The 111119-nt window shown below is 38.6% G+C and overlaps 7 protein-coding genes across 8 annotated transcripts; 3 read left to right on the top strand and 4 right to left on the bottom strand.

Annotated features, from left to right (window-relative positions):
• Window positions 1-22651: 22651 nt before the first annotated feature.
• On the bottom strand, window positions 22652-28495 carry wdr83os (WD repeat domain 83 opposite strand). The gene is made up of 4 exons (XM_047366079.1): window positions 28335-28495; window positions 27646-27751; window positions 26234-26331; window positions 22652-22956 (listed from the first exon to the last, which is right to left on the bottom strand). The coding sequence occupies exons 1-4, from the start codon at window positions 28382-28384 to the stop codon at window positions 22890-22892; spliced, it is 321 nt and encodes a 106-aa protein (XP_047222035.1). The 5' UTR covers window positions 28385-28495; the 3' UTR covers window positions 22652-22889.
• Window positions 28496-28717: 222 nt separating this feature from the next.
• wdr83 (WD repeat domain containing 83) lies at window positions 28718-35583 on the top strand. Its single transcript, XM_047366068.1, has 10 exons — window positions 28718-28905; window positions 29236-29350; window positions 29923-30043; window positions 30302-30407; window positions 30883-30931; window positions 31229-31355; window positions 31485-31552; window positions 31725-31833; window positions 34807-34921; window positions 35135-35583. The coding sequence occupies exons 2-10, from the start codon at window positions 29248-29250 to the stop codon at window positions 35294-35296; spliced, it is 960 nt and encodes a 319-aa protein (XP_047222024.1). The 5' UTR covers window positions 28718-28905; window positions 29236-29247; the 3' UTR covers window positions 35297-35583.
• Window positions 35584-35755: 172 nt separating this feature from the next.
• LOC124868622 (persephin) lies at window positions 35756-36830 on the bottom strand. The gene is made up of 2 exons (XM_047366069.1): window positions 36690-36830; window positions 35756-36600 (listed from the first exon to the last, which is right to left on the bottom strand). Exons 1-2 carry the CDS (start codon window positions 36766-36768, stop codon window positions 36143-36145), a joined length of 537 nt encoding a protein of 178 aa, XP_047222025.1. The 5' UTR covers window positions 36769-36830; the 3' UTR covers window positions 35756-36142.
• Window positions 36831-50845: 14015 nt separating this feature from the next.
• On the bottom strand, window positions 50846-52422 carry LOC124868320 (transcription factor IIIA-like). The gene has a single exon (XM_047365466.1). The coding sequence runs from the start codon at window positions 52420-52422 to the stop codon at window positions 51319-51321; it is 1104 nt and encodes a 367-aa protein (XP_047221422.1). The 3' UTR covers window positions 50846-51318.
• Window positions 52423-52425: 3 nt separating this feature from the next.
• On the top strand, window positions 52426-57495 carry yju2b (YJU2 splicing factor homolog B). Its single transcript, XM_047365465.1, has 10 exons — window positions 52426-52559; window positions 53934-53965; window positions 54302-54355; window positions 54444-54526; window positions 54695-54750; window positions 54838-54898; window positions 54978-55120; window positions 55205-55377; window positions 56251-56389; window positions 56700-57495. Exons 2-10 carry the CDS (start codon window positions 53963-53965, stop codon window positions 57185-57187), a joined length of 1200 nt encoding a protein of 399 aa, XP_047221421.1. The 5' UTR covers window positions 52426-52559; window positions 53934-53962; the 3' UTR covers window positions 57188-57495.
• Window positions 57496-57633: 138 nt separating this feature from the next.
• LOC124868322 (complement C3-like) lies at window positions 57634-92244 on the top strand. Its single transcript, XM_047365467.1, has 44 exons — window positions 57634-58499; window positions 58581-58595; window positions 58674-58709; window positions 59055-59093; window positions 62100-62289; window positions 62481-62646; window positions 62785-62855; window positions 63103-63194; window positions 64355-64437; window positions 65069-65156; window positions 65236-65338; window positions 65933-66047; window positions 68408-68523; window positions 68624-68767; window positions 69145-69360; window positions 69487-69687; window positions 70179-70331; window positions 70492-70621; window positions 71103-71171; window positions 72670-72963; window positions 73306-73558; window positions 74419-74504; window positions 74767-74906; window positions 74986-75195; window positions 75371-75431; window positions 76464-76547; window positions 76647-76850; window positions 77485-77560; window positions 77930-78092; window positions 78980-79087; window positions 80011-80161; window positions 80527-80690; window positions 81504-81659; window positions 81779-81838; window positions 82512-82602; window positions 82783-82834; window positions 83559-83646; window positions 83813-83902; window positions 84186-84291; window positions 86464-86553; window positions 86644-86727; window positions 86874-86954; window positions 88572-88719; window positions 91630-92244. Exons 1-44 carry the CDS (start codon window positions 58408-58410, stop codon window positions 91772-91774), a joined length of 5304 nt encoding a protein of 1767 aa, XP_047221423.1. The 5' UTR covers window positions 57634-58407; the 3' UTR covers window positions 91775-92244.
• Window positions 92245-94805: 2561 nt separating this feature from the next.
• On the bottom strand, window positions 94806-102433 carry LOC124869021 (B-cell receptor CD22-like). 2 transcript variants are annotated; one of them, XM_047366727.1, is made up of 11 exons: window positions 102354-102433; window positions 99440-99796; window positions 99082-99312; window positions 97853-98119; window positions 97325-97585; window positions 96973-97233; window positions 96405-96665; window positions 96248-96260; window positions 96080-96161; window positions 95919-95979; window positions 95222-95351 (listed from the first exon to the last, which is right to left on the bottom strand). In XM_047366727.1, exons 1-10 carry the CDS (start codon window positions 102415-102417, stop codon window positions 95950-95952), a joined length of 1827 nt encoding a protein of 608 aa, XP_047222683.1. In that variant the 5' UTR covers window positions 102418-102433; the 3' UTR covers window positions 95222-95351; window positions 95919-95949. The 2 variants fall into 2 exon arrangements, with proteins under 2 accessions (XP_047222682.1, XP_047222683.1); XM_047366726.1 differs by lacking the exon at window positions 96248-96260 and having other exon boundaries at window positions 94806-95351.
• Window positions 102434-111119: the final 8686 nt, after the last annotated feature.

Here is a 111119-nt window from a genome sequence, read left to right as displayed (position 1 = left end):
ACATGCCATTTGACAAACTGACTGCCACGTGATGATTAAAGGAAAGGCTTCCAGTACATGGTTCTTAGGGCCAATAAATAAGATATTCTGCAGAAAAAGAGAGACTAATGCCGAACAATGAGACATTTTCAAGGGTTTCCAGTCCTTGTATTACCAAAACAAGAGATGTTGCTGCATTTGCAGCACATAGTCAAGGTTTCTCTAGAGTAGGTTGCAGGTTGCGTAGGTTGTACTCTGCCAGGGGTTATTGTTATCGATCTAGTTTTTTAGAGATTTGGTAGCGGCAACTCCCAAATTATGGAACGTTTTGTTGTTACATATTAGACGTGCCCCTTTATTGTCTACTTTTAAAACTCATCTTAGGACTCACTTTTATTCTTTGGCATTTAACACATGTTGAGACTTTTGCATATACTTCTGCTGTGGTGTTTTACTGTTTTTGTTGTCTTTTTCATATTTTGCATGTTTATTTTGATTTTCGTCTGTATAGCACTTTGTCGCAGCTACTGTTGTTTTAAAGTGCTTTATAAATAAAGAAGTACTAGTGGTAGTAGTAGTTTGTGGTGTGTGGGGATGGGATCTCAAGGTAAAGACATGGAAAGGAGGGTGTCTGATTTGAGAACCACAAGGTCTCAATTGCTTTCATTGACATGGTTCTGTTGGTGTCTTCAGGCAATAACCATAACACAATCTTAATGCATTCAACAAGACAGTTCACAGCTCAGTATGAATCAACCAGAATCAACTCCTTTTAGTCTGAGACCATAGTTCAAAACTGGAAAAAGGTTAAGTGTCCAATCTGGATTGAAGGTAAGTCTTTGGAAGCAGAATTAGGTTGTATCTTGGGGGCCTTCTTCACCAAACTGGTTCAAGTGCCAAAAGAGGAAAGAACTTCTTCATCAGGAGTTAGGGGTGGGATCAGCAGCCAATCGGAATACTATGAGAGCTTTGTTTAATGCTCTGGGGCCTCATGTACGAAGCGTACTAATGCACAAAAACCTTGCGGCGCAATGCGGCACAACTCAGCATGTACTAAAATGAATGTTGTGTACGAATGTGCGGAAATTCATGCAAATGTTCCATTCGGACTTTATTGATCTCACAAAGGAAAAATTGTCCTCTGCATTTAAACCATTCCTTAGGGAGCAGTGGGCTGCCATTGTGTGGCACCTGGGAAGCATTCAGGGGCTAAGGGTCTTGCACAGGCATCCAGAGCAGCAGGCTGTGGGATTTCAACCAGGTTGATGAGGGTCGTCCTCATTTGTATGTTGCTCAGAAATATAAAGTTCCCCTAAACTGTGGCTCTCATTTGCAGCGAGGAGCAGATTTCTAAATGTAATCTTAGCTATGGACTACGCTGATGATGCTATAAGGGAAATATGCTTTTATGAATATAAATTTCATTCAATATATGTGCAACCTATTTGTGCTGTGCAAATGTGTCTCACAAATACAATGTTGCGTTGGCCTCCCCAACTCATGATTCCTTTATACTATGATAATAATAATAATTATTCTAATTATAATAGCTGTGTTGGGAACAAACCTCAAGCAGGCCCCATGAGCAATGGCAGGCTTCTAGGTATTTTTCCTTTTTTTTTTATGTGACGTCCTGAGTGGTTGTAAAGATTTAAAGTACTTCACAAAGTGTGTGTGGTGACAGTCTTCCTAATAGAAATATCGGAGGCATAGTCATGTCATTATAATGATTAGCACTGAGCTATAATTGAGCTCAGTGCAGCAGTTAGACAGTGTCATGTGGATTTGATGCAGACATTGAAGAGCTTAATGGGTTCGAGCCAACAGACTTATATTTTTAGTCAGGTTTGAGTCGCTAAAGTCATTCAAGAAGTTTTCCTGAAATTCACTACAAACATCCCCAATGGTGTGCAGACAGTCTCTCTTAGCGTTTTTCCACCGAAAAGAACCGATTTTGTTGTTTGACTCTCACAACACTGTTGCCATGGTTATTTGGACACATGGTGGGTGCCTTCCAGCTATTTATACTACTTTGCATATGTTTTTATGGGTGGGGACCAGGCGGTGCAAGTACCACGTACAGCTGTGCAGAATTCACCACAAATTGGGATGTATGAAGGCTACGTGTGCGGTCATATGTCTATACACGGTTTCGTACATCTGAATTTGTTGGTGCGCCGCAAGTTAAAGAATTTCTCCCTACAGCACACTTTTAGTATGAAAGCTGTGCACTCTTTTTTACATGAGGCCCCTGGAGTCTAGTTTTTTCTTGGGATTTGTCAAATATAAGGCAGTCGATAAAAAAATAAAAAAAAGAGTAAAAAGACTGGGTTTCAATAATAGATTTGTCAATTAGCATCTGAACAACACAAGCTGTTTCTTATCCTCCCACAGCTTATTTTGAAATCACCATGTGGGGATCATGGAGTTGAAGTAAGTCAATGTGCCACATAGAGCAACACTCAGCTGATTATTTTACATTGAATCAATAAACTCCCATTTTCCAATGTTGTTTGTACAAATGAGAGAACAACTGATCAGGATTGTGAAGCATTCACAAGCATCCATCCATCTAGACTTGCGACCCGGATAGGTCACCAGTCTGTCGCAGAGCAACACAGAGACACACAGGACAAACAACCATGCAAACACCCATTCACACCTAAGGGCAATTTAGAGAGATCAGTTAACCTAACAGTAATGTTTTTGGCCTGTGGGAGGAACAAGGAGTACCCGGAACGAACCCATGCATGCACGGGGAGAACATTAAAACTTCATGCAGAAAGACCCCGGCCAGGAGTCGACCCAGGACCTTTTTGCTGCAAGGCAACAGTGCCACCAACTGAGGCAACTGTGCAGCCCGCATGCAGAAGCACTACTTTTAAACAATATTAATAAATTAAGGTGGTGATGTTGGGGTATCTGTTTGCAGGGATACTGGGATAAATAGATTTGTGTAGTTAAACAATCTCCATGTACTCCAATCCTGAGAAAAGCAAAACCAACTCTTTTACAGAACCACGTATGAGCTGGCTCTAGCAGTATGATGCTAGAGCAAGTTCTGGAACTACTTTGGTTGAAAAGGGCTACTGTTGTGTGGTGTGTTTTCTGAAGGATGGAGTTGCAAATAGATAGATGGAATGAGACCTTGTCCATCAGCAGGTGCTGCTCCCGTCTGTTATGGTGAATAAAGGACTCAGCCAAAAAGCAAGCTCTCAATTTACAAGTCTGTTTACATTCTCACTATCACCTATGGTAACAAGATACGGATCATGACCAAAGGGAGGTCCAGGATACAAGTGGCTAAAATTAGCTCTCTCTACACGGTTACTTAGGCTTAGAGATAAGGTGTATAATGGCTCCCCCTTCTCACTCTTAAGGTTAGAGAACTATAGCAAATAGTGCAATTTAGAAGTCACCAAAGACCCATAGGAATTATTCATTTTGAAGATTTTTGTTCAGGTCTTTATTATTAAATATGCAATTTAATGGGGAGGGCACAATCTGGACAATGTCAGGGTTGTGAAAACTGTTTAAGTGTTAAATTAGAAATACTGCTTTGTCACAGCCACGTGAATCTCTAATAGCAAAACCAGAAATACAAAGTTTTACATTTTTAGGAAGACATAAGCCAGATTTGGTCTCATTAGCCACACAAATAAGCTACTAAATATTAACTTAAACATTTGAGTTCATGTAACCGGGGTAAGAATAATGGAATTCATAGCAAGGAGATAGCTTTTACAGACACCATAATAAGTGAGCCAGTTTAACAGATAAATCATAAAGGTTGGTTTCATTGAGGGATTTAAAGGACACTCTAAATTCCATCATGTCCTCAAACACATCAAATATTCTAAACATGAGGGTACTTAATATGTTTTTTTTTTTTTTTTTTCACAAGAGCTTCTTAATGTTACTCAACGCTGAGTTTGGTGATTGATTCTGTTATTTTCCAGACATACATCCGAATGGCAGCCCATTATATCCCAACACCACTTCAGCTTCTCATTTTCCCATGCTGATGAAGTCAGTAATAGCTGGACTTCTACAGCTATTAAAGGCTTTATATTCAATCAATGCTATATTAAGTGGATTTTTCAGCTGCTGTCCTTGATTAAACCAGTCTGACCTTAATGAAAAAGAAACAAAAAGATGAAGAAGTTGAGTCAACATAGTGGAAAGGGTCCATTAATAAAGCAAATGTTTAATGAAAATGCAAACAACAAACAACAAAGAGAGATACAAAAAGAAACAGAGGAGGTAACAGCAGTGGATGGGAACATAAAGGAAAACACTCTTGAGAATAATTTGACTTTTTTTATTTTTACAAAGTAATTACAAAATAATAATAAAACGTGCAGTTCCTTTATGTCTGTAGATGTGTGTTTGTGGGTGAATGTAACAGAAACAGCACTTTTACTCACCGGTTATCTGCTGAGTGTGCATAGCACATTATTTCACCCTGACATAGTGTAAAGAGAAAACAAATTCACAACGACAGCCACACACACGGACACACATAAACACACACACAGATTTACTTTCACACATTGCTGGTACAATGATGAGACACAGTGCTATGGTAAGGACTTTCTAAGGTGATTGAAGGTGGAGGTGCATGTGTATGTGTGTGAGTATGCCGCAGGCCTTGAGTAGCACGGGTCTAGTTGCTTAAATGGTGGCATCAGAGAGCACAAAAACTCTGGACAATACACTAAACACCAGGCAAGGGCAAACTGCAGAACCAACAAGGGCACAGAGGATTCATGTAGAGGGTGCATAAATAGCAGACAAAAGGGGTGGGTTAGTGGGTGGGCAGATGAAAAATATGAGAAAAAAAGCAAGAAAAGAAGAAATAAACAAGTAAAAGGGGTAATGGAAGTGGAGAAAACATTTAAATGCATTTAGCCCAGAGTTACAGTGGAGGTGAGAGCACATGAATAAAAACTTACAGAGGCAGCGAGATGAGAGACACGCTGGGAGAGATTAGCAGACGTGACAGATGAGTTGAAGAATGACTAATTGCTGAAAGCAAAAGATGCAAGATGAAGCAAAATCCTTTCTCACTTTCACTCACTGCCACTCTTTTCCCTACAGGGTTGGACAACAGAGGAGATTAGAAGGCTTTAGCATTTCTGGTGTTGCAGGGAGCTGCCATCATTCTGATTCTTAAAAAAAGAAGTGGAAAAAGTCTTAAAATAAATAAATTTTGTATTCAGTAGGATATTCTCACACCAACCATTTGCAAAAATGGTTTAACTTGGAAATATTCATTCAAAGATAAATTAATTCCGCAATGAAAAATAACTGTTTTTAAACAGAATTACTGGCACACATATAGATACCCTTAAAAACCTTTAACAATGTAATTAAAGCATTTTATTGTAATTTAAGCTTTACTTTTTTAAGTTGAAACTCCATATTATTACTACTGATTTTCTATTTCCTTGCGTTATATATACAATATATTGCCATGTATTGGGTCACACCACCAAATCAATGAATTTTGGTGTTACAATCACATCCATGGCTGCAGGTGTATAACGTCTGGTGTAGAGAAACTTGACTGGCCTGCACAGAGTCCTGACCTCAACCTTCTTGAACACCTTTGAGAAGAATTAGAATGGAGGTTGAAATTCTGGTTTTCTCATCTAAGTATGAACACACTCCTAAACCTTGTGGAAGTTGATATTGCTGGCAATGGTGGTTTCATCAACAAATTGGACCTTATAGATTAAGGATGTCATCAAAGTTCAATAACATGTAAAAGCAGACAGATAAAACTTTTGGCAATATAGTGTATTTGGTACCACAAAGGGCATCTCTCTCAGACACTGGCCGCTAGGCTGGATGAGGGCCCATATTTACCTTGCCACCACAGAGAGGAGGAAGGTTAAAAAATCCATAAATCTTATAAATCTGCAGCAAAGACTAGCATATTAGGGTCACCAAGTCTCCATAAAAACCATTAGATCCAATCTACATGTAAACAACTGTTAAGGAAAGGTGCCAGAGAAAAGCTTTTTTTGTTCTAGAATAAAACATATTATGTGAAGTGTGCTAAATTATTCAGGGGTGCTCACTGTATCCATGTGCTTCAGTCACAAGGGACTAATATTCAGTTTGATGTGAAACCAAGGATGAAATGTAAAAAAAGAATCTCATACCCACTGTGGAGTACGGCGGAGGATTCTTGATCCCTTGAGTTTGTTTCACGCCCAAAGGCCATGGGAACCTTGACGGAGTGCATAGCATCATGGAACCTCAAATAGCAGGAGATTGTTGATAGAAATCTTATGGACTCTATTAGTAAATTGAAAATGGATATTATTGTGATTTCTCACAGGATAATAAACCAAGACATATGGCCAATTCAAAATGAAAATGGTTCACCAGATACAAAGTCAGCCTTCTTCTTTAATGGCTAACTCAGCCCCTAGTTATACATCCAATTGAAAAACTGTTGGGTGAGCTGAAGAGGGTGAACGAGGACACAGGACAATTAAGAAAGATTGTGTAAAGATAATAATCATTGATCTCTCTCTTTATTATCTAACCTTGTGCAATTGTATAGTATAAAATAAGCTCTTTCATATTTGCCACAATTAGTTTTACAAAGTATTTACAAATTGAGTGCCAAAAATTGAACCACCAGAGTGATTTCGTGAAAACCTATTTTAATCCGATTTAAAGCAAGTTAGGGTTTCAGCGCTTTTGAAAATAACAATGAATCTTAACTTAGATTGGCTGGGGACCACATACTTCCTAAGATGAATTTCCACCTTCAGAGGGCGATCCATTTTAATATTTAAGACAGATATTCAAAATTCCAAGTACGAATTGAAACTACCATAAATAATGTATGAATGTTTCCTCATTAGTCTCTTATATTACCATCTAAAGATTGTTTTTGAATATCTATACACTTTTTTGTGGCACTAGTGGCCTTTGTTTCACAGTTTATAGACAGGAACTAGGCAGAGAAAGAAAGAACAGGGAAGACACGCAGCAAAGATCCCAGGGTTGGGAATCAAAACCCAGATAGCTGCACCAAGGACTCAAAGCCTCTGCACATGGTGTACATGTTATTATATCACCACCCAAACTTTTAAAAAAATCTTATTCAGTATCACAATTAACTGCATGTGTGAATCATTCAGATGAATGACTAAATGACCAGTCAGTCAGTCATTCAGAATAGATGAAGAGGATCCCGCTCTCTGTTTAGGAGCCAAAAACAGCTTCTGGTCTCTCAGTGTTTGGACTCTCTGAGTGCCGATGACCTGTTTCTGCCCGTCAGCTCCCCCCAAAAAATACCCTGACCTCCCAGGTCTCAGTTCTATGACTGCTGCACCAGTCGACCAGCAGGTGAATGCTAACAAGCTTCATTGTTTTTCCTGTCACATAAGCTCTGAGGCTACTTGGAAATCACACCACTGAGTGTACTTGTATTTGTTTCTGCACAGCTTATGCATTTAAAACATTTATTTCTCTAGTGTGCAGAGCCAGTATTTGAATTTTAATACAGGTTTCCCGAATGTCATTAAAACTTGTTGACCAAAAAGGCTAACCAAGCCTTGAAGGTTTTTGCTAAATCTTGAAGGACGATAAGGACCTATTTTTATGTAGTGTGTATTTCTGGACTAAACAGGGACAATGACTGGCCAATCTGAAAAAGGCACAAAAAAGGTGTCCATGGGCATTCAGTGTCTGAGGGGAAAGGTTTAGCTGAAAGGAGTAACAAACCTATGTCTTTCTCAAAGCTTTTATAAGAGGGTTGCTAGCTTTAATACTTTGGTTGATATTTTCCAAATAAACTGAAGCTCAGTAAGTAATTTTCTTGGTGATGTATATAAAAGCTTAAGCAAAGGCAAAGGTCAACTTCAAGGGGGGGTCCAAAATAGAAAATTAAAGTGTAAATATAATTGCCAAGCTACATAAGGTTTCTCTTAGTCTATAAAGGAATCATTATTATGTGTTCATGTGTATGATTACCTGCACAGACAAATTGGGGATGATTAAAGAGTTTCAGAACCCTAACCCTAACCCTATTAGGACAGCCCCTAGGCTGAGCAAAAACCTAGACCAGACAAGAATAAGAAAAGACCAAGACCTTGAGGGAGGCGAGATCAAGTCTAAGACCAAGATCAAACCAATAATAGAATATTTTCAAAAGCATTGCTGTAGTTATACTAATGTAACTACAGTAAAAAAGAAAAAGAAAAAAGCATTTGCTTCGGTCCTGGCTGGTCAAATCCAAAGTCCACCATGTCTAAGATGGAGACAAGGCCAGGACATGAGACCAAGACCAATACCAGTTGGAAGTGCCATAAGACAATTGACCACCATAAAAACTACACTCTCAATTGAAAACTCTCAACTACAAAATAAATTGCCACCAATAAAATAAAATGTGTTGCAGAGCTTTGCAAAAGTATTCTTAACCCTTAAACGTTTCACATTTTGTAATGTTACTACAAATTACAATGTATTTTATTGTTACTGATTGAAAACGTAATACATGGTTAGCATGGTTTTACGAATAAATCTGTTTTGACTCCCCCGCACCCCCCGCACCCCCCTTTTCTTTCAATTCACAGCTACTTTGTCTTCGTCTAGCAGATAAAATTCCAATAAAATACATTGAGGGACATGAAAATCTATGATGAAATTGGTTTGTAGAGGGAATGAAACATATGTCTTTGTAAAAAAGACAAAGCAAGAAAAACAGCATGTAGCAAAGAAGCATGGATGACAAGCAGAGAGAGAAGCTGCACTCAATAACCCCTAATTTAACGCTTTGTTTCACTCAATCACAGATCAGCTCTTCGTGCAACCAGCTTTCTTTTCTGAAGCAGAACAAAGTTAAAATATCTATTCAGGCTGACTCGAAGCGGCAGCAACATATTGATATGCTTTCACAAAGATTTTTCTAAACATAAAAGCAGAGTGGCTGCCAACACTCAGCAATGCTAGGACCCTAAATCCAAATTAGCTCAAATGTTGCTATTGCTGCCATGTGGAAAATGTGCCTATATCTAGAGGTTGATCATGGTTTACTACATTTTTGAAGTTGTAATTATTTGGATAAATAGTTTTTCTGTATTTAAGTATCACATAGGCCATAATACACTTTAACTTTTACTAAAAAGGATTGCAGAGTGTTCTGCCTTCTTCAGGGTAAATGTACTGCACTTATTTATTGCCTATGAATATTCCATCAAAAACACACACACCCGTTTGCTGATTTGCATATCTGTAGACAACTTGGGGTTAAGTCTCTTGCCCAAGGGCACATCGACATGTGGCATGGAAAGAAGCATTAAAGTTTTTGCCCAACATTAATTATAGCCCTGGCAGATTTCAGTCCGACTTGGACTTAACGTGCAAATTGCAATTAATTAATTAAAGAAAACGTAACAGAAAAAAATTAGCAAATTTAATTGCACCATGTAATGTAAGCACATAGGCCGTCTTAACAAGTGTTTGGATAAGTAAATAACAGATGTGTGAGTGAATGCAGCACAGACTAATCTGCGGCTTACATAGTGCTCCCTCTCCTGCTTGTGTTTGGCTGGAGTTGACGAGAGCCTCAACTCCTAGGGTATTTCATTAAAACTCCTTTAATATGATTAAACAGCGCTGGATAACAGGAGTGTAAGTAAAGTTGAACACTGCTTTTGACACTAAACTTCACAGATGAACATTGGTAAAGAGCTCCAACATTTTAAATATAAAGCTATTAAATATCCTGATGAGCCGAGACTAAGAAACAAGATGTGTCTCTTTGGCTATACCACCGGGCTTTTAATCCAGAAAGTTTCTGGTTTTTTTATTTTTTTTATTTTACTTCCCTTTGGTTCATTATGCAACATTCAAACTGCGGGGTGAGACTTTAAGAAAAATACATTTCATGCAGACGATGTAAAAATCACACTTATACTAAAATGCAGGCTATGTAAAGAGTGACAAAGAGATGGGCTAAACACTATTCTGAATATAAAACTAAATAGCCGAAGTGCCGTCTTGTGAATTATAAAAGTATTAAACAATTTCTCCAACAAAGTCGCATAAATTAGAAGTTTTGATGTGTAACACTGCAAGTTTAATAGCACCAAAATGTAGATAAACCACACATAAAAGCCACATACCAGTTTTTTTAAATCAGGGTAGACATTTCTGTATATCATTATAATACAAACTACATCTGTTTTATTGGAATTGAAAAACCTTGCTTACTGTGTTAAATATTAATACCGTATTTTCCGCTCTATTTAGCGCACTTAAAAAACCTTTAATTTTTTCAAAAAATGACAGTGCGCCTTGTAATCCGGAGCGCTTTATATATGGATCAATTGGTTAATTGGTTGATCCATACTGGTTGTACACGGCGCTCTGTCAAAATGTTTCAGTACGACTGGTAAACTACAAAGCCGCACCGCTTGCAGCATTACGGCTACCGTAGTCAGGGGCGTCGCCGAAGTAATAGCGGTAAACACCTGTACTGTGCTTACTCCTAGTCCAACACCACTTGTGTGTGTATAACGTTTGAATGTACTGTTGCAGGAATTGCCTGAACTATATGTGATTAGAAGCTCAGTGTGTGGGTGTATGTTTCGTGTGTGTGTATGGAAGATGTTGACATTACTCCTCCGGACAGAGGTAGCGCTGTGTGCTGCCGTAGCTGAGAATCAAGAGTGAAGGAGTGACGTCGGTATTATTGTGTGTGTGGGGTGGGTAGAGACGGCGACCGGAGCAGCGGTGTATGAGTCTGTAAGCCCTGTGTTTTTACGTGCTGCAAAGTCATTAAAAAGAACCCCGAATCTCGTCAACAACTCAGTGTTTTGATGCTGTTTCTTCATGCTCAACTCAGCAATGTATGAGTGAGGGAGTTAACCCCGAAGAAACTAGTAACTTCGGCCCTGGAGAAAGCGTCTCCCCTGTGTCATCAGACTACGGTCAGGGGACAGAAACAGGAAAGGTTAACAGTACTAACGTTTGATTTAGTGCATCAAACTGTTTCTTTTACGTGTTTACTGAATCAGGGAAAAGTTACCTTTCATGTTTTAACTAACGTTTGATTTCAACTTCAACTTCATAGACTCCAATGCATTCCTAACGTGCGGTTGGCTCTATTCAATAGAATTCTATGTAGAGGAGACCTTACCATGAGAGTGAATGGAGTTATCAGAACGCTGGTTTGTAGTGTATTAATAAAGTTTGACTGACTTATCTGACTGTTTTGTTGACATTCTCTTTAGCACAGCTCCATCTAGTGGATGCATAACGCAACCCCAGTCAAACGTTTGACTGCAGTAGCTTCTATTCTATGCGCCTTATAATCCGGTGCGCCCTATATATGAAAAAAGTTCTAAAATAGGCCATTCATTGAAGGTGTGCCTTATAATCCGGTGCGCCTTATAGTGCGGAAAATACGGTACTTGAAAAATCGCAAATAATTAATTACAAAACCTCAACTCAATTACATCAATTTTTATTGCCCCACCAACATGCCCCACCCCCAATAGTTCAATGTGATCTTTTAATTAAATTCAATCCAGTTTATTTATATGGCACCAATTTACAATTTACAATTTACACCAATTTACAAAGTCAATTCAATCGAATAATACAGATTTCAAGTCAGGTATATTTACCATCATGATTACCAACTAATTTCTAAAATAAAACCCACCAATGTCAGTACATTTAAATTGAACAGCTGACAGTTTTCAATATTACTGCACATTTTACAGTATTTACCTGCAAGTTAATAAATTCAGTCTCATTTAACTTAATTTTCTTCACAGACTGTTCAATTTACACGTTTTTGCCAGTTGTTGGATATTGACTTCTTTCTTCTTTTTGTGTCTTGTTGTTAATAGAAAAAAGATCTCCCACAGTAATATTACGCTGCCAAATGAAGAGATAAGAGATAAACTGATTGATGAAAAGCGACGGGGGAGATGGACGCTATGTGAAAACGAGAGGGTGATGTGGGAGGTGATCCAGAAGTAAAAGGCGAGAAAGCAGGTGTTGCATCTGATAAACAAGAATACAAACTCACACCTCAATCGGAATGAATTATGCTTTCTAACACTAGGAGAAAAAACCCCTCCAGAACCAGGAGAATCTGTAGGAAGGTTCCGTCTGAAGCACATTCACACATAATGGCCATGATTGTCATATTAATTTGGTACTGTTAATTATGCATTACAAACACTTTTATTCCATAGCAGAACAACATATACGTCCAATTGTTTTTAAAGACAGGAACTGGGTTCACAAGTTTAAAATTATTGTGGATTTTATCTAATCCACACAGGGTCAAAACTATACATACAGACTTAAAAGTATTCTAATATTTGGTTAAATGTCCCTTATAAATTTGAACTTCAATGATGTGGTTTTTGTAGCCTTCAACAAGCATCTGTCATAATTTTGGCTGGATTTGACCATCTCTCTTGTCAGGATTTGGTAGAGTTCAGATGAATCGATTTCTCTCCATGAAACTAGTCCACAAATTTTCAATATGCTTGACGTTGGGCCTTCAGGAACGCGATTCAGGGAGGTTAATGTAAGCCTTCCAAAACCACTTTGTGTGATGTTTGTTTGGAATCATTTTGTGATCATTGCCATGTTAGAACACCTATTTCTTTCCAAGTGTCCACAATTTGACTGAAAGTGCCCACCTCAGATGAAAGAAAATTGGTTGTGATGTTCAGTAACAATCCAGGAACCACCAAGACTCAATCTAATCATTAGATGCTGGAACAAGTTTTATCACTGTTCACTGTGAAGCAAGTTTAATATCAACACTAACTGACTAAATAGATCAAGAAAGAAGTACTAGCTCCACAATCAACACCTTCAAGCTTGACTGAAATTTGCAACTCCCCACATGGACAAATCAAAAGCCTTCTGGAGAAATTATTTTCTGGCCAGATGAGAGAAAAGTTAACTTATTTGGCCACAATGACAAGAATTATGTCTGGACCTGTCAAAATAAGGCTTTCAAAACTAAAAAAGCTGATCCGATGGTCAAAAGCATGGTGATGGTAGCATCACGCTGAGGGCCTGCGTAGCTTCTTTTTAGGGCTGCAACTAATGATTTTTCCTTGCTAATTGATTAATCTGTTGACAATTTTTTCGATTAATCAAGTAATAATCGGATAGCAAAAGGTGCTTAAAAGGAGATTTTGTACAGAATTTGAACCAGGTGAAGCTAAAGCTATGCCACTTGAGGGGTTCGGGATATAGCATATTTACAGACAAAGAAGGGTTTTCATCTTAAATGCAAAAGGTATATATTTTTGGTACAGTTTTGGCTTAATTACTGCTCTGAGTGGGTTGTTCTTTCTGCAAATGGTATGTATAGTCTGTACATCCAGTCTGTATACTCCAGTTAATGATTATTCGATTACTAAATTAGTTAACTATTATTTCAATAATATATTAATCACAATTAATCCGATTAATCGATTTAGCCCTACATCTTTTGGTACTGTGCATTGCACAAAAGTTGCACATGCAGCGATTGGAATAACAAGGAAGTAGAACTAATTCCAAATTCTGCAATTTCAAATGAACAGCTAACTGATTGAAGCCAACAAGACAATGATCCCAAACGTCAAAACATTGAAACAGACAAGCAAGTTTAGGGCTCTTGAAAACCTATAATTTAACTAAATATTATTGAGGTGAATCTCTCTCTCTCTATATATATATATATATATATACACTGCTCAAAAAAATAAAAAGGGAACACTCAAATAACTCATCCTAGATCTGAATGAATTAAATATTCTCACTGAATACTTTGTTCTGTACAAAGTTGAAAATGCTGACAACCAAATCACACAAAAATCATCAATGAAAATCATATGTATTAACCAATGGAGGCCTGGATTTGGAGTCACACACAAAATTAAAGTGGAAAAACACACTACAGGCTGATCCAACTTAGATGTAATGTCCTTAAAACAAGTCAAAATGAGGCTCAGTATTGTGTGTGGCCTCCACGTGCCTGTATGACCTCCCTACAACGCCTGGGCATGCTCCTGATGAGATGGAGGATGGTCTCCTGAGGGATCTCCTCCCAGACCTGGACTAAAGCATCCGCCAACTCCTGGACAGTCTGTGGTGCAACGTGACATTGGTGGATGGAGCGAGACATGATGTCCCAGATGTGCTCAATCGGATTCAGGTCTGGGGAACGGGCGAGCCGGTCCATAGCTTCAATGTCTTCATCTTGCAGGAACTGCTGACACACTCCAGCCACATGAGGTCTAGCATTGTCCTGCATTAAGAGGAACCCAGGGCCAATAGCACCAGCATATGATCTCACAAGGGGTCTGAGGATCTCATCTCGGTACCTAATGGCAGTCAGGCTACCTCTGGCGAGCAGATGGAGGGCTGTGTGGCCCTCCAGAGAAATGCCACCCCACACCATTACTGACCCACTGCCTAAACGGTCATGCTGAAGGATGTTGCAGGCAGCAGATCGCTCTCCACGGTGTCTCCAGACCCTCCAGAGCTACACTACCTGAGCCACTTGTGTGGGTTGTAGAGTCCGTCTCATGCTACCACAAGTGTGAAAGCATCACCATCATTCAAAAGTGACCAAAACATCAGCCAGAAAGCATAGGTACTGAGAAGTGGTCTGTGGTCCCCACCTGCAGAACCACTCCTTTATTGAGTGTCTTGCTAATCGCCAAAGATTTCCCCCTGTTGTCTCTTCCATTTGCACAACAGCATGTGAAATTGATTGTCAATCAGTGTTGCTTCCTAAATGGATTTCACAGAAGTTTGATTTACTTGGAGTTATATTGGGTTAAGTGTTCCCTTTATTTTTTTGAGCAGTGTATATACATGCTGTATATGGAAGCAAATCGTTACCATATTTCAAATGAAAAAGCATTTTCAGAAATGCTTTTTCATTTTAAGAATGTGGCTGGATTGTTTGACTCATAAATGAAATTAGTAATCAATCATCCTATTTGCATTTTCTTCTTCAAGACTGCTCATTCCTTCACTAAATTAAAATGAAAAAGAAAAAGACATTTGAGATTTATTTTTTAAAATGTACCCCAGCAAATAGATACCAAAATTCAATTTGAAATGTAAAATTTGAAATGAAAAAGCATTTCCAGAAATGCTTTTTCATTTTAAGAATGTGGCTGCATTGTTTGACCCATAAATAAAATTAGTAATCAATCATCCTATTTGCATTTGCATTTTCTTCTTCATGACTGCACATTTTATGCCATAATCAAAAAGAAAACAAAGCAGACATTGTTTTTTCGTTTTCGTGGTCTGCCCGCAAAGTACTGCCCAGAACTCGAAAACGAAAAAGCATTCCGAGCTGCGGGTGCAGAAGAGTGACGTCAGCAGCCGCTCTTCCTCAGCTCCCTGCTGACCGAGCTACCCATCTTGTTCGGTGGGAGGCGCTGTGCACGTCTGCAGTTCATTACATTGCAAACGTGCCGAGAAATTGATTGAATTGCAGCCGGGCCGAGCTCAATTTGTGGCAGTGGCAGGCAGAACTGGTAGTTTATTTTGAAAAATAAATCTCAAATGTCTTTTTCTTTTTCATTTTAATTTAGTGAAGGAATGAGCAGTCTTGAAGAAGAAAATGCAAATAGGATGATTGATTACTAATTTCATTTATGAGTCAAACAATGCAGCCACATTCTTAAAATGAAAAAGCATTTCTGAAAATGCTTTTTCATTTGAAATATGGTAACGATTTGCTTCCATAACTGTATGTGTAATTTTTCACCATGTGTGGAAGAAAATCAGCTTTATATTTGAAGACCCAATTCCTTTTTTTTTAAACTAATAGAAGTAATCATCAGCCCACCTTTAATAAGAATAAAGCTCAAGGTTAATCTGGCCTACTTGCTCATAACTTTTGAGCAGAACTGTAATAGTGATAAAAAAATGACACTGATTTTAGGTTTGGCCTAACACAGTAAAAGAAGATGGCACAGGGGGGACTATTTTTGGCTAAGAGGTACAGTAGTATTTTTGAGTGACTAAGGTTAGAGCTTTACATAACTAACTAATCCACCAGTGGATTTATCGCTCAGTGAGTGGGTTTTATAATAGCCTTTGTGTCAGTTATGATATGTACTCCTTTAAAAGAATACTGTCACGAATCTAAGATTTTTTGTCAGGATAATTGGTTAGTTCTCTGTAAAGATTCAAAAGGGATTTGTGGCTTTTAACTCAGTTAGTTACACTGCAGATTTAGGATTCTTTAAAAAAAATTATACAGTAAGAAATGTTGGTCATTCAATACCTTTATAAATAAATTCCATGTCAGTCAGATCTAATTCTTATATGTCAATAAGATTTAATATCATATGATGTGAAATATTTCAGATACTAACTGTACTGTTTGCTGAAGTTACAAATCATGGTAAGTTTGGGTTCTTTTAATAAAGACAAATATGAACAAATCTTTCAGAATCTGGGATATCAGAGTAATTTTAACCGCTTAAGAAGCTTGACAAATAAATGTACTTTTAAGATTCAGAATAGGAATCAGAATCAACTTTACTGGCCAAGTTTGTGTGGACAAACAATGAATTTGACTTTAGTTTCCATGGCTCACATCGTATATCAGCATCAATCCAAACTCTTTTGACAGTTTGTTATTGTCCATCAAAAAACTTCAATATATTTTATTAGGAAGTTCTGACAGACCAACATAAAGTTGCAAATAACTGTGAAGTTCCCATTATGCTTTGGAAAATAGCTAAAGCTCAGTCAGACTGGATGGAGAGTATGTGTAAACATCAATCTTGTCACGGATTCTAAATTGAATTTGCTTCTAGACTTTGACTGGGTCATTCTTACACATAAATATGATTTGATCTAAACTATTCCATTCATCTTCCCATTACCTTCGACCAGCTTCTATGTCTCAGCTGAAGTAAAGCATCTACACAGCATGATGATGTTGCCACCACAACGTGTCCCTTTGAGGAAGGTTTGTACTGGGTGATGTGCAGTAGTAGCTTATTTTCTTGCCATATTTTTAGAGTGTACAACTAATAGGTGACCTGACAGAGTCTATCACCTGATCATTTCTGCAGCTCATCCAGAATAACTACTAGCCTCTTGGCTGCTTAATGATCAATGGTAGTTTTGCAGATGAACTGAACAGTGTTCTGTGAGATGATCAAAGCTTGGGACAATAGTTAAACTTCTCCAACAACATTATCTTTGACCTGGCTGCTGGGTTCCTTGGTCTTTATGAAGACCTTTTTCAACTTATCTAACAAATAAACCTCTGAGGCCTTCACCGAACAGTTTAATCTCAATACAGAGATTAAATTACACACAGGTTGACTGTTAATTAGGAAATCACATTGCTTGCACTGGATTTTACGTACAGGTGTCTTACAGGAGTTTTTTTACTTTCGAATTTGATTTTTTTCCCCCACATTTTAAATGTTTTGTAGTAACTTGATACGTTGTGGAAATGTTTATAGGGGGTGTGGTAGGCGCTGTAACCTCGCAGTTATGGAGCAAGTTGGCCTCAATTATAGCCGTTCCTTTAAATTGAGTTAGACTTGATTGCAATTAAATAAATGGTCAAATACTACCATCAGAGCAAGTTGTTTTGGGCCATCAGATTTAGAAAAGTGCTGACTAGACATGTGGATGATTCTTATTTTGTGGATACTAACTAGGATAAGACATTGAGATGTTCCTCGCTGCCTAAATGTGTGATTACCACTTAAAATTAAGAAGATACTTTAAAAAAGAGCGTCTTTCCAGTAGATTTGACATTAAGAATATCTACGCGAATTAAATGCTAAAGGCCATTTGACAAAAATAAATCAAGACTAAGTTTATTTAAGGTCAAAAAGGACAATGAGTTCACAGATATTTTTTAGACCTTTATCAGAGATGGGCCCACAGTAGGAGTTTGTTCCTGCATGCATGTCCAGTAAAAACGCACTAAGAGAGTAGCTATACAAGCAGCCTCACCTGTCTGTCAGGTGCTCGGCTCTCGGTGCAGTCCCGCTGGCTCTGGGAGTCTGCAGCCGCCCACCGGATCTGCGGTGGTCCCGAAACACTGCTGGACTGTGGAGCGGAGGCGGCTGGGAGCCAGTCAGCGGTGATGGGAGAACTGTAGCGGTGGAGGAGCAGATGGGAGGTATCCACCAGCAGAGGACGGGGAAACTCCATGTTCACAGCGAGAACATCCCGTCGGAAGTGATGCCCAATGCCCAGCAGAATGGAAACGAGATCCGACAGGACGATGCGACGCGAAACCCTGAGTCTTCAGAGGAAGATCTCGCAATTTTGAAAGCAGGATTTCGTCGGGGTGGTTTAATGTTTTTAGCAGGACTGCTGTCAGAGTGTGGACTTTCTCTCCAGCACCACTCTAAACACCCCGTTTCCCCCTCTTAGCTGTTCTCTCTCTCTCTCTCTCTCTCTCTCTCTCTCTCTCTCTCTGCACCTGCAGTCACTTTCTCTTAGTACCTCCCTCTCCTCTTATTTCTAATATTCGAATAAACTCATGTCACTTGGATTGCACTAACACCTTGAATGCACCATAACTCAGTTTTTATGTGAAAAGATGCATTATTTGACGTTTTACTGTTATGATCAAGCTACGGAACATTGCTTGAGTGAATAATAGTTGTTCTCTTTCTCTAAATACAACCTAGACGTTTTTTATTCTTTCCCCTTTTTGCAGTTTAATAATTTGCAGTACCCATGTCTAAAATACACAAACCGATACAATCTGTAGCCTATTAAAAGCCTTAAAATGTACTAAAAAACGTTATTTTCAGCATATTTTATTTAGAAGGGAAACAAAATTTCTTTTTTACAAAATCAATGGTCGCACAATTGTTGGCATTAAGCATTTTTAAAATGTAAACTTGATTGCAGTTACAGTCAACTAATTTTTCTGCAAATGACTAAAATACATAGTCACACAGGAATGCTCTTCTATAAACTCTTGCATCTAAAAATAGATAGATTAAATATTTATCCTTGAATGGAAGTGGTTTATATTTATATTTTGCAATACACAGACACAGATTAAGTTGTCATTTCAAACAGCTTTATTATTTGGGCGACTATAGCTCAGAAGTCATCTTGTAATCAGGAAGTTGTAAAACGTGCCCCTGGGCAAGGCACTTCAGCCAAGGCAAAAAGTGAATAAAAGGAAAGATCCCTTTCTTACGTTATGCTCCAACTTTGGGGAAATATTATGGGGAAGACTACAAGTACTGTCCTATTGGGGACATGGGTAAAAATTATGTATTACAAGGCTACCAACAATTGTGCCTCCTGGTATTTTGCTAAAGGTTTTTTCTTACATGGGTTTCCCTCAGATACCAAGAATAAAGGTACTGAATTAAAGGCTGGAATTTTCTAACTTATTCAGGAGGAGATAACGCAATGCAACAAAGGATGGATTTATTTTAAAGCTTTTGGACATGTTGACGGTGAGGGACACTAATAGACTCAACAGCATCATGGGAAAGTTTAGCCACATTATTGGAGAGGAACTGGACTCTATGACAGTGGTGACGGAAAGGAGGAAGCCTTCCAAAATAAAAATGATCCTGGACTTTTTCTCGCATCCACTCCACAATGTGTTGGACAGTCTGAGGAGCTCGTTCAGCAACAAACTAAGACTGCCATGCTGCTCCACAGAGCGACACAGGAGATCATTCCTGCCTATGGATAGCATACTCCACAACTCTGTACTATAAATGACACCTGGACAGCTGGCGACAAACATAATCGTTGTGTAATGCTTTATGTTCATTTGTATGTATATATTTATTTATTTTATAATAGACTTGGATTTTTTATTTTTTTTAATTGGGGTCTTTACTATTTGTTACTGCTCTTGTGGGGGGTGCAAATTGTAACAAAATGAATTTCCTCTTGAGGATTAATGAAGTATTTCTGATACTGATTGCCAGGGATGCCAGCAGATTTGACTGCCTCCTTATCGGTCATTCATTTAAATCAAACAAATTCCATGTTTGCAGTTTTTATTTAATTTTTATAGATGGGTGTTTTCTTTTCACTCTTATTCTCTCTTCATTTGTGTTATTTAATCGTCAATAAACTCAGATACAAATGGCAACCCCACCTCCTTACACTATTAGAGCACTGCATGCATATCAACGTTTGAAAGTGCTCCTCATGTGGAGGCATTTCTTCACAGCTTTTCTGTCTGTGTTCAAGGTAAAAAAAAAAAGAGATGCAGAGTCTGTGTGATATGAACAGCCTGTCAAAGCAAGATGCTGAACTCAGCATCTTCTCTCTCTCGCAGAGCTGTTCCCATCCACCAATAACACCTTACTCCTGAAAATTGGAGCCTTAAGCCATATACATCGCAGTTTCTCTCATACACAAGGGATTGAAATCTTGCAGCAGTAGTTTAAGATAAAGACCTTTAAAGGATCAAAAACGGAGCCTGAGTACAGCTGTTAGAAAAGTATCCCTACCTGGAACATCTTACGGAGAAGAATTTCTCCAACAAAACTCAGTGTAATTCCTAATTCCTGCTGCTGAAACAAGCATAGACCATTGAATGGCCAGAGACTGGATGAACCTTTAGTCTGCACCCACAAATTAATTGTCATGTTTATAATAAATTAACAGTGCCCTGTGAAAGTATTCAACCCCCTTGAACTTTTTCACATTTTCTCAACCATCTGAAATGGAATGTGAATAATATAAGATTATTTGTATTTGTACAAATAAAAATGTGCTGTACATTCGCATTAGGTATTACATTACTTGTAAAACCATATTTTGGTAAAACTGCTGCTGCAATTATCCTGAGGGTAGGTGTCTACGAGCTTTGCATATCTAGAGACTTACATTTGTTTTGCCCGTTCTTTGCCAGATAGCTCAAGCTCTGTCAGGTTGGATGCAAAGCAGCTCTGAATTTCAATTTTAAAGTCTTGGCACAGACTCAATTGGATTTGGACTCCTGTAGACTCAGGCAGTGGACATGAAAAAGACCATTTATCCTGAATTCATTTGTCATATTAAATAGTTTTTATTCAAGTTAAGCTGATCAAAAATGTTAATTCCATTTAAATAAAAGCCAAGAAGTAACTATAAAAATAAAGAAACTGGATTTATTTAAGTAAAGAGGTGTTAAAAGAGCTAAAGTCCTCTATAGCCTGATTTCAGAACTGCATTCAGTCTTTAAGGTGTACAAAACAGTTGTCAAGTTGTTTCAGAATGATTTTACAATTATTTAATATTTTATATCTATATCTGTTCAGTCTTTATTCCAAAAGCTTTGCTGAAAGTTATGAGCTCTGGAGTACAAGAAAAGGAAGCGGAGGTGTCCATAACGGGATTAAATCTGTGATTAAAATATATGTACTTAATATCTCATTGATTTAAGATCAAACAGGAAACAAAAAGACTTATATAGTATGTTGATCATGAAGGCCATAAGAACTTTTTCTAACCTCATGGCTTTAGTTGGGTTTTATGAAAACACTGTGGTCAGAGTGTGGTCCCCCCCTACAAAAGTAGGTTTTGTCTTTGTGAACAGTATATTTATTTTTCTAGGATTCAATAATGGTTTTGGCACGTAAAATCCAAATGCATGGACTGGAAGGCTACAAATGAATTGCCCACTGGGACTAATGAAGTTGTTAGAATCTGAATTAAGGGCTAATTTATTTATGATACTATGATGACATCTAGAGGCCTGTTGTCCAGCAGCCTTCTCTCATTTTTCTTTCTCAATGGGCAGGATATGATTATCAGATTTAATCAGAATCCCTTCCAGTTCATCAAGCACAGAACTTAAGATCTGTATTCAGCATCCTATATCGGCTTTAAATATTAAATTACACAGCCCACCAATTAACGTCCGAGGTAACTCAGTGTAATAGATTCGATATCCTTTCCTCCGCGAGGCATCAATAACAAAGGTACTGCTGGCGTAAAGAATAAAGAAAAACCACCATAATGGTTAAAGGGTGTGAGGTTTGATGGCTTGAAAGACAAACGACTCAGTTAGCAGTTTGAGTCAGGAGAAAATATAGTGGAGCTTGCTGAAACGTGGCAGAAAGCCATGCAACTGTGGTGCCCACTCGGCAAGGCTGCATCAGTCAGCCCTGGAGGGACATGAGTTATATGGCATTAAATCAGCCTCGCAACCAGCTGACTTCCAGGTTCGTGTCTGTAATCAGCAGAGTTACTCACGCAGTTAATGCAGGCGATGACTTCAACAAATGAGAAGCTGGAGGACAGACAAAATGTTACTGAGTAGCAGGTAGAACATCCAAGGAAAATGTGAATGCATTTATTTACTGTGAGGGTGGTTTTATTCTGAGGGTTTCAAACATTTTAGAACATTATAACCTTACAACATGGTACCGCCAATAGAGTTTATGACTTATTTTTACCGTAACTAAAAGGAAATGAAGGTTTCAACTCATGAGATCAATTCTGGAAAAATTAACATGGAAAAAACAGTAACCTGCAGTTGCATCAGAGCATTAATAGACGTTTATTTCTGGTCTGCCTGGTCACACTTTTTAGTCGGATAAATAATAAGATTTGATGTTTAAGTTTATACAAGGATATTATCATAAAATAAAGTAAAAACTAAATGGGATTCTACCCAAAGACCCACAGAAGACAGCAGTTCTTTACATAATTGGATAGCTTTATTCAGAACAGTATGCAAAAATCTACACAATCATATTCTAAAGATTCCATTAGCAACCAAAAAAAATCTTACAAGATTAAAACAGTAAAAAACATAACATTATTAAATTATTTTCTTTACTGTTTCTGTGGTTGTTGCAAATAGGACTCATTTCTTAAGGGGAGATTGAGGCAATGGTGTCCAACTGCTGCTTCCTTCTGTGATTGGCCCTTGGTTACCATGGGGGAGACATTGGCTGTGGGTTCTGGAGGTACGACATCACCACTGCTGAAATAGACAGCCTAAAAAACACAAAACAATAGACTTTTAATGTGTAACTGTATTGTGAGGTTCGGCAGAACTCCCGAGCAATGATATTTAGTTAACCTACTTTAAAGACGTCTTTCAGATGTTGTTCATACACAGATAAGAAGTGACATTATGACCACCAGCTTAGTTTTTTGGTCCCTCTTTTGTTGCAAAAACACTCCTAACTAACACACTTCCCTGAAGGTGTGCAGTGGTATCTGGCATCATGAAGTTGGCACCAGATCCTTTAAGTCATGTAAATTGTAAAGTCGGCTTTCCATAGATATAACGTTTTAAACAGGACATTCCAAAAGTACTCAATTATATCAGGGTCTGGGGAATTTGGAGGCCAATTCAACATCTCAAAATTGTTGGTCTACTCCTCAAACCGTAGGAAGCAATATCCTCCTGGAAGAGTCCACTGCCATGAGGGAGAAGCGATTACAGGTCCTTCTCAAAATATTAGCATATTGTGATAAAGTTCATTATTTTCCATAATGTCATGATGAAAATTTAACATTCATATATTTTAGATTCATTGCACACTAACTGAAATATTTCAGGTCTTTTATTGTCTTAATACGGATGATTTTGGCATACAGCTCATGAAAACCCAAAATTCCTATCTCACAAAATTAGCATATTTCATCCGACCAATAAAATAAAAGCATTTTTAATACAAAAAACGTCAACCTTCAAATAATCATGTACAGTTATGCACTCAATACTTGGTCGGGAATCCTTTGGCAGAAATGACTGCTTCAATGCGGCGTGGCATGGAGGCAATCAGCCTGTGGCACTGCTGAGGTCTTATGGAGGCCCAGGATGCTTCGATAGCGGCCTTTAGCTCATCCAGAGTGTTGGGTCTTGAGTCTCTCAACGTTCTCTTCACAATATCCCACAGATTCTCTATGGGGTTCAGGTCAGGAGAGTTGGCAGGCCAATTGAGCACAGTGATACCATGGTCAGTAAACCATTTACCAGTGGTTTTGGCACTGTGAGCAGGTGCCAGGTCGTGCTAAAACATGAAATCTTCATCTCCATAAAGCTTTTCAGCAGATGGAAGCATGAAGTGCTGCAAAATCTCCTGATAGCTTATCTGCATTGACCCTGCCCTTGATAAAACACAGTGGACCAACACCAGCAGCTGACACGGCACCCCAGACCATCACTGACTGTGGGTACTTGACACTGGACTTCTGGCATTTTGGCATTTCCTTCTCCCCAGTCTTCCTCCAGACTCTGGCACCTTGATTTCCGAATGACATGCAGAATTTGCTTTCATCCGAAAAAAGTACTTTGGACCACTGAGCAACAGTCCAGTGCTGCTTCTCTGTAGCCCAGGTCAGGCGCTTCTGCCGCTGTTTCTGGTTCAAAAGTGGCTTGACCTGGGGAATGCGGCACCTGTAGCCCATTTCCTGCACACGCCTGTGCACGGTGGCTCTGGATGTTTCTACTCCAGACTCAGTCCACTGCTTCCGCAGGTCCCCCAAGGTCTGGAATCGGCCCTTCTCCACAATCTTCCTCAGGGTCCGGTCACCTCTTCTCGTTGTGCAGCGTTTTCTGACACACTTTTTCCTTCCCACAGACTTCCCACTGAGGTGCCTTGATACAGCACTCTGGGAACAGCCTATTTGTTCAGAAATTTCTTTCTGTGTCTTACCCTCTTGCTTGAGGGTGTCAATAGTGGCCTTCTGGACAGCAGTCAGGTCGGCAGTCTTACCCATGATTGGGGTTTTGAGTGATGAACCAGGCTGGGAGTTTTAAAGGCCTCAGGAATCTTTTGCAGGTGTTTAGAGTTAACTCGTTGATTCAGATGATTAGGTTCATAGCTCGTTTAGAGACCCTTTTAATGATATGTTAATTTTGTGAGAAAGGAATTTTGGGTTTTCATGAGCTGTATGCCAAAATCATCCGTATTAAGACAATAAAAGACCTGAAATATTTCAGTTAGTGTGCAATGAATCTAAAATATATGAATGTTAAATTTTCATTATGACATTATGGAAAATAATTAACTTTATCACAATATGCTAATTTTTTGAGAAGGACATGTATAAGTCCATTATTGTTCCTTACAAGTAGTGAACAGCCCCATAGGCCCTATGGTATCCTGATCACACGGGACAACCTTTGCTCCCCATATGCATCAATGGGTTTTAGATGAGTCCCAGTTGTCTACCAATTACAATAAGGCCCTTGTCAGACTTGCTGAAATCCTTGCCTATTTTTCTGCTTATAATACATCAACTCTTAGGACAAAATGCTCACTTGCAGCCTAATGTTTCCATCCACTTACAAGTACCATGATAAAAAGAAACCACTTAATTCACTTCATTTGATCATTTGACTCATCTGCATATAAATTCTGCTGTAAAACTACAATTTTGTATATAATTGATGAGCAGTTATTCTTCAACAGAAAATAAATTGCATTAAAGAATGCTTTCCTTGCATCCTTATATGGTTGTATATATATATACATATATGTCTTAATTTCCTTTCCGGCAAATGATCAATAAGTCATTTACAGACATTTTAGCATGAAGAACTGCAGTTGGATAGCTGAGCTTCTGTTTGATAAATTCATCTAAATGTGTAAAGGGAATTTCATCCTATTAACCTCAATGACAGCCACCCCCCACAGCATATATACCCCATTCAGTCTTTCACCTTTGTTTAATGACACCAGAGATGCTAGAATTACATCTTGGCTTCTGACTAATGCCCTAAAACTGGCTTTGAAGCAGCTTTTACTCACACACATGCAGCCAGTTTACTGAGATCATTGCTTGGCAGTTTTTCTGCTGAGCCAATCGTTTTGCATTACTAGGCTATGAGTGCATTTAGTTCATCTGTAATACATCCTCATCGGGGCAATGGCCAGGCATGTTTTTCCTCACTGTAAATCTGTTTAAAAAACAACTTTTCTTTTTAAAGTAAAGCGGTCCTCTAGAAAGGTCAAAGTGAAAAGCTTTTCGATGTCAAACCTTGACTGATGCCCCAACTGCGTGCTAAACTAAATATCCCATTTAACTGCTTGAGCTATATAATTGAAGAGATACATGTAAAGGCACCTGTCCAATACAAGAACATTTTCCACAAATCAATTACAAATAAAAACAAAAAGAATAAAACATGAAGAAGATGGGGTTTTACAACATGTTATGGCACAACAGAAAATTATTGGTTTAATTTCACAACCTGATCAGCACAAACTTAGTGTATATAATTATATAAAATATACATAAATGGGGTTGGAATACTCACATAAAGCTGCTCATCATTTGTTTGGTGTCTTCTGAACTTCTAGAGTTTGCAAAGCTGATGAAGGAACAGTAGACGGCAATCCAGGCGCACCACTTCAGCTGAAGCACAAAAACAAGATTTAGGTTTGTGGAAATCTTATAATCTTATCTGGGCTTCCTTAGACAATTGCGAAATATGTAATTGAGTTTGAATTACTGGACTAAAATGACTATATATTTCTGTATATAAATTGGATCAGTTTGCTTTGCAAAGTATCTTGGGTGACATTTGTTGAGAATCGATGCAACTGAAACTGAATTGAAAAAAAAATAAAAAATGAAATTGACTGACTGATTAAATAATTTATTAAAGATTAAAGATACATTAATCAAACTAAATTTGCATCACAGATCTGTGTGCCCAAGTTTACTACAGGGTGCTGGTTGTTAATGGTGCCTCGTGTCAGTAGTTGTCCTTCATCCCTTTGTTTAAAGATGAGTTTACCTTTAATCTTCTAAATGGAACAATTGGAATAGACCAAGGTCTACCCTTCAGGTCTACTACTGAAGGGTAGTATGCTTCAAGCAAACACAGATCAACATACACTGAGACAAAGGACAACAGGGACAAGAAATATAACGATCTACACGTGAATTAAGACAAACCGAGAAATCGACTAATGACCAGAATTAAGACCATTTTCAGATCGAATGGCCCTAACCGATGACCGGCAGGAGGGACGGAAGGAGGGCGTAGTACTCAGAGAAGACCCATGGATGCATGGGGGTGAACGCGCAAACTCCATGCAGAAAGATGGGATTCGAACCCAGGACCTTCCTGCTCAAAAGGCAAAAGTTCTAAACATGGAACAACCACGTACCCTTTTTTAATGTATGTTAAAATAGGCTGCAAATAGCACAAAAGTCGTGGGAAGATATTTTAAAAAACAGTATTTTCTAAAGAGGCTCATCGTCTCTTCATTCAGGCCTCTGCTTTTCAACAGGGAGTGAGACTTTACCAGAAAACAGAAAATTCTGATACATTATAGCAAGATTGCTCTGTTTTATCCTTCTGAGAGTTCAACCTCCGTCTCCCATGAATCATACTGGATTTAGAAATGTTGGCAGCCTTTTGGAAACCTCAGAGGTAAGGGTCTACAATCTTTAGAAAATCTACAAAAACACTGCTTATTGCTAATAGAGGACAGTAAAGACATCTTAAATGTCAGCTCTTAATTAGTTTGTATTTGCTGAAAAATAGGACCAAAATCCTTATTTACAGTGAGCGTTGTCTCACAAACATGGTGAAACCTGATCTATGGTCATATTAGAAACTGTCATGGCAAGACAGCTAGGAAAGAATATACTACATGCCATTTATTCTAGTTTTAAAGAGAAATCCAAATAGTTTAAAGAAATGTGTCGTTTTTTAACCTTAAGCATGAGACCACACATGCTGAAGATCATGCCGAGCAGATTCATGTAGTCAGGAGTGGGGTCCTCTAGTGTGGGGTTGGTTTCTGTGCTGGGGGGTTTGTACCTGCAACAACAATAGCTTATATTACCCAAAAGAAATAAAATTACATTGTAGAAGTATTCCATATTTGTAAATTTTATTGTTTCACCCTAACCCTTATGTCTGTAACATAAAATGAAATTTTACCTATGTTTGATAGTTCAAAGTCTTACTACAAAAAAATGTGGCTATCAACCTTTCCTTACATGCTGCTGTACTGCCCTCTTGTGGATAGGCTTCCAACCATGTGAAAAATGAAAATAAATGCTTAAACTGCTACATGAACTCCTTTAAAAAACAACATAAGGGCACTGGTACAGCTAAAGACAGTTTGAACCGGTGAAAAATAAATTGTGACACAGAAAAGGTTCACATTATCACGTTGAACAAGATCTGGTGTAAATGCCACCTGCTTTAAAACTCCGACAGTTAATCAGTGTATAGTTATATTACATGTCGGCTTTATAACTCCGTATCACCTAACTAATACTAAGCCTCCTGTAAAGTCATCGCGATGAATGACTGGATTAGCACAAGCTAGCTGTTGTTGGTCAGCTAGTCCAATAAACTTAGCTTGTTTTGTGAAAAACAAACAGACAAAACTCACCTTAAAATCTTATTTTGTCTCCTTGGATCTGCAAAACTGTTGGTAGACATGTTTTGCTAAAAATTTATCCTGTGAGGAGATAACGGGAAGAATATTTAAAACTCCGCTGACAGACCCACAGCTGATCGTCGTCTGTGTAAAGGGGAAGAGACCGGGGTCTTTTTCCGGTTACTTTAAAAATAAAAGCTTTATGCATTGCATGGATGAAGTCCAGCTTAATAAGTATGAGGAAGGGGTAACCCTTCATCTTCTTCTACCTGTTGCTTATTGGCAATTGGCAAACAACGTAATGGCGCATTACCGCCACCAACTGGTAAGAAGTGTAGACCGAATGTCTAAGTGGAAAGCCGTTTTTGATCTTTTATTTTGAAAGGAATGTTGAACTCCCGGTGTGCATTGCGTCCGCCTGCTAGCTTCCAGTGCTAGCAAACATAGCAAGTGAAATGTTGGACAAAATGTGCTGTTGACGATGTACAAAACTGCGGATAAATGTACTTTTTCTTTAAGTGGTTTAAACATATATGAACATGTCCTTCCCTGAAGTATTACTTGGTTAAAACTGTTCAAATAGGTAAGATGCAAAAGTTACATTTAACTTCAATGAAGTAAAACATTAAGGATCTAAATGGTTTTAAAAGTCCGTATATTTTTTGGCTTATCCATAAATTCATGTGGTAATATTTTAGGTCATATTTTTGTCAAAAAATTTGCCACAAATGAAATGTAACTTGTTCTCGTATTTTGTGCAGGATTTAAAGCTACATTAAATGTAGCATAAAGAAAGTAAAACTCATTCTGATGTAGCTTTATTTAATTGAGATGGAATCATAATGTTGAGCATGAAGTTGTTGTTTGAGGTACTTTGTATCTAAATGTTTCCCCGATATGCTTCACCTCACAGGTCCTTTAAACGATGGCGTTTCCTCAACCCAAACCTCAGCCTCCTCAGCTTCCTCAGCATCTTTTGAGGACCATTGACTGTCAGCAGGGAGCGGTCAGAGCCGTTCGCTTCAATGGTAGAGTATATAATCTTAGCTTAAAGACGTTTGACGATTGTTTTTTTGAGATCTGCTGCTTTTTCCACTCCTTGTATCTTACCATTTTCAGGTGCTGTGGATGGATTTTAATTCACAAAGCAGCAGAAATTACTATAAATCAGTTTTATGTCTGTGAAACAGTATCATTGCCAGTCTTACTACTCATAAACATAACAGATCATTTGAAATTAATAAAAGAGGATTACAGATAACACATTCAATTATTTGGTCATATACAATTGTAGATTGCATTATAAACAATATTGTAGATGTCTCAGAATTTATACAAACGCATAAAACAATACAGCAGGTTGTCGCAGTTGCATTCTTAAAATTTCTGGAATTTAAAATCCATGTAGGAAAGACATGTGATTGCAAATTATCAGCATGCACACGTTAAATAGTTTAATATTACTTGCACTTCAATTGATCAAAGCTAAGCAGGTTGCTGTGGTGTTATTTTGGAAAAACAAAAAAAGGTTTGAACTCTAGAACGCATTAAAGCCATACTCTCATGTCCCTCTGCCTCTTGTTCCCTTTACTTTGATCAGTTGATGGAAACTACCTGTTATCTTGTGGCAGTGACAAATCCCTGAAGTTATGGAGCGTTGGCCGAGGGACGTTACTAAAGACGTACAGTGGCCATGGATATGAGGTCCTGGATGCTGATGGGTGAGGAAGATTGTTTCAGTTTTCTCAAAGGGTTTTCAGAAACATTTGTACACATGGTGGAAACAGTATGGGTTCAGAGAATTTAAAGATATAAAAATGAATGAAAATGCAGCAAATGTCAAGACAAAGATACAATTGGCCGTATTCTCTTTATTCACGTGTTTTAGATGATGATTAGAAAACTAATTGTCCCACAAAAAACCAACACACTCACCACAAGAAAAAAATTGGTATTTTCCTTACTTCCTGTTTCCACAGCTCCTATGACAACAGTCAGCTTTGCTCCTGTAGTTCTGACAAAACAGTGATTCTGTGGGATGTCGCAATGGGTCAAGTCACACGCAAGCTCAGAGGACATGCTGGGGTGAGATTTGCTCTTTTTAACTAGGTGTTTAATTTTTCCTGTCCTGTAATAGATTTTAAAGGGCACATCAAATCTTCCATGTGACTCCATATTTTAGCAATTGAAATAGGGCTGCAAATCTGTTGACTATTTTTCCGATTAATCGATAGCAAAAGGTGCTTAATAAGAGATTTTGTTTTACTGAATTTGAACCAGGTGAAGCTAAAGCTATGCCGCTTGAGGAGTTCTGGATAGAGCATATTTACAGACAAAGAAGGTTTTCATATATCTTTGTACAATTTTAGCCTAATTTCTGATCTTTGGTTGATCTTTCAGCAAATGGCATGTTTTACAGTCTGTATACTCCAGTTAAGGAATATTTGATTACTAAATTAGTTGACGATTATTTCAATAATCAGTTATTCACGATGAATCCGACTAATTGTTTCAGCCCTAAACTGATCCATGTTTTATCTGTAAAATGTTCTCTATACAGAAAGTTAACTGTGTGCAGTTCAATGAGGAGGGATCGGTCATTTTATCTGGTGAGTCGTCATTGGTGGAAAATGTCCATTACATGTGTGTACTCTCAAATAATGCCATTTTAAAGTAGCTTTGGGTTACTGATAGAAGGTTGTACATGAATAGTGCTAATTGGCCATTTATGCGATTTCATTTTTTTGTATAATTTTCTGCATATGTGAGTTCCCATTGTTTAAACTTTTAACTTTAACTGTAAATTTTGAAGTGTTTCAATACCCTTCTCTTGTTGCTTTCATTACTGTTCTTTGTGTGGTTTTTTCACCTCAGCTGAAGCTCCTTTGTCTTCCCCCATGATCCAGGCTCCATAGATGGCACTGTGAGGTGCTGGGACACCAGATCCAGAAGAAATGAGCCCATCCAGGTTCTAGATGAGGCCCGCGACAGCATTAGTAGCCTCAAAGTTGCACAACATGAGCTGCTCACTGGGTCAGCAAATCATAAATAATTACATTTACTGCAAAAAACGCAATTTCTCTCTTAGAGTTATAGTGTGTTTTTGACTTTGAATCATAGACTTTGCAGTTGCTTTTTTTTTTTAAAAGATCTTGTGTTTAGGTCGGTGGATGGCAGAGTGAGGCGTTATGACCTGAGAATGGGACAGCTTCATGTTGACTTCATCAGCAGTTAGTAGCTTTGTTTCAATAAGATTTTTATGAAATTGTTTGGAGCAGAAACAATAAATACCAAACCTTTTATTGTTGGTTGGATAGGTAGATGGAGTTGTACTTGTAATTGTTGTGATAGCAGTTTTTCTCTTACAGAAGCCAGTAAGCTGTGTATGCCTGTGTGTTCCAGGTCCGATTACATGTGTGTGTTTCAGTCAGGATGGCCAGTGCACCTTGAGCTCCAGTTTGGATTCAACAGTACGACTTCTAGATAAGACCACCGGGGAAATGTTGGGAGAGTGAGTGCTGAACATTTAATATTTGTTTTCCTGTCATGCCCTTAATGTTTACTATTGAGACAAGCAAAAAGTCTTGTTTATCTAATAAAAACTTTAAAAAAATGTTCTAAAGATGCTTAACTGCTGAGTTAAAAGTAAGTTTACACAAGTAAGATTGTATGTGTTAGCAGGTTGGCCGATCAGACCTTAAAGAAAACCAAAAATGATGTATGTACTGCAAAATTAAATGTGTGTACACACGTGGACAAAATTGTTGGTACCCCTCGGTTAATGAAAGAAAAACCGACAATGGTCACAGAAATAACTTGAATCTGACAAAGGTAATAATTAATTAAAATTCAATGAAAATGAACAAATGAAAGTCAGACATTGCTTTTCAAATATGCTTCAACAGGATTATTTAAAAAAATAAACTCATGAAACAGGCCTGGACAAAAATGATGGTACCCTTAACTTAATATTTTGTTGTACAACCTCTTGAGGCAATCACTGCAATGAAACGATTCCTATATCTGTCAATGAGACGTCTGCACCTCTCAGCAGGTATTTTGGCCCACTCCTCATGAGCAAACTGCTCCAGTTGTCTCAGGTTTGAAGGATGCCTTTTCCAGACAGCATGTTTCAGCTCTTTCCAAAGATGCTCAATAGGATTCAGGGCTCATTGAAGGCCACCTCAGAATAGCCCAATGTTTTCCTCTTAGCCATTCTTGGGTGTTTTTAGCTGTATGTTTTGGGTCATTATCCTGTTGCAAGACCCATGACCTGCAACTGAGACCAAGCTTTCTGACACTGGGCAGCACATTTCTCTCTAGAATCCCTTGATAGTCTTGAGATTTCATTATACCTGCACAGATTCAAGACACCCTGTGCCAGATGCAGCAAAGCAGCCCCAGAACATAACAGAGCCTCCTCCATGTTTCAAAGTAGGGACAGGGTTCTTTTCTTCATATGCTTCATTTTTCCATCTGCAAACAGAGAGCTGATGTGCCTTGCCAAAAAGTTCCATTTTTGTCTCATCTGTCCATAGGACATTCTCCCAGAAGCTTTGTGGCTTGTCAACATATACAGTGAGGAAAATAAGTATTTGAACACCCTGCGACTTTGCAAGTTCTCCCACTTAGAAATTGTGGACGGGTCTGAAATTTTCATCTTAGGTGCATGTCCACTGTGAGAGACATAACGTAAAAAAAAAAAAAAAAAAATCCAGAAATCACAATGAATGATTTTTTTAATACAATTTATTTGTGTGTTACTGCTGCAAATAAGTATTTGAACACTTGTGAAAATCAATGTTAATATTTGGTACAGTAGCCTTTGTTTGCAATTACAGAGGTCAAACATAGTTTGTAGTTTTTCACCAGGTTTGCACAAACTGCAGCAGGGATTTTGGCTCATTCCTCCACACAGATCTTCTCCAGATCAGCCAGGTTTCTGGGCTGTCACTGAGAAACACAGAGTTTGAGCTCCCTCCAAAGATTTTCTATAGGGTTTAGGTCTGGAGACTGGCTAGGCCACTCCAGAACCTTGATATGCTTCTTGCGGAGCCACTCCTTGGATATCCTGGCAGTGTGTTTCGGGTCATTGTCACGTTGGAAGACCCAGCTACGACCCATCTTCAATGCTCTAACTGAGGGAAGGAGGTTGTTCCCCAAAATCTTGCAATACATGGACTCGGCCATCTTCTCCTTAATACAGTGCAGTCGTCCTGTCCCATGTGCAGAACAACACCCCCAAAGCATGATGCTTCCACCCCCATGCTTCACAGTAGGGATGGTGTTTTTGGGATGGTCCTCATCATTATTCGTCCTCCAAACACAGCGAGTGGAATTAAGACCAAAAAGTTCTATTTTGGTCTCATCTGACCACAGAACGTTCTCCCATGACTCCTCTGGATCATCCAAATGGTCATGGGCAAACTTAAGACGGGCCTGGACGTGTGCTGATTTAAACAGGGAAACCTTCCCTGCCATTCATGACTTTAAACTGACATCTTAGTGTATTACCCACAGTAACCTTGGAAACAATGGTGCCAGCTCTCTTCAGGTCATTGACCAGCTCCTCCCTGTAGTTCTGGGCTGATTGCTCACCTTTCTTATGATCATTGATACGCCAGGAGGTGAGATCTTGCATGGAGCCCCAGTCTGAGGGAGATTGACAGTCATGTTTAGCTTCTTCCATTTTCTAATAATTGCTCCAACTGTTTATCTTTTTTCACCAAGCTGCTTGACAATTGCTCCATAGCCCTTTCCAGCCTTGTGGCGGTCTATAATTTTGTCTCTGGTGTCTTTGGTCGTAGCCATGTTAGTAGTTAGTGTCTTACTGATTGTGTGGGGTGGACAGGTGGCTTTATGCAGATAACGACCTCAAACAGGTGCTTCTAATTTAGAATAATAAGTGGAGTAGAGGTGGACTTTTTAGAGGTGGATTAACAGGTCTTTGAGGGTCAGAATTGTTGCTGATTGGCAGGTGTTCAAATACTTATTTGCAGCAGTAACACACAAATAAATTATTTTAAAAAATCATACTTTGTGATTTCTGGATTTTTTTTTAAGATTATGTCTCTCACAGTGGACCTGCACCTAGGATGAAAATTTCAGACCCCTCCACGATTTCTAAGTGGGAGAACTTGCAAAGTCGGCAAATTCCAATCTTCCTTTTTTATTATTTGTTTTCAACAATGGTGTTCTCTTTGGTCGTCTCCCATTAAGTCCACTTTGCCTCAAACAACGTCGGATGGTGCAATCTGACACTGATGTTCCTTGAGCTTGAAGTTCAGAAAGCACAGAAAATGTATTAGAAGTGATTCAAAACATTTTAAAATAACTTGCATCAACAACAAACGTGTCATCATTTAAAAAAGAGAGTAGAATTTAGCTGTTGTGAATGTTTTTTTGGACTTTCCTCTGGTTTGTCCAGAAACTAAATCATTTGTTTTGATGCCATTATTTTGTTTGCTTATGTGGCTTTGTGTAGATACACTGGACACAAGATGAAGGGCTACAAGTTGGACTGCTGCCTGTCCAATAAAGACACCCACGTACTGAGCTGCTCAGAGGACGGACATGTTTATTGCTGGGACCTAGTGGAAGTACGTATATTTTTTATGTCGGTGACAAACCTATACAGGGCTAAACAGCTTCACTGTCATCCTGAATATTTACATTTAGGGATGTAATTGTATGTGAATTGTATTATTAGTTTTCAAACCCAGTTACATTTTAAAGCTGCATATGATCTCTAAGGCTCTATAAACCTCAAAGCCAAATCTGACCACCTAATTTTTGTCTGTCTGAACTTGCAGGGATCTTTGTCTTTAAAGCTTCCAGTTGGAAAAGCAGTCGTCCAGTCGTTGTCTTTCCACCCTACAGAGACCTGCCTCCTCACAGCCATGGAGGGCCAGGTTCAGGTGTGGGGGGCACAACCAGAGGAGGCAGAGGATAATACCCTGCCTAGTAACAAATAGTGAATGGACTTGAATGGAACCACTGTGTTTGTACAGGATATTCCCTTCTGTTAGAAATATGCCATCTTTTTGTTAGAGAAAGAAAAAAATTTAACACGAACTGATGAAGTTCAGCTTCACTTTGATCTGATTCTGATATTCAACCTCTGTACATGTGTGCACAGAGCATTTAGGGGTTTGCTTCCTGAATCTGCTCTAAATTAAATAATATGGAAGCTTTTCCAGTAGATCCTTAATCCCGCCAGACATGATGTATTTGATCATTTATTAAAAATCTTTTCTGAACATTTGCTTGAGTGGACCTCGCTGATATTCAATTGAAGACCCCAGGTTTAAAGTTTGATAGAAATCACAACACACTGTAAATGAAACCACATCATCTTTAATGCATTTTTACATGAATGCAAAAAAAAGTTCATTTTCATTATAGAATTTACATATTGATGACTACATCACAAAATAAATTAATCTGTAAAAAATCATTAAATAAATAAATATCTTGTTTTTACATAGACACTTTTAAGTAGCTGAACCATTTAAGACCTTAATTCAGCATTGTTTGTAAAACAGACATTTCTAAAGAGCTTTATATTTTTTTAATTACAGGTTTTTTAAACATTTTTAAATAAATACATATTAGCTTATTTACAAATGTCTTGTAATTCAACTTAAAGCATTTGTTCAGCTTTACCCTTAATGGTATTGAAACATGATTCAGAGTAACACGAGCTGTTATTCTGTTCTTTTTCATTTTGGAGTAAATAACTCTTCTCCAAATAAGTTTGTCTCAAAAAATATCTTCAGTTCTCTCTCACCTGCTCTCTTAATCCATCTTAATCCAACTGTTTAATCTACACAGCTGCATCCTGCAGCACACAACTTCTCCACTTTGTGCCAGCGGTGGGAATTATCGAGGAAGGCCATATCTTCATAATGGGTGGGCCTGCAGCATGGGGCATTATGCCACGGCTCTCCAGGAGTTGGGTGTGGGAGCAGTCCACTGAAGAGAAGGTTGCTGAGCGTGAGGTCATAGTTGGAGCGAGCGTGAGGACACGTCCCGCTGCAGTACTTAAATAAGACAGTTTCATCCGAGTCATAGCCCAACCCCAGGTCTCGAACCTGCAGCAAGATGGAGCGCAGGCCGCACTGGGAGTCGGGAGTCGAGCGTCGTATCCGGACTGGGATTGTGGCAATGGGGACGGGAGATGGCTCATCTCCAGAGGTTTCCGTCTGGATTTCTTCTACAGTTAAATACCTGCTTCTTCTGTTCTCATCTTGAGATGAAAGAGAATTCTGCTTCTGGCCTGGAAAAGACATTCATACATCTAATAAGCACATTTCTTAACATATTTGTATTATTCCAAAAGCAATAGGCCACAACATCTCTACTTACCAATCAGTGACCTCAGCCAGTGGCCTTCACCCTTGCTGATGCAGAACAGAATCACGAGGACCTTAAAAAAGGGTTTCATGGTTAGGGGTCTGGTCTTCGTCAGTTCAATCCCTCAAAATGAACCAGAGAACTCTGCGTATGTCCTAGAAGTGATGCCTTAGATGGAGACAAGTCACGACCTCCAATATATATCCCTCTGAGATAAAGGGGGGTGAAGGGATAAGACGAGGAGGTGTAGGGGGGAGAACAGACACTAACCCATTACTTGCCTGCTGACTTTCTCGCTCACCTGAGGCTGACGGGGAGCGTAGGAGGGCAGGCGGGCGCTTGACCCAGAATTTGTCCTGTTGGGATTATGCATTGGTGTAAATCACCAGTTTATTCTGTAGAGTTTCCCCACAGGTGTTTTTCCAGAGGAAGCTGGCCACTAACAGTATGGTTTCCCAAAGGTTCAGGGGTTTTAGAAGATATTTTGGACAGTAAAGTTACCATAAATATGAGCGATAAATAAATCAAAAGATAGACATGGTTAAAAGCCAGACAGATATGCTCATGAACTAAATAACTTAGAGACAAAAATGTAGAAATTCTGGATATAGGAAATGTGAAAATAAAAATAAGTTTGCTAAAAGCCCTGCTGAGTTATTGTGGAATTACATTGGCCCCTGTTAGAGTCTGCTGCTTTTAGCCTCTAATCTCAGTCTACATGTTAAATCCAGGGGTCAAAAAAAAGGACATCAAAAGGTTCAGCAACAACAGCAAAAAAAAAAAACAGAACCAGAGTTTTATAATTAGAACACGACCTGGTGCAGAAGAAATTCCTCCTGAGCTCCTCCATAAATTGAGGGATTTCATCGGCAATGTGTGGCTGACGTAGAATATGTAGAATATGCATTATGCAATGATTTCAGGCCCCAAACAGGCAGTGAGTGGAATTCAGATATTGAGAAAAAAATGGAAATTGGAGACCCATCTCTACCATGAAGGTGCAGGGCAAACACCTCAGTTCCTTATTTGGCCAATCGTGTTAATCAGGCAGAGAACAGGATTGATTTTGAAAAAATTGTCATTTGATGTACTGGTCTCTCAGAAAATATATTTTGATGATTACCTGCTCACTGTGACACAAAATTGGGACTGTGTTTAGAGGTAAACCTTGTACAGTACTTTGTTAAAGTATTCATACCTAATTTTTCCACACTCTTCACTTGATTTCATTGGATTTTTATGAGATAGACAAGTAGAAAGCAGCACATAATTGAGTAGGAGGAAGTGGGAGGAAAAGGATCTTTTTAACAAATATAAATATAAAATGTATCTAAATGCACATACAGTGGCTTGTAAAAGTATTCATACCCCTTGAACTTTTCCACATATTGTCACATTACAACCACAAACATAAATTTATTTTATTGGAATTTTATGTGAAAGACCAACACCAAGTGGTATACAATTGTGGCGTTATCAAAAATTATAAATGATTCCTTTTTTTTTTTTTTTACAAATAAAAAACTGAAAACGACATTGTGCAAAAGTATTCAACCGCCCTAAATCAATACTTTGTGGAACCACTTTTGCTGCAATTACAGCTGCAGGTCTTTTAGAGTATGTCTCTACCAGCTTTGCACATCTAGTGACTGACATTTTGTTGCCCATTTTTCTTTGCAGAACAGCTCAAGGTCAGTCAGATTAGATAAAGAGCGTTTGTGAACAGCAGTTTTCAGATCTTGCCACAAATTCTCGCTCAGGTTTAGGTCCGGACTTTGATTGGGCCATTCTAACACAATATGTTTTGTTTTAAACCATTCCATTGTAGCCCTGGCTTTATGCTTAGTGTTGTTGTCCTGCTGGAAGGTGAACCTCTGCCCCCCTTTCAAGTATTTTGCAGACTCCAAAAGGTTTTCATCCAAGATTGCCCTGTATTTGGCTCCATCCATCTTCCCATCAACTCTGACCACCTTCCCTGTTCCTGCTGAGGATAAGCACCCCCAGAGTATAATGCTGCCACCACCATATTTGACAGTGGGGATGGTGTGTTCAGAGTGATGTTGAAATTTGATCTTGTCTGAACAAAGCACCTTCTTCCACATGTTTGCTGTGTCCACACCATGGCTTCTGGCAAACTGTAAACTGGACCTTTTATAGTTTTCTTTTAACAATGGCTTTCTTCTTGCCACTCTTCCATAAAGACCACATTTGTGCCGTGCACGACTAATAGTTGTCCTGTGGACAGATTCCCCAACCTGAGCTGTGAATCTCTGCAGTTTGTCCAGAGTCACCATTGTCCTCTTGGCTGCATCTCTGATCAGTGCTCTCCTTGTTTGGCCTGTAAATTTTGGTGGACGGCCTTGTCTTGGTAGGTTTACAGTTGTGTCATTCTTTCCATTTCCAGATGATGGATTGAACAGTGCTCCGTGAGATGTTTAAAGCTTAGGAAATCTTTTTATAGCCTAAGTCTGCTCTAAACTACTCCATAACTTTATCCCTGACCTACCTGGTATGTTCCTTGGACTTCATGATGCTGTTTGCTTCCCAATATTCTCTTAACCAACCTCTGAAGCCGTCACAGAACAGCTGTATTTGTAAAGAGATTAGATTACATACGCGGGGACTCTCTTTAGTCATTAGCAATCATCAGGCAACTTCTGAAGGCAACTGGTTGCACAGAGTAAAGGATGCTGAATACCTTTGCACACCGCACTTTTCAGTTTTTTATTTGTAAAAAACAAAAGAAATCATGCACAATTTCCGTTCCACTTTACAATTGTATACCACTTTGTGTTGCTCTTTCACGTAAAATTCCAATCAAATATATTTATGTTTGTGGTTGTAACATGACAACATGTGGAAATGTTCAAGGGGTATGAATACTTTTACAAGCCGTGTATATACAGCAGTGGCGATTGCTCTAAGACTGCAAGGGAAGCTCAGTTTCCCCTAAAATGTCAAAAAATAAGTGATCAAATATATACTGTTGTGTGTACATGTCATTGACTAAATATGCGCTACAACACGCTCAACTTTTGTTCAGAATCAGCTTCTTATCACTGGTAACGACGCAGCTTTCCTCTCACTCATTCCCGCAGCTTCACAGTGCTTTAAACTGAGTTCAATAGCGAAGCAAACATGCTGGGCTTTGTCCCGTCCATCGGACGCTCAGCGTCTCTGGGGGTCTATGGGGCAGTGGGCCGGCCTCAGCTGGCCCGGACGCTCAGCTTCTGCATGATGATTGGATGATCTGTCTGAGGCTGAATCCCTTTTTGATTGACAGTGAAATGAGCGAATCAGCGATCTTGAACTTGAGCTTCCCCTCCTTGAAAGACCAGCATCTGCCACTGATATACAGCCCCCTTTTACTGTGATTCCATTAAATAAAATCCAGTGCAGGCAATTGCCCTTAGATGTCATATAATTAGTAAGTAAAGTTGGATGTCTGTTTCATTATCTGAATATGGGAAGAGTAAAACCTACAGAGAAGAATGGATGTTCAACTAAACTGAGACCGGGCATAGAAAGCAATAACCTTAAAAAAGCAACTTTTGCTGCCCATCAATCTGGGAAGAGATATAAGCCCAACAAGTCCATTATTATGGAGTGAAAAAAATATTATTCATGAGTCGAAATCATTTAAGAGAGCTGCCAAACTTTTCAGTGGACATGCCAGCAAATTCACCTCATGGTCTTACCAGGTTTAGAGAATCAGCAAAACACACAAAATTTTCATGTCAGACTTTACAGGCTTTACTTCCCTTGGTATTGTCACAGTTTTTGTTTATACTTTCAGAAGAAATACTGCACAGTTATGGCCTGTTTAGAAGGGACAAATGGAGACAGACACTTTTCTCTAGAACAAATACTGCAGCATGGCTTAGTAGCATCTGAATGAAGCTCAAGACGTTTTCTGTCCCTCAGACAAAGGAAAACTAAAATAATAATGTTTGGCATTGAGGCACAGCACCACATTTCTGCAAAAAACATATGCATATTGACTCAAGCCCTCATCATGAAGCATGGGTGTGAGGGGTGAGGATCTTCTTGTGTCTTTAACCAAGGACCATTTGTGGTTAATCTTAAATAAACAATATGAAAACCCAATGAGTTTTATCTGCTAATGTGTACAACTCTTGATTTGAAGTAGAGTGTACTTTGATCATTTGGATGGAAACTGGTTTACACAATATAGTATCAAAAGATGCCAAAGTGTGGGATAAAACCTAAAAGAAAATATAGTTGGCTAGTTTATTGAAAAGAAAGGGTAAATACTTTATAAAAATGTGAAACGTATCACAACAGGGATTCTATTCAATGAATTTTGTATTTTTATTCACATAATTCCTGGCTCCTAGGTTTTTTTTTTTTTTTTTTTAGACAAACAAGGCATGTCCAACGAGGCTTTCAGAATATTTATTACTTTTAAACAGGCTCATCATTTAAAATGCTGTAGATGTGATTTACTAAGAAACCATCCCTAAATCCTGAAATAACACAAGCTTACAAAATTTACTGCAAAGAATTTTAGTAGTTCTTTTCAGGATAATGTTTTTGAGCTTGCAAATGATAAATGATTTGATAAAAATGAAAGAGAAGTCCAACAAAAAATAGAAGATTACTCAATCTCTGCAATAAATGTCACTCTTCAGTTTCTTTTCACGTTATCCAAAATCACACTTTAGCTCAAGTAGACAATATTTCCAAAATTAGGAACTGGATCTTAGTGTGCAGGTGAACTCTAGATGTTCGGAACATTATGTAGCAAATGATCTATACAGAACCTGGAACACTAGATGGATGGCTAGATGAGAGATATTTTTATGTAACAATACTCACTGCTGGAACCTGGACTATAAATTTCCCCTCACATTTAAATTGGACAGTACAAAAAGGTGGTATTAAACAGTTCAATCCTATTAATTCTAGCCAGTAGGTAAGAATTAAGGGGCTAAGGACCCCATAGTGTGCCAAGCAAATTGCTCCCACACATTGCATCACCAGCAGCAGCCTGAACCACTGGGACAAGGCTGAACGGATCCATGAATGCTTTGATGTTTTATGTTTTTTGTCTCCACAACTATCATTCACCGAATTTGATCTTTTCCAAAAGTTGGTTGTGTGTAAAAATCCAAGTAAATCAGCAGTTTCTGAAATACTCAGACCAGCCGATATGGCACCCCAACCATGCATTGTCACATAAATTCCATGTCTTCCCCATTTTCATGCTTGGTTTGTTTTTCAGCACAACATTTACGCCATGTGAAAATGCCTCAATGCACTGATTTGCCATTTGTGTTAAACAATTGAACAGGTGCATCTAATAAAGAGGCCAGTGGGTGTAGATATGATTATTAAAGGTGAACTCTAAAAGAGACTATCTCCCAACAGCTTCATGTTTCTGTGTCTACAGTTGCCAAAGTGATTAAAAAATATCCAGTTCATGTAACTGTAGCCAACAGGACATGGATGCAATAGGAAATGCAAACCTCAATTGAGCCGATGAATACTGTGGATGTCGAAAAAAAGCCAAGGAAACAGTCTAAAATGTAGCTGAACTTTATGGTACGTTAATCCCTGATCACACCGTCCGTCGCATTTTTAGTCAAAATGGGTTCCATGCAAGCACTCCACGTCTGAGAGAAAAAGACAAAAAGCCAGAATGGAACTTAAACCCAATGCAACTGACAAATGTCAAAGTTTCTGGCAGAATACTCTTTGGAGTGATGAGGTCAAGCTGGAGTCTTTTGGATTGTCTGGATTCTAAACTGGTTCAGATCAGTTTTTTTAATGTCACTTGTGGCCTTCATTTGACCGACAGTTGACCGACAGGAAATGGGGTGGAGAGAGAGGGGAAGACATGCAGCAAAGGTCAACTGGCTGGGTCTCAAACCCTCGACCTCTGCAGAGGTACTCGAGGGTTCATGGCAGTTTGCCCAACCAGTCCACGTGTGTTTTGTGGACCTGGACAAGGAATTTGACTGTATCCTGTTGTGCCCTGTGGGTGGTGCTCCAGGGGTATAGAGTCGGGGGCCCTTTATTAGGGGGCATCCGGTCTGTGTACAAGCGGAGCAGGAGTTTGGTCCGCATTGCCGGCACTAAGTTGGACCTGTTCCCGGTGCATGTTGGACTCTGGCAGGGCTGCCCTTTGTTACCGGTCCTGTTCATAACTTTTATGGATAGGATTTCTAGGTGCAGCCAAGGGGCGGAGGGGGTCTGGTTTGTCGACCGGTGGATTTCGTCTCTTCTTTTTGCAGATGACGTGGTCCTGCTGCCCGCCTCTAGCGAAGACCTACAGCATGCGCTGGGGCGGTTCGCAGCCGAGTGTGAAGCGACTGGGATAAAGATCAGCTCCTCCAAATCTGAGGCCATGGTTCTCGAACGGAAAAGGGTGGCTTGTCCTCTTCAGATTGGAGGGCTATCTTGGGGTCTTGTTCACGAGTGAGGGAAGAATGGAGCGGGAGATCAACAGATGGATCGGTGCAGCTGTCGCTGTGCCGGTCCGTTGTGGTGAAGAGACAGCTAAGTCAAAAAGCGATGCTCTTTATTTACAGGTCGGTCTACATTCCTACCCTCACCTATGGCCATGAACTTTGGCTCATGACTGAAAGAACGAGATCCTGGATACAAGCGGCTGAAATGAGCTCCATCTGTAGGGTGGTCGGGCACTCCCTTAGAGATAGGATGAGGAGCTCAACCATCCGGTCCCGGATGAAGTGGAAGACGACGAGTACGAGTATGATGAGTAGTCATTTTTATGTTCACCTTGTAACTGTACAGGGCATAATGAGGTCTCAGGACTACCAAGGCATGTTGATGTGAAACACACAGAAGGCTCACCCTCAGTCATTTGTCCTGGCTCCTCCAACAGAACAATGATGAAGAACATACAGCTAAAAGCACTGTAGACTGGGCAACCTGAACATCTATGTAAAGGTGACCAGTCCATCATAGTGTTTTATCATTTTAAAAACATTTGGCTCAAACTTTCGCAAAACCGGATTGTTTATGGTTCTGAAATTGTATTTTATTTGGCACAAAAGAGACATCTTTAGAGTTTTACAGCTCACTTACTTAGTTATGCTTGCCTTGTTCAGAGTACATAACAAGGACTTCACATACATTAATCTGCAATCTGGAAACCTACACAGACATTCATGTAACTAATATAATGAGTGCCCTTGTCAACAACTGTTGCACTTTTTCTTTCATTAAGAGTGGAAAATAAGGACAGAAAGTGGCTAAGGACCAGACGTCTTCACATTCCCATGGATATAGAAGGCTTTAGGCAGAGTGACAGATAAGAAGACAAAGGGAAGCCAGAAGAGGTGGTGGGAGAAATACAGTGGAGATAAGGGAATCCTTCTGGATTATTGTCTGAAGAACTAGTCTGGTATTCAGTATAGTCAGAAAAGAGGAATGAGAAGAATTTAGCATCACTTTCCGGAACTGTCAGAAAGAGAGAAAAGACTAAAATAGTTGACAGCATTTCACACATTATCAATTATCCTGATATCTAATCATACTGCCTGGTGTTGTGTGTTTACAGTAATATTACAGCAAAAGTTATAGAAAACAAAAAAACAAAAATTCTAGACTTTTAATTAATCTCACTTCTATTTCATTATCTCTCTCGCTCCCTGAGAGAGTGCTTATTCTACTAAACAGATATATTCTTGAACTAATACGTTAAACCAACACAAATTTAAGGAATCTCAAATGGACATTTGAACTGCATTCTCTTTATACAGGGAGGATGACCAGTCCCTCTACTTCTCAAGAATGTGTCCAGAAATGATCCCAAACAGAACTACAATAAAGAACTCAAATAACTAAACTATTTGGTCTCTAACTCAATCATACATCACACAATATCAATAACATTTCAATGGGTAATGGAAGACCTGGTCTCCATTATATTGCAAGTGTCCCAAACATTTCTTTAACCCATTTTAGCACTGCCATAACACAGAGAAGATGCAGAGAAATATGGACGTATGCTGCTGATGTATCACTGAACTAACACAGTTTTAACAAACAGTCAGTTTTTTTCTACCGCTTAGTGGGTCATGGGGGAGCTGGTGCCTATCTCCAGCAGTCTATGGGCAAAAGGCAGGGTACACCCTGGACAGGTCACCAGTCCATTGCAGGGTAACACACATACAACCATGCACACACCTAAGGGCAATTTAGATTGACCAATTAACCTAACAGGCATGTCTTTGGACTGTGGGAGGAAGCCAGAGTCCCCAGAGAACCCACACATGCACAGGGAGAACATGCAAACTCCATGCAGAAAGACCCCTGGCCAGGAATTGAACCCAGGACCTTCTTGCTGCAAGGCAACAGTGCTACCAACTGCACCACCGTGCAGCCCATTGTAACAAACAGTCCATGCTAAACTGATCTGACAAATTCACATATAGACTTTAGAATGGTTGTATATTTTCTCATGTTTTTCCAACTGACAAACTACACTACCAGTCAAAGGTTTTAGATACACTTTCTCACTTAATGGGTCTCTTTATTTTCATGACTATTTACATTATAGATTCTCACCAAAGGCATTAATATGTGAATGAACACACATGGAATTATATAGTAAACAAAAAGCGTGAAATGACTCTCAGCATTTTTATATTTTAGATTCTTCAGAATAGCCACCCTTTGCTTTGATTACTGCTTTGCACCCTTAGCAAAATGAGCTTCATGAGGTGGTCAAAATACAAAACATATTTTACATATTTTTTTACAATTTTTTGTTTTCCTACATAATCTCATATGTGTTTGTTCACAGATTTGGTGCCTTCAGAGAGAATCTACGTACAATGTAAATAAACAATGTTGTTATAAACATAAATAAAACCATTAAATGAGAAAGGGGTTCTAAAACTTTGCTATGGCAAATGAACTGCTAGAAGGTGTGTTACAGTACAGGTCCTTCTCAAAATATTAACATATTGTGATAAAGTTAATTATTTTCCATAATGTAATGATGAAAATTTAACATTCATATATTTTAGATTCATTGCACACTAACTGAAATATTTCAGGTCTTTTATTGTCTTAATACGGATGATTTTGGCATACAGCTCATGAAAACCCAAAATTCCTATCTCACAAAATTAGCATATTTCATCCGACCAATAAAAGAAAAGTGTTTTTAATACAAAAAATGTCAACCTTCAAATAATCATGTACAGTTATGCACTCAATACTTGGTTGGGAATCCTTTTGCAGAAATGACTGCTTCAATGCGGCGTGGCATGGAGGCAATCAGCCTGTGGCACTGCTGAGGTCTTATGGAGGCCCAGGATGCTTCGATAGCGGCCTTTAGCTCATCCAGAGTGTTGGGTCTTGAGTCTCTCAACGTTCTCTTCTCAATATCCCACAGATTCTCTATGGGGTTCAGGTCAGGAGAGTTGGCAGGCCAATTGAGCACAGTGATACCATGGTCAGTAAACCATTTACCAGTGGTTTTGGCACTGTGAGCAGGTGCCAGGTTGTGCTGAAAAATGAAATCTTCATCTCCAAAAAGCTTTTCAGCAGATGGAAGCATGAAGTGCTCCAAAATCTCCTGATAGCTAGCTGCATTGACCCTGCCCTTGATAAAACACAGTGGACCAACACCAGCAGCTGACACGGCACCCCAGACCATCACTGACTGTGGGTACTTGACACTGGACTTCTGGCATTTTGGCATTTCCTTCTCCCCAGTCTTCCTCCAGATTCTGGCACCTTGATTTCCGAATGACATGCAGAATTTGCTTTCATCCGAAAAAAGTACTTTGGACCACTGAGCAACAGTCCAGTGCTGCTTCTCTGTAGCCCAGGTCAGGCGCTTCTGCCGCTGTTTCTGGTTCAAAAGTGGCTTGACCTGGGGAATGCGGCACCTGTAGCCCATTTCCTGCACACGCCTGTGCACGATGGCTCTGGATGTTTCTACTCCAGACTCAGTCCACTGCTTCCGCAGGTCCCCCAAGGTCTGGAATCGGCCCTTCTCCACAGTCTTCCTCAGGGTCCGGTCACCTCTTCTCGTTGTGCAGCGTTTTCTGCCACACTTTTTCCTTCCCACAGACTTCCCACTGAGGTGCCTTGATACAGCACTCTGTGTCTTACCCTCTTGCTTGAGGGTGTCAATAGTGGCCTTCTGGACAGCAGTCAGGTCGGCAGTCTTACCCATGATTGGGGTTTTGAGTGATGAACCAGGCTGGGAGTTTTAAAGGCCTCAGGAATCTTTTGCAGGTGTTTAGAGTTAACTCGTTGATTCAGATGATTAGGTTCATAGCTCGTTTAGAGACCCCTTTAATGATATGCTAATTTTGTGAGATAGGAATTTTGGGTTTTCATGAGCTGTATGCCAAAATCATCCGTATTAAGACAATAAAAGACCTGAAATATTTCAGTAAGTGTGCAATGAATCGAAAATATATGAATGTTAAATTTTCATCATTACATTATGGAAAATAATGAACTTTATCACAATATGCTAATATTTTGAGAAGGACCTGTATTAAAACAAGCATGAAAGACAGTTTACATACTACCACTGATTTAACATTGTTACTGTAAGCAGTCATTTTATGACCGGTGTTCTCAAAAAATATCTATATCTGATGCATTTATGTGTTATGTAGAAAGGTATGCCAGCATGTGGCATACATATGGCATGCAAGATGACACAAAGGCATTCCATGAATACTAATTAATAGAGGTGTGCTGTACATTCCTGAATTGAGCAGGTCAGACAGTCAGCCCATATAGGGACCGTCTGAGCTGAAAAAGGGGCAGGAATGTGGGGAGCAGACTTCCAGTAAGTGGAAATATTCATGGAGGATTTAGCCTTGGAATCTCAAACATGGAGCGACTCCTGTTTACTCTATAAATCAGCTGGTCAGGCCTGAGATGCTCAACCATTTGTCACGAAGGCACAGAAAAGGAATGTGCAGGTTTCTGCTCCAGCTTCTCTGTGGATTGGGTAATTGAACAGAAATAAAATTACACTCTGGTTGAAGAGAGCACCATCAGATGATGATCATAGAGTGGTGTCACACTGGCAGTCAATATCTTTTGGTGTAATTATCTCAGATATGCTAGGTGAGAGCTTTACTGCACTAAAGTGGGAGGAATTATATTTATCTTTGTTGCTCTCTGTTGTGGGTTTTAATCCCGAGAAATATCCATAAAATTTAGTAAGTATGGAAGTAAACTGCAACTACACACTTACTGACTGTCTTGCCTGCTGTCTGCGCACATTCAGTCATCCACTCTGGTCAGAGTACCAAATAAGCAGATTTTTAACAGTTAATTAATTTCAAATAGTCATAGGCTGATTTCCAGTGTCAACGTATACCAAGATTAAAAAGTGAGAATTTAAAACCGCTACAATTTCCCACTATGGGTCCTCTATTGATTAGTCCTTTTAATGAGATGTCATTAATTCGCCAGATTTTCCAGCACAGTGCTGCCCTTCCACTGCACGTTGCTACAGACTGTCAGTCAGCTGGCTCAAAGAAGTCTCCCACACTTTTCCCTTTTAGAAGAAAGACAAAGCTGCAAAAGACTATTTTGGTCACAAAAAACATGGACAATCTTGTGAAAACTGAATCAGCCCAGCCTATCACATTAAAGCAACACTGTTTTAAAATTACGCTCTCTGCTCCACCACCAGACTGCTCAGGGTTGTTCTGTGAAGAGCAAAAAGGTAAAAGCTATAATATGTTTCATAATAATCCACATTTACTTGAAAACCACAAACAAATTCAGCAGGTGTTTACTCTATATTGTTGCTTATATCAATGTATTGAACAAATAAAGCAGTTACAAATATTGTAGATAACATTAATAATAATTTTACATTAGTTAGGCAGCACTAGGAATAATAGCTGTTTTTTTTTCAGTTTTAGATAAATGCATTTAGATATGTTATACCTTTCTGAGTCTTTGCACAACTACATTGATATTTTAACTAAAAATTATCACAGAAAGAATCTCATATCAGCTCAGTGCCTAGTTGCAACAAAAAGTCTTCAGTTTAATAAAGTGATCCTCAGAAGCAGAACTAATTCAGTATAAAATTATCCAACATAAAGTGAAATACACACAATTTTTTTAACCCTTATTGCATTTTTACATTTGAGTCTATTGTCAGACATTCTGTATGAATCTCTAAACTGAAATCACGTTGAGGACTGTCTACTGCTGATTCTGCATATTAGGAGAACATGCTAGATGTCATAAGGTTGGTGAATGCTGCGGTGGCAATCTGGCAGTGTTAATGTCCTTCTGCTTTGGGTTCATTGCAAACATAGGCCACTGATAGTGAGTCATCTACACAATCATTTTCATGTCCATTAAGTGGTAACATTGAAAGCTGCGTCTAACTAAATCTGCTGTTCTAGCAAAGAAACAAATTAATTGTAGTTTCTTTATGACTTTTCCAGAAAACCATAATACCCACCTGGAACGTATTCTGCTGGACTGAACAAACATTTTCAAAAATAATACCAACATAAAGAGCCTGAATGGTACCTTTAAACAAAGCTGACATTTACTGCTGCCCTAGCTGTTCTTTGCAATGCTGATCTAGGATACAGTGATACTGCAACAATGATACATTTGTAATCTGTTGCACGTTCTAGGTTCTTCAAAGCAGCCACCTTTTGCTTTGATTACTGCTCCGCACACTCTTGGCATTCTGTTGATGAGCTTCAAGAGGTAGTCACCTGAAATGGTTTTCACTTCACAGGTGTGCCCTGTCAGGTTTAATAAGAGGGATTTCAAGCCTTATAAATGGGGTTGGGACCATCAGTTGTGTTGTGCAAGAGGTGGATATAGTACACAGCTGATAGTCATACTGAATAGACTGATAGAATTTGTATTATGGCAAGAAAAAAGCAGCTAAGTAAAGAAAAACAAGTGGCCATCATTACTTTAAGAAATGAAGGTCAGTCAGTCCGTACAATTGGGAAAACTTTGAAAGTGTCCCCAAGTGCAGTCGCAAAAACCATCAAGTGCTACAAAGAAACTGGCTCACATGAGGACCGCCCCAGGAAAAGAAGACCAAGAGTCACCTCTGCTGCGGACGTTAAGTTCATCCGAGTCACCAGCCTCAGAAATCGCAGGTTAACAGCAGCTCAGATTAGAGAACAGATCAATGCCACACAGAGTTCTAGCAGCAGACACATCTCTAGAACAACTGTTAAGAGGAGACTGTGTGAATCAGGTCTTCATGGTAAAATAGCTGCTAGGAAACCACTGCTGAGGACAGGCAACAAGCAGAAGAGACTTGTTATGGCTAAAGAACACAAGAAATGGACATTAGACCAGTGGAAATCTGTGCTTTGTTCTGATGAGTCCAAGTTTGAGATCTTTGGTTCCAACCACCGTGTCTTTGTGCGGCGCAGAAGAGGTGAACGGATGGACTCTACATGCCTGGTTCCCACCGTGAAGCATGGAGGAGGGGGTGTGATGGGGTGGGGTTGCTTTGCTGGTGATACTGTTGGGAATTTATTCAAAATTGAAGGCATACCACAGCATCTTGCAGCGGCATGCTATTCCATCCGATTTTCGTTTAGTTGGACCATCATTTATTTTTCAACAGGACAATGACCCCAAACACACCTCCAGGCTGTGTAAGGGCTATTTCACCAAGAAGGAAAATGATGGGGTGCTGCGCCAGATGACCTGGCCTCCACAGTCACCGGACCTGAACCCAATCGAGATGGTTTGGGGTGAGCTGGACCGCAGAGTGAAGGCAAAATGGCCAACAAGCATCTCTGGGAACTCCTTCAAGACTGTTGGAAAACCATTTGAGGTGACTGCCTCTTGAAGCTCATCAACAGAATGCCAAGAGTGTGCAAAGCAGTAATCAAAGCAAAAGGTGGCTACTTTGAAGAAACTAGAATATAAGACATATTTTCAGTTGTTTCACACTTTTTGGTTCAGTATATAATTCTACATGTGTTAATTCATAGTTTTGATGCCTTCAGTGTGAAGCTACAATATTCATAGTCATGTAAATAAAGAAAACTCTTTGATTGAGGTGTGTCCAAACTTTTGGTCTGTACTGTGTGTGTATATATATATATATATATGTATGTATATATATATACACACACACACACACATTTATAAATCTCTTAACTCATCTGACAAAGTGAAAAAACTAGTTTTCAAGTTTAAATTTATTTTTTTCTGTACAAGTTAAATTATCGGGACATTTTACAGTTTTTGCAAAAAATAAAATAAAATTGTGTCCACTACCAAAGGGCAACATTACATAAGGAACCTGAAGAAAGAAACATACAAAACAGAATTTAATCAACTGCTTTCAATTGTGACATTGAAATCTCTCTGTTGAATAGACAAGGACATTTGCTTTGCCCACAGTGGCAGATGGGATAAGGTCCAGCCTCATTTTTCTCTGAACATGAAGTAGGTACAGAGAACAAATAACTCATGGAAATATTAAATGGCTCCAAAAAATGTCAAACTCCCAAGATACATGCATATTTTTTTCACATTACACATGTGTGTGTACATATAAATACATTTCCTTCCATTCTCTCAGTGACCATAGATAAAAATACATTGTAAACTCTTTTATAAAGTGTCTTCATTCCTTTTCTTCTATAGAAATCTACACTGATAAAGGATTAGCCATGACATTTGTGAGTCCATGTGTCTCTACAGCAGGGCCACACATTAAAGACGTGTCCTGCATGAGGGGCACCAACACAACAGGACTAGGTTGCTCTGTTTTCTCTTTAGAAGTCTCACGCTTTAGCTCAGGTTCTCTGTGCTTTTTGTATACCACTCTCTTTGTTTCACTGTAGCCACTCAATCTAGAAGCGATAGATCTTTTTGGTCTGCTCTTCTTCAGCTTCCTTCCCTCCGGATCATGGACCACGCTGTGTCGCTGGAGGCTGCGTTTCATGGCAAAAGCCCTACCACAGCCGTCATAAGTGCAGACAAAGGATTGCAGGTTTTCGTGGAAAGAGCTGATGTGGCTCTGCAGGTTGAAGATGGTGGTGTAGGACCTGCCACAGCCTTCCCTGGGGCACTTGTAGACGATCCTGGTGTCAGAGTGAACGCGCTGGTGCTGGTGGAGGAACCAGGAGTCCTTGAATTCCTTGCTGCAGTGCTCACACCTCAGAACCGCCCTGTGCTGCTCCTTCCTGTGCTTCAGTAAATCCGTCCAGGTCTTCCCTGTGAAGGGGCAGTCCTCCTCCACGCAGGGGTAACCTCTGTGTACCTTCTCGTGTCGCTTCAATTTACTGGGGACGGAAAATCGCATCTGGCAACCCTCATGGGTGCACTGGTAAGGGGGCAGCTGCCTATGCTGCTCACACATATGGGCCCTCAGCTGCTTGTTTTTCTTGAACTCCAGCCCGCAGCCATGGAACTTGCAGGCGTATTTCTTCTGCTCTCGGCCGTGGATGCGGCTGACGTGCCTTCTTAGGTTCGTGCTGGTGGTGAAAGCCTCCGCGCAGCCCTCCACGGAGCAGCGGAAGGGCTTCACGCCGCTGTGGCTGAGCTCATGGCGGGCCAGGTGGTAAGGCGTGCAGAAGGACTTACCGCAGCCCTCGTGGTGACACGCGTGGGGCCAAACCCCCGTGTGTTTACATAAATGGGCGTCCAGTTTCCACTGCCTGTTATAAACAGCCGAGCAGTCGGGAAAAGAGCAGAAGAAGCGTTTGTACGGCTCCGTTTTGGTTGCCATTTTCAAATAAACAGATTCCATAAACTCTTTCCTGACGAACGCCGGTACTTCCTGTAAGGCTTCTTAATGTGACGCAACATCCAATAGGACCCGGAAGTTACGTTGGCCTCTGACGTTTGTTGTTTTTTTTTGTTAGCAGTGCTGCTAAAACACAACTTGTAAGTATGCTTTATTATCTCAGCTGCAGAATTATGTTTGGTATTTGTTCATTTAACAATCAAACCCCACTTCGTGATCTGTTTCAGTTATTTAACTATCTGCCTATTACTTTTTGCTCGGAAATGATACACATGGTACAAATATAGCTAACCGCTGCTAACGTTAGCTTACTCTTCTCCCCGTTTCTTTGAAAATTTAGATATAATCAGTTTACTGCTCCTATCGACTCTAAAGAGATTAAACTGAAAGCTTTAATAGTCTGCTTTTAGAGAGTGTGTATTAACTTGTATGTTAGGTCTGTTTAAGTGTTAATCTAACGAAGGCCTTTGGTGAGGGTGTTATACAATATTAACAAAAATCTAAATAGTTAGGAGTCAAAGCAATTGATTTCATGTAAAGAACATAAACAAATCTGTAAAATAATACCGATAACATGTCGCTATGCTAACGATTAAGAAAGTTACTGTATTTTAAAAGCCTCGGCACATAATATGGTTTGCACATATAATTATTATATCCCTGGCAGATTTTGATTTAAAAGCAACATTTACATTTTATTTATTCATTATTTTTAATCTATTGGAGTGACCCAGCTAGAGTCCCGATTTGAATCTAGCAGATAAACTAAACATTGGGCTAATAGCAAGGAGGCCTTGCAACCTTAGAGAGTTCTTCACCATACATAAAAAACTATATATAGATATATAGCTATATATATAAATATATATATATATATATATAGGGCTGCACAGTGGCAGTGGGTAGAACTGTTGCCTTGCAGAAGGTCCCGGGTTCAACTCCTGGCCGGGGGTCTTTCTGCATGGAGTTTGCGTGTTCTCCTTGTGCATGCGTGGGTTCTTACCGGGTACTCCAGCTTCCACAGTCCAAAAACCTGGAGTGTTAGGTTAATTGGTCTCTCTAATCTGCCCTTAGGTGTGAATGAGTGAGTGCATGGCTGCTTGTCCTGTATGTCTCTCTGTTGCCCTGCGATGAATTGGCGACCTGTCCAGGGTGCACCCTGCCTCTCGCCCGTAGAGTGCTGGAGATAGGCACCAGCTGTGACCCACTATGGAATAAGCAGTATAGAATGAATAAATAAAATAAAAAATAAATATATATATACTATAGTTAAACCCTTTTGATCTTCAGGCATAGATTATAAATAATAATTATCTTGTATTCTCACCAGTCCGTTGGTTGTTAGTCCCCACCTAAAGGTTTGAAACGTGTTGTTGTATGAGAATGATACCATGACCTAGAAAATGGATTACAAGGCAAATTAAGTTGGAATCTTGTCTACAAGCCTATTAATAACTGAGCTTGACTTTTTTTTATGTTGTCAGTAACATATTTGTCCTATTTTATGTTTAAAGGAGCAAAGTGCTGATCTTCAGTCGTCAATATGGTGAGCTAAATTGTTTATAACCTGCTTGTGTCTGTATTAATGCATTTAATTTAACAGATACTGCTCAAAAAGTAAATAAAGCATCTGATCCTAATGAAAAAGGAATGGAGATGCTGAACCTGTGGCATAGTTGCTTTTCTCTGTGTCTCTAAAGTTTACCATGTGGATAAAACCTGAATTTTATCTATGTTATGTCCTAAACCTCATTGAGTGGATAAATTACACATAATGACTTTAATTAATAGGATAAGAAGTTGTCGATTTTTTTAATTATTAAAGCTTTGTGTGTTTCAGTATTAAATCCGCTCTCCTTATTAACCGCTGTTTTCTTGACAGGGTGAAAGAAAAGGAACAAACAAATACTACCCTCCGGATTTTGATCCAGCCAAGGTAAATGCGATAGATCTGACCTACTAGTTATTGTGCATAAATTTGAGTGGTTTATATATTTACCTATTTGCCATTCTTTGCCTTTTAGCATGGCTCCCTCAATGGCTATCATAAAACTCATGCCCTGCGGGAAAGGGCAAGGAAACTGTCGCAGGGTATCCTCATTATCAGGTTAGTACCACATGAAGAGAAAGTTAATTTTGTCCAACCCCTCCCATTTGTTTTTATAAATAAAACTTACAATATAAAAAGCAAGGATTTTTATAAATCGGAATATGCTTAATATATTTATCATTCAGCCAGAATGTTGGCATCACCTGCCTGTTTTTGTCTATTTAGGTTTGAAATGCCCTATAACATCTGGTGTGACGGCTGCAAGAATCACATTGGCATGGGTAAGTTAAAGTGGAAGAAACCCCACATTTATTCAGTCAAATGAAGCATCTTTTTGTTTTTATAACCCAAACAATGTGTTTGCACAGGGGTTCGTTACAATGCTGAGAAGAAGAAAGTGGGGAACTACTACACCACGCCAATCTATAGGTAAAACAAAGAAGCACCAGCCGTACTGTTAAAACTGTTATTTTGTTTTAAATTAAGACATTTCTGTTCTCCCATACAGGTTCAGGATGAAGTGTCACCTGTGTATAAACTACATTGAGATGCAGACAGATCCTGCAACATGCGACTATGTGATAGTCAGTGGAGCACGCAGGAAAGAGGAGCGCTGGGACATGGCCGAAAACGAGCAGATCCTGACCACAGGTGAAAGATTTGTGTTCACTTTCTGCCTTTGCATGCTAGTTTTGCCTGTTGTAATCAGTTCATCCTTGTGTCTTCTCGGAGCAGAACGGACAGAGAAGGAAAAGCTAGAGACAGATGCCATGTACAAGCTGGACCATGGTGGAAAAGACAAAGAGAAGCTCACAAAGGCTCTCCCTTCTCTGTCTGAAATCCAGGACTACCAGGCAGGGTGGAAGGATGACTTTCAGCTTAACAGCGCCCTCCGCAGGAAGTTCAGAGTAAGAAGTTAGTTCTTGGAGTTTCACCTGCTGTATAAATGATGCCTCTAAAAAAAAAAAAAAATGTTGAGGAAAAGGTTTATTCTTTATAGCAACAAATGCTTAAGCATTATACAGAATGAAACACAAACATTGTTCTATTTGGTGTAATGCCCTAAATTTGGCCTAGCATTTAAGGTGGAAAGTTTGTTGATTAAATCACAAACTTTTCAATAAAGTCTAAATATAGTGCAAATTCAAAACCAATGTTATCTCAAGGAAGTTCACAAGACAAACGGATCCAATTCATATGCAAGAATATATAATTAGATCAAACCACTTTAATCTGATCAGAGAGATAGATTCAAATTCACTTACAGACATTTCAATTCGACCAGTTCGGTTTATTAATTAAGTTGTTAAAAAGCTGTCTATCTAAGGAAGGCCGGTCGATTGCATCAAGCCATTAACCTCGGAGCAATCCCTCTTCCTCACATTAGTGTTGGGGGCGGGGGTGCAAAAAAGGATGTGAATTGAATCTGACTCATAAAAACTACACATATTCATCTCATTGGAATGAGAGAGATCTATTAACCAATGGGCTTAGTAGTCATTATGCATTTATGAGCATTAATAAGTGCTGCAGCACTTTTTTTTTCCCCTATTACGGTATAAAAAATTGCGTGTAGTAATTTCTGTGATTTTCCAAAGCATCATGATAACCTTAGTGCAAGACTTGTGTCAGAAACTCTGGAATTACTCCCTTACCTTCCCATAAGTGTTTGGCCATGTGTAGTTTTTTTTTTTTTTTTTTTGCAAAATTCTTTCTCTGTTTTTTAGATGGTATTGTGTTGCATTTTAAAACAGATGCCTTTTCTTTATTTGACAATTAAGGACGAGAAGAAAGTTCTGGCCGAGCAGGAGGAGAAAGATAATGCTGTAAGGATGAGGGCAAACTTATCCATACCGCTCCTGCCAGAGAAAGAGGAGGACAAAAAGCTGGCTGGACTACTAACTTACCAGACACCTGACAGTAAGTACCACGTATGGGAATGTTTTATTTTATAATACCAGTACTGTAGTTACATCCTCATGCATGTTAAATTTGAAATTAAATACCTTTTTATTCAAACATTTTCTGTGTTCGTGCAACATATCCCATAAATGTACACAGGAAAAAAGTATAATTAGCAAAGAAATAAATTTTTTGTATTATTTTAGGTTTGTGTTCTGTCTGGTTGTATAAAATATTTTCTATTCAGCAATAGCGTTTTGGTTTACATTTATAAAAACTGAATTTAATCTAACGACTGAAACTTTTTTCTTTCTTTTCATTGTTTAAGCTTATGAGGACAAACAGCACACCAAGAGGAAAGAGATCGCCTCTCGTTCGTGGTTTAATTTGTCCTCCACGCCAGCAGGGGGCGCTGCGGGTAGTCTACTCCATAAGCTAAGCTTGCAGGGGAAAGAAGCAGCTGTGGCCAAAGCCCTGGGTTCCTCACAGAGCCCAATAATTCGCAGACGCTCGAGCGGATCTGGAGTTAAAAATGAACAGTGCGGCACAGCAACCCATGGAAAGTCTAAGCGCAACGCTTGTGAACTAGTAATAAAGACAGAGGAGGCCCAATGTGTAGAATCAACACATGGAGAAGAGGAAGTAGCAGTGAAAAATGACCGTAGTTCTAATGAGCTGTTAGGAAAAATTGTAAAGGAAACAGATCAAAGACTGACTGATACAGTGGACTGTGGGAAGGAGAAAGAAAGAAACAAATGTTCTGTAGGAGTCACATCTTTGGTTGCCGACTACAGCGACTCAGATTCTGACTCTTGACTTTGAGGCTGGCTAATAACCAAAAGGGGACTTTTATTGTTTCCGGAGAGGAGAAGAATGTAAATGCTTAAAAACTGAGGGGATCTGCTGTAACATTTTACTTTTCTCTTGCATTATTAATAATAGTATTTTTTTGAGACACAATATCCTCTGAAATGAAAGTTTTAACCTGGGTCATCAGCTCAATGCATTTTTCATTTGTGAATGTTTACATGTCATATCTGTCTGAGAAAGATTCAAACATTGTTAAATTAGATTTTTCTCTTTGAAGTGCCACGTTATCTGGTATTAAAACTGGTAGAAATTTGCCCCAGCATTTTATGTTTCTGGATACTTTACAGGTTTTGTGAGGTTTATATTTAACATTATTATTTTTATGGTGGATCTGAACTACACAAATTATAACATGAATGTTATATTTCTTTTTGTGCAGTTTTAATAACATTTGGATGAGCTACAGAGGAAATATGAAAACATCAACTCTTAAAAAGTAATAAACAGTATAGCATGATAAGTTGCCTGATGAACAAAAGTAAAACCAAAATCATAATAGTCGAGATCATGTTCAGATGATCTTTATTTAAACTGTCAAAATGAAAAAAGTAACATGCAGATTTTCTGTAGGTGTTCAGAAAAGATTATCAGAGCAAAATTTGATTAAAAACTATAAAATATGTTCAGAATTTGAAGTGGCTTTTAGCATTTCTCAGTGCAATAACAATAAACGGTGCCCTTTTAATAGAGAAAATAATTATTTAACTACCATCTTTAAAAAAAAAAAAACATTTAGTGGTGGCAGGGTCAAATACCTAAGTTTAAAAGTTCTAACTAAGTTCTTCTCTTTTTACAGTAACAACTTTCATTTTCAGCCTCCCTTGGAATATGTAAATTACCAGTAAGAGCAGCTGTGATTAAACAGGATTAGAACATTTGTTAATCATTTGTGTTTTCCCTTTTTTAACCAATGATTGTTTTAATGTTGAAGTGACGAAAAAGAGAAATGTATCCGTTAAACTAATAAGAAGTTACTCTTTCCCACAATGTACCTCTGACCCTTTGACCAAGCTCAGCGGCTGCTCCTGGTTTGTTTTTCTGTTTGTTCATTATTGATTGACGCCTCGCCCCTTCCTGATAACAGCTGTGTTTGAAGAAGGAAATTTCTTTAGGATTACAAATTTGATCAGCTCCGTTGTTGACCACAGTCCAAGGAAACCTCTGAGATGACCAACATGGTTCTGTGGAAGCTGCACATTTTATTTCTCCTTATGTTCTGTCATTCTGAAGGACAGCTGTTTAACAGTAATAGAAGACGGTAAGATTTTAATTCCCCGGGACTTTCTGCTGTTTTTGAATTTTGAAATTTGAATTACTAACCAAGCTTTGTCCTTTACAGCCCCTGGCGTGACAGGTATGCGTCAAACTGTGTGAACAGTTGCAACATTTAAATCTGGCAGCTTCCGGTAACATTTCTGATTCCTATCTCCAGATTTGTTCCGATTGAAAAATACTGGGACCTTCATAAGTAAGTAATCAATGGTGGTATTATTCTAGCACATGATTAATATGAGTACAAAAAACAAATTAATATGAAATCACTGATTATATTAGTTTTTGGCCCTTTTGTCCTAGTTAATATGTTTATGTTCAAGCAGCTTTTACCAGTTAAACCGTATATTTTATTAATTTATGTAATGTGGCATTAAAGGGTGAAAAAATACTGTTTGACGGAGCAATAAAAAACTAAACAAATGTGTGTTTTTCTGTTTCTATGTTTATACCATACTTGTACTCCCAGTACAACACATTTTATTTTTTTCTCCACCACTGTGTTATGCTTGAAATGAATTCTTGCCCCATTCATTTTCAGCGGACAAAATACAAAGGAAATCATCAGTTCTTCACAAAGGTACTGTTACATTACAATAAAAAACGCAATAGATGAATAAAAGTGTAACTAACACAATTCTGAGTTTTAGCACTCAGTTATAATTCACATTTAATGTTCTGACATTACCAAATTCAAAACAATTCTGGTATTCAGACACAAGATTAGATTTGGCGTATTTCAATAACTTAGTTTATTTCAGTAATTTCAGTAAGTAAAAATCAAGCTAGAATTATAAATTCATTGCACACAGAGTGATGCACTGTTGCCAGAAGTATTGGGTCATTTCCTTTTACATACACATGACCTTGAGCGACATTTTTACCCATAGGGTTTAGGAAAATATTGTTGGCTCAGTTTTTGCAGCTCTAACAGCTTCAACTGTTCTCTGAAGGTTTTCCACAAGGTTTAGGGGTGTGTTTATGGGTTTCTTTGACAATTCTTCCAGATCTGCATTTATAAGGTCAAACACTGATGTTCAAGTCATCCCAAGGATGATCTAACTAAACCAAACTCGGTCCTCCATTTTTTATGGACTTAGGTTTTTGCACTAGTGTGAAGTGCACTGTTGTTGCTCTAATTATCTGGCTACATGGATTTTGGAGGTCTGTAGCCCTTGACTCTGCAGAGAATTGCTGACCTTTGTACACCATGCCCTTCTGCTGTCACTGCTCTGTGATTTTATACAGTGTCTTGCGAAAGTATTCGGCCCCCTTGAACCTTTCAACCTCTTGCCACATTTCAGGCTTCAAACACAAAGATATAAAATTCAAATTTTTTGTGAAGAATCAACAACAAGTGGGACACAATTGTGAAGTGGAATGAAATGTATTGAATGTGTCAAACTTTTTTAACAAATAAAAAACTGAAAAGTGGGGCGTGCAATATTATTCGGCCCCTTTACTTTCAGTGCAGCAAACTCACTCCAGAAGTTCAGTGAGGATCTCTGAATGATCCAATGTTGTCCCAAATGACTGATGATGATATATAGAATCCACCTGTGTGTAATTAAGTCTCCGTATAAATGCACCTGCTCTGTGATAGTCTCAGGGTTCTGTTCAAAACGCAGAGAGCATCATGAAGACCAAGGAACACACCAGGCAGGTCCGAGATACTGTTGTGGAGAAGTTTAAAGCCGGATTTGGATACAAAAAGATTTCCCAAGCTTTAAACATCCCAGGGAGCAATGGAAGGAGTATCAGACCACTGCAAATCTACCAAGACCCGGCCGTCCCTCTAAACTTTCATCTCGAACAAGGAGAAAACTGATCAGAAATGCAGCCAAGAAGCCTATGATCACTCTGGATGAACTGCAGAGATCTACAGCTGAGGTGGGAGAGTCTGTCCATAGGACAACAATCAGTCGTACACTGCACATATCTGGTCTTTATGGAAGAGTGGCAAAAAGAAAGCAATTTCTCAAAGATATCCATAAAAAGTCTCGTTTAAAGTTTGCCACAAGCCACCTGGGAGACACACCAAACATGTGGAAGAAGGTGCTCTGGTCAGATGAAACCAAAATCAAACTGTTTGGCCACAATGCAAAATGATATGTTTGGCGTAAAAGCAACACAGCTCATCACCCTGAACACACCATCCCCACTGTCAAACATGGTGGTGGCAGCATCGTGGTTTGGGCCTGCTTTTCGTCAGCCTGGACAGGGAAGATGGTCAAAATTGATGGGAAGATGGATGGGGCCAAATACAGGACCATTCTGGAAGACAACCTGTTGGAGTCTGCAAGAGACCTGAGACTGGGACGGAGATTTATCTTCCAACAAGACAATGATCCAAAACATGAAGCCATATCTACAATGGAATGGTTCACAAATAAACGTATCCAGGTGTTGAAATGGCCAAGTCAAAGTCCAGACCTGAATCCAATCGAGAATCTGTGGAAAGAGCTGAAGACTGCTGTTCACAAACGCTCTCCATCCAACCTCACTGAGCTCGAGCTGTTTTGCAATGAAGAATGGGCAAGACTTTCAGTCTCTCGATGTGCAAAACTGATAGAGACAAACCCCAAGCGACTTGCAGCTGTAATTGCAGCAAAGGGTGGCGCTAGAAAGTATTAACGCAAGGGGGCCGAATAATATTGCACGCCCCACTTTTCAGTTTTGTATTTTTTAAAAACGTTTGACACATCCTTTAAATTTCATTCCACTTCACGATTGTGTCCCACTTGTTGTTGATTCTTCACAAAAAATTAGAATTTTATATCTTTATGTTTGAAACCTGAAATGTGGCAAGAGGTTGAAACGTTCAAGGGGGCCGAATACTTTCGCAAGGCACTGTATTTTCTACCACTTTGAAACTGAGTTGTTGTCCCTCCCAATCTCTTCCACTTTTGTTATACTACCATAAATAGTTGACTGTCGAATACAAAGTCGCAAGGAAATTTTGCTCCTGGTCTTGCACAGGTGGCATCTGATCATGGTACCATGCTGGAATTCACAGAGCTCCTTAGAACGGCCCATTCTTTCACCAATGTTTGTAGAAGCAGTCTGCATGCCTAGGTGTTTGATTTTATACACCTGTAGCCATGGACGTGTTTGGAACACCTGAATTAAATAAATTTGATGGGTGACCCAATACCTTTGGCCATATAGTGTATATTTCAAGTGTTTATTTTGTTGGTTGGGGCTTACAGCTAAAGAAAACCCAAAAATTCAGTTTCTCTACAGGAATTTTACATAAGACTAATAAAAACTATTTTAGTAGTTAGTTGGTCAAGAAATTTTATGTTGCCTATACAAATATGGGATACACTGTTGTCTTCACCAACAGTCACTGACACCCTCTACAAGGTGGCTAAGCCAAACATTTAATAGCTAAAGAATCTGGCTGTTATCCTAGCATATTAACAGAAAGTTGAGTGGAAGAAAAAAAAATGTGGTTACAAAAGAGCACAGCCACCTACCAGGAAATTGCAAAGCACTTCATGCTTCTCTGTGCTGAAAAGCTTTATGGAGATGCTGATTTCATTTTTCAGGAGGAATTGTATAATGTTGTGCTATTTTTCTGTAGGTTCACTCTGGTGGCTTCAGACATCCTGAGGACCGACATCCAGGAAAACATTTACTTACAGGCAGATGGAGCTGCCAGCCCTGTCACTGTCTCCATCACCATCCAGGACTTATCCAAAACAATTTTGCACCTCCAGGACTCCGCCACACTCAATCAGGGAAATGGCTACCGTGTTCTCAAGAGTATACAGGTGAATTAGGTTAACAATTGCACAGTTTTCTCTTGGTACACAATTTCCCATTTAGCTTTAATCAAAGAAATATTTGGTCAGAACCATGGTTTGAAAGTTGTTGTCATGATTTATCGGAAACATCTGTATAAATCAGTCCATAAACTGTTATGAATTCCAAAATCTTCTGTCCCGATGCCTGGTTATCGCAGCTTTCGTCCGCTCTTTTGAATCGTGAGGAGAAACAGAACAAGTTCGTTAATCTGCAAGTGAGCTTTGGGGGTATTTACACAGAGGAGCGAGTGCTGATGGTGTCCTTTCATTCTGGGTATATATTTATTCAAACAGACAAACCCATCTACAACCCCGGAGACACCGGTGAGAACAGAACACATTTTTAAATAGCTCATTCAAGAAACATGAATGATTAGAACACAGCATATGTTCATATATGTAAGATCTTAATTTGCTTGAATGTATTTATAACAAAATCTTTTTACTTGTTGTCTTTACCAGTTCGTTTTCGAACCTTTGTGTCCTCTCCGTTCTTTAAGGCCTTAGACAGCTCCATCACTATAGACATTCAGGTAACACGTAGATAAATCATTTTAAATATAAAGTTTTGCTATAAATACAGAGAATAAAAAAACAGTATTCCAAAGATGTCCACTGAAGAAAAGTCAGACTCTTTTTAGTAAATAATCTGGTTTATATGATCTGGTGTTTTCAATTCTGAGTATGTTGAACTAATCAATCATGAGATCCAACAATGTTTCATTCAAATAACATTGTGGTTTTTTTTTTTTTTTTGCTCTTAACACATTTTGTGTGTAGAATCCAGATGGTGTGGTGGTCAACCAGATCTCCAGGACCAGAGCCATACATGGCGTTATTGCAGATACTTTTCCGCTGTCTGAAATCTCCAAGTAAGATGAGCATGTTTGCTTGGTTTTAATCTGTTAAGGTCTATGTTCGACCGAACTGTTTCTGCAGTATTAAAAATAAAGTTCAGCCATTTTAGAATGTTTAAAAGAAAGCTCTGAAGCTAAACCTTTTCTCAAAAACTTGAGGTTTTCCTGTTATAATTATTTTTTTTTATGCTCAGAAGACACTAAAAAGATAAAATAGAAACCACCTAAGAGGTGAAACCTAGATGTGGTTTGTTTTAAAATCTTTACAATAATTTTAGTTTTTGTTCAAAGTTGTACTATGTTTGCCTTGAAAGTTTATATTTGTCTATTTCTGTTGGCTAAACAGAAAAAATGTTCACTTAACAGAGGTTAGTGTTTTCTTCTGAATTTACCCAGAGATGGCCCAGAAACCTTTCTGATGATGGTTATGTAAGGCTGCAATCTACCCTAATTTAATATGCGTAAACACAGAGGGTAACGTCTGGAAGCCAACAACTCACGTGTGGTGAAAGGAATTTTTCAGAAACCTATGATAATGACATCTTTATGTAAAATCTAATTTACTATCTTGCAAAGACATTTTTTAAGAATGTTGATATATGGAGACTTGGAGGCCCCAGGGAGGCCTTTTCTATGCTGCAGCTCTCAGTGAGCTATGCAGATTTATTTTTTACCTCTAATTAACTTCCTTCTCAGTGTTTGTGATGGTAAGACATCACAAACATCTGTGATTTTTTTGTTACAGTTCCAGTTGTTTTAAGATTTTTAGTAATTGTTCTGGCTGTATACATACCACAGGTTTGGGCAAGTAGCTTTTCTTATGCAGTCATTTCCTGACCAAAGGAGATCAACACTCTTTTGCCTTATTTAGATAGCATGTTTTATTGTCTTTCCCATTTTGACATGTCATATTTCAACCCCAAGGAAATAGGTACTAATTTATTGTTGCTTTTTAGAAGTTTGGGGGCATTTAATCAACTTAATCATCCCCACCACTCCCGGTAGACAGACGCCCTTGCCGTTTCACTTTTTTTAAGCACAGATTTGTATAAGGAGAGCAAACACCTGTTTTTACAAAACTGCCACCTTTTTAAATCTAGTTTAGATTTTTATTTGTACCTAAAGGTAGTTTTCCTTTCATTTTAAAGACTTTCTGTAATGTGACTATTTTACAGTGAAGGAACATGGCTAGTGACGGCAAAGTTTGACCACTGGCAGCAGAACACATTCACGTCCCGTTTTGAAGTGAAGAAATATGGTAGGGGAAGTGAACTTAGTTTGATTAGATTTATCATGGTTTTACATCTTGTACTTTACTAGAATATTGATCCATGTTGTTCATTGATATTCTACAAGAAATGACCCCAGACATTGAGCTTTAGATGTCAAAGCTTGCTCAAGCTCTTTTAAAGTTGTTTACATTGGAAGTCTTTTATACATTTTTAGCTGGAACCATTTTGCAATGGTTTCAGCTCAAAAGAAAATCTTTAATGCTTTGATATGAAGTAATGTAACAGTATAAGCAAAGAACATTGTATCTATTTTGTTTGTAATTTGTCTCAAAGGAAACAAAAGTTTTTTTGTAATTTATTTAGTTACATCTGGGAAATGAATGCCAAAAGTAAATTTGGCAGGCAGAACATAGTGTTTTATTTATCTATTTATTTTTTCCTAATCAATAAACTTAAAACCAGAGCTATTTGTGGAAAACTTAAGAGAAAACAATGAAAGACCTACAAAACTTTTGGAGAACCTTTCATTAAACAGCTCAGACATCTGAGAAAATACATACATGTCTGAAGCAAATCCATAGAAAAGCTTTTTATGTTTGGTTTTTTATTCATATGTTACATTATGAACAGTTAAACTGTAATTATTTGATGTTCCAGTTCTTCCTGCCTTCAACGTTACATTGACCCCCAAAAAATCCTTTCTTAGCTTGGATGACAACGAACTGGTTGTAGAAATCTCTGCAAGGTTGGTCGTGCACAAATTTTATTGTCTCCCCCTGGCAAATCTAACAGGAAGCAAGACATTAACTGTGACTGAATTTTAGATACTTGTACGGGGAGCCTGTTCAGGGGACGGCTTACGTTGTGTTTGGAGTGAAACTCAATCAAGAGATGAAAAGATTACCTTCTGTGAAGCAGGTGTCAGATGTAAGTTTGTCCTCTCATGTTTACCTGGTGTTTTTACTCATGTAAGGTTTTTTTCTCTTTGGTTAGAAAAATGTCCTCTATAAGTGTTTTACTGTGTGTGGTCAGATGTCCTTACATTGATTATGTCGCTAAATCGCTAGTGTCTTATCTGCTCAGCAATGCACACAGCAAGTCAAACCATTATGACCAACTGAATGTCAACAATTGAATAAGAATTAAATGGTTATGCCATTAAAAATATAGAACTTGGTTTACTTTATTCTATTTCACGAACCTCTACAGGGCTTTCCTATATCATCACAGTCTAAAAACTATGGATGTGAATAAAACATTACACTGCATTATCATTATACCCTAACTGCTGAGAGTTTGACACGGATGCTTTGCTGCATTTTTCCTTTATATTTCCAGCCAATCTGATAGCTTATCTCCACCAGAAAATGTCATAAAATGCATGTCTTCTCAGTACAAATCAACTTAAGCATTTAACTTTTATTTCGCTAAGAACAATTTGCACGATGTGTTAGTTTTTTCTAAAATGGATTCAGGAGAACGCTTTAGAAATTTTAAGTTTTCTTCTTCTCGTACATGCAGCTGGATGGAGGAACTGTCAGACTGAGTGTGGAGGAGCTCAGGAGAGCTTACCCCAACATTAAAGCTTTAGTAGGAAACTCTGTTTATGTGAAGGCGTCTGTGCTCACCAAGACAGGTAAGGAGTCTGTCACATTTTAGGAGGAACAATCTACTCATTTGATGATTTATGTAACTTGTTGTAATAATTGGTTAAAAAAAAAAAAAAAGAATATATATATATATATATATATATATATATATATATATATATATATATATATATATATATATATATATATATAGATATCTATATATATATATAGATATAGACCGATAATTCTACATCACAAATAGCTGTTTACCTGAAATTATTGAGTTTATTAGAGCATTTAATTTACTTTCATGTAATTTTGTTAATGTTACTTCAAATGATTTTATCATTTTAGGTTTATTTAATTTTATTAAAAATTATTTTAATATAACTTTGTTTTGTTTCTATGACAGCCTACATCATTTATTTGTTGTTAGTCTTTATTATAGTTCTCTATTGCTTTGAGGCACAACTGGGAAAAAACAAACTCTCCAGTATGTTGCAATCTGACCAGAGTTTATCGAGATCTCTGATGTTAACACAGCAAGTCTGTTTCAGTTCAAATGTCTATCCACTGTGTTTAACCTTCTGGGAAATCCAAACCCTGTCCTTATAATCTAGTTACATATTATGTATATTTTAAATTGGTCTTTTTTATGTCAGAAGTGCTATATTTCTTTAGATAATTTCTGTTCAGGCACTGGAAGGTCCTGCATATGGGCGCTTTTCGACAAATCAAGCTTTGCCTCAAGTTCAGACAACCACAGATGGAGATTAAAATGAAAAACATTCCTGTCAAATGATGTACCTGTACAAGAACTAAAGGGAACGTTTTTACTTTGCGAAGCACTCACACCCATTTAACGTTTTCACATTTTTGTCATGTTACAATCACACATTTTAATCTGTTTTATCAGGATCTTATGATTTACACCAACACAAGTTGCAGTTTCTAAATGGAAAGAAATGTATACATGGTTTACAGTTTTAAAAAAATATGAAGAGTTTGGAGTACATTTGTAGCGAACACTCTTGAGTCAATACGTTGTAGAGCCACCCTTTACTAAAATTACATCTGCCGATCGTTTGGTATATATCTGGCAGCTGTGCTCATACAGACCATAAAACATTTGCCAATTCTTCTCTGCAAAATAGCTCAGTCAGATTGGAGGGAGAAGGCCTGCCTGTGAACTTGAATTTTCAAGTCTGGCCACAGATTTCCAGTTGCATTTAAGCATGGACTTTGACTTGGCCATTCTAACAGTAGGTTTTGATCAAACCACTCTATTGTAGCTCTGGCTGTATGTTTCAGGGTAGGGATGTCCTGCTGGGAGTTAAACCTCTGGGCCAGTCTTTAATCTTTCAGCTTCTAAAAGGATTTTCTTATGGGATCAACCTGTTTTTCACACAATCCATGTGGAACTCCAGCTTTTCCATGGCTGTTAGAGAAAAACATGCTCACAGCATGATGCTGCCACCACTATGCATCCCCATAGGGACGGTTGAATTCGGGTTGATGTGCAGTGTTTGTTTTTTTCTCAAATATTATTTTGCATTTGAGCCTGAAATATCCTAGTTTATGGTTTTAGTCTCATCTGACCAGAGCTCCTTCTTCAGCCTGTTCACTGTGTCCTATGCATGGTTTGAGGCAAACTGTAAGTGGGACTTCTTATGACTCAAAAAGTCCAAAAAATCCACACTTCTTGCATCTCTTCCACAAACAACGGAATTTTGGAGTTTACAACAAAATGTTATCCCATCGACATATTTTTCCATCTAAGCTATGGATCGCTGCAGCTCCTCCTGTGTTACAATTCATTCCTTTGTTTTCTAATTAATGCTGTTTTTGCCTGGCCTTTCAGTTTAGGTGGAAAGGCCTTTGTAGGTTTGCAGCTGTGTTATATTGTTTCCATTTTCAGATGCTGGATCTACCAGGGCTCCATTCAAAGCTTGGGATATTGTTTTATAACCTAATGCTGCTTTAAAATTCTCTGAAATTTTCTCTGACCTGTCTAGTTTATTCATTGGTCTTCTTGGTGATGTTTGTTCACTAATGACCTTTGAGGCATGGGTAGACTGTAATTAGCTGACCTCTGATACAAGTTGGTTCTACTGGATTTTATTCAGGGGTATCATAGCAAAAAGATTTGTGTATCAGATTTGTGAAACAATTTTCAAGATTGCGCCTCCTTGGCCCTTCACTTCACAATTATGCACTACATTCTGTTGGTCTATAACATAAATCACTCTCCAGTAAGATACTTTGAAGTTTGTGGTTTAAATTAAAAGTAAGAGAATTCAGTATGTATGAATATCTTTGCAAGATATGCTAAGTTAACGAGGTTCTGTTAATGTTTAATGGCTAATAGTTGCCTTTGTTTGACTCAGTTTTTCACTTTTTCCAGGAAGTGATCTGGTTGAGGCAGAAAAGACTGGGATTAGAATCGTGGAGTCTCCGTATGTCATATCTTTCAAAGATATGCCAAAGTACTTCAAGCCAGGAATGCCATTAGACCTAACAGTAATGACTATCTTTGGTGTTTTCCCTTTTCTTCAATAATTATTTAGTTTTGACTAATGTAAACAAAAAAAACCCCAGCAAATTTCTTAAACCCTTTCAGATTCAGGTGAGCCAACATGACGGGTCCCCCGCCCGTAATGTCTTAGTCAAGCTGACATATCTGGACTCACCACTGATCGTCTCATCCGGCACTACCAGAGCCACCATCAACATGCCCACTTTACAACACTCTCTATCTCTCACTGTGAGTATAACTGCACTATAATGTACCGTTATGAAAAATCAAACATCTGAGATTTTGCTTCCCTCTGCACATATGCACACATTTCACACTTCCACCAAGGCCAGAGGAAAAGGCCTTTTCATGGTATTAAACTGAGCAGAAATACTATTTTATTCCTCAGATTGTGTCACTGAGATTGTCTGACACATGTAATGATTATGAAATGTTGTGGTCAAAAAACTTTATATGCATGCAGTAAAAAAAGAAGAACATATATATATGTATATATATTTTTGTTCTTAGTTCTATCCATTCTTCTATTAAGAAGAATGATAGGGTTAAACAGGTAAAAAATTGAAAAACAGAACTGTAATTTTATTTATTTATTTGCTCTCAAGGCTGAGACAGCACAGGCTGACCTGAGACCAGATCAGCAGGCCAAACAGCAGGTTACTGTTCATCCATACATGACCTTTAATCAGGGCCAGCAGAACTACCTCTACATTTCCACAGGAACCAACACAGTGTCTGTAGGAGAGAGACTAACCCTGCAGTTCTCCGCCTCTGTATCTGACCAGTCCCACAGAGAATTCATCAAACAGATCACCTACCTGGTGAGATAAAGACAAACGTTGCCAACGAAAATTTTTCCTGTACAATGACTTATAAAAGTAGTGCAACAAACAGAAGTCAAATCTACTGTATTTAAACTTATGAATATGTTTCCCCAAATCGCGGAGGTGGTGAATAAGGGTCAAATCATAAGCGCTGAGCGTGAAGATGTGGCGAGTCAGATGGTGACCAGCGTTGGGTTGTTGGTAACAACAGAGATGATGCCATCGTTTCGGGTCGTGGCGTTCTACAGTATTCCCTGGATAGGGCAGGAGGAGCTGGTTTCGGACTCAGTCTGGATAGATGTGGTGGACAACTGTGTTGGAGGGGTGAGTGTTTAGGTTGTTCTCAGTGGTGACAAGAGCTGTAAAACCTTAGATTCATGCAGGGAGTTTTAAAAATTACATGTGGTTTGGCTGTGTATGGTTTACATGTACTTTTCCCCTTTACTATTGTAAAACTATTAAGGATACTTTAAAATGTCAAGTTAAATAGTTAGGCGTTGAGCTGGCCAGCATCAGGATGCTTCTGCTGGAACCACTCTGCATTTAAAGATTGGCTTTACAACAGTCTAGAAATTAAAATCTCTTACAATAAGTACAAACTGAAAGATGTGCTGTTTTAGAAAATGTTCCTATAAGGAACTTCTGCAACTATTTTTTGTATTTAAATAGCAGAAAGTACAGAGAGATAGCTAAAAAATGTTGCTCAATTGTTTTGACAGATGTTTGGACTAATCATTTATTAAAATGTTGTGAAAATGTTATTTCCTATAGTTTTATTTAGAATTTTGTTGGTCTTTTTGTTTTGTTTTTTGTAGCTAAAAGTTATACCAGACGCCGTACGTCAACAATATACACCTGGGAAAAACTTTCGCTTCCAGATCCAAGGCGACCCAGGGGCCAGGGTCAGCCTGGTGGCTGTGGACAATGCTGTGTACCTCCTCAACGGGGACCGACTGACACAGAGAAAGGCATGTCTTTATTTATATTTAGTTATAAAATCTGGGGAAAAATGAACATCATACTTACATTTGGAATATGCTATGGTGTTACGAGGCAGCAGGTTATAAAAAAAATTTATTAATCCATATGAACCTTTTGGCCTTTTTCTCAACCGAATACTGTGTTCAGATTTGGGACGTTGTGGAGCACGGAGACATCGGCTGCACCAGAGGAGGAGGTCGAGATGCAAAAGGAGTGTTTACTGATGCCGGACTTCTTTATTCCTCCAGCAGTGGAGTCAGAACCCTAACCCGACAGGGTATTTGCAAACATCAATTCTGTTATAGAATTAGGAGAATTACAGATCTCAACTAGAAGAATTACATTACTTTGCACATTTGGTTTAGAAGTTTTTTTTTTACCATAAGAGGATACATTTCTCTTTTAACAAGATTCGAGAATGGTTTCAACCTCACAAAATACATCAAATACAAAGAAGAAAGGCCTCAACTGTTTTGTTTAGCTCCTTCCTTGTTACTATTACTTTTTTACCTATTCAGAATATAACATCAGCTTTACTGAAAGAACTGATGAGTAACAGTAGCTGCTTTGATTTCTTTTTTTTTTTTGCCCTAAGAGCATCTGAGAGCAGGTTTGTTTTATATGTATTTCCTGAAAGTGAAGCTTCCTCATGGGTGGTTTTGTTTTAAAAAGTTACTAATAAGCACATAGAATAATAGTGCCTGAAAACATGCTCAAAAAATATTCCGACTTCACGTCTCCAACGTTTTGTTTTTCAGCCCTACAGTGTCCAGGCAGTGCCAGAAGGAGGCGCTCTGCTGAACTCGTCCAACGAAAAGCACGGCTGGGTGAGTAACAGAAAAGATGTAATATGTCAATGACTCTTATGTGTGATTCCTGCTCCCCTTTCACTTGTGTACTGTAAGTAATGTAAGAGTATGCGTTTGTGATTTAATGAGGACATTTGTTAAATCATGTGGATAAACTGATTAATTGATTTATTGATTTGTGTTTAGTATGAAACTGTGTTGTCTTCCATAAGATTTACAGGTCTCTTTAGTACTTCTTAGCTTGAAATGCAAAGATGTAAATTTCTTTGACCAGCTTGTATTCTCACATATATATATTTTGTCCAGGTAAAAAGTCTCATTGAAATCAAAATCTCTTTTTGAGTCGGGACCACATGTGACGTGAATACACTACTGTTCTCTGATTGGCCATGGAACCAGGAGAAATTTTAAGGTTTTCGAGGAGGTAGTGCAGGGACAAGTTAATAAAACTCAAGTGCGACCACAATAATATTAAGGACCACAATGACAGAAGCAAGTGAAACTGGATTGGGTCACATGGGAGGAAGACCCCATTGAATCCATGGAGAACGATTATCTGAAATACAACCTAAATCTAACTTCACCACAGTCAAAAGTCCATGGTTTTGCACTTTAAAGTCCTTGTTATTACCATAGCTGAGACAAAAACTTCCTCATAATGTCCAAAATTTTAACTCCTTCAATCAAATTTTGGAGCATTACCAGTGCAGACATTGGTGTCTCTCCTCTCTGCTTCTCCTGCCACACACAGTAATGTCAACTGCGGCACAGCGGACTACAATGATGGCTGGAGGTGGGACGTCAAGCCAAAACGCCAGAAGTCAGTGGGTCCATGGAAACACAACAGGTTCCATGCCGAGTAGAATGAGACTGCATGAAGTTGAGCCAAGCTAGCTGAATAGAGCCAATGAAAAAAGGCCATTAGTGACTGGGCTGAGACCTGAGGCAATCATTAGTATACAGGGTAAAGAGGAAAGATGTACGAGGTGAAGAGGACAGAATTCAATTTTACTCGTTGTGACTGGTTAGAAAAGCAAGATTGGTTCCAGTTAATTAAACAGACATTCACATCCAGCTGAACAATTTTGTCAAGGAAAATATGTGACTGAGGTAAAAGGAAACCAAACTAAAATCAACAAAAAGCAACCTTGCATATTCAGCAGGATGTTTCAAGTGCTTTAAAGCAAGTTGTGTTACTGTTAAAACTGGATCACTTGTACAGCGTGTTTTATTTTTTGTATGCCAGTAGAAGATGGTTGAGGTATGGTTCCACCTCTATCCATAACAACTGAACAATAATTACAGCTTTTTCATGATAGAACAGTTTATGCAAATGTTGCTGTTTGATGTGGTACTTTACAGTCACCTCTAGTGGTGCACCATCTGCCAATACCTCCTCCGGTATAAATATTTTGTGAATAAAGTACCCGCTATTAGGGAGATGTCATAGTGAATGTATAAATAATAGGTTCTAATTTCCCTATTTGTTTCCTATCACCCATCCCTTTATTTTCAGAGAGTCACTATAAGGAGAAGCTGCAGCGCCGCTGCTGTAAAGACGGCCTCAAGGACATTCCAATGCCGTACTCCTGCACCCGGCGCTCCCTCTACATCACTGAGGGGCCAGAATGCATCCTGGCTTTCCGCTACTGTTGCGCCACTTACAGGGACCAGGTCTTCAACACAGAGATTCCCACCACACCCCCACCCATGACCACCGCTCCTCCAACTACCACTCTTCCACCGATGCCCAATGTGAGACCGGGATTAGCTTCAAGACCGACTACAGTTCTCAGAAAGAACATGTTCGGTAAAAACTCAACCTCAACTTTTTGAATTTTGTTTCATTTTAAGTTTTTGGTTGTGTAGTTAGTTTGTGAAAATCATACCTAACTAATTACATATTAAAATCTTATGTAAGGTCATTGTGATTCCCATTGCTGTTAAATAATTTCACAGTGCAACAATTTCAAAAGAAAAAAGAGGTTATAACACAAAAAGTCTTATAACCTAATAGTAAAATGTTTTCTGATTATCAGAATTTCTTCATGAAAAAAAAACTTTGCCTCTCCAACTGTTCAAATATCATTTGTGTGCAGGTGTTTGTTTTTTTCTGATTTATCAAGCATAAATTATTAATTATTTGAAACAGAATGGAATTCGCACCGGACGGTGTCCTTTGTACGAACTCCACAAGCTAGACCAGGTATAGCCTATTCAAATGCAGACATAGTGACACCAGTACATGCTGAAGCACATTTTTCGAGGATGATTCCAACTATGGAGGAGGATGAAGAAGAAGACTTGGAGTACATGGATGAGACTGAGGTCTATCTTCGTTCCAAGTTCTACGAGTCCTGGTTGTGGATGGATGTGAGCTTGCCGAGCGAGACAGACAAAGACGGGTGAGTGAAAACAGCTGCTACATCTGAACAATAAGCTTCTAAGGAACATATTATCTCATCTTACACATTGAATTGCTCTCTCTTTAGATTTATTTTACAATTGTACATTTCATTGATTCCTTTGCACTAAGTTTGTTGTTGCGACAGCATGGCTTCAAAAGTAGGACAGAAAACTTTGAAGTGATACAAAAAACAAGTTTGATTTCAATACAGAACATAATGCTTAACACACAACAGATTGGATTTACTTTCTTTTAAATATCTACTTTGTCAACAAAACCATCAACAACCTTTATTGAGGGGTTCACGATGGTCAGACTAATAAATGACAGGTCAAGCAGTTACTACAAAAAAAACAAAAAATTTGAAAGAAGGATTCCCTTATCAAGCATTTCAAAGTGACATCCTAATGTATTTATTTACCAGACATCATGCAAAATACAATATTACTTTACAAGAACAACTTTTAAGCTACAGGGAAATGTGTGTGTCTGTTGTGTCTTAGGCTTATTTAAAGGGCAAAGTGCTACTTGTAGAGCACACAAAGACATTCAACAAGACAGTTTTTACTGGATTGGTTTACTCTATACCTCCAGGTAAATGTTCCAGGATAAATTTGGAAAAAGAGTATTTCCGTCCGTCCATCCATCTGAGTTTATGATTTGGTTACAGCTTAGTTGAAAGGTTTTATATAATTTTTTTTTAATGACCCAATTACATTTATGGAAAGAAAAATTTGATACCACAGTATTGTCCTGTGGCGCTTTATGTTGTACTACATACTATGTTTAGGTGTCTGCATGCAAAATTCCTTGTTTTGTGTCTGCTGGACATAATGAAGCTATAAATTTGATCAACAGGTTGGCATTGAAAAATATGGAAAATCCTTTACCTGATAGCATCACAGAGTGGGGAGTTTTAGCCATCAGTGCATCACCTCAAACAGGTACAGCTGGTGGAGTGTGAGGCAGGAAATACACTCCACCTTAAATAATATCTGGACTGCTGGCTTTTGGACTACTGTATAAATAATTGCTTAATTTCCCCCCTGCTAAAGCTGAATAAATGAAAAGGTAACAGTAGCTTATTTAATTTTTAAAGCAGAAATGGATATAAGTATAAAGGCAGACAAAATTGTCAACACTTCACAAAAGCTCAGGTGATGGTACATAAAACTGATTCTTGATCACCATCTGACTGAACTGTAGGTTTCTGTGTTGCGGAGCCATACAATTTCAAAACTTGGAAGCATTTCTTTGTCGACCTAAAGCTCCCATACTCTGTGGCGAGGAACGAACAGGTGGAGGTAAAAGCTGTTGTCCACAACTATGGCTACGACGAGATGCATGTAAGAGAATCCCATTAATTTTCCTTTTATTCTGACATCTTTGAAGTCACTCATCTTCCCCTGACCTCTTTCTGTTTAGGTTAGGGTGGTGCTGATGAAGACAGAAGGCATGTGCAGCGTCGCTTTCAAGGAAAGACACACCCAAGAAGTGACACTGCCGGCGGGCTCTTCTGTGGCGGTGCCTTACACCATTGTACCACTGGTGGTGGGCAAACTTCCATTGGAAGTAATGGTGGTTGGCAGAGACCTGACTGGGGGTGACCGCATCCAGAAATTTCTGCGAGTAGTGGTGAGTCACTAAACTTTCAACTGAATTTGACTGAAATCTTAGATTGTCGTTGTTGTGAAATAATGGTATATAATTAAACTGAGCTATACTCAATTCTTTCTGACTTTGCAAATATCTTGGTTTGCAACTAGATTTTAATTATGTTTGTGTAATAAACTACTCATGACCCAAACAGCTGGACGGAGTACAGAAGACTGAAGTTTGGAGTACAGTGTTGAATCCGTCTACTCAAGGAGGCATGTAGTTTTATCTTCTATATGTTTCGAGCACATTTCAAGATGCTACACCTGTAGGATGGCAGACTCCTTGGTAACCACATAGTTTTAAAAGACACATCATAGTGTTTACAACTGTTTCCTCTCAGGTGTGTTCAGGCTTGTAGCTTGTGATAGTATATTCATTTCCATGTGTGAAAGAGAGAGATATGCAAAATAAAAAAAGGGTAAATACAACAAAGTCGGCACAAGGCAGCTCAAAGTTGCCAAAGAGTAATGACATTACATATGGAGGCCAAACTCGGGGTTCATTGAGAGTAAAGCTTGAATGTGAGCTCATAAAGGAAAGATTTAAGTGGTGATTTAATCGTTGAGAAGGAGAAAGTTGAGAGAAATGATCAGAGGACAGGTAGGCTCGGAGACCTACCTGTCTGGCCCCCTATACAGGTATTTAAAAGCACTCTTTTGTGACCCTGTTAAAGTCTAATTCACCACTGTCGTGAATGACTGTAATTAAAAACTTCAATTTATGACAGTATTCAGATTGATGTTGTAATTTCTGCAATTGTTTACAATTTCTGTTCTAACACATTTCTTACCTGATAATTTTTTTATTCACTGAAACCACGCAGTGAGTGTCACCTCTGGCTGTTGACCCCATGCTTTGTAGCCAATGATTCACCACACTTCTGTTCAAAATATGTCGAAGGAAGATCTTTTTACACTCCGGTAGAAATTCATTCTGTGTTTATGATCAGCGAATGTGCAGTTACGGATGCTACATCGTCGTCTATAAATGGAAGTACATATCTGATTTTGAGGGAGCGGCCCTAAAGACTGGTTTTAAATTAACTCTTTATTTGTTATTTATTTGTTTTATACTTGCTAAATATTTAGGTTTTCTGTGTCTAAAATATGATTTTTCTTTCATAGTGTGCAACTTTAGAGTCAACTTTGGATTTAGTGTTTGGTTAAAGTTTAAATTTGGAAGTTGTAAAGATTTTTTTCTTCTTAAACTTCAATGTTTGATTGATGTTGCTCCATGTACTATAGGAACTCAGACTATTCGCATTGGCAAGGTTGAACTGGAGTCAGTCGTGCCAAACTCTGTGCCAGAAACCTTCATTAATGTCAGAGGTGAGTCACCAACCTATCAAGCAGGAACAGCAATTTAAAAATAATATCATAGAGGAACAGACGATTCCTGATTGTTTCTCCTGTAATGTTTCTTTCCAGGTAATGTTTTAGCAGACAGCATCGATAACTCTATCAGCGAAGACTCACTTGCGTCTCTGATCCAAATGCCTGGTGGTTGCGTGGAGCAGAACCTGGCCTCTATCACTCTGCCGCTTATTGCCACTCTCTATCTGGACCGAACCAACAACTGGGAGAGTGTAGGGGTGGATCGCAGGGCTGAGGCTCTCCGATACATCAGGAGAGGTTAGACAGTGATGAAGTGGATATTAAGCAAATTGTTGCTATACAGTAAACACATTCATACAAGGAGGCTTTGATGATTAGTAGTTCCACAAGGATACATTGAGCAGTCAGTTAACATATTTGGCACTTGAGGATGACTTGATCAAGTAATAATTTAAAGGACAAATAGATTACTTAAATAAACACACAAGTAATGGTTATACTGATGTATTGAATGATATATGGAATAATAATGAGAGCAGTAATGCCAAATCATTACGGACTTGACATTTTAAACAGTCTTTAGCGCCTTAGATTGGCGATTAGCACAGTTAGCATTACTGAAAGCATAAATTTGGGTATGTATTCCCTGAAGAATATAGATTCTTACTTTAACTTTGGGATATTGAAAAGCTACCAACATTTCCAAATTACAAAAGTTACTTGTCAGACTTATTAAAAGCTCAACAATCTAAAAACAGAGCATAGTTGCCTTTTAAATAACTTCTTACATCTTTAGGCTTCCATTGATTACATGTAACACCTCACTGATATGGGAAAAATTTACTTTTTTATTTTTTTCCGGCACCTGAAAGTTGAAATATTTCACTCTGTTGCATTTGATCCATCTAATATTTTCTGACTTGTTTCTTAGGCTATGAGAACCAGTTGGCATACAGGAAGAGTGATGGCTCATACCCCCCCTACAGGAGTCAAGGAGCAAGTACATGGTAATTCTAAAATGTTACATTTTTACATTTGAAGAAAAATCACAAATATAGGTTATTAGAAATGCACCAGTTTTCTTGCTGATTTTCAATCACCAGTTTTAATAAAGCTTTCACCTGGTAATTCCAATTTCTCTTTAAGGACTGCATCATAATAGGATAAAACATAAAAGCATAAAATATTTTTTCCAGCTTTCCTGCCACGGGTTGTTGTTAATTATTTATAGTAGGAGCAGAGACTGTGTCATATCATGTGTAAGAGGAGTTACAAATATAGTTAAACACTTTTGAAACTAGTCCATTAAATCCTTGGGTTAAAAGATTTTCTGAACCTCCGTCCAGATGTGGGCTCATTTCAATTTCAATTTGCAGGATCACAGCGTACGTCATCAAAGTGTTCTCCATGGCTCACTCGATCATTAGTATCAACCAGCAACAACTGTGCGACCCTCTGCTCTATCTGGTGAAAAACAAACTCAGACGTTTTAAAGGGGCGTACAAGGAGGACAACCCAGTTTATTCCACAACAATGACTGTGAGACACTTCCAAGAACACACACTATGGTGTTTGCATACTTACTGCAGATTGTCAGTTTTTCTTAACTTGCCCGTTTCTTTAATTTCTTCTATAAATTGTTAAACTAACATATTAACTGACTTTATGCACTAGACCAACCACACTTATTAAAGCCCCACTCCAAGACATGGGATTATTTTGTTCTATATTAACTTTGCTATGTGTTTTTTTTATCTTTGCATGCCATTACAAAGTTCACAGATAACTCACCAATATGTGATGATCAATTAATTGTGAGAATTTAAGCATTAATATAACTGTTGTTGTCATAACTGTTGTTTTTGAGTAAATTAGACAGTGAAGATTTGATCATTTAAATAGGTTACAAGTCCCAACAGTTATGACTGATTATTTTGACCAAATGCAAGGAAAGCTCCTGGCTTAGGAAAATTAGATACAAAATAATGAGTTCAAATGATATAATTGAGGTTGTCAGGGCTTTTGCTTTTATGTTTTTGGCTTCTGCAACAGACTAAAAACTGAAATATTTAAAAGAAAGTAAAGAAAGTACAATAATATAATAACACATTCAACAATAATTGTTAATCATGTTATCAGTTAAATCGATTGTCTATTTGCAAAAGCATATTTAGGTTCTATTAGAATTTAATGTGAAATTATGAGTCATTTTTGATAAATGCTATTTAAATCTAAAGACTTGTTGGAAAACAGTAACTTAAAAACAGAAAGTGTTCAAAAGCAGGGTAAGAGAAGAAATGTAAATATTACAACAAAACGAACCCCCCGAATATTCGGATAAGTCAACAAACCTTTTATGTCCACATCTCAAAGCATTCAAGTTTTAATTATTTTCCTAAATCCCATTTTCCTGTCTCATTCTGCAGGGCGGTCTGCGTGGTGATGACCCAGAAATAACTCTGACAGCCTTTGTCCACATTGCAGTTGCTGAAGCTGGGAAAACATGGATCAACTGTGGTGGCTCTGATATAGAGGTAATTTAGACACACAAATATATATTTTTTATTGTCTTTTTAACTGCCTTGTTTTTAATTTCAAAATTTTTGGGGTAGTTTTTAAGTGAAGCACAGAGCTATCCTAATGGCCTAAAGCACACGTGTGGCATGCAAAATTCTTTTTTATCTGAAAAAGTGATTTTTAAATAAATACATTATTATTATTATTATTATTATTATTATGGGATTAGTTTGGGATTTCGTTTGGGATTTTGTTTTATAACCTTACTGTGCTTTTATGTCCTCCATATCTAATCCCTGACCTGTCTGGTGCGTTCCTTGATCTTCATGATGTTGTTTATTCACTAATGTTCTCTAATCAAACCCTCTTAAGTCTTCACAGAACAGCTAGATTCATATTTACATTAAATTACACACAGAGGTGAACTCTACTTACCAAAAAGGTGACTTCTAGAGGGAACCACCACACTGACAAGCCTAGACACTGAGTTGCTGCCTTGTTAATGTCTGATTCACTATTTGTGCTAACAAGCTATTGAACTGATGTACCTAATGAAGTGGCTGATGAGTGTAGTTTGAAGGTTTACCTTAAAAAGGTTTTAACATTTTTTGATAAATCCTAAAACACTTTGTAAACTATAATGCATCAGTAAAGATGAAAAAAGACAGACTTTTTACATACCTCTTAAGAACAACAGAAAATCAGCTGCACACTGATCCACCATCGCATTCATTCATATCTGCCAAGAAAAGTGACCTAAATCAAAAAATTCCTGTAGAATATTGTTTTGGTTGATCTCAGCAGACCGCATGTTCACTCCCAAACTGGTTCAAACCTCCTTCGTATTACTGATAAATAGATTCCCCCAGACTCATAAGAGGTTCTTTATTGTGAGGTAAATTATCAGCAGTCTGTAATGTCACATTCCTATCTGCTGTAGCTGGCTATCACCTGGACTACCCAGTTCCTGAGAAATGCCCTGCAGACCCGTGGAAGGAGGCCGTACACGGTGGCCATCACCTCCTATGCTCTGGCTCTGCAGGGAACACATAACGACCTTCATCTGTCATTACTTGAAGCAGCATCTCAAGGTATTTCATAGGTTCTGCTTCATGTGCAAATGATGGTGCTTTCATCAGGCTAATTGATTATCCTTCCTTTGACCTTCATGCTTAAAAACTACTGAATCCCCTGCCATCTTTTAACCATTTGAGCACAAATTTTCTCTTCCATTATGTTGTTTCAATCAGTACTTTTCTGCACAAGTCGAATTTCTAATTCTTAAGCAAAAAGTTAAGGGAGCTAATATATCAGCTATTTATTTCCTTCTTTGTTGTAGGAAATGCAGCATGTTTATACATCCTCTCCTGCAGCTTTTTATAAAGCAGAAACATTAGTCACTGCAGATGCATCACTATAACCATCAGGCCTGTCTATCTTCTGCTCACTCATTTAGACAGGAGCCACTGGCCTGACAAGGAAAACCACTTGTTCACGCTGGAAGCAACCGGCTATGCTTTGCTCGCTCTGATAAAGTTGGGACGCATGGAGGATGCCGCAGCACCCTTCAAGTGGCTCAACAGTCAGAGAAGAAGAGGAGGAGGCTTCGGCTCAACTCAGGTACCAAAGTCTAGTCACATGTTATTTCCTCATAATATACTGATATATACCTAATATATTATATAGTATATTAAAGGGGAATAATATATACATTAACAAAGTGTAAAGTTATGCCCAAAATGATTAATACCCCTACCAGATTTTGACTTAAAGTAATCTTTAAAGTTTACCAACATGTTTTTTCTGACTGGAAATAATATTGATGCCTCGGAGTGTCCCACTCAGCAGGGTCCGAACTTGAGTCTGGTGGAGAATCTGTGGGACGAGCTAAAGAGTTGTGTGGAGACTTTTAACCTATCAACAACAATAAATGATCAAAATGCCAGAGGAAGCATGGAAAAAGCTGCTCAGCTCAGCAATTATAAGACATGCCATTTTTAAAATCAAATTTAAATGAAAATAAATGGATTCCTCTTTTATAATGTTGTGTTATCTTGTGACTGATACTTGTGTAATTTCCTATCACAAACAAACTTCTTGGTTGAATGAAAATAATTTTAAATCTAAATAATTTTGGTTTAACTGTATAAAGCTGATAAATACTTATTGGCATTCCATTTTGTTTATTCTATTTACCACAAATCAAAAATTGCATTTAATTATTGATTCAGCTGAATATTTTATACCATTTGTCACATGACATGGTGTGCAGAATAAAAAGTTGGTCAGTCATTTTCTACCGCTTATTCCATAGTGGGTCGCAGGGGAGCTGGTGCCTATCTCCAGCAGTCTATGGGCGAGAGGCAGGGTATTTTTTAATATTTTGTGGCAGCACCTTTTGTAGACACTATTTTCCTCTCTTTGCTCCTGCAGTCCACTATGGTTGTGCTCCAGGCTCTGTCAGAATACATGATCAGCCAGCCTCCTCCTGCTGACCTCAGTCTGAAAGTGGACATCAGGATGACGGGACGCAAGGAGATCCGTTACTACTTTAACCCTGACACAGCCTATGTGGCTCGCTCCTCCAAGGTGAGTCATGTAATTACATGATCAAAAAAATAACAACTTTGAACTAATAAAATTAGATTAGAGTTTACAGAACGTTTTATTATTATCTTTAGAGCGCAGTAAAAATTATTTTTGTTTAGTTGCCTGCTGGTATCGACATGGAAGTGGTGGCTCAAGGGAATGGGCAGGGCATACTGGAGGTAAGAACCAATATTTAGGAAGCCAACTTCTTTGTAAGCAAGTGCATCTCAGTAAGAATCCTAAGCCTAAATTCAAAACCATAGTTTAGAGTCATATGATACAAATATTAATTACCCAAAGTGTGATATACAGTATTGCAGGCATTTATTACTATTAATGTTCATAATTATGGCTTACAGCTAATAAAAACTAAAAATGTGAACATTACACAAGACTAGTAATAATTTATTTAGTTAAAAACACTGGTCATATGGCTATAAGACTATAAGACTCGTACCTTTAAATAAAGAAGTGGGATTTAGAGATTGCAGGATAATGGGGATCACTGCTAAGTTGATAACTGTCCAGCTGTCATCAACACGCTCCACGTGCCACATAAGGTCATCGCTAAAGAAGCTGGTGGTTTACAGAGTGCTGTATACAAGCATATTAATGAAAAGTTGAGTGGAAGGAAAAAATGGGGTAGAAAGAGACACACAAGCAACAAAGATATTTAGTGAGATGCACCTGTATATGGAATCCACTATGCAGTGAATTGAACTATTTTGTTTTGGGGTATTAAAAGTATGTGAAAAACCCAATATCCTGTTGCAATATGTTTTACATTCAAAGCATATTTCTTAAAGATGTTTCTTAACTAAATAACTTTTATTACTTAAATTTTCTCTTAAGGTTGTGACTCATTACAACCAGCTACACGAAGTTGAAGAGAAAACACCCTGCAAGCACTTTGAGCTCAGTGTTAATGTTACAGAATCCAGCGGTAACTGAATGCACCACCTCACACATGCAGGCTTTAGGTCTTTTTTAAATTTATTTTACCACACTTAGCTGATCAAAATACAGTTTTAATGACAAATATGAAATGAAATGTTGGAGTGGTTTTTCCCTCAAAAGTTTTGCAATTCTGTATAAAATAGTTTTTGTTTCTGTTTAATACAAGAAAAGCCTTCAGCTGATGTAGAAAAATCCTACCAGATCACCATCAAAGTGAGGTGAGCCTTTCTGATACATGAACAGTATATACACTGAAACATTTGATGTGTCTTTTTTAGAAATAATGCCATACGAAGCTTCAAAAAGTCACCCTTTGCCCTTTTACCCTTTGTTAAAACAACAATTCATCAATGCATGCTTCTATAGGTTATCAAGTGTTTTTTTCTTTTAGCATCGATCTGATAAGATTGTCTTATCCAGTAGATTTTTTTTCTCAGTGTTCTTAGTCCCTTCATGAAATCCTCATCCATCCATACATTGAGTTGCTGGGTTAACACTAGCCAGAAAAAACCAAAGCATCCCTCCATCTCATTCTTGGTGATCCCAAGGTGTTCCCTGACAAAATAAGAGAAGTAGTTCCTCCTGTATGTTCTGTAGCTTCTCTAAATGGGACATGCCTGGAAAACCTTCAAATAGATGGAGGCATTGTGATACCTGAACCAACTTAACTGACTCCTTTTGATGCAGAGCAGCAGCTCTACTCTAAGCTGTCCCCAGATGATAGAGCCTTCACCCTATCTCAAAGAGTGAGCTCAGTCACCCTTCTCCAGTCTCTCTAACCATCTCCCGCTCCATCCTATCGTCAGTCTTGAACGAGGCACTATTACTTGGCTCACTGCGTGAGCAAGAGATTTGAACCCTGACATGAATTAAGCAGCCCACCAATAACAAATATTGATGTTTTTTAACATCTAAAATGTTTTCATTGTCTATCTTTTCCAGGGCTTTGGGACCCATAGATGTCAGAATGGTGGTTCTTGACATCAGTCTCCCCACTGGCTTCACCCCAGAAAACTCAGACCTGGAAATGGTAATATGCCTTGTATGATGGTGATTAAAAAAAGCTATGCAGATTAGAGATGGATACAGAATACAAAAAATACTCCATCTTGTGGTTATTTTGACAAACCGTTCCAACGAATGCTCAGCTCCTTGACACCCAGGGTTATTAACATTTCATATATTTGTTTGTGAAGCTGTCCAACTCGGTGGATCATTACATCAGTAACTTCCAGATCGTAGATAACCTGAGTGACAGAGGGTCCCTGATTATTCACCTGCTCAAGGTAAAATATAAGCCATTCTTTAATTGGAATTAATTGGAATACATCAAATGAGTCTGAGTTCACATTCATTAATTCATTAAAAAAGCTTTAAAAGTGCCTCTATTCTTGTGCATTTGCATTATATTTTAATTGTATTTACTTTTGCTAACAATAATTAACATCAACGTCAAGTCCCTTTCTTTTTAGCACTGAGCAGCAGGCTTGATTGCAATTTCATGTAATGTTTCAAGTTGTTTTCTGTCACACTTAAGATTTGCACTGTTTATTTGTTTATTCCTTTCAGATTTCTCACAAAGAGCCAGAAATCCTTATTTTTAGGCTTCAGCAGAGCTTTAAAGTTGGCCTCCTGCAGCCATCTTCTGTCACTGTTTATGAGTATTACAACCCAGGTAAGTGAATATGAAGATGACATGCTTTAAAAAGATGTAATAGAGTACTTGTATTAGAAACAAATTTCTGTGCCTACAGTGTCCATACCCCCATAATCTCAGCACAATTTGTCATGTTGTCAACCACAAACTGCAAAGAGATGAGTGCACATTTTTATTTGCTACTCACAAAAATGTTAGGGATATTAGGCTTTGAAATGTATTTAAAATCTAAAAGGTCCACGCTACAGTCATATTATATTATAAAAGTAGGGAATTTAAGTAGAAGCATTAAGTAGTGATTTCCTAATTGTAAATGATTTACTGAAACAAAAGCCAACAACAGTGGTGGGTATACCACAACAAAACATGTCATTCCTCATCTATCCATACATTGAGTCGCTGGGTTAACAGGAGCCAGAAAGAAACCAAAGCTCTTTAAATGGGTTATTGTCTCTATAATGTGTCATGTGCCCTTGAGCATCAGTAACAGCTTGACAGCAACGTCTCATGCTGTTCACAAGTCAACTTATTGTCTGCCAAGGCATGGCATCCCTCTCTCCTTGAGGGCGGCTCTCAGGTCATTGAGGTATAGCATTACAAGCCTCTAGAAGGCGACTCAGCTGATCTAAAAGGTTTTCCATGGGATTTAGGCCTGGAGAAATGCAGGTCTCTTCGTTCGAGGTACCACAGTCTCCAGCAGCCGTTACCAAATGATGTGACCTTGATGAACTGGAGCACTGTCATCCATGAAGATGAAATGAGGCCTGTGTTGTTCATGCAGGTGCCAAATGACTGGATTAATGGTATTATTCAGGTGTTATGGGCTTGACACTGTACCATTCATAAAGTGTGGGGCAGTTCTGCACTGACTAGACACACCTGCCCATACTGTAACGCCACCACCACCTCAGGCTCGTCTGGTGACAGCAGTCTTTGATGCATAGCGCTCTCCTTGACGTCTTCAACATTGTTAGCGGCCATCGTTTCTGCTCAGCGTAAATCAACTTTCATCAGAGAACAGCTCTGAGGCCCACTGGTCCTTCATCTAGTGTAAATGCTCCCTGGATGGTCTGAAGTGACACTTGGGTGCCTCTTACCTCCCCTAAATGTTCCTGGAATTGAGCTGTTTTCGTCATCTGGTTATTCAGGGCGTTGCATACAATGAAGGGGTCATCTGTGTGGGATGTGGCAAAAGGGTTCCCACTTCTATGCCTTTCTGTGACTCTTTCAGTTTGTCTGTATGTATGTTGCAATCTGCTGACGACATTGACACTCTAAGCTCAGTGGCCACTGCCATCTGAGAACATCCTGTTTGAAACCTTGCAGTGACGTTGCACTGTTGATCAACTGTTAGGAGTCGTCTTGGTCTCATGATGTCAAGATGTGAACAGCATGATAAGGAAGACCGTTTAAATACCAATTCTGATTGAACCAGAAAATGTATTGGTCATTTCATGGATCAAACACCTGTTGTCAATTTTGCTGTTAAGCTCCTTGTTAGACAACAGCAAGTTGTGCAAGAAATACTGAAGCATTAAACAGTTGGATGTGTGCTTCAAAAGTTTAGGGAAGATCACGTTAGGTTCACCTGTAAAGGTTATAGTGTATTTTAGGTTCATCCTGAAATTTCACCTGAAAGCCAAATATCCCTAACTTTTCGTGAGTAGTGTATATTGTGTTTCTTCTACTTTACAGTTATTTGCTCTGTTGTCAAGGCTTTTCACATCTGTCTGTCTCAGTTGTCGTGTCCTTGGGCACAACGCTTCACCCGCCTTGCCTGCTGATGGTGGTACACGTGAAGCGGCTGCCCCATTTCTGTTTGTCTGCCACAGGGCAGCTTCGGCTACAGTGTAGCTTACCACTGGCAGTGGGTGAATGTGTGTATGTAAGGGTAGATGACTGATTGTAGTGTAAAGCACTTTGGGGTCCTCGGACTTGGCAAAGCAGTATACAAGTATAGGCCATTTAACATAAATAAAATTTAAGTTTGTGGTTGTAACGTGACAAAAATATGAACAAATTCAAAGGGAAATAATACTTTTGCAAGGCAGTGTATCTATTATCCTTATAGGAAATTTGACCCATATGAATGTTGTTGTTAATTCAAATGACACTTTCTATTTGTCATTCTGCAAAACCTTTTTAAACATTTTTATTTAAAGTATTTATAAAAATGTCCTTCATTTTCAGATCACCGCTGCAGTCGTACTTACTCTCCCAAGGAGGACAGGGAGGAACTCTCCCAGATCTGCAACAACAACGTCTGCCGCTGTACACAGGGTAACAAGTGATCAAACTTCCAGCAGAAAATCAATGCACACTTATGCTACCTGGTATCAATTTACCATCATACTTTGTGTTACGCTGTAGGCGACTGCTGTGTCTCAAAATCTGAAGGTGAAAATTTCCTCAACAAAGAACGAGAGACGTTTGCCTGTAAAAGCTTACACCATGGTATGATGAACGGCTTCAAACACGCAGCTGATGTATTCATGAGTGTCCATCGAAGTAGTATTTGACTGCGCTAAACATATGAGGAATGGATGCACATTTGAAATAAGATTTCACCATTTTAATGCTTAATATATTCTGTGCTTCAGTTTGGCAGGTGAAGGTGCTCAGTATGATTCAGAGCTATTATGATAAATATGAGATGGAGATTACACAGGTTATTAAACTTGGTGAGTGGCAGCAATGATTCTGGTTTACTCTCTTGTAAATAAACACACCCTCGTGTGTGTACATTGTGAACTGCTAACTGTGTTACCTGGTTTATTATTCGTGTAATTTTAATAATTTATTTTCAAAAAGAAAAGCAGTGGTAACTTTTATTTCATTGTTTTAATGAAATAAAAGTTGCATTTTTTAATGCAAACCTAACTTTGTTGCATGCACATAATCCATAGCAAAGACTAATAGACATCAATTCTAGATACTGAAATTAACCTAAACTTTTTGACAGTCATAGTTTATAATAGGGTTTGATCTATAAAGGAGGGATAAGATCAAACAAAGATCTAAGACATGGAAATTATGAAGAATATCATGCTTAATTTTGATTCTGGTTTCTGCACACTTATGTTAAATTGCCAGATTTGTGCGATGTAAAAAACCTGTACCATGGTAAATTATTTAAAAACCTCTTTCACCTTTACTGTGACACATTTCCTATAAAAATAAAAACCAAACCATTTGTAAAATGATTATTTTACTGGTATGTTTTTATCCCTGGGAAGTTGCAGGGTTCAGTTCTGCTCTAGCTATAATTTGTTTCCTAGATGGTCTCATATTTTCCTCATGCACCCTCTGATACATGATGGTGATCTGCCCAGGACCTGATGAAGCAAAGAATTACCAAATCATTACACTCCCACCACTTTCCTGACAGCTGGTATTAGGATTCCTTTCCTTGAATCCATCATTTAGTTTACATTTCCTCTGTTGTCCAGATAGTTCTGTTTTCGACTCTTCTGCACAAAGAGCATTATTTTGAAGGCCTGGTCTTTGTTTAAATACTCTTTAGTAAATTTCAGTCCTTCATGTTTTTTGGAGTCTCTCTGATCGGACAGGCATGCACTTTCATATCAACAGTGGCAAGAGCCTGCTGTAGATCCCATTAAGTCATTTTAGGGTTTTTGGGGGCTTCTTCCAGCATCTTTGGGTCTGCTTTCATGGAGAATTTGCTTTGACTAATAGACCTGTGTTTGTTGACAGTCACTGTCAATGTCCTCCACTTGTACATTAATGTATGTACAGTAGAATGGCTGGTTGTAATTTTCATTAGACCTCTTTGAATCCCTTACCAGTCTCATAAGCTACTATAATCTTCCTTCTAAAAGCCTCAGATGGATCTTTCAATCTGCCAGCATCACACCAAACCAAATGTCTGTGGTTAAAACAAGGCAAACCTCCTTCAAAAAGCTGAGTAGTGACATCCTAATTATGTTCATCTAATGTGACATGTCTGTGTGAAATTTTACCTTTTCAAAGTAGGAATTAATTTGGAGGTGTTTACATTTTCTTACCAGAAATTGCATATTTTTATAGTCACATTTAACAGAAAAGTATTTCCTTTAGTTTTTTTTAAAATCATTTTTACGTTACATTTGTTTTTATTTCACCAATTAGATTTGTTTGTCTTTTGGTTGGGACAGGATTTGTCATATTAGAAATGGAAGGCGTTTGAAGTTATTTATCATGTAATTCTTTTAAGACACCAAAACCTGACTTGGTGTGTATACTTTTTAGGGCCACTGTGAGTAAATTATAAATAGATAAGACTTTTTTTGTACCTCCAGGTGTCGAGGCTGGAGTTGAAGTTGGTCAGAGGAGGTTCTTCATGTCTCATGGTGGCTGCAGAGAAGAACTCAACCTGAAACAGGGCTCCCAGTATCTTATCATTAGTCCTAAAGAAGACCAGTGGAACACTGACCCTGACAACAACAGGTGAGCAAGTATAATATTCTCAGTATCGGTAACCCTGCTTTTCAGCTCCCTCTTCATTACTGCTGGCCCTCTAGTGGAAGTTTGAGTGTTTTTGTGTTTTTTTCCCCACTTTGAAAAATTGGCTCCAGTGCTAAATGAAGCCCAGCCAGCCTCTTGGTCACTGTACCTTTGTGCAAAAGTCCCCCAATACTTGTTGGAGATTTTATTTTGATGGACACACCATACGGCAAATCACATGCAAAGATACAATACAGACCAAAAGTTTGGACACACCTTCTCATTCAAAGAGTTTTCTTTATTTTCATGACTATGAATATTGTAGCTTCACACTGAAGGCATAACTATGAATTAACACATGTGGAAATATATACTGAACAAAAAAGTGTGAAACAACTGAAAATATGTCTTATATTCTAGGTTCTTCAAAGTAGCCACCTTTTGCTTTGATTACTGCTCCACACACTCTTGGCATTCTGTTGATGAGCTTCAAGAGGTAGTCACCTGAAATGGTTTTCCAACAGTCTTGAAGGAGTTTCCAGAAGTGCTTAGCACTTGTTGGCCCTTTTGCCTTCACTTTGCGGTCCAGCTCACCTCAAACCATCTCGATTGGGTTCAGGTCCGGTGCAGCATCTGGTGCAGCACCCCATCACTCTCCTTCTTGGTCAAATAGCCCTTACACAGCCTGGAGGTGTGTTTGGGGTCATTGTCCTGTTGAAAAATAAATGATGGTCAAACGAAATGCAAACCGGATAGAATAGCATGCCGCTGCAAGATGCTGTTGTAGCCATGCTGGTTCAGTATGCCTTCAATTTTGAATAAATCCCCAACAGTGTCACCAGCAAAGCACCCCTACACCATCACACCTCCTCCTCCATGCTTCACGGTGGAAACCAGGCATGTAGAGTCCATCCGTTCACCTCTTCTGCGCCGCACAAAGACACGGTGGTTGGAACCAAAGATCTCAAACTTGGACTCATCAGACCAAAGCACAGATTTCCACTGGTCTAATGTCCATTCCTTGTGTTCTTTAGTCCAAACAAGTCTCTTCTGCTTGTTGCCTGTCCTCAGCAGTGGTTTCCTAGCAGCTATTTTACCATGAAGGCCTGATTCACACAGTCTCCTCTTAACAGTTGTTCTAGAAATGCATCTGCTGCTAGAACTCTGTGTGGCATTGACCTGTTCTCTAATCTGAGCTGCTGTTAACCTGCGATTTCTGAGGCTGGTGACTCGGATGAACTTATCGTCCACAGCAGAGGTGACTCTTGGTCTTCCTTTCCAGGGGCGGTCCTCATGTGAGCCAGTTTCTTTGTAGCACTTGATGGTTTTTGTGACTGCACTTGGGGACACTTTCAAAGTTTTCCCAATTGTTCGGACTGACTGACCTTAATTTCTTAAAGTAATGATGGCCACTCGTTTTTCTTTACTTAGCTGCTTTTTTTCTTGCCATAATACAAATTCTAACAGTCTATTCAGTAGGACTATCAGCTGTGTACTGTACCCACCTCCTGCACAACACAACTGATGGTCCCAACCCCATTTATAAGGCTTGAAATCCCTCTTATTAAACCTGACAGGGCACACCTGTGAAGTGAAAACCATTTCAGGTGACTACCTCTTGAAGCTCATCAACAGAATGCCAAGAGTGTGCGGAGCAGTAATCAAAGCAAAAGGTGGCTACTTTGAAGAACCTAGAATATAAGACATATTTTCAGTTGTTTCACACTTTTTTGTTCAGTATATAATTCCACATGTGTTAATTCATAGTTTTGATGCCTTCAGTGTGAAGCTACAATATTCATAGTCATGAAAATAAAGAAAACTCTTTGAATGAGAAGGTGTGTCCAAACTTTTGGTCTGTACTGTAGATAAGCGTCGTACCATTATGGGAAATATAGAAGGGTGACAGATGTTCGAAAACAGCAAGTGTAGTAGTACAGACCTGGTACATAAAGAAACAAGGAGCCAGTTATTTAAATGCAGCGGAATAGTCTAAATTAGTAACTGAGTAAATGGGGATTTTATTAATAGCAAAATGGAAATGCATTAAAAATAAGGCCTTTATAAATAAAACTTGCTTAGCAATGCACAACCTATTCATTGTTAAATGAGGCTAAAATAGAAGGCTCTGAGTGATAAATGGAAGCTGTAGGAACTTACTATTTGAATGGAGTCAAGCCAACAAAGAGAAAATCTTTGAAAAGATCCGGACCTCCCATCATGCTTCACCAGACTGTGAACCATGTTTCAACACTGGTAGACTTTAGTGTAAATAACCATTTAATGCAAAAGTGACACAGTGTTTACTGTGTCACTTTAACCATGGATACAATTTAACCGCTGTGACATTTTTGAGGGTCAAGTAGTTTTAGATGGCAGAAATTCACACTTAATTGCACTCTGGTTTAAACAGCTGTTAACTTGACTCATACAAAATTATTGTACCTGCTTGTTTGCTCTGAGTACTGTCTGCAGCAAGTAAAACACAGATAACTCAGAAGTTCTCCAAATTACCCTAGTAAAACAAATAAACAAGAAAGAACAACTTATCCTTTTAAAAGCCATCTACTAAATATACTCTAATAAGATCGAAGTATGAAATTATAACCCTTTCTGGGTCGTGGCGCACGGTGAAGCAGTAGAACGTGCAACCCGTTTACGGAGGCCTCAGTCCCTGACAGCCATGTGGGGTTCGAGTCTTGACCCCCGAAACCTATGCTGCATGCTCTCCACTCCACTTCCTGTCTACCTACTTTTGAAAAATTACTACAATAAAGGCCAGTAGTGCTGCAAAAAGCAAAGGGCGAGCCATGAAATCAAAATCTCACAACCAGGTTAGTGTAACATACGTTAACTGCATTAATAGGGAGTAATCTAAGATTTTTTTACATCTGTTTTACTATTTGTTCCCAGGTTTATCTACATGTTGGGGAAGGACACCTGGGTGGAGCGCTGGCCTTCAGATGCAGAGTGTTCGAGCAATCCCAGCATGCAAGTTAAATGCAAAACTCTCAGTGATGCTGCAAGTGATCTATCTGTGAATGGCTGCAGGCTGTAGTTTTATCCAAACAGCTGCTACACACACTTTTGTTCCAAATATGGCAAATAGGACTTCTTTCTTTTAATTGTATCTCTGTGTATGCATCTCTGTAAGGAGGAAAAAAGTAAAATTGTGTCTACTTGTCTAACTGTTGGGCTTTCCCTGGGTACTTTAAACATAATTAGACTGGGGAACAACGAAAAACTGCAATAAAAAGTCCCACAAAAATGACTGTCTTTTTAAAGATAAGTTAATGATCCAAAACGCAAAACGTTACTCTTCCATTTTAATAGATACTGCACTGTAGCATTTGATGCTACTGTATATATATTAATAAAAACTGTGAATATTAAGATAATAAAGCACATTCAAAACACTTAAGATAAATTTAGAATGATGTGTGCTCAAATAGAGAAGAGATGTATTAGTGCTGCATGCTGATATGTAGTGCAAGTGTGGAATATTAAAAATAAACTATATTACTCCCAGTTTATTTGAAACCTTTTTTTCTTTGGCATGATTTAGAGACATCAAAAGGTTTGTAATGTGTTAAGCAACCCTAATTTCACTTGCAAAACAGAATGTCTTAAAATGAAAGGTTTTGTGGTCAGGCTATGACACACTGGAGATTAGAGCTTAGTTCCTTACAGTTATTTATTTGCATTGTGGATAAAAAGGCGGTAAAAAAGTATTGTTAAAGCAAAATACTGTAAACAAGATTTAGCTTGTTGCCTTATACAGCATGAAAAATGATTAGTGACAAAAGAATTAGAGAAGAATCTATCTTAATCATTTACACAACAATGTTGATGGTTAAAGAATATATTTTATCAATTTAATAAACTTTTTACATCCTTTTTAGATGTGTTCAAGCTTGTAAATCATAACAGCTAAATTCAGTCCCTGTCTGAGGTTAGGAAGTAAATGAAAAGCTTAAAAGAAATAAAATACAAGGCAGTTGAAAACATAGCTGAAAGTTGCAGAGGAATGATGAAGATGGTTACAGACAATTGAACACAGTCGTTGGATGGTAAAAAGTAAACTCAAGCAAATGGTACACATGTAGAGGTCAAAAGTTAAAACCATAGTATATAATCTGTTGCTCCTTTTGGCATCAATGAGACATTAGCAGATTTTATTTTACACATGCAAATTAAAAATGCTGGTAAAACAATACATTTTCTCACCTGAGAAACTTTAGTCACACAAAAACATCTGTGGTCAACTCAGTGGTCTGCCTGTTGACTTTGTTAGAGCTACTATTATCCCCTTAACCCCAAGCATTTTGTTGTTATTTAATTAAAATGAAAGATTTGTGATATGATTAAAATATTATACAGAAATAATTGTGTAATGTTTCTGGAGCAAAAGGAGTTTGTAACAGAGACTGGTTTTGTGGGTGAGGAGAAATCAGATGACTTCACCTTCTTACTTCACAGTTCTCACCTACTTTTTCTCCTTTTGAGGAAAGTTGGAGCACTCACTCCTTCATTTCTATGTTGCAAGTGGTTAAACATCCTTTGAACTTATTCTCAATAAATTTTTATTCTCAATCTAATTTTTATCAAGACAATTATTTGTTTTCTGTTTAAAACAATCACCAATTGTGAAATGAAGTTCCAGATGACACGTCTCCTCTCTGTACAGGTCCTTCTCAAAATATTAGCATATTGTGATAAAGTTCATTATTTTCCATAATGTAATGATGAAAATTTAACATTCATATATTTTAGATTCATTGCACACTAACTGAAATATTTCAGGTCTTTTATTGTCTTAATACGGATGATTTTGGCATACAGCTCATGAAAACCCAAAATTCCTATCTCACAAAATTAGCATATTTCATCCGACCAATAAAAGAAAAGTGTTTTTAATACAAAAAACGTCAACCTTCAAATAATCATGTACAGTTATGCACTCAATACTTTTTTTTTTTGGCATTTCCTTCTCCCCAGTCTTCCTCCAGACTCTGGCACCTTGATTTCTGAATGACATGCAGAATTTGCTTTCATCCGAAAAAAGTACTTTGGACCACTGAGCAACAGTCCAGTGCTGCTTCTCTGTAGCCCAGGTCTGGGGAATGTGGCACCTGTAGCCCATTTCCTGCACACACCTGTGCACGGTGGCTCTGGATGTTTCTACTCCAGACTCAGTCCACTGCTTCCGCAGGTCCCCCAAGGTCTGGAATCGGCCCTTTTCCACAATCTTCCTCAGGGTCCGGTCACCTCTTCTCGTTGTGCAGCGTTTTCTGCCACACTTTTTCCTTCCCACAGACTTCCCACTGAGGTGCCTTGATACAGCACTCTGGGAACAGCCTATTCGTACAGAAATTTCTTTCTGTGTCTTACCCTCTTGCTTGAGGGTGTCAATAGTGGCCTTCTGGACAGCAGTCAGGTCGGCAGTCTTACCCATGATTGGGGTTTTGAGTGATGAACCAGGCTGGGAGTTTTAAAGGCCTCAGGAATCTTTTGCAGGTGTTTAGAGTTAACTCGTTGATTCAGATGATTAGGTTCATAGCTCGTTTAGAGACCCTTTTAATAATATGCTAATTTTGTGAGATAGGAATTTTGGGTTTTCATGAGCTGTATGCCAAAATCATCCGTATTAAGACAATAAAAGACCTGAAATATTTCAGTTAGTGTGCAATAAATCTAAAATATATGAATGTTAAATTTTCATCATGACATTATGGAAAATAATTAACTTTATCACAATATGCTAATATTTTGAGAAGGACCAGTATATGGTAGTTCACTTCGTGTTTCAATGTGTCAGAAAGCGACATTTGTTGAATTATGCTGTTTACCAGCAATAATGATAATATTATTAAGTGTAAAAGAGAAGTTTAAAGTAGACAGTTCATTCTGCAGGCATTTTGAGAGAACCTTATGATTACCTAGAGACTGATCGAACAATGCTATAGGTGAGGTCAATAAAAAAAAGAACAACAACTAGAGGACTGCAAGTTTGTCTGTACAACGTAAATGTTAATTATCCAGCTTAGGTCTTTGGAACTTATTGATTACACTGTATAATGCAGCTAAATCCTCTCCAGGTTCTGGACCTTCAGTTCTGAAATGATATTAACAGTGAAACAAAAAACAAAAAAACATAAACACCACATGAATTGCTATGAGAGTATACAGATATATTTTTTATATTTTACTTTTACTTGGGAGAACAAATTTGTCCCACAAATCATAAAAGAGACAAACCTAAAAAAAAACAGGCTACTCTGACTGGTATAGTTAGAGACCATAGCACGAATAAAGCAAAAATACTTTATTTGTACTTTAGAAAATCCTGCCAGCCAGCTTAAGGATATATTGTCTTCTATAATAAGCCAAATGTATTGTCTCTTAGTATTTAGCTGAGCAAGACCTTCTGATTTAGGATCTGCTTACCTCTGAAAAGTGGTACTTGCAAATTTGACGGTTGCATACTCTACACCCTGCTCCTCCTCTTCCTCCTCATTAGGTTTGCCAGTTTTAGCAGGTTTAAAATTTGCATAGACAGGATCTTTCTGCTTCTTCAAGAACCGTACACTGGCATACTGAAAGTCTTCCTGCGGCTCTGAAAGATTGTCTTGACACTGCAAAGCCAAATGCATTTCAGAATCTTTTACAAAGTCACTTCTCAAATGTGTACCTGAGCAATTGAGAACAGCTGTGCTTAGGACAGCTTATTACAAACAAGGCAGTTACCATAGGCAGTTGATCAAGATGGCTGCAATGCCTTTCACATAAAAAGTAGATATGTTTATAATGAGGTCATGACCCAAGTAATCCACACATACTAAAACAATTAAAACAAATCAATCTGGAAATGATGCATGACAAAGTAAAATGACACCAGAAGCAGGAACTGAACATGCTTAATGAAATTTATTAAATAGTTTTGCACAGGGCCCAACCAGCTGATATTAACTGGCACTAATGTGCCATACTAATGTATGGTGTGATTTCCATGTGAGTAGTCACATCAGAAATATATTTACTGAGATAAAATGTTGATGGCATTAGTCTCTTATTATTACTGATCCCACCAGCAGCACTAGCACCTCTCTCCTAGCTCCTCTCAGAACTTACTAAATCTTGTAACAGACGTTGAGCAATTCAGTGAAGCAAAAATAATGTCAGCTTCTTAAGTCCCACCTTACCTGCTCAATGTTGTTGGGGCTTTCGCCTTGTTTAGGTGATGGTATTGATTGTCTCCGCTTTCTATTTGTTAGAAAAATTTGTTAGTGGGTATTTTATAGTTCCTAAAATAACCGTGTTGTGGCTAAATGTAAGAAATATAGAGTAAAATACATTAACTTACCTCAATAAGAAAAAGACAAAGAGAAATATGATGATCAGAAAGATAAAAACAGTAGTTCCAATGACTGCTAGATTTAAAGACCCTGGAATAGCAAAAAGGTGAAATCAAACCAAGTTGAGAGTCTTTGTCAACAAATTTAATTTCTTTTCCACTTCTTTTTAGGTATACCTCATGCACTGTCCTGCAAATGCATTCAGAAAATAGTGAGTCAATGCCACGTACAAATGTATTCTGTTTGACCACCACTTCCTTCCTCACTTTACATAATACAGGGATCGTTCACAAATTTAAATGAGAAACTTTGCAAAGGAACTGAAAGGTTTACCTGCCACAACAATCACAGACCCAGTGGAGTTACTGCGTCCCATCTTGTTCTGGACTTGGCAGTAATAATTCCCACTGTGTTCATATAGTATGTCGCTGATGGTGAAGGTTTGTTCAGAAGCTTTTGGTGACTCCTCTCCCTCCTTGTACCAGGTGTATTCAGCTGCTGGGTTAGCATCACTCCTGCAGGTCAGAGTCACTGAGATGCCCTCTACGATCTCACCAGAAGGACTTAGTGACACTGCTGGTAATCTGGGAGCATCTGCAAGAACAAAATGAGGTTGTGTTGCTTGAAGTTTATATATATAGCACCAATTCACAACACATGTTGTGATGCAACATATACAGTTTTATAATGTTTTTAATAAAAAACATCTGCACCTTTTTATTATTGTCTACAACAGTTATATCCCAAATTAAACAACTCAGTTTGGTAAAACTGTAACCTAATAAATGTCAAACAGACACTGATTTTATTATACAGATGCTTTGTTTGAAAGTTACTTAATAATAATGCCAAAATATAACAGTTAATAATGGAAGACATTTTTTAATGTGCTACTGCTCACATTTAACATCAATATTGATTCTTGTAGATGTCTTTTCACCCCTGTTGTTCATGGCTGTACAGTAATATTGCCCAGAATCAGACGACTCGATGTAGTTAAAGATCAAATAATTTTTTGATTCCAGACATTTTTGGCCATTTTCCCTGTACCACTTGTATTCAGCTGCTGGGTTAGCATCACTGGTACAGGTCACAGTCACTGAGCTGCCCTCCACGATCTCACCAGAAGAAGTTATTGACACAGAGGGAAGCTTTGGAGCATCTGACAAAACAACACGTAGACATTTATTAAGCAAGCATGAAATGCAAATACTTCCAGATATATAAACATGAATTTCCTACAAAAAACTTACAGAGAACATCTAGAAACCGAGGTGAAGAGTTACGATGTCCATACTGATTCTCAGATTTGCAAGAGTAGTTTCCTCTGTCCTTAGAGCTGACAGCAGAGAAATAATAAAGCTGTTTTGATCCATTAGGAAGGATTTTATTCTCCTTGTACCAGGTGTATTCAGCTGCTGGGTTAGCATCACTGCTGCAGTTTAGAGTCACTGGCAAACCCTCCTCTACTTTACCCGAGGGGATCACTGACACGGTACAGGTCTTTGGACGGTCTGTATGAGTAAACAGTATTAACAATTGAAAGACTGAAGTAAGACTTGTATGTTTCTAGCTACATTACAGAATATAATAAAAATTGAAGTCTGCTTTTCTGAACTGGTTTCTGAATAAAATAAGGGGATAAATCTGCTTAACTGTCTAAACCACAAACAGCATACCGTGAAACTGGATCAGGCAGATAACAAACAAAAACTTTTATTTTCTGTTTGAAATCTGTAATCTGAAAGATTAAACCCATTTATCTGTTGTGTAGTACTCACATAACACATTGATATAAATACTGCGAGACGTTATCCTTCCAAGGTCATTGTCAGCTTCACAGTGATACCATCCAGAATCAGAGGCCTGGATGGAGCTGAAGACTCTTTGTGTTTCACTTCTGGGTTTTTGAACATGAGCTCCATTTTGCCTGTACCAGGTGTATTTAGCTGTAGGGTTAGCATCACTGCTGCAGTTTAGAGTCACTGCAGTGCCTTCTGCAATTTCACCCGAGGGGATCGCTGACAGTAAAGTGATATTTGGGGCATCTAGAGAAGACATGAGCAAAACGCAAATAATTTTCAAATGAAACAATGACTCTGCAGTTTCGTTCAACTAATTCCAAACATCAATAAATTTACAAAAAAATTTATTTATACATTTTGCCGATAGAAAATGACACTCCTATCTACCAAAAGATATGATACCAGAGGGCTATATTTTGGAAAATGAAAAATGTTTCTGTTTTTATTTACATTTTTAAGAAATGGCATATCAGAAATAATTTATGCTCATCTGCATAATCACAGGAAAAGCCTTTATTCCGCATAGTAATAAATGCAGTTTTACATGTTGTATTTTTGAACATCAATCTTTTACAGTGGTCTTAAGGTCCTGAGCTCAAACCACAGCCTGGTGTTTTTTTTGCTTGGATTTTTCATGTTGGAGGTGTGGGTTCTCCTCGGGTACTCCTACTTGGAGGGATGAATGGATGTATTTATCTTCTGACTGGAAATCATACTAATGTCTAATGTTGGCCAGACCGGAGTCCTGAATTGAATCTAATGGAGAATCTGTTGAGGGGCTTACAGATTAGGGTGATGGCAAGAAGGCCTTCCAACCTCAAAGACTTGGGAGTTCATCACCAGAGATAAATGGTCAAACTACCAGTGGAAACTTAAAAAAAGCTAGTCTGCAACTATAAGAACAGTTTGATTTCTGTACAGTCAATAAAGAAAGATTATTAAAAAAAATTACAAGACATTTTTTGAAAGTTTTTGTAAATAAAAACATTAATTTTTCTAATTGAAACTGGTTTTACATTGTTTTATTAATGTTTGACAGAGGCCTGTCTCATAGCAAAATTATTGGTTGAATTAAAATAATCTCAAATCTAAACCTGCCGGGGCTAAGAACAGATTGGGGTTAAACTGCAATTTTAAGTTTAACTTATTTTACTTTATTACTCTTTAAACAGTTTAATGAGATAAGTATGGATATGCAAACTTACACACTGCAGGAGATGGGAAAGACTCGTATCCTTTAATGGCACAATAATATTTGCCTGTTGCATTAAATGTCTGCAGGAGATAACTCTGATTGTTTACGTTGAGTTTCTGTTCATCGTTGAACCAGATGTAGGAAACTGGATGAGACAGCTGGCATTTATTGTTACATGTAAGCTCGATCCTCTTTTGATTATGGTCTGTTGATCCGGTTATATTCACCTGAACCTGTGGATCTATGTGGACCAAAACAAATCATAATTTTAGAGAATTTACACAAGCATGTCACAGACTTATATACATAGTTTACTCAGTTATATTTGCAACAGCTTAAAACAAACTGACTTAAATTGGAAGTGCTACCTGTGATGGATAAATGGACTCCAGGTAAACCAGTATATTTTCCAAATTCATGGTTTGTTGTGAACCTGAACTTGTACACATTCGAGTCACTTTTTCCCAGATTTGAGATGTTCATAGTGCAGGCATTGTTTATGCATTGATAATCCACACGGTTTGAATAGCTCCCCTCTTTCTTCAGATCTCTATAGTTTCCATTCATCTCTTCTGTAAACCAAAATGTTTTCTCAACAACAGTTGGTTTGTTGTTGATTTTAGATGGGTATGTATAGGAGCACTTTATTTGCACTGCTGATCCTTTTAGGGCACAAATCTGTGAAGGAGAGCAGGTCACCTTCCAGTCATCATTCCCACAGACAACTGGAAGACAAAACACACAAAACAGATCTTAAGTAAAATGCTCAAGTAAACATATTTTTATGGAACTGAGCTACATTTTCATAATTATAACTCAGTGTTTGAGGGACCTGGGGCCTCATACGCAAAATAACATGTGGCACACTCGCCTTTCCACTTAAAGCTGAGATGCATCAATAATCAACTGACTGTGGACGAAGCCCCACAGCAGTTCTAGACTGATGTAGTCATGTTTCTACTCCTATTTAGTCATTGGTGACCCTTAGAAAAAAAGCTGGCTTAATTATATGTTAATGATGTGAAAATAATGACTGTGCACTCTAGAGATGCACGATGAACACTTAATATATCAATGTGTTGCAATTTCATGAGTGTATATTAGAGCATCAGCCAGGGCTGGCCCGAGGTTGTTTAGGGCCTTCAGCAGAATTTAATTTGGGCCCCTCATTCTGTTAAAAATACCACCACCACTAACAGGATTCAAAACAGATTTGGTGGAATCTGGGAGTGGGGTCCAAGTTCAATCAGCTGAGCAGAAACGCAATCAGGGATCATTTGTTATTATTTGCTGAGATGTATTTGTTAAGAAATTGAACTTAAGTACAGAGAAAAGATTAAAATCCTAGCGTCAGAATATAACTAACAATGAAGAACAATAAAGAAAACAGTTTGTACTTTTACAAACTAAACTTGCTAGATTAAATTTTTATTTATATATATTGACACCATTAAATTAAACTTAATAGTATTCATATTCTCAATAAACTAATATAACAATTGTAGATCTATGGTCTATGATAAAAATCAAGCATTTATGGGAGGCCTCTGATGGTTTGGGGGCCCTAAGAAGCTACTTAGTTTGCATATGCCTTGGGCTGGCTCTGGCATCAGCCATGTGGTGTAGAAACATAATAATAGCATTAATTATTATTATTATTATTGACAGACGCCACGATGTGAAGACAGCATGTATATAGAGACTGAGAAGATTTTCTGGTCCGAGATGAAGACCGTCTCATAAGGTGCTTCAAGGGCAGTCCTTATGGTGCTACAGCCGGTTTAGGAGGACGGCACGATGAGCCATGTGTTGCCGTACCCATTAAGCGATTTTACTACCTCACTAATCAGGGCGGAGCCATCTTAGCTGTGTGGGATAGAAATCTCAAAATGTCACCCAAGTTTATCAAATCCTCATAAAATGCAGTTGAATAGGCCAACAGTTTGCAGTGAGTGAAGGTTTTCCTAATGAGATTCGTAGGTCTTGACTGCAGGCACATAGCTAAAAGCATCTTCACAGGGTGAATATGTTTATCTAACAAGACATATTTTCATTTCATCGACTAAATGATGTTATATATTGTTGTGTTTTGTATCATAGAACTATATTTGAAGGGCAAATGCTTTGAACCAATATTGTGTTGAGGTGGCCTGGCATGATTTATCACTAACAAACAGCACGGTTGGGAGCAGACTACAAGCTGGCTTCTTGGTGAATAAATTCACTTCATTGTTCTGATATTAATCCCCCTGATGCACACTGAGGCTGTGTGCATGTGGAAGCATGTTCTTCTCAGTGGTTACACTGAGTCGCTTTATGGTTTTGCTGTTTAAACCAAGCTCCTGACTGCCACTGAGTTTGCACGTAGAATATAAGTAGTTCTAATTTAGGAGTGTTTAAAACTTCCACTCCAGTAAGTTCCTCTTCAATCTCGAAAACATGATTTTCAGTTGTGCAGAGCAGACAATCACACATGCAGGCCTTACTTACATCTATTTGTATATGTAAATGAAAGAATCTATTCCCCTTAATTGAGTTTAATTCCTTGTTGATTATAACGTGCAAATATATTATGCACAGTTTCATATATTACTGGCCTTTTTTTGTGCAGGTTTTGTTTTCAGGATTTAAACATACGTCTTGTTTTAGGAGGATGTTTACGCTTAAAGAAATCCAAGGTCTGTGTCAGGCTCTAAAATGTTTTAAATCTGACCTCAGTGATACAAAAAAACATACCACAGATTTTCTATGTAATTATTTATTAAAACAAAGATGAACTCCTAACTTAAAGTAGAAATATTTATGGAAAACCAAGACATTAAATTATTGTCGTTGATTTCTTTTTTACATTGAATGCACACATGATACTAATTTAAAAATGTTTAGTTTTAATAAAAGCATTAAAAGAAATGAAGAGTTATAGCTGATAAAGTGTTCATCGTGTCATTTCTTCATAACCCCTAGAAACACAGCAAATTTTGCATTTGAAATATAACAAGTTTACAAAAAGTTCACACAGTTCAGTGGTTCAGTTTTTGATTCAGTTCAATTTATTCCTAACAAATGTTGCCTTTACAAAATACTTTACAAAACCAAGAGATCCAGATTATAGAGAGAAATCTATTTTTAGTAATACTTAAATGTTCTTCCTCAAACCCTTGCGCTTCCCCAATATCTAGACACTTTCAATTCTTAGTACCTTCTTACTAATCAGTGCTAAAAGTTTTAAATATTATACATGTACATAGTTCAACGTACAAAGTAAACTTTACTATACATTACCTGCCGCAGTAAGGACAATAACTCTGCAGATTGCTCCAGAGAAACTCATAGCTACTCCTTTCATCTCTTTGAAGGACTTAAAAAAGACCAGAACTGTTTTTTTACCTGCAGAACAAACGGGGAGGAAGTACGTTTTTTTCCCACAGGGCATTATGCAAAAGACTGAATGTTGTTTAAAATAAACACTGTTTCCTTCCTTTTTTTCATCATCAGTATGCATGATCTGACAAATGGCAGTTCATGATGGAAGTAGATAAACAGCAGTACAATGTATGAAAAAAGAATGAAGCTTTTTAGGATGTCAGGAATGTTGCCACCATGGCTACAGCAGATGCCCCTCCATCAGTCTTTGCTGTGAGATGTAGGGGGTCAGTGAGATATTCTGTCCAGCAGTTACACTATTGTCATTTCTGATGTAAAGAATGTGATTGGAAGACAAGTATTCAAAAATGAGTGCCCTAACGTTATACAATGCGCGCTGATAAATACTCTGTCCTTTTCCAATGTGATTTTTATTCAGAATGATTTTATCTCAAGACACAATCTGGATTTCCTTTTATTGAATGAGACCTGGTTGAAAGCAGGTGACAACAGTGCTTTTACTGAGCTCCTTCTTTCTGACTATGTATTATTCAGTGCCCCACAGCAAAGTTTTTATGAGACATTATGCCTAATTATGAGAACATACTCAACAGTGGAGACTTTAATATACATGTCTGTTGGACTTCAAATCAACAATTTTAAAAGATTTCTGGACTCTTTTGTCTTACACAATCAGTTAATGGCCCCACCCCACATGGGCACACATTGGATCTGATCATTTCTCATGGACTCTCCCTGTCTCTCAGTCATACAGCAGTCCCTTCCATCTAGTGTCATCTTTGAACTCACAACTCCTTGGTCAATGTCCAAACTGTCCATTCCAGCCTGTTCCCTCCATACCATCACCTCCTCTACTGCAGAGGAATTTGCAGCTGCCTTTAAGGACACCATACCAATTCCTCTTTATTCTACAGTTGAATTGGTCCTGTGTCCAGATGACTTTATCTCATCCTTTAACTCCATGTGGTCTGGTATCCTAGACTCTGTTGCACCTTTCAAGTGTAGGTCCACCAAAACCAAACTGGATCCCTGGCTCGATGACACCACTCGCGCTCTCAGGCACCACTGTAGACAGGCTGAGTGCAGTTGGACAAGACAGGCTTCAGGTGTTTTTGGAAATGTTGAGAGACAGCTTAAAAGAACATCAAAATGCTTTAAAAGAGGCAAAATCTTATCTGTTGAACATAGGCTCCAACTGTCTTAGGGTATTATTAGACACCATTAACTCTGTTATAAGTCCTCCCACCGTGCTGTCTGATGTTTCTGCGAAAGATTCCTTCCATTTGACAGAACACTGTGACCTGTGGCATTGTTTCTGAGAGCCTTTAGACCTCTCCTGCACCATCTGCTGTTTTTGAGAGTTTCGAAGCGGTTTCCCAGTCACTACTCATTGAGGTTGTGCAGAGCATTAAACCCAGTTTCTGTTGATTGGACATTATGCCTGCTAAGGTGTTTAAAGAGGTTTTTAATACCACAAGGCCATTACTCTCTTTTATCAACAATCATCAGTTATCATCAGTTATTGGACAGTTCATGTTCCTTTTAAACATGCTGCCATCAGACCTCTACTTAAAAAGGTTTCAATGCAGCACTCACACATCTTATGTAGAAGATGAAAAGGCTCAACACCAATAGAATAAAATTACTGTAGTGACTGTGTTAAATCAAATGCTTTTAATCCAAAGCCCTGTAATACAAAATGTACTATTTGTAACTTATTTAACTAACTGAAAAACATGTTTATCTTCTCAGGGTAAATGAGCAGAGAAAGGGAAAGCAAGAAAATAGGTTACACTTATTAATATACATTAAAATATTGACGATTCCTTTTTTGGTAAGAAGACTTAAGATAGAATATGAACCAATCATTATCCGATGGAGCAGGACGGAAAGTATTAGAGTGAAAATGTAAGAGTCATACTAAAACAAGATTATGACCTTTGAATATGGATTCATGGCAGAAACCTTTTTTATTTTAAATGCATTATACATGGAGCTTTTGCAAGATTTACAACCGTAAAGATATAAAGGTACAGAAAAGACAAAATGTTTGAGCCAAAGAAAATGCATCAGTTTTTGGATGAAGTTTTCTCATGACATAAACAGACAGAAAAATAACTAATTCATGTCCCGGTCAAAAAATAATTTGCCATCTCCCAAGCCTGTTTTCTTAGATAAAATGAAATACCCCAAGCTGGCTTTTTAAAATAAATATAGAAGTGAGCCAGTATTTTGAAGGGCTCTTTGAAAGGAAGGAGTCTACATCTTCCATTTGGCTTCAGAGAGCCATAAATCCTGTCCCTGTCATTTCACTGGGGAATTCACACCACCACCTACCTTATTGCTACTTCTCTTGCCTCTAGTCTGCAAGCCTTTAGCCTATGACAGATCTAAATGTGCTCTAGTGTAAAGCGCTTTGAGTGGTCTGTATGACTGGAAAAGCGCTATATAAGTTCAGTCCATTTACCATTACCATTTAACAGCAGTCTTCAGCTCTTTCCACAGATTCTCGGTTGGATTAAGATCTGGACTTTGACTTGGCCATTCCAACACCTGGATACGTTTATTTGTGAGCCATTCCATTGTAGATTTGGCTTTATGTTTTGGATCATTGTCTTGTTGGTGTAGGATCTCTGCTCCTCCCCTTCTGGTTGGTTCTGGCAGCTCATTGTCTGCAGCTGCAACGCATTCTCCTAATGAGCTCATGGGCTTCTTAAGGTAGCTGCTGATACAGACCTTTGCTGGAACATTACCTCAGTTATGTGGACTCCAGTCTGTCTGCCTGCCTATCCGTCTGCTAGCCTGTCTGCCTGTCGACCTGCCTATCTGCCTACCTGCCTGCCAACATCTGGTAATACTCCCTCCTAAGGACTGCACTGTAAATATTCTCATCACCAGTACTCTCTCTCTCTCTCCTTGGATTCCTGGGTTTACCTCCTCCTCCTCTGGCTTCTGGACAACTCCAGCTCACGATTCCTTAAACAAAGTCATCAGTAGAAATAAACCTCATTTACCGTCTTATCCTGTGTGCTGAGTCTGTTTCATCCTCTGGTTTTGTTCTACTTTGACTATCTAAGCAATTCATGATAGTATGTTCCAGCCATCTAACATGTCGAAGAACAATTCAGATGATGAACAGACTTCCTTAAAGGAACGCCTACAATCTACTGAAACCATGCTTCAACAGCTACTGCAACAACAAAGGACTACGGATTCTCATCTCACAGAACTTGGTGGTATGGTTCATGCTTTAAGTGAAATCATAACCAAACTCTCACCTGCCTCTTCCAATCCTCCAGCTCGTTTAGAGAATCCTCAGCCACCCACAATTATATCTTCTGGGATCCGAGAGCCTGACTTCCATCCGTCTGAACTGTTTGATGGTAATCCTAATAATTTTGTTGGTTTTTCTCTCCAGTGTGAATTAGCATTTAGTCGTTCCCCCTCCCTTTTCCCTACTGTTACTTCCAAGATATATTGTTACCTCGCTAAAGGGATCTGCTCTGCGCTGGGCGCACGCCTATTTGGCATCTAACCCTGTTGAGTCTCTTAGTTATGCCATTTTTTTCAGTCACTTCAAGAGAGTCTTCGATCAACCACTCCAGCAGGAGGCAGCGGCTAAGAAGATACTCACCCTCAAACAGGGAAGGAGAGCGTTGGCTGAGTTCGCCATCGACTTCCGGGTGGCAGCGCAGGAGGTGGGTTGGGATGAAGTGGCACTCAAGGGTATTTTTGTTAATTCCCTTGCAGATCAAGTAAAGGACCAGTTGGTTTTGAGAGATGAACCCGAAAGACTGGATGAATTAATCAACCTATCGATCCACATTGACAACTGTCTAAGAGAGAGACAAACAGAAAGGAACTACAATTCACAGTGGCAGCACTCTCTGGCGCCTCGAACCACTTTCCTCGACGCACCCACTTCCTCTTCAGAGGGATCTGCGGAACCGGAACCGATGCAGATTGGTCACACTCGACTCTCCCCAGAGGAACGACAACGTCGCTTTGAGGGTGGTCTTTGCCTATATTGTGGACAAGGAGGACATTTTATCACAAGATGCCCCAAGAAGGGAAAAGAGAGGGCTCGTCAATAGGTCAGGGGACTTTGATGAGCATGTCCCATTTTTCCCCTGTCTCTCGTCTGTGTTTTCCGGTCACTATTATTGTTGGCCAAGAGAAGTTTCCTGTTGAAGCTTTTATTGATTCTGGTGCTGAACAGAATCTTATTTCCTCGGATCTGGTTGATAAACTTCAAATACCCTCTCAGCCTCTCAACCATTCCCTTTCTGTCACTGGCATCACTGGTCAAACCATGTCTCAAGTGAGATTTAAAGTGCCTCAGCTTCACATCATCACCTCTGGTAACCATTATGAATGGGGTGAGTTTTTTGTTGTCTCTTCCATCTCTCCACAATTAGTTTTGGGCTTTCCCTGGTTGCAGAAACATAATCCTGCTATTAATTGGGTGGGGGGCAGAGTAGAGAGATGGAGTAATCTCTGTCTCCAGAACTGCTTAAGAACTGCTGTCTCTCACTCTATCAAACAACTCAAACCTTCTGAGCCTGTTGATCTGTCCAAAGTTCCACCTGAATACCACAATCACGCACCTGTGTTTAGCAAACAAGGGGCTCTTTCTTTACCTATGCATCGCCCCTAAGACTGCTCTATTGATCTCCTCCCAGGCGCTCCGCTACCATCCAGCAGACTCTTTAATCTCTCCGGACTCGAGAGAAAGGTCATGAAAGAGTACATTGAGGATTCTTTAGCATCTGGGATCATTCGTCCGTCTACCTCCCCTGTTGGCGCCAGATTCTTCTTCGTGGGTAAGAAGGATGGCACATTAAGACCCTGTATTGATTATAGAGGATTGAATCAAATCACTATTAAAAATAAATACTCACTACCACTTATTGATTTCATACATGAACAATTACATTCTGCCAAGATCTTCACTAAACTTGACCTGCGCAATGCTTACCATTTGGTCCGGATCCGAGAGGGTGATGAGTGGAAAACAGCTTTCAAAACCCCCTTAGGACATTTTGAGTATTTGGTTATGCCTTTCGGGTTGACTAATGCACCCGCTGTTTTCCAGGCTCTTATTAATGATGTTCTTCGTGACTTTCTCAACCTCTTTGTTTTCGTTTATCTGGATGACATTTTGATTTTTTCCCAGGACATAGAACAACATCGCCAGCATGTCAGAACAGTTCTCCAGAGGCTTTTTGATAATCAACTCTTTGTTAAAGCCGAAAAGTGCGAATTCAGTGTCACATCTGTGTCTTTTTTGGGTTTTATTTTTGAGGCAGGCAGGTACAGAAAGGCAGGTACTCTCAACCACCCAACTCACTCTCCCTCTTTTAGAATATATTCCAAATCTCTATCTGAAGATCAACAGATGCGGTGTGCCGCGAAAGCCTTCCACGTTCTGTACCTCATATTTCCTCCCAGGTCCTCAGACACCTGAACTCAGTCTAAGCTGCAGTCCGCCCTCTGAACTTACCTGCTCTGCTATAAATACTCCCACGGATCCATAACCGAAAGCTTGGCACCAGACACACCTGGTCTAAGCCTCTGTAGTCAGCTCATTCCCCCGGGATCTCTTCTCTACCCTCTGATAGTAAGCTACAACTCCTTGCTTTCACATCTGACCAGTTTAATCATCCACAGAACACAATACTAAAATTATCCCTCTCCTCAGTGTTGAATCTGAGCCTGGCTGAGGCCCGGAAGAATCAGCTCTGTTCATATCACCTGGAAATAAACTTTGTAAACCTTTCCCAATGCCTGTTATTGTTGCTCGCACCAGAGTCGGATTTAAAACATTGACAAATAATATTTAGTTAGACCACTGGCTAAGAGCTTCAGAGAGACCTGGTTGGGTATTGAGGAAAATTATTGGGCCCCGTTTCAGAAAGCGCAGTTGACAAGCTCTGAGTAGAAAGCAGATACTGCCTAGACCTACTAGGGTTTTGGGTTTCAGAGCAGGAGGTAACAATTAGGTTACTCAACTCTGAGTTACGTTCGCCCTGAGTTAAACACGAGTCACCATGGCAACGGGAGGAAATAATGTGCATTTCTCTCAGATGGAATTATAAATCTTATTGACAGCAAATGGAGAATATCAGGACATATTTGAGAAAAGCCGTACTGCTGCTGCTGCAAAAATAGACCAAGTCAATGCGTGAGTGTGATTTGACGTAGAATTAAGACACTACACTCATTTAACGTCCAAAAATAATAACGTGTGTGTGCAAAGAGTGTCTAGGTGCAACCCGGCATGCACAAAAAGGAAGGGCCAGCAAATCAAGATGAAATATAAAAAAATATAGTTAATCAGATCAGGTCCAGTTACAAGCGATTATGTTTAACCTTTATCTATATTCAAAATATGGAATTAATGATTCACAAGATCTTAAAGGTTCTCTAATGACTTAATATGAAAAAGAATAGACCTGCAACTGAAATGAAGTATTATTCTACCCCTAAAGGTCTCTGTGAAACAGCTGTACAAGGTGTACTTACAAGACATCATAGAAAATGTTTAATCAAAATGGAATACTTACACATGCAGCTGCAGAAAACACAATTTGAAATGAAACTGCTGGAGCATCAGTTAAATGTGGGTGAGGTGCTGACAGAGGTGGATCATTTTATTTATTTGAGTAAAATATCATCACTGTATTTTCACTTGCAATAAAGAACACATGATAAAATGAAAGGACATGATTGTATTTGTATTGATTACGTTTATTTAATACAGAATAGAATAGAAAATCCTTTATTGTCCCACAGTGGGGAAATGTGGGTGTGTCAGCAGGGGTTAGGGTTCATACATCACTAAAACCATAGAAAAAGGTACCTGACTAAAAGCTATTAGAACCAGTCAGGAAAAACAATCAGGTAAAAGGAGAATAAAACCCAGGATAATTGACATTTATTGTTGAACAGACTGCGTGGTTATCAAGACATACTCATATTAATTAAATTAGAGATGCACCATAGTCAGGTGTCATTGATGACAGCATCAATGTAAAAACTGTGCAATATAATATAAAATGTAAAATAAAACATAATCTTTATTTAGTGAAGGAGCAGTGAATGTAACTGCCATGTATGCAGCCAATGAAGAACGGAAAACCAGAAATATATTATTAGATAATGCTTAAAGTCTCAAAATATAATACGGACTACATTACTGCTTTCACTGATACCTGCACTTCTGTGAAATTTCTTTCGATTGCAAAGCTACATATAAAGTGTCCAAGAGGTGGTTCTTCAAACTGAAACGTAACTAAACCTAATCCATTAGTGCCTGATAATAAAATAAAACAGAATTACACTACAACCTCTGATTGTGATTGATCCCCGGTGTCACGCATGATAGGCAGGTACACGCACAACTCTGCTAAGGAGCTACTTTTGGCATAAAAATGAGAACTGATTATATAATCAGAAATTATTCACGGTTGCGAAAAATTGTAACACTCAAAAAATTTATTCATCCGGACAATGATAAGGCATCCAATTACAGTCTGATCACCCTCTACTGACGGAGATTTCTGAGGAGTATTTCTCGCTCCAACGTCTCCAGGCTCGTCCAGAAAAGATCACCATTTCTGACACACTTCTTGTGCATGGTCTCCGCTAAAAAATAGACTAAACCCAGGGTTAGTTCAATAAACCCTGCTACTGAGCAGTGTTGAAAAATGGAGCATGTTACTGTAGTAACTTGACTCAGAGTAATAACTACCTGGCTTTCTGAAACCAAAACACCAGGCTATGCACATACTTACCCCAGAAATTACTCTGTGTTTTCACTAACCCCACTTTCTTAAACGGGGCCCTGGTTTTCCTGTTAGTGTGAGTTAATTCCGATTCTGAGTATGTCACCATGGTAAGATAAATGAAGATAAATTTCCTTCTGAGCAACACCAAGTTTCAGGGTAACAAGACCGCCATCAGGACATCATGGACTGGGCAAGGGGAGGAGGCCTGTGGTGATGTCACAAGGAAATGAGGAAACAAGGAAAGAAGAGGAAGAAAAGATCAAAACAAAGTAAAGAACAACACATTATAAACGAAAGAGATGAGGGAATAAGGGAGGGAGAAGGAAGGATAGTCAAAGTAAGAAAGGCGAACTCAGAGACACAATTTAGGCAATAACGTGGTTAATGAAGTCCGCTAATACGAATATATCAAGCTCATTTTCTTTTTCTAAGCTCCTCCAGATTTGGAGAATAGAGAAATCAAATTCCATACTTTTCTAGATTGCATAAGACCGCTGTCCCCAATGTAGATTTTACATCTTTATAACTCAACCTCAGTTTAGGAAACATTTTTAATAAGACAAAAAGGAAGAATGCTCTTTATAGTTCAGAGGTGAGTGGCTCTTAAAAGAACCATTGTGGGGCTGTTCACCAGGAGTTTCATGGGTGAACAGCTGAGTGATGGTGACTCCACCCAGCAGCTTGTTGAGGTCTTCATCGTTGTGGACAGCCAGCTGTAGGTGATTGTGTGGGTCTTGTTGTTGTGGGCAGCATTTCCAGCCAGCTCCAGGATCTCCAGCCCTGTGCAGGAGGATTGGATTTTTTTCTTAGCTCTGGCCTTTCCACCCGTCTTGCCTCGTCCGCTCATTCTGATAATTCTATCTGAAGATGAAAC

The sequence above is a fragment of the Girardinichthys multiradiatus genome, chromosome 5 (genome assembly GCF_021462225.1).
Source record: "Girardinichthys multiradiatus isolate DD_20200921_A chromosome 5, DD_fGirMul_XY1, whole genome shotgun sequence".
NCBI classification, from domain to species: domain Eukaryota; kingdom Metazoa; phylum Chordata; class Actinopteri; order Cyprinodontiformes; family Goodeidae; genus Girardinichthys; species Girardinichthys multiradiatus.
This window is presented reverse-complemented; position numbering and strand designations above follow the sequence as displayed.

Bases quoted from the DNA above. Each gene is read 5' to 3' on its own strand.
- wdr83 (XM_047366068.1), top strand. From the start codon at position 29,248: ATGGCGTTTCCTCAACCCAAACCTCAGCCTCCTCAGCTTCCTCAGCAT. The intron at 30,408-30,882 runs GTGAGATTTGCT...TTCTCTATACAG, and splicing joins AGCTCAGAGGACATGCTGGG to AAAGTTAACTGTGTGCAGTT. The intron at 30,932-31,228 runs GTGAGTCGTCAT...CCCATGATCCAG, and splicing joins GGGATCGGTCATTTTATCTG to GCTCCATAGATGGCACTGTG.
- LOC124868322 (XM_047365467.1), top strand. From the start codon at position 58,408: ATGACCAACATGGTTCTGTGGAAGCTGCACATTTTATTTCTCCTTATG. The intron at 62,290-62,480 runs GTGAATTAGGTT...TGGTTATCGCAG, and splicing joins GTGTTCTCAAGAGTATACAG to CTTTCGTCCGCTCTTTTGAA. The intron at 86,554-86,643 runs GTAACAAGTGAT...GTTACGCTGTAG, and splicing joins CGTCTGCCGCTGTACACAGG to GCGACTGCTGTGTCTCAAAA.
- LOC124869021 (XM_047366726.1), bottom strand. From the start codon at position 102,417: ATGAAAGGAGTAGCTATGAGTTTCTCTGGAGCAATCTGCAGAGTTATT. The intron at 99,313-99,439 runs GTAGCACTTCCA...TGGTCCACATAG, and splicing joins AGTCCATTTATCCATCACAG to ATCCACAGGTTCAGGTGAAT. The intron at 95,980-96,079 runs GTAAGTTAATGT...TCTAACAAATAG, and splicing joins TTTGTCTTTTTCTTATTGAG to AAAGCGGAGACAATCAATAC.
- yju2b (XM_047365465.1), top strand. The intron at 54,527-54,694 runs GTTAGTACCACA...TTGTCTATTTAG, and splicing joins CAGGGTATCCTCATTATCAG to GTTTGAAATGCCCTATAACA. The intron at 55,121-55,204 runs GTGAAAGATTTG...TTCTCGGAGCAG, and splicing joins CGAGCAGATCCTGACCACAG to AACGGACAGAGAAGGAAAAG.
- LOC124868320 (XM_047365466.1), bottom strand. From the start codon at position 52,422: ATGGAATCTGTTTATTTGAAAATGGCAACCAAAACGGAGCCGTACAAA.
- LOC124868622 (XM_047366069.1), bottom strand. From the start codon at position 36,768: ATGAAACCCTTTTTTAAGGTCCTCGTGATTCTGTTCTGCATCAGCAAG. The intron at 36,601-36,689 runs GTAAGTAGAGAT...TGTCTTTTCCAG, and splicing joins CTGGCTGAGGTCACTGATTG to GCCAGAAGCAGAATTCTCTT.
- wdr83os (XM_047366079.1), bottom strand. From the start codon at position 28,384: ATGTCTACCAACAGTTTTGCAGATCCAAGGAGACAAAATAAGATTTTA. The intron at 27,752-28,334 runs GTGAGTTTTGTC...TTGTTGTTGCAG, and splicing joins AGACAAAATAAGATTTTAAG to GTACAAACCCCCCAGCACAG. The intron at 22,957-26,233 runs GTGAGTATTCCA...TGTGTTTTTTAG, and splicing joins CAAATGATGAGCAGCTTTAT to GCTGTCTATTTCAGCAGTGG.